Below are 107,841 nucleotides of genomic sequence, written 5' to 3'. Positions count from 1 at the left end.
GCTATTATTGTCGACTCACTTCATTTTTTCTTATTTTTAATCTACTAACGATCATTACCATGTTATTTTTTTCTAACCTTTTTTTTTTGTGATCCCACTCTTTCATTCACTTAGAAGCAATTACCTATATTTTTTTTTAAAAAAAATGAAATAATTAAAGAAAAAGACGAAGGTAAAAGAAAACATTCATATATGAACTATCAAATGATTGATAGCACATTTACATCCTAGCTAGTAAGCGGATGATAATACACCTTTATCCTAGCTATTGAGTGAAGAATGGTCATACATGCATACTTAGTTATCGAATCACATGTTATATGAGGCCTCTCATGGCTCTTGAGTTATGAATAATCCGTCCGATATGACATTTAAATGCATACATTTATTTTTATTTAACCTAAGTTATGTTTCATTATGCATAGTATACTAATATATTTTCTTTGTATATATCGATACTCCGTTGTCATAAGTGTTACATTTCGTGATGTAGGTGTAGGTAAAGCTTCAAATAGGTCCTTCCAATAAGAATTTGTCGAATTCAACCTTTGGTTTATAAGAACCATTCCTTCTGAAGCTGTTGAATTGGCAACTTAAAGTCGTAGTTACATATATGTAGTTGATGTCCAAATGGTAGGGCGGGGTCCTACCTTAGATGTACGATAAATATGAAGCCCATAAAGATTTGTAGATCCATGTTATGCGTTAATATGTTTTGATTGGAATATGTGCGATCATAACCAGTCAACGGATCAGGTCCCTTGACACAGCAAGAACAGTGCGGAAGATTAAACAATATAAAGAACACAACACAAGCAGTTTACGTGGAAACCTCCTTGCTCAAAGGAGTAAAACCACGACCTGTTGCACAGGATTTACAACCGTCTTCACTAATCTTCTCAAGCAAAAGCGAAACCCGGTTACAATCAATGTGAGAAAAAGTTATTAATCTCACGATCAAGTAATCTAGCTATTACTTGAAGAGCCTAAGCGGATACAACACCGCCTACTAAACCACCTAACTCTAGATGACTTAGAATTTGACTAAGCAACAAACCAATGTTGCCCACTAAATCAGTTAGCCTTAGCTGATTTAGAGTTTTACAAACCCAAAATAAATATCTGAATCCTTTATAGATTAGGAACAGATTTACAATGTAAGTACATAGACACAAAGCTCTAAATACAATAAAGATTCTTCTTCACTCTATCAGGTCCTTCTGTTGAGTTGAGCAATGTTCTTCCTTGAAGATGACCTTCTGTTCAAGCTTGTGAATTTTCAGAGAAAATCAAAGTTTAATTTGCCAAGTCTTAAATTTGTGTTTGTTGGAAAGAGATAATATAATTTTCCACAAATTCGTTGAAGTCATCCCATTGGCTGAAGTCCTGCTGTTGGAATAGTTGTGCACCTACCGCATCAGAGATGACAACTTTTCTGACAGCTGTCTTTTCGTCCTTTTCACGTCGCAGTCTTGCAGGTACCAGGTCCCTTGCTTGCGGGAACCAGGTCCATTGCAAACTTCTATATGAGTTCTTGAAAAGGCGTGCTGGCTGACTTCCATCTTTGGATGAATGAATATAATATGATGTTTGTCATGCTAAAAGTATCAAACATGAAGAGTTATTATCTGTTGGACAAACACCCTCCTCCATTCTAATTGGTGTAGTACACTGACGCCTTACCAACCTCTAACGTGACAGCTTTACAGCTGCAACCAATTATGTATTTGATAGAGGAAACTCTGCCTGGTACCAGGTCCCTACATTTGTAAGATACTGAAACATACAATCTTGTCCGCTCTTCTTATTGGTGTAGGATACCGCACTTTTCACCTACCACCTGACATGACAACTTTTATGACTATACCCCATTTGTATCTGGACGAGAGCACTCTGCCAGGAACCAGGTTCGCGCATTTGTGAGGATCATCAAAACACCTAAAATATAACACATGTTATGTGTTAATATGTTTTGATTGGCCTTATCAGTCTTGCTATTAGTTGATAGTCTATTTTTTTGGCCTCAGCGCCTTGTGTGTGTACATATATATGTGTTTGTTTATTGGTCTAATTTTTGTGTAGATTAATCTCTATAAAGATCTTATTGATTTATTTGTTTTTTTTAGTTAGTTGGACATATGTGTTTATAAGTCGATATTGTCGGCCCAAGAGGTTTATTGTATAATTAGAGTTGTGTTTGATTCGTTTGGTCAAGTGAGATATAGAATACCTATTGTGACTCACCAAATTAGGAGCGTGACACTGCTTTGGAAGAATATTATATTTAAGTCTCACAATAATATTTTATTCTCTAAAAAAAAGTTTTGGGCCAATTTTGACATGAACAATCTATACTTGTAATCATACTTCAATTTCTATTTTATTTATAAATAAATAAGTAAATATTTTTTTTTCAATTACAAAAAATGTTTCAAACTAAGGGGTTGTTTGGTTAAAAAGTACATAAGTTATTATGGAATAATTTATTTATTTTGTATATGAGATAACTTATTCGCCATTAAGGTATGAAGTGGTGGGATAAATAATACATATTCTAATACCTCCAAGTAAACATATGATTACATTTTATTTATAAAATTATTATACCTCATATCAAATGACTCCTAAATGACAATGACATTACGGAGTGAAACCAATTATTATTAATCCTATATGATCCTGAAAATTGCGAAAGGTCGTTTAAAAGACGTTAAGAAATAAGCATTACAAAAAGGAATAACAGAAAATCAACAGCAAAAAAAGAATAATGTCTAATTCAATAACCAAAATTTCCCTAGCGAGGAGAATTTTCACATATAACATTTTATAAATAGTTTAATTATTTTTCATAATTATAGTTTACTAAATTAAAATTTGTAACTACATAAATAGGGAAGAAAGTGACGAGCGAGATTGAGAGAGCAAGGAGAGAGGGCAAAGAGTTAAGAGAGACAAATTGTGTGTGTGTGTGAAATAATTTCATATATGTAACTTATATACATATGTATTTGTATATCTGACGAGTGAGAAATTGGAGAGGGAGGAGAGAGGTGAGCGAGAGAGACGAACTGTATATATATATATATATATTGATTATTATATTTGCATATATGCATACAATTTGAATTCGTATACAATTAAATCGAGTTAAAACATTTGTATGTGTATATCCAATCCCTCTTTTATTTTATAGTTTTTATTTGTATAAAGCGAGAGATAAAGACAAAAGAGAACTTAATAGGGAAAAATTGGATTTGTATAATTATTAGTGTATACGATGTGTATATCCTGTTTCTATCGCTTTACACAAATACAAACACAAATTATATATTTCTGTTTGTATAAAATAGGAGAGATTGACAGAAGAGAAGCGAGAGATATTGGACAGGGAGAGAAGAGAGGTGAGGGAGAAAAAGAGGAAGCGAGATCTCAGAAAGAGGCGAAAGAGAATATAATTATAATTAGAATTAAATTCTAAATTGTAATTAATGCAAACTATAACTATACTACCTAATTAACTATTCTATGTTTAATTAACAACCTAATTTTCATTTATAATAAAAAGATGTACATACTCACCAAGATAAAAATTTTGTAACCCAACAACAATAATTAAATTAAACAACAAATTTGAAAAAAGTAAGTTAAAAAAAAAAAAAAAGAAAAAAAAAAAAGAGAGGAGACCCTCCTCAACAAGTTTCATTTGATTTATCCCACAAAGGAAGCAATTTCATGATAATCCAAGATTCTTGAAAAATTGATCACAAGTAAACGCCGGCCGTCAGATTAGATGACATATGTCGCCGGCGTTGACCGACACCGGAGATTTGCATCTACGTAAAGGTCAGTTTTTTAACGCTCAATCTTCATATAATAATCATTCAGAGCACAAAATTGCTTCAATGGATCACAATCTTGGGTTCTCTCCATCGGATTCGAATCCATCTCCATTTGGTTCTTCTGCTCCTTCAAGGCTGCAAAAACCCAGATTGTGTAAAAAGAAATACACGGGTGCTCATAGAAAGGACCAAATGTTCAACCCTTTTAAAGGTGTTGGGGAAATTCAAGAAATGAACATGGGTCATGTGGAGTCGGTTCCTGGGAAATTTGGGAATGTGGGTTTTGCTTCTGGGGTTGATAGGGGTAGTGGGGATGTTGGTAATGAAGGGTTTGTTTTTGGAGCTAGTAGAAATAGTGGTGTGTTTGGAGCTAATTTGAGCAATTATCAGGGAAATATAGGGGAAGGAACACTTCCTATTGATGAAATGAGGAAACTGAATATTCAAAGTGAGAGGAAAATGAATGTGGCTGGTGGTGTAAACAATGTGGCTGCTGGTGCTGATATGGGATTTGTGTTTACGGGTGGCGATGCAAAACTTGATGAAATGGTAAGCAAGGAGGTGGAGAACAAGTTAAATATCAAAAGTGAGGGAATTGTTGACTCTTCACATAATATGGACAGTGTAAAATCCAAGTATAATGTGTTTGGCAGCTTTTCGAGTAGTGAAAATGTTAATAATAAAATTGGTGGGGGTGTAGGGGCTGAACTCTTGAATGAGATGGACAAATTGAATATCAAAGGGAGAACTGAGAATGACATGAACAACTATGCCTATAAGGAAAGAGGCTCTCTAGGTGGAAAATCGGAGACCTTGCTCCATGATAAGATGAAAAACATGCATATAAATAAGCCTATGGGTTATGTTGCTAATGAGAATGTGAAAATTGATTCAAGTTCAAGTGACCCTAGTAGAAATGCTGTTAATAAGAGTTCCATTGGAATTTCAGATTCAATTCCTTCAGGATTCTCATTTCAGGCTGGGACACAGAATAGTCACTTCACTAATCAAGTTCATCCAGGCTCTCATAGTGGTACAATTTCAACCTCCTCGTTTTCCTCCTTTAATATCCCTGGTGAATCTATGATGGGTACTTTTGAATCACCATCAACTGATAGAACTGGAAAGAAGGTTGAATTTAATTTCAGTACTAAGTCTGATGGTAAGCTAATGCAAAATCTTATACCAACTGTTAAAGGAAGCTTAAATAAGAAAGTTGAAACTAGAAGGGAAGCAACTAGAGATCCCAGATACAAGAAAAAGAAAATGAAACCTAAGCAAACACTCTCGACGCCAGTGAACTTTGCTCATGACTTTGTCCTAAGAGGAAGTTCAGAAGAGAATGCGGAACCTTCCGAACCTTACTCACCGATGGATACTTCTCCATATCGTGAAACACCAGCAGATAATACACTTTCACGAGGAACTTCTGTGGCTTCTGATGAGTCGTTCGTTCTAAATGAGAATTATGGATCTAGTGATACCCGTCCAGCAGTTTCAAATGATGGAACAGATGAAGATTTGATAGATGCAACAGTACGCATGAATCTTAATGAAAATGATGTGACATGTAGTGAGACACAAGAAGTAGAATCTAGACACTCTAGTCATCATGGTGTAGATATGGACGGTCCTTCTGAAGAGTCTATATCTACATCTGGGGCTGAGACTGAAAGCTTCAAATCTGCTACAGACCATTTAGATTATAGTACTGATTCTTTCGTAACTGCAGCAGATACTGAAGTGACTTCTAAATCAACGATTGAGAGACAAGATAGTGATGGGGGAAGTCAGTTTAATGTTGCTTCAAATTTTGAAGAGGCTTGCCAGGGTAGCTTCATATTTGCTGCATCCTCTGTTGCTCAAAATCAGGTTGCAACAGCAACACGCCAACAGAAAAAGAAAAATCGAACGAAGCTCATTATTGATTCATGTAGTTCAACTACAAAATTGTCTTACTCATCGCCTGGGCAATTTTTTCAAGTTTCTGGATCATCTCCTCTTCCATCTCCAACTCAGAGTAAGAAAGGAGATATACCTACTATGACAAGCCATAGCCAGGGCAACAATGAACAATCTAGGGTTAAGGAGGTCAACCATGAAACAGTTGCTGCAAGCATGGCAGCTCAGGAAGCTTGTGAAAAATGGCGATTAAGGTACAAGTTACTGGTTTTTTAAATCATGGAGGGTCTATCTTGATCAAAGTCGGCCTATACTGTTACTGGATTGACTCTGAATTAGTAACGTGTTGTATTTCCTTACATGCCAATTTCTTCTTCTTCTTCTTCTGTTCATATTAGGGTGTGATTGTTCAGTCACTTATTCCTTTTTTGGTGCATCTTTATCCGAAGTTCATACTTGTGATATGAATTTATATCAGGGGGAATCAAGCCTATGCAAATGGGAACTTATCTAAAGCAGAGGAATGCTACACACAAGGACTGAACTGTGTGTCCGAAAGTGACGCATCTAAGAGCAGTCTTCGGGCTTTAATGTTATGCCATAGCAACCGTGCAGCAACACGTATGTCTCTCGGAAGAATGAGAGAAGCACTAGAGGATTGTTTGAAGGCTGCTGCATTAGATCCAAACTTTTTCAGGGTCCAAGTTCGAGCCGCTAAGTAAGCTCTATGTGTCACTAATTTTACCTTCTCTTTGTCATACGTTCCTTTAGTCTCTATATTGTATAGGTCTAGCTTCCTCTTACCTTTTTGAAGATCTGGTTTGCTGACAGAAGTTTGATCACTGGCCTTTAGTATGCATAAACATGTCTGTTTGAAACAATCACAGTGCATGAAACACATACAACGTTGTCTTGAAGAGTAGCTCACCATTCTGTCATTCTTGTTGGGTAAACTTTCTATGAGATGCCCTTTTAACAAAACCCTTCCTTAATGTGATAAATTAGTTTTTTTTGATAACCGAGAAATCACAAGGGCCAGCAGCTACGCTTCAATACTTGGTGGATAATGCTGCCTTTCTACCCTTGTTCTTAAGTACCAGGCTTCTGTTTGCAGCATAGTTCGAATCTGTGACATGCACCTAACCTACACATCACGCTCTGCGCTCGTACCACTAGACCAAAGCCCTAGGGCTAATGTGATCACTAGTTATTGGTTGTTATCACTGAAGCATCAGCATTCTTGTATAACTTTGTTGAAAAGACTCATTTGAGAAACTGAACGTCAGTATACATCTTTAGGTTCTTCTGAATACCTCTGGATCTGTGTCTTCAGAAATGTTGTGCATTTATTCTACTCGATGGTACAGCTTTACTCTAGTGTTTTCTGTCTGCTGGATTCAAGGCTTACAAAAAGCTCCCAACTTTCTTGCTGAACTAAATATATAATTTGAAGCTTCTCAAGTTTTAGTTAGTCTAAGAAATTTCCACGGTTCTATTTACAGCTTTAAGTCTCACAAGCTTTCTTCAGCAGTCTTAATGCCATTTGAATGTTGTGGGAAGTTGCATTCCACCAGCATCCAGTTATAGTAGTGTTAATACATCTCATCTATAAAAATAGTAATGTTAATACAATAATATAAAAAAGTAGAAACTTTCTTTTTGTAACTGTGTTTTGTTTTGCATTTTCTTAGCTGTTACCTTGCCCTTGGGGAAGTCGAAAATGCATCAAAGTTTTTCATGACATGCTTGCAACATGGGCCAGAGGCATGTGCGGATAGAAAGATATTGGTGGAGGCCTCAGAGGGCTTGGAAAAAGCACAGGTACAATTATTAACTTCAGTAATTTGCTTTACATTCTTCTTGTCAGGACTCATCTTTTGCAGATTCTCTCCCCAGACAGATACCACCTTTACTGCTCCTTATCTAAATAGTCTTAGCATTCTCTTGCAATTATTACCTCAACATTACACATGTAATGTCATTTATGCCCCAGCTTGTTTTAAATTCACCAGTTGTTTGGTGAAAGAAAAAGAGAAGAAAAACTTGCAAATTATGGATTTTATAATATCAGGGTTTGAAAGATATCATCTGGAATTTTTAGCCGTAGAAATTTTGAGCATCTCAAGCATGTCCCGTGAACAACTTGCTTATGTAATCCCCTATAAAATGCAAGGTAATTTAGAGGCCCCAAAATTGAATAAAAGAAGAGAGAATAGGGACAAGATGAACACAAGTAGAGAGGGAAAATGCAAAATAATCTAGAGGCCCCAAAATTGAATAAAAGAAGAGAGAATAGGGACAAGATGAACAAGTAGAGAGGGTGCATTTAGGTATCTGTTGCAGTGTTGCTAGATTCACTTCTTATATATGACACTCCTGTTCGTATACCATAGCTATTATTTCGCTAAGAAAAGAAAAATAGAAATATGAGGAAATATAGGTTATTTTACTTAGTTTTTGGTCTTGCCATTCTAGTTGAAGCTTTAATTTTGATTTTCTTTTTTCAGCTTTATGAATAATAATGCTTAAGAAACTTGTGAATGCTCAACAAACAAAATGAGATTATCTTAATAAAATAAAAAGTTGAACGCTAATTGGTCTTTTCCGTTGCCCTCAGAGGGTATCAGAATGCATGAAGCAGTGTGTGGAACTATTGCAAAGACGAAAGCAAAGTGATGCAGAGTTGGCCTTGGGTGTGGTCTGTGAGGCTTTGACAATAAGCACCTATTCGGAGAAACTACTCGAATTGAAAGCAGATGCTCTTCTTATGGTTTGTGTCATTGAACTATGAGACTGTAAAATTGAATTTTGGCTGCTTAAAATTTGTTACATTGCACCATGTCTTCCTGAGATCTTTTGAATTTATTAAAATGAATTGATTTTGTTGAGTTTAATGAACAGCTGCGGAGGTACGAAGAGATGATTCAGCTATGTGAGAAGACACTTGAATTGGCCAAGTCAAATGCTCCGCCATATAATTTTGGTTACCAGTCATCAGAGTTAGATAGTGCGATCACAGAGAGAAGTGCTTCCTCTGGGCTCTGGTGTATTTCTAAAATAGTGAAGTCATACTTTTATCTCGGGAAGCTTGAAGAGGCTGATAATTTTCTGAAGAACCAAGAGAAATCGATGCGTCTGATGGAAAGGTGGCTTCTTTATCGTGGAATATATTATTATACTCCCTTTACATTAGGTATTAGCTTACAGTCATATTATTTGAATTTGCAGTAGTGAACTCGAGAATTTAGAAGCAGTTGTTCCTCTTGCTGGAACAATACGTGAGCTCTTACGCTTTAAGGTGAGTGCACCTTGTGCTTTATGATCTTTCTCCTTTTAAACAAGCACCTACCACTTGTTATATTTATCTTATTCCTAGGTTTCGCACTTGTATTTATATACACCATCATAGAAAAAAATATATACATTTATTTTTTATTAACTAAATGTTGCACCTATATTTGAACTATAGGTCATTATTTTTAATGGAACTTGCAAAATTATTTACCTGTTAATACTTTTCAAAATCTTCTGGGATGAAATCTCCAAAGTCGTACTAAATATTGTCCTTGTTATCATTCTCTTTCTTCAGCTTCTTGAAGTGTTTTTGGTTGGTCATCCTTTGGTCAATCCTGAATTTCTTTGCAAAGTTTTCGTGTTTGCTGTTATTTTTTTTCTGTTTGGAGAAAGGTGTTACTAGCTATTCTTGTGCAATATGAGATTTAAGCAGCATGGTATTTTTTTATTTTGAAGTTAAGTCCTTTAACCCAACTTGGAAAATAAATTTATTTTGCCTTGCTTTTTTTTGGTAAGCTCCTAGTACGAGAAAGCTACTGCAGTTAGTAACCATTGTACCCTTTCAGAAAAGAAGAAAAAATAGATGCAACAAAACTGTATACTGAGTAAGCCTATAATGTTATCCTCATTCTTGTCAATTCTCAAAATATGTCCCCGTTGTGATTATATGAGGTACAATTATCTGCATCATGTGTTAGTGTTTGTAGTGAAAAACAAAAACCAGAGTCTATATCTTCTTTGGATTACTTATTCCTTATGGTCTGTGCTATTATGAAATTGTAAAGTTGCTCCATTATGATTGTTATAGTGTCATTTGGGGTCCTGCAAGCAGTGATATCCTCTAGATTCAAGTAGGGTGTTATGACTAGATTTTTCTAGGTTCTACCCTAAGGAAACACAGTCATCTGAGTTTCTTCGGTCAAGTGTGATAATGTAATGTAGCACGCGGAACTAGTCAATGGCTGCAATATGTGCTATTACCTATACTGAAGTATAGCGAGGCCTCATCTTGGCATCCTACTAATTTTGTTGATTAAAGACGTACAAGTTGAGCCGACTGTGTATAGTTGCTTCAGACTCCTGTTTGCTTCCGTATAGCCTCTGACTTGTTTGTTCATCCATTAAGGTTGAATTTTTTCCTACCTTTGACTGTTCATCTTCATTGTATTTTTCTGATTCCTGGCATATCTCAGAGCAAGTAATGCAAAATTTTGTGGTGCCACACAAGGGAAAAATTAATGTTAAATAATGAGAAGAACATTTTGTTTCCGTTTCAAGGATATTTGCCATTTTCTGTGCAGGCAGCTGGAAATGCAGCATTTCAATCAGGAAAACATGCAGAAGCTGTTGAGCACTATACAGCTGCAGTATCATGTAATTTTGAGTCACGACCTTTCACAGCAATCTGTTTCTGCAATCGTGCTGCTGCATACCGAGCTATGGGTCAAATTTCAGATGCCATCGCAGATTGCAGCCTGGCAATTGCCCTTGATGGGAATTATGCGAAGGTATGGTTCTAAAACGCTCCTTTTGGTGCATCTATTGAATGCAATTTCTCTCTTGGGCATACTGCATTTTCTAGGGATATTGCCTTGAAGGGAAAACCTTTCAGTTACCCTTCTTTTGTTTCAGATAGAAACTCCTCAACTGCTCAAAAAAAAAAAGAGAAATGGTTTCCTCTTTTTCAATGGGGTCGTTCCATCAATTCGAAGTATCCTATATAGTTTCTATTTTCTAGTTGGGTCGTGACATCATTCCGACCCTACCCATATAATTTTATTTCTTGGATTGTGACCACTTTTAGCCATCAAATCTAATCCTCCGCTATATGAGCTTGTTCCGGCCAATTTTTCGGTGACTTTCTTATTTAATATCAACTCATCTATTGATTCCAAGACGATCCATATACTTTATACTAGATTTGAGCACTTTGTTGGTCGGGGGGATTTAGTAGCCTTGTATGTCGATTGTGCAAATCACTCTATGGTCTAGAACAATTTTTCTCAAGCTTGGTTTGGGAAGTTCAATGCCAACATATGCATCAAATTCAGTATTTCATGCGAAGATTAAGAACATTGAGATTGGTTGACATTATGCATCAAATAGAACATTAGCACATTGAAATTGAATGTCAATTTTGTGAAGTCGATTGATCAACTTGCAGATATCTCACCAAGCCCCTCATCGGTCCCTGTGTTAATTACATTTGAAACAAGCTAGATACATGAATTGTATGCACTAGCTTGAGGGGGAGTGTTAAAATATGAATAGGTTTATACAATCCTATTAGAATAGGAATAGGTTTGTACAATCCTATTTAGAATAGAATAGGAACAGAAATATGAATAGTAAATAGTATCCTACTTGGTAAAGGATTGTGTTGTAGTGTCTATAAATAGGGTCTCAATTAATAATGTAGACACAATAACAATTCGATAATATTCTTTTCCTATATTTCTTACACTCTCCATGACACCAAGTTTTATAGGCATCTTTGAATCTAAATGGCATAACCCAATTGAGTCCAAAAAGAGAGAACTATTCCACAAGTAATTAGCAACTGAACAGTGAGGAAGAGGCGACTAATACTTTCTAAATTGCTTGAGAACAAGTAACAGCCGTTCACAAACTGAATACTTCCTTGCTAAGGTCATCTTGAGTTAATCATGACTCATTTAGAACTGTCCAGGTGAAACAAATGATCTTTGTTGGAAGATTTGTCTTCCAGATAAGTTTCCAGGCCAAAACTCAATGATCTGATCATTGACTGTAACCTGCTTTTACATCACATAAACCTTCTCTTGAATCATCCCCAAAGTAGTCTGTCAACTGCTTCTTTTTCAGGGATGGAATTACCAAGCCTGCACAGTAAATCTTGGAGATCTGGTAATTCCCAATCATGAACAGGTTAGATGTCCAGGTTCTGCCAGTCTATTGTCAGCAATGGAGGAATAGGTTAGGATAGTCTTCCTCCAATGTAGAATTGTCAAACCATTGATCTTCCAAGAAGGATGAGCTCCATATACCAAATTTGAATCAGATTCTTTGAGAGAAACTCATCCCAAAGTTTGCTAATTTGCTTGCAGGGTCCCACCCCAATTAAAGAGCTAGGAGTTTTAGTGCACAAGTGTTTCCAATTCCTCTGGGCTATACCTCTAGAGCCATGTCATCAACATACTTTTGTTATGTTTTGCAAGATTCTTGATCCCTGGACCACCTTTAAGCTTAGTTTGAATCACTTTGGCCCATTTGGCTAAGTGGAAATCATGATTCTGACTGTTTCCCTTCCACGGAAAGGATCTTCTGATTTTATCAAGTTGGCTTAGCACCTTCCTGGGCGTTGGAAATATATACATGATGTAGGTTGGAATGTTGTCCAACATACTGGTAATCAATGCCAACCAGTCCCTATTGAAAGATAGTGCAGTTGCCAAGGAGCCAGCCTCTTTTTCGGGGTTCTCAATGGTCCCAGTCCATACGTCTGCTGACTTGAATTTAGTCTACAAATAAGTAGTAGGGGATGTGTCAATGTTACAACCCATAATACCTGGCAGTTGTTAGGTATAGTATTCCCTGGACAAGTGACATTATTTAGGATACTAATATGCAGCCTTGAGATGGCTGTGAAGATAAGCAAGGTAAGGTTGAGGTATAGCACTTGTGACCTATCTGCTTCATAAAAAAATTAATGAGACACTGAGACAGGACGCCCTAATAATCCGTAGCTGCTACAAGTCTACAACCCCTGCCAGTCTGTCACATCCTCTGTCCTTCGGGTGAACACTTTGTGGTGAGCACTGTTAAAGAATGACAAAAGTCCCATATCGGTGGTTAATGAGATGGGTGGACTCCTTATAAGGTTTGGGTAATCCTCCTCCCTTTGAGCTAACTTTTGGGCTGTGAGTTAGGTTTAAGACATAATTTAACTTGGTATCATAGCAGGACCCGTCTCACTCAATGTTGGGGCCCCCAAAATCAAAATTGTCCACGCACCAGATGTTAAGCACTGGGCGTGAGGTGGGGTGTTAAAGAATGACAAAAGTCCCACATCGGTGGTTAATGAGAAGGGTGAACTCCTTTCTAAGGTTTGGACAATCCTCCTCCCTTAAAGCTAACTTTTGGGGTGTGAGTTAGGCCTAAGACCTAATTCAATAAGCACCTTTTGTGCACTGTGTAATAGCATGCAAACCACACATGGGATGTAAACCGCACTAGGAAGCCCTACGCGACAGGCTAGACTGAGAAGACTCTTAAATATTTTTTTACAAAACCTCATCAATAAAAGTTATAAATTAATATAATGAATATATTACATTTGAAAATAATTACGAATATTAGAGACTTATTAATGGTTTGATATGATTTATAATATGATATTACAAATGTCATATAATATAAATAACATTAAAATATAGAGAGGTGAATAATAATTCTTACCTATAGAAAGGAGAGTAGTGATTCTCTAAATTTAGAGAACTACTATTCATTCTCTACTTCTACTCATAGAGAGGTGAATAATATAAACAATATTAAAATAGTCAAAAAAGTGAAATAGAGAGGATGAATAATAGTTCTCTAAATTTAGAGAATTACTATTCACCTCTCTATAAGTAGAGAATAGAGGGTTTTTTGGAGTTGCGGTTGGAGATTCTATTCTCTATTTCTCCCAAATATAGAGTATAGACAGTAAAATAGAGATGGGTTGGAGATGATCTAATAAGCTATTTATTTAAGTTAGAGAAAGTTATGTTACTTTTTGTTTCAAATTATTTGTTTGTTATTATTGCGTACTATGTGTCTTAAATTTTTACATTTGATGATTTATCAATTACAAGATCAAATTATAAATTTCATAATCGAAGGCTTTAAATATAAATTATTTGTGAAGTACTTCTCTAGGACTTGTATCAGACAATCTCTTTTCTCCCTCTGATTTCCAGTTTGTACATTACTACAAAGAATATAGCCGTAAGATGACTTAAATAGGAATTATTTCCCCATATGCTTCATGAAGTTCTTTGCTGAGTAAGTTACTGGTTAAAGGATGATAGTTTTATTGTTTCTCTCATATGAACTGGCTGGTAATCACAATAGTGCTTCATGTAGTTCGAAATATTACCCAGGAACGTTGCGTTCACACTCAATTATTAATGTGATCTAGTACATTGAATTTTTTTAGTTTGACAGCTTTTTTCTAGTTAAGAAGTGGCAATAGCAGTTTTGCGGAGTTAGTTACCTGATTTTAGGGTACAGTATATCTTCAGTTAAATGTCAACACAAATTACTGCAGGCACTCTCAAGACGAGCTTCTCTTTTTGAGATGATCAGAGATTATGGACAAGCAGCTTCAGATCTTCAGCGACTTGTATCCCTTCTGACAAGGCATATGGAAAATAAAGTCGGTGGATCTGGATCACATAACAAAGTGATTTCCGTAAATGAGATTCGACAAACACAACAAAAGCTTTCAGCCATGGAGGAAGAAGACAGAAAGGAAATCCCCTTGAATTTTTACCTCATATTGTAAGTTTCTTAATTCAGTCAAGTTATTGATTTCCAGAAATAATATACCCTCCATCTCAATTTATGTGGTAGCGTTCGACTAGGTACAAAGTTTAAAGAAAAGCACTTTTGAAACTTATGTTCCAAAGCAAACCATAGATATTTGTGCGGTTATAAATTATTCATTAAGGATAAAATGAGAAGTTTAAAGTTGGTTTTTTTCTAAATAAGGAAGTATGACAGTTTTTTTTGGGGATAGAATTAAAAGGGAAGTATGACACACTAATTGGGACAAAGGGAGTATTATTTTTGAATATTCGTTCATTGGAACATTTAGTGGACTGCTTGACAACATAATTCAGTATCAATGTTAAGTTTGTTGTTTCCTCTCTAGTCTCTACCTTCACAAGGTAGGGATAAGGTTGCATATCCACCACCCTCTTCAGATGCCACTTGTGGGATTACACTGGGTATGGCAGTATGCTGTGTTGCATATATGTAGTTGTCTGTCTTATCTTCCTATTTTTTCTACAAATTTCTTATAGTTCTCTTCCTATAATTCAATCCTTTACCAAGTAGGATGCTATGTACTATCCCTATTTTAAGTGGAATTGTATATGCTATTCTAACAGAGTGATTGTCCAGATAGGGTAACATCTACTTTGAGCAATCATCAACATGTTGTCAATCCCGTATGATTTATGACACAATCGATAAGTTGTCTGTTTGGGTCCTTCAGTAATAAAGTATGAGGCAGTGCTTGAGTTGATCATATGTATTTGCTCCATTCCATTTTATATGAAACTCATTTTTTGGTCCATTCCAAAAAGTTTAAAACACTTTTTTATTTTTGGCAACTCTTTAATTTAAACATTCCCATTTTACCTTTTATGACATGCTATGATATTAAAAAATACATGTATTAAAGGTAGTTTTGGACTTTTGGTATGTTATACAGTAAAACCTCTATAAATTAATACTCGACAAATTAGTAATCTCTCTAAAATAATATTTTTCTCCGGTCCCGACTTGGGTCAATGGAAAAAATCACCAATTTCGATAAGATAATAGGATAATATATTTTTAGAAAACTCCTATATAAATATATGGTCCCATTAATATCATAAATCAATAAAACTGTAAAATACAAATATATTAAAGACAACTTAATGAAATATGATTCTACTGTGTTCAGTTTTTTCTTAAATGTTAAATCTAGTTGAAGCTCATCCCTACCTTTTCTTATTGCATCCAAGAGCTTCGATCTTGTCTTTTTGAATTGCACCATAAAATATTGAAGAATTCTAGATGCGATAAGTGTTTCCTTACGCGTAACTAGTTCCAAAAGTATAGTATCATCTTCAATTTCATCATCAACATTGTTTTTTCCGATAGTATCCAAAATTTCTTTTGAACTTTGGACCTCTGAACATGTATCGATTTCACTTGGATAATCCAACTGATTATTGAGATTCATTTTAGGGCAACTTTCACATATAGCAAACAAAAAATTTATATTTGTATGCTATAGCAAACTTTGCATAATTACGCTCCATAGCAAATATAAAACTGTATAATTTGCTATACATATACAATTGTATAATTCGCTGGCCTAAATTGTATAATTCGCTGCAATTGTATAATTTGTTTTGCATACAGTTGAATCGAATTAAAATGTATGTATATTGCATAAATATAAGTGTATAGCAAGAAGATATATGTTTTTCTCGCTTTATACAAAAACAGAAACACAATATATACACTTCTATTGTATAAAGCTAGAGAAAATTGTACTTCACTGCAATTGTATAATTCGCAATTGTATAATTTGTTGGCCTTTTTCTCTGCAATATTTGAAGTAAAATGTTTGTAAATTGTATAATTAAGTGTATAACACGAAGATATATATTTTTGCATGTGTATATACAATTTTCTCTCGCTTTATACAAAACAGAAACAGAATTATACACTTCTGTGTATAAAGCGAGAGAGGCGAGCGAGAATGGAGAGTGGCGAGCGAGATTTTTGGTAGAGAGACGCTGGCAAATTTGAGCTAATGTTTGCTATGGAGCACAATTAAATCAAACCCTAGCTATTCCATTTAATTTAGGTTATTAGTTTGCTATTATATACAATTTTCCCTTCATTTTATTGTGTGGTAACTAAGATCATTAATCATGACCTCAAGTTCATGAATGACGTTTTCAAAAGTGGGTTTATTCAAATTCTCTGAGGTTCCATCCCCCTAACAAATTTTACAGTGTCGACAATAATTTGATATTTTCTCTTGCTGAATATTTATTGTCCAAGTTAGGACTGCAAAATTGACAACATCCAAAACATTAATCATTGCTAGATTAGTTTGTCATAGTCTTCTAATATCCTATGATAAACTTTGTTACAATAATACATCTTAAACCTCTTATTACCCCAGCATCACAATGTTGAAATTAGTAAAGATACAATGATTTTGATATAATCAAAATTAACCTTCAATAAATCTCAAACCATTCTTTAAATTAATAAATATTAATTTATCGATTAAATAATATCTCTATAAAATAATAAAATTCCATGGTCCCATCTGTATTAATTTATAACATTTTTTGATGAGGTAGATTCTTTTAGTAATATTGAAGAAAGCTCCTGTATACTAGAGGTATACCAAAAGCTGGAGAATCTACATCACTTTTGCAATATATATATATATATATATATATATTTATTTATTTATTTATTTATTTATTTAGTTAGTTAGTTAGTTAGTTAGTTGGTCTGTCAAAAGTCTTCTCTTTCTTTTTTAAACTGTGTAGGGGATATCCCTTCGTGACTAAGAACTCATAGAGGTGTATGATCATATACTATGCAACTGCTTTTCTAACAATTGATGCAACAACGACAGGGGAGTTGATCCATCTGTTGGTGCATCAGAAATTAGGAAGGCCTACAGAAAAGCTGCACTCAAGCATCACCCTGATAAGGTTCTTTGAAGTCCTTTGCTGTTTTATTACAGTACTTTATGGTATTTTATATGAACATTGTTTTGTTGATCTAGGCTGGGCAATCACTGGCTAGAAATGACAATGTGGATGATGGACTGTGGAAAGAGATAGCAGAAGAAGTTCACAAAGATGCTGACAGGCTCTTTAAAATGATAGGAGAGGCCTATGCGGTGCTTTCGGACTCTACAAAGGTATGTTTTGATTCATGGTTGTTTGCCTGAGAGTAATTTGCTGGGTATGTTGTTGATCAGAAAATGTGTGATTGCACGAGGGTGTAAAATCACCAATTTGTTTCTAGCCCTTCTTCCGGTCTTGCGTATTCGTGGATCTTCCCTCGGGTGTAAGTTGGCATGGAATAAGGGGCTTGTAGCAAGTTTATGTAAAAACCCTGCTTGATGTATTAATTTCAGAGTACAAAAATATATTTGAAGATAGATAGATATCTTTTGTATGCCTTATCCCATGTATCTGGTTTCTAGTATCCGGGAGACCACCAGTGTGGAGCCTATGGAAGTTAGATGTCCTTTTACCCTTCAATGAGTTTTTCCTTATTGCTGAAGTCCATCTTATCTGACTGTTACTTCGAGGAGCTTTTAAGGAAAAACATCTGCTGTAGGAGATCAGCGTATAACTTCCACCATATTAAACCGGCTTTACTTTTATTATAAAAACTAGGAGCAAATTTCCTTATATCATATTCTAACATCCAGGTTATGCAGTAGTCTCTCGTTTGTTGCTTCTCTAATGGTTCCAACCCACTGTCTTATAATCTTTCTACTTCACTGAAACCGAATTATTGAACTCAATATTTCCGAGTAAGAATCCAAAGTCTTAGAGTAAAATATCAAATTAGAAGTAAAGAAATGATAGGAGAACACAGATTAGGAGACTTAAAATCTGGGTTTGCAGAACTTGTTTGTTTGGCAAAGAAACAAAAATCCCCAAGAAGAGAGCCATCATTAAAGTAGGTTTTAGGGAAGAGGGGAAGATGTGATATGTACTCTAGAAACAAAAATGGAGTTCATGTCGGGTAGCATATCAGAAGTATGTGGGGAGGTGGGTGAAGTACGATTATATTCCGGTTCAGGGTAGTGTGGGAGGAATTCTAACCCTTGGGATGATGGAAAAGTAGAGAGTATGGAGGTTACAAGCGGGAGTTCATGTTAGGGGTGTGATTAAGAAACATTAGCAATGGAATGGAGTGGCGAGGGGGCAAAGGAGACCTTCTGGGCAGAGTTAGGAGATGGAATGTAGAGGTGGGACATACCTTGGGTGCTAGGAGGAATTTTAATACTATTCCCAAAGGAAGGGATTGGGTTTAGGGTGGTGGCCATGCTCATGGAGGAGTCGTTAAAGAGTTAATTGATAGCCACTTGTTTATTGATTTGACTTTGATAAGTGCTTCTTTCATTTGGTCAAGATCGGAGGACTCTTCATCTTGATCGAGACTAGACAGATTCTTGGTGTCTGTTTCTTGGGAGGAGTTTGTACCTAACGTGATCCAAGCTTCTCTTCCTCGACTACTGATGGATCATTCCCCTGTAATGTTGGATGGTAGTAGAGGAAGACATACGAGAACTCAACTCCTTTCAGATTCGAGAATATATGGTCACGTGTGGATGGCTTTGGTGATAAAGTGGTTGATTGGTGGAGTAGTTATGACGTGGAAGGAGGGCATTCTTTCAGGCTTGCAAAGAAGCTGAAATTGCTCAAAAAAGACATAGGGTGTGGAGTAAAGAGGTATCTAGGAGGGTAAAGGTGAAAATGAGGGAAATATTGAGGTGGGGGAGTTAGAAAGAAGAGAGGTAGGAAGGGAGGGAGAAGGAGAAGAAAGAAGTTTTATTAGGGGAGCTAGCTTCTTTATATTTGGCTCAAGAGACTAGTTGGAGACAAAAATCGAAGGCTTTGTGGTTGGAAGAGGGGGGATCTAGCACTATTTTTTACAGGGTAGCAATTGCAAATAAGTGGAGGAATCTGATTAGAGTCCCTGGAGGTTGAGAACATATGAGGTGGAGAAGGAAGTAGAGGGAGCAACTGCTCGGTTCTATGAATGATTTTTAAAGAGGAAGTGGAGTGGAGGCCATTTTTTTTTTGTGTGTGTGTGGGTTGTTGGATTTCAATCAGATCGGAGGGAGAAAAGTGAGTGGTTATTGAAGGCTATTGAGGAGTAAGTACGTGTAGCGGTAGAGTGTTGTGTGGGTGACCAAGCTCTCGGGTTGAATGGCTTCACTTGGACTTTCTTTCAACCCTGTTGGAGCCTGGTCAAGCATGATGTTTTGAGTACCACTGATGAGTTCTAGGAGACAGGTGAGTTTGAAGGGAGTCTAAATGCTTCATTCATTGTCATTATTCTTAAGAAGGAATGGCTATTAGCATTGAGGACATATGCCTAATAGTCTAGTGAGAAATATCTACTAGATTCTTTCTAAGGTGCTTTTCGATAGACCTAAGATTGTTCCATACGAGATTGTTTCTTCTTCATAAAATGCCTTTGTCAAAGGAAGGAAAATTCCGGATGCAGCTTTGGTGGCTAATGAAGTGGTAAATTCGAGGAAGAAACAAGGTGTAAGAGTGTCTTCTGCAAGTTAGATCTTGAGAAGGCTTATGACCATGTAATTTGTAAGCTCCTAGATTTCATTATTTTGAAGAAGGGCTTTAGGGAGAAAAGGAGGAAGTGGGTCAGTTTTTGCGTCTCTTCGGTGAGATTCGGTTTTAGTAAAAGGCGATCTGTGTGGGTTCTTTAGTGGTTCGAGGGTTTTGAGACAAGAAGATCCTTTTTCAACAATGCCTTTTATCTTGGTGATGGAAGCTTTGAGAAGAATGATGGATAAAGCAATTTTAGGCAGACATATGAATGGATTCAAGGCTGCGGTTAGTGGTGTAAGTGACATGGTGGTTCTCATCTACTTTTTGTAGATGATAATTTGGTGTTTTGTGATGTAGATGGCACCTAGTTGGACTTCCTCGGGCAAGTCTAACTTAGTTCCAAGTGGTGTTGGGGCTTAAAATTAATCTCAGAAAATGCGAGATCATACCTGTTGGCGTAATAAATAACATTCACATGCTTGCACAAGTTCTGCAATGCAGGGTAGGTCTTCTCCCTACTACCTACCTTGGATTGCCTTAAGGTGCATCGAACAAGATCTCAATGTTTGGGATCCGATTATTCGAACGGTAGAGAAAATGTTAGTAGATTGCAAAAAAAGATACTTGTCCAAAAGAGGCTAGGAAGTGCTTATTAAGAGCACTTTATCGAGTATTCCTACATGTTGCAGTCCCTGTTCAACACTCCTACAAATGTGATAGGGAAGATGGAAGGTTGCAAAGAAATTTTCATTGGGATGCGGCGGACGGGGCAAAGAAGTTTCACTTAGCTTGTTGGGAAACCATGACATCTCCTAAATAGTGGGAGGACTTGGGGTTACAGACTTGAAAGTCTTTAACCAAGCACTCTTGGGTAAATCACTGTGCAGATTTGGGATGAAGGAAGAAGCTTTATGGAGAGGGCTGATAGCGGATAGATATGGAGAGCTGGAAGGGGGATGGAGAACAAATGAGATCACGATGCCTTTCGAGTGTGATGTGTGGAGGAATATCATGAAGGGGTAAGTTGTGTGAAGGTTTGGTGCTTAAGGATGAATTCTCGGCATTGTATAGAGTCTCCTGTCAAAGAGAATTGTCTGCTCAGCAAGTTAGGCGAACTCATGGGGATGTGACCTTATGACATTTGAGGTTTAAGAGGACTTCATGAGATTGGGAGGTGACCAAGATTTAGAGATTGCTAGGTTTTACTTCAAAAGCAATACAAGCCAGTTGACAAACCCGTTGTTTTGTGTTAGGATTTGGGGAATAACTAAGTGTTCTCCGTTAAGTCATTCTATGAGAAGCTTCTGGTTAGGGAAGATGATAGTTTTCCATTTGTATTGGTCTGGATACTGAAGGTGCCATGGAAGGTGTGCTTGTTCACATGGTTGGCTACTAGAGGATTCGATTTTGACGGCGGAGAATCTTAGGAAAGTAAGGTTGTTTGCATGAGCTGGTGTTTCTTTTGTAAGTAGATGGGTGAGGACGTAAACCGAATCATTTTATATTGCAAGTTAGCTACGAGATTATAGGAGGATACCTTCAGATGGTTTGAAGTTTCTTGGGTTATACCAGGAACAGTAAGGAGCTGATGCTCTGCTGGAAGAGTGGAGCTAGGCAAAGAAAACACAAGATTTGGAATGTTACTCCTCTTGATGTGGGTCATTTGGAAGGAGCAAAATAGTAGAGTTTTTGAAGGGGCGGAGATGAGCTTTGCTCAATTGAGTAGCCTTTGATCCCTTATTTTCTTTTGTAGCACCCAGTGTTCAGGAAATTTAAGCGAGGAAGTGAAGCGATGCGAGCCTTCTACGCTTCAAAGACTAGAATGAGTATGTGAGCGCTTCATCCTTAAAGCGTGAAGCAGGGCCTTATCGCTTTTTTGCGCTTCACATTTCCCTGAACAATGGCTGAGCACCCATATAGTTCCTGTTTGTGTAGAGTGGGTGTCTTTCTGAGCGAACCATGTTTTGTAGGTTTCTCCTCTTTTTGGTATATCACTTGTATATAGCCAAGTTGGCCTTGTTACTATCAATGAAACCTTTTACTTGATCAAAAAAGTAAATAAAATCATAACAATGAACTGCCTGAGAGATTTTCTTTTCTTTTTTCAAAATGACCAGTTTGTCTTCTATAAATAACTATTCAAACATCGTTTTTTCAGAACATGTTGGGAAAGAACTTTTCCCGACTTACTGTCCAAGCACCATTGGATGTACATTATAATTCTTTTTCTTCTCTGGCCATCCCAACCCATCCTCAGTAGAGCAACCCTTGTCGGATGCACATCAGACTTAATCATGTTTAATCTTGGTTCTCAATTTATGTGGTATCCTGGATGTGCTCGGTTTTCTATCTTCTTTTCTTCTTTGATTAGATGGCCCTGATTGCTTAACATTTTCTTGTATAAATTTTCCATCTCTTGTTTGCTGAAATTTGAATCTTTACTGAGTTACTGCTTCTTTCTTGAAGCGTTCTCGTTATGACCTTGAAGAAGAGATGAGGAATAATCAAAGCAGGGGCAATGAGAGCAGCACATTTAGAACGCACACGGATTTTAACAATTATCCGTTTGAGAGAAGTGGAAGTAGAGGTCAATGGGAAGATGTTTGGAGAGCATATAAGAGTACCCAGTCCAGAGAATCAGATAGAAATAGAGCAAACTGGTAGTTTTCATGAAGTAACAATACTTGAGATTCATACAATTCGATGCACCTCGTGTTCAGCATTCTGGTTACGTGTGTGTTTGCTGTCACCTCAGTACATGGGATACATGATTTCAGAACTTAAAAAGAACAGGCATGAAATTTGTGGATGAAGTATTCAACATACTGACACCTCGGCCTTCGATATTTGGGCACTTCTTGACTAGTCATTCGAGCAGGGTGAACAAAAAAGAAATTGTTGCATAAAATTCCCAACAGCGCGTTTGGTAGCTTGAAGAGGGATTAGCATCAAGATGAACTCATGCATGCAGATATTTTAGGCAAAAAACAAGGCCAGTCTGCATGATGTATAGTTATCAAACAATACAGAAGCTGTTCATGGCTCCGGAAACCCTGCTAATTTTCGTGCTAGCAGAGTGACCAACACGACAGTTTGAGAAGGCTGCTGTGGATGACTAATTTTGCTGAGTCGTTTATCTATCATTTTCTGTGCTTGTGTAATTTCTGCATTTAAGTTTTAAGCTATATTTGTAATTTTGTTTGTGTATAGAGTGTCTGCTTGTATTTGAAACATCTTGAGAGTGAAGAGTGAGGTTTCTTTTCTTCTTAATTTTTTTTTTCTTTTCATTTTCTTGATTGTGGGTGGGGTTTTCTGTTGTAATACACCAAAGTCGATTATTTGATCTGTTGTGTGGGTTTACCAGACAATTGAAATCGATTTCATTCTTCTCTTTGCACTTGTAATGGAAAATATACTGTTAAAGTTTTCATTTTCAAGGCAAGGGTGTATATATTGCCTCCACGCTACGCCTGAAAAGGGAAAAGAAAATGAGTTTAAATTCTATGCACCGAAGATGTAAAAGATGTTCATAAAAATATTGATTGACTAGCTTGTGCCAGCAAAGGTCCAGCAACAACAGTGTAAGACTTATAATTGATGCATCCATTTTGTTGGTAGTCTAAATTCTAAACTTCTTCATGTAGACATGAGAGTGTAGCTAGTTGTTTCAGTTAGTACCAATACAGACAACGTGACATGGATCAAAGTATCCATTCATGGTTGGCAAGTGTTACATTGTGTACATCTATGGTCCCATTATATACATTAGCGTGTGTGCATACACCTCAGCCTCCCCACACCTCACTTTTGTGGAATTACGTTGGATATGTTGTTCTATTATGAGAGTTGAATCGAACATGGAACCAGCTAAAGCTTGTGAAGTCACATAGGTGGAGTTCTATTATACAGAGAGGATTGCGCACCAAATGGGATTTAAGCATCCATAAACGAGTTGAGAGACCATCTTGAGGAAGTAAATTTCTCAGAGCAATGATCCCCCAGTCCATAAGAATGGATGAGTCTCACAAGGGGAGTATATTGATAAGTCAAAAGGTGATCGAGAGGGGGACTTGAGCCTAACCTATGCATACGAACAAGTTCAAAAACAATTCGACCTAAGCAATATACAAGATGGAGATAAAACTCCTGAGAAAGAGCTCACAAATATACCAAGTATAAGACAATGTATCCAAAAGAGAAAATCAACCAGGATCAAAGATGAAGGTGTTTTACCTCACTATTATTCGAAAATTTGGACCTGTTTTTTGTTTTCATTCTTCAAAGTGGATATAATCTACATAGGCAAGTTGATAGCTGTTGTGAAGAAAGAATTGTACTTTTTAAACTCTGCAAGATTGGCCAGGAGATTGGCAGTTGAATTCCTTCTCTGAAGATTAAATTGAATCAGACCCTCTGCATTCATGGCTTGAATCTTCTTGATCTCATCTTTGAAAAGCCAGGAGGTGGATATGTTGCTGTTGATCATATGAATAGTAAGCAGATAATCAGATTTCTGAAACCGTTATCCAAGCACCATTTTATGGCTTGAATCCCTGCATAGTTGTTAGAGCATTCCCCAAGGTAAGATGTGAAAGCCATGACCATATGTCCATTGTGATCTCTCAAAATTCCTCCTGCTCCAGCACTAACCATCAATATTAAGTTTATATTTCCCGATATCAGGACATTTCCAACTCACTGGAATGATAGATAGTTGAGGCCTGATTCTTTCCACAACATGGAATATATTTGAAAAAGGAGGGGAGAAGTTTATGGTGGTAAATTGAGCTGCAAGAGTCCTCTGTATCAGCATGGTGATTTCATCAATCACTCTGTTAGTAGTCGACCTGATGCCATCATATTGATAAGAGCATCTGAATTTCCAGATTTCCCAAGAAATAAAACTAGGAAGATATTGAAGAATGATTTCACGTACTTGGTTTTGAGGCTTGATGAGCCACCATGCCATGAATTTAGCTCTAATATTTAGGGAATTTTTACGAGGAATTCCACACATCATAGAAGTATTTCCACACTCTCTTGGCCAGTTCTCCCTCATTAATAAGATGATTATTTGTTTCAATAGAACCATTGTTACAACAACATCTGGAAGGTCCGTGGATCTTAAACCTGGAGAGATTAACATCAGTGGCCAGCTTATCCTTGAGAAGTCTCGAGACATCAAATGAGATCTTAAAGGGCATCTTGTTATGCCAGATCTTGGATCTGTTCCAAATCGAGCACCGACAGTTGGTACTCACCTCTGGCAGATTTCTGGACATTATGAGATATTCAAAAGATTAGAACTTGAGGGATTAAAGGATCACACACATTGAAGAATTAGATACTAACGGACAAAAAACTGAAGTAGATACTCCACCAGGTTTTGAACCATGGCTCATTGGCCCTTGAGGATTTCTCAATTGTGGAAAAAATGGGTCAGTATTTTGGAAGCTAGAAACAAACTTATTATATGATGAATGACTATTTCAGAAAACTTACATGATTGATGGTCAAGAAAGCTTTATTTTAAAGCTCACTACTTCTGGTTGGCTGAGATATGATTGTGTGAGTTTGTTTACCAATCTTAGGTAGCAGCAGGGAAAAATATCCTTCGACACCTTGGAAGAAACTATTTGTCAATCATGTGATGTATCACCAATAATCTGCACACGAACAGGACCCATTTTGAAAACTGTGGAATCGATTGACATCTCTTACAACTATCATTCTCATTGTGACCTTTGAGATAAGCTTCAAAGCAGAATGGCAATCATCGCATATCCTGAGATTCTTAATAATATGAATTGGTGCTTGGGATGGTGTTTTCATGAGAGCATATGCGACAGCCAGCTTTTCGCTGTGGTAACTAAGATAACCCTCTTGTTGTTCTTGTTCAACATCATGCAAGACAGAATTCGTGTCTGGAACATAACCTAATGGTTTTATTTCAGCCAACAACTTTCTCACCTTCTCATGGATTTGAGCTGTCTCCGGGTGTTGTGTGTCATCAGAAACAAACATATGAGTTTCATTTCGTATTTCAGTCCAGCTCAATCCCGGTTCTTTCTTTATGTTCCTTTCTCTTAATAACTTCCGCATCTTTGCTACACCATCCCACCTTTTCACCTTGGCATGCATATTGGACAACAATATATAGGTTCCCACGTCGTTGGGGTTCAATCGTAACAAATGGTCTGCCACTTTCTGTCCTAAACCATAATTGCGGTGGACGTTACAAGCATTTAGCAAAGTACGCCAAGCAATAACATCCCATGTGATTGGTGTCGACCTCATGAACTTCTCAGCCTCATCAAGTTTACCAGCTTTGCCAAGGAGCCCTACAACACAGGTATAGTGCTCCAACCCAGGTTCAAGGCCAAAGTCCCTCATTAGATGCTGTAAGTAGTACAAACCTTCTTCTATCCTACCCAAATGCCCACAAGCCAATAAAACCCCGATAAAGGTTACATAGTTTGGTTGCTCTTTGGCAGCTAACATGTCCTGAAACATATACAATGCGTCCTCACCAAGCCCATGATGAGAGAAACCTGATATTATCAAATTCCAAGTAACAGTATCTCGACATATCATGTTTGAAAATAAGGCCCTAGCGGCTTCAATATGGCCACTCCTAACATACATATTGATTAGAGCATTCCCCACAACGACAAAAGTTCCATTTCCCGTCTTCTCAACACGTGCATGTAATGTTTTCCCACACCCAAGTGCTGATAGACCCGCACAGGAATGCAACAATACTGCAAATGTGTATTCATTTGGCACAACATCCTGAAGTTCCATTTGTAAGAATATTTTCAGGGCTTCCTCGAAGCACTCATTTTGGAAATTTGCAGCCAAGATTGTTGTCCAGGACACCACATTATGGTCAGGATAAGAATAAAAGATACATCTTGCACCTAAAATTTCACCACACTTTCCATACATGTCCATGACTGCACTGCTTAAAAACACATCAAGCTGAAGACCTGACTTCAACATTCTGCAATGAACTTGCTTACCCAATTTCAAATCCTTGAGACGAGCACAAAGACCAAATATATTCACATAGCTGATTTTGTCCCTCACCGAGCCCTCAGACAACATCCTTGAGAAGACATCCAATGCTTCATTTGTATACCCGTGATCCAAGAAGCCCTTTAGTACAACATTATCAGTAATGTTGTTTGATCCAGGAACAGACTTCAAGATTTCCAGAACCCCTTCCACATCTGAAAACATTGTATACAAGGATAGAAGAGCATTCTTCACATACTGATGAAACACTAATCCTGATTTCAATACTAATGCATGACACTGCCGCCCTTCGTGTAGCAAACCACCATTAGAACAAGAAGAAAGTACAGTAGACAAGACATACTCATTTGGAAATAAATTATCCACTGAAACCATGTCTTTCAACAATTTGGGTACTTCCCAAGTAAACCCATTGTGCAAATATCCTGTCATTAAAGTGCTCCAAGAAACTATATTTCGTTGCCGCAATCTGTTGAATATGTGCCGAGCAATAGAAAGTTGTCCACACCTTGAGTAGAGATTAATGAGACAATTATTCTGAATTACGTGGTTTTCTGAGGCATGATTAGATACAATAAGAAGCGCATGGACAACTTTTCCCAATTTGAAGTTCCCGTCATCAGCTAACTTTTTCAACAACTTTACAGCGTACTTCACAGAAAAGACACTTTGGGAGTTCAATTGGGATAGAGAAGACACATGCAGAGGAGCACAGTGGACATTGCTTGTCAAAAACATAGTCAAGTCCCAGTGTAGTTAGTTTGTAGAGTAATACAACTCCAAGCACTTGAAAGGGTATGTTGACTGGACAAAAGAAATGCCAGATCTGAAAATATAAGAACAGGCATGCTTAAAAAATGTACTGTTTAAACTTATAATACAAAGACATGTGCAAGAAAGATGTATTCAAGTTACTTTAGTGATGCATTTGAAACCAAGACTCTTCTCTTATATTATTTACATATATGTTATATGAGTTTCTTCTCCCCCCCAACCACCGGACACAGGAGACTCATAGTTTTTCATTCAACAACTACTATACCTCAATATCAGGCATGTTACGGTTAAATTAATAAATTTATGGACTATTAAAGGAAACGTTTGGTTGGCTAACTTATGGAAATTCTGGAAGAAAACTTCAGTGCACAATAAGTTACCACCAAAGTCCAATCAGGTACTCAGCATATAAACTATTGACATGTTTTAGAATTCAGACCAATGAAAAAGCGAACACAATACATTAAAGAGGCCATGACCACCAAAAAGGCTTTGAAAAAACAGAACAACTTCCCCCTGTTTGGCAGTACAGCAACGATAGAGCCAATGATGAAGTGAACACAACACAGTAATTATGCATAACCACTTAATTAAGTATTAGATTTTTTTTAAAAAAGGGAAGTGAATAAGGATTCAGTGTTTAGGAGAGTGAGAAGCATAAAGCATGCGTAGATGAGGAGCTCGACAAACTGGTGGCTGCGGAAGCTAGCAAGAGTGCATGGGAAGCAAAACTAAATATGCATATGCTTCTTTGTAATTGATTTAGTAGCTGACACATTTGCATTATAGCGTTTTGGAGGAGAAATTGTAGTTGTTACCAACAACACTAGTGTGGAAAACATTACCACAGCCATCAACCAATTTTTATTATATATATTACAAATACAAGGTAAGGAAAAGCTACTGGATTCGTTTGAACCCACAAAGATCCGCTTAGCTCCGCCCCTATCTGTCTTCACTTTTTTCTCAATTCTTCATTATACCACTTATATCCTTCATTTGGAACTCTTTCAATAGAGATTTTTTCTCTTATATTTTTTAAATTACTAGTTTCCGAAAACGTGCGTTGCACGTTTATCCTAAAATATTTCATACAATGTTTGTAGTGCAAATAATAAACTTAAACAATATATATATCAAGAATTAGCTATTATGCATGAAAAAATACTACTTTCAATCACATTTATTACCGACTCAAAGGTATATATGTACATTTCACAAATTTCTTCAATAATTCATTTCCTCGTAAATTCAAAAAATAATGAAGTTACAGCGGTTCATCAACTTATAAGACACCATTGATTCTCTTTATCTTCATTTTTATTCTCTTCATGTTCATTTTTTTCTTTCTTTAATTTTTTTGTTAGTGAGTTGGATTCACTTGTACAGAATCACATCAACTTTTTGTCTTGTAGGATATTCCATTGATTGTCATGAATGCAGTGATAAAGCTAGAAGTCTTTCTTCTTGTCCTTGTGTAAAAGATTCCTTTTTTGGATAATCCAATTAAGTGTACCGTCTCAACTTCTATAAAATAATTTTTATTTAAAAATCAAACCAAAATTTTATTAAGAACATATCAACTTACACAAAAATAATTAATTGCATATAAGGAACAATGATTTATTACCTGAAAATTGATACCACTTGAAACAGTTCAATCTGTGTTGCTTCACTTACTGCATCATCACTATGAAATATTAGCGTCATTTCTTAATTGTATCTTCATAAAAAAAAGTCAAATTTAAAAAATTTATTAGTAGTTGAAATATTCAACAATTTAGATGAGTTCAAATAAAGATAAATAAAACATTGAGCATAACAAACTCATATAAAAAAAAAATAAAGATAACATGATTACATGAGAAAGTATAATATATAATATAGGAAAATGGAGAATCTGCTAATAGAAGATAAAAACATTACAAATTAAGTAATCCAAGAAGTGCCATCAACTTCTTGAGAGTGTGGAAAGATTATGAAGGTGTGAATATTAATGATGAGATAGTGGAGGTGTGGTATTAATACACATTATGACAAAATTACACCTAAAACTGATCAGATAGAGAAATGAAAAGTTTCTCTAATACGTTTTCGTAATAACTTTATAATTAATTATTTTTACAACTATTCATTCTCCTACATTATTTTAACAATAAGTGAATCAACTTAATTAACAATTTAAGCATATTTAATATTTAATTAATTAATTATTTTATAATATTTTAATTTAGTATAAGGCTAAAATGGTAATTCAACTTTTAAGTTTTGACCTTCATGCTTATAATAATATATGATTAGTGTTTTAACCACAATGATTGATTTTAGTGCATAATTTTCATTTTGTTAGGAAATTGGATAGGATGGCATATGACCTTATTTTGTGATGTATTTATCAAATCAAACTTGACGAATACGCTATCATTAGAAAAATATTATTACTTTTTTCGTTTATTGCAAGCTTGTACGTAGTTAAAGTGAATTCAAATGTAATAATTTTACTCTTTTAGGGATAAATATGCCCTATTTGTGTTTCTATTAAATTTCATACTAGATATTGGTTATTTCCTCCATGTTTACAAATGAATGAAAACCGATGAGTATGATTATCTACATGCTCCCAAGACAAATGACAATATCTTATCTCAGAATGGTTGATATGATTTGTTGCCTTTTCTTTGTCAAATTCTTAAATTTTGAAAACATAAATTTTTAGAGATATTTACTGCAGAAATCTCAAGAAAATAATTGAGAAGAATCAAAATTATATATTTGCAATAGTCTCTTCTTAACTAAAGAATGTGTAGAATTTTAATGAATAGAACTAGATTAAAAATATTTTTCATTATATCATTTATCATATAAAAATAATATTTGAGAAAAATGTGTGCGCCTCACCATTACAACATGTATTGAAGCGACTACAATCACATATATACCAGTTTAGCACAATTAATCACAAGGTGGGTTGAGGCGACTGCGACATTTTCATTAGATGGGTTGTTACCATACTTGAGAAAATGAGGTCTCAGGTTCAAAACTTAGCGGAGACAAAAATACTAGGTGATTCTTTCCATCTATCCTAACCTTAGTGGATAGAGTTACCTGATGCAACCTGATGCAGGTGAAAGGTATTAATCTTGGGCGTCTATTGGTTGTGGTTTGATGAGTATTGTGGTAATTGTGCACTAAAATATGTGATTAGATATTGCAGGAAATTGATGCAAGAATCAAGTAAATAGGAGTTCACACAAGCAAGGGACAAAAGCTTGGAAACAGATAAGAGTACACGAAAGAGAACAATCAACAGAAATCTGGGTTGTGGCACACTGGTGGCGTGTCGCCTCAGGCCCTAAACTACTGGTGCCCCAAGCCTGGCGCACTGGTGGTGCGCCGCGCTAGACCCCAAACTATTGAAGCCCCAGGTTTGGCGCTATGGTGATGTGCCGCCCCACGAAAGCCTCAACGAAAAATTCCAATTTTAGGATTCCAAATCCAAGAAGGAAAATGGATTATTTTCCCTAACCCTATAAATAGAACATTGTGCCTCTTTTGGAGGAACCATCATACTTTTCAAGTGAAAGAGGCACGAGATAGAATTCACCCTTAGGGATCATTTCTTCTTTTTTCTTCTTTTCTTAGACATTACTTTGCATAAAAAATAATTATTTGGGGTTGCGACTATGAATGATTATTGAACATTAATTTATGGATGAAGTTGGTTATCGTATAAATTGTTCTTGTGTTCTTGAATTAGTATTTTGATGCTTGATTTTCACTAAAATAAATATGTTGTCTACTTTTGAACTCGAGAGAGGAATAGAGAGATAAAACATGAAATACTCACTTGAATTGATTTGTGTTTAGTATAGATATATACCTAAGTGTCGTGTTTGGTTACGAAACAAGAAGATAGCTTTAATGCTCACGAGTTGATTGAATCAATCTCCTCTCAACGATGTAGTAGGTGATTAGTGATCGGAAGATCATACTCATAAAATTAGCCTCGTAAATCAGTAATTTGATAACCATCTGAAATCCATGCAAGATATATGAGGCATGAATTCTTAGTTATGCTGCAACCCTGGAATTTTCCCAATTATTATGAGCATTATCTTGAAGTTGAATCATTTTTAGTTAGTATACTTCTTTCATTCTTGCATTCTTAGTATTCCAATATTAATCAAACTCTTGTGCCGAATGATAGATAGTTAATAGACAAGTCGTTTAGGTTCGATAATTCGGCCTTTTCAAAGCCACTATCTTACTTGCACGACCGTGTACACCTGCGTGTGCATTTGGAAGCAACAAGTATCACGTGAATAGTGGAGATGCGCGAAAGTTAACCCGAACACCTCTCGGTCGTTAAAAAAATAATCGTTCGGGCAATTAATCGAACATATAGAGTGCATAGTTTTTCTTTGCAAGTTTTAGCACTCAACCTCTACGAATTAGCTTCCCAAAATCTGTGAAGTAGCGGGAATTATAGTTTGCTGCTCACTTTGAAAATCACAGTACACACCCCACCATTGATCCGAACTTAAATTATCACATTCATAACTTAAAGCTCACGATGAACACCAAACAAAAAGAAGAGAAAGCGAAAAACAATCGTCACTATTTTGGGGTGTGGGAAGAAAGAGGAGATAAGAGAAGAAAAATATTTACCTGAGTGACGCTATCCAATGGAGCAGTGATGGATTGAGAGGGAGAAAGTGATGTTCCAATGTTTAAATATGACACAAAAGAGTCGAATATAATCATAAATCATGTAAAATTTAATATATGTTATAAATCAATGAGTGGATTTATAACATAAAATTGGTACATGAAGATCCTTAGTTTCATGAACCTTTTTGGATAAAAATTTATTTATTATGATAATTATGATTTTTGGAGTGATTTCAATCTATAAATAGAATTGTTTATTCACTGTTGTATGAGATACAGATGACACTTACATACACTTCAGTCGTTGTAATATGAAGATATTAAATCTCTTCAAATATAATTCATTTTTGACTATTGTTATTGAAGATTAATAATTTTTTTGTGACTTGTTATAAACCTCAATATAATGAAACAATTTCATTAATCGGTGTAATAACACATTAGCTCCTTAGGAGCTTTCAATTGAAATTGTGTACTATTACGTATTTCATAACAATGTTTGAACGGTGACATGCATTTCTTTCTAGGAGAAAATTATTATGATTTTCAGAGTCAAAATCATTATATGCAACAATTGCTTCTTGTTGTACCATAAATACACAATTAATGACATGTTTTCACGATTGCACAATAATATTCATTGTAGTTGTGACTACAATTTTTGTAGATGAGAATTATTTCTTTCTTTTGCCCTATCATTTGTTACTAATAAAATATACCACAATATTTTTACATATTAAAAATTACCCGATCAATTGTCATTTATGTCAAAATAATTTTTTAATCTCAAATCACGCATAAAGGTGAATTGTAACATTTATCTAAACATAAATAAATACGCTCTTTATTAAGTACTTTTATGGCAAATTAACATATTCATTTTCAAGAATGAATGAGCATTTACTATGCCTCATGAATCTCATTCTATTTAAGGAATAGACTGTGATCGCATATATATGCGTCATAAATTTTAGTAGAATCATATTGTCATTTTTCGATATTTATCATATTTGTATAACACATTTCAATATCACTTTGAAAGGTCAAGTTCACTATCACTTTTTATTTCTTTATTTTATTGGAAGATTTATTTCTCTATTATTCAATATTAATAGAGCGATATGATTTCGTCAAAAGTATTATTATTTTACCTTAATTATTATTTTTATATCATCATTGTGACGTATTACGACTTAAATTAATTTTTATAGGCACAATATGAGTCAATAATGTAATTAAATACCTCATCAATATAAAATTTCCTTAAGAATAAATTAGGGTCATGAAGTGGCAATATTAATAGGACAAAATGCATTTGTACCTCACCTTTTCACTTTGTTACACCACTTTAACTAATAATATATGAAACTCAACTTTGAAAAATACTTACAAAAATAAAAATTTAGTACCACAGCGTATTGTAAAATAAAAATAAAAATATGACACAAATAGTAAAAATGAAAGCAATAAAAGTAGTGAGATGAGAGAAAAATTTTCAAATTCTTCCAAATAAGTATGTTCAAATATTTCTAAGTGTATTGATCTGAATTTTCATGCCTCTATTTATCGTGTCACACATTTCAGATATTGTCATAAACATGATCGTTGATTTTGTAAAATCATTCACATCATGAAGTTCCTAGAAACACCAAAATAGAATGAGTCATAAATAAATAAATTAAACATTTTAGATTTTTTTTCACATAAATTAATGTTTGATTATTTCATTAAAGATCACCAATTGAGAAGTCAATATATCAAAGAAGAAAGATTACTATTTGAAATGTAGTAAATAAAATTAATCAAAATGAAGGACATTTGATATTTGTGATATTGCTAAATCTTTTAATTTTTGTTGGAATGTTCTTAATATTTGTAATTTCTACAAGAATTTTTCTTTTTATTATTTGAATCTTAGGGAAAATATATATTTGTTAGTTTAATGTTTATCATTCATCAACTTATTTTCTCATTCTTGTAATCGAAGCATGCAATTGTGTTTTTTCATACCTAATTTCAGGCGAAAGAGTAATAGAAAAGCGTCCTTAAATGTTTTTTTCGAGGAATATATCATTTCTCACTTAATATAAACTAGAAAATTTCAAATAATTACAAGTTCGTACCGAAACTCAAAGTAATTTCTGAAATACCCATTCTCTCATAAAAAATTACAGCTCATACCTCTATTCATTAAAGACTGATAATTTTCGCTTAATTGATACTAAATCAGTATCGTATATTGTATTTGATATCATTAAGGCGGATAATTTCCGCTTAACATACTGTATTGGTATCATTAAAGTTTATTGTTCAGAAAAGTGTATATATATATATTGTTGTAAATATTTCAGACCAAATATCCTTAACTCACTCTGCTATTGACAAACTTGACAACATCTTTACTTGTAAGTCTATTCAAATGGAATGACAAAGTATCATAAAACTTAGACAACTAACAAGCTGTAGGCATTCAAATCTTGAAGACTGCACCAATATATAGAGAAGGTGAGGGTGCATTTTGGCTCCACGCTCGACGCCTGAAAAGGAAAAAGGAAACGAGCTTAAGTTCTATGAACGAACATTGTAAAATACGTTTACACAATCAAGTCACTTGAAAGATATCTAACTAATAAATACTGAGCGGTTTATACTTAAGAGATGCAAAAGGTGCATATTATGAATCATAAAACCTAGGCACACTCACTTGATCAGTCAAATCTCTATATTGAATTTATGAATATATCCCAAAACCGAGCTCTTTTGGATTTGTTTCTACCATCCATGGAGCCCTATGAAGAAGAAAGACGTATTTAGTTGAAGTTTATAAAGTTAAGTAACATATTGGAGGAGAAAATGATAACAAATACATACTTGTTTAGTATGAAGTTTATCGTTCCCTCGGAAGCTCTTTGGAGAAGAACTTCCCTTGCTTCAACAGCAATTCCTTCGGGCTGCAAGGGAAGCCCAAAAAAATGTTTAAATAAAAAAAGGGATTCTTACATAACTGAACAGACAACAAAAAATATTTCAATGAAACTGGTTGTATGTATATGTAATGAATCGATATTCTAAGATAGTGTATAGATGATGTATAACTATGTATCACAGATGTCATATACAATGTTTATACAATATTATATATTGCAGACTGATTTTTTTCAATCCTGACCAATCCCAATCTCCTCTAAAATAGTCCCAAATTTTAGATATGATATACCCTCAATGTTTCGAGTCTTTTGATATATTATTCACTCGAAATTATTTGTGTTTACGGCAGGTCAAATTAAATTATTTCTTTAGTCAAGTGCATATTTATTTGTGTCAATTTGTAGTAATAGGTGAGAAACATAGCTGTTCGAATAGCCTTCGGCAAAGAGGAAACACAAGGAAGAAAGAAAGAAAAATTGACAAAGTTCTAAAGAAGACAACATATGCACTTCACTAGAAAGAATAAAGGCTGAATGGCCATTTATAGTAATAAAATGATAATTAGGATATTTTAGGTCAGAAATTTTGATTCAACGGACATTTTGTATCATTTTCCCCAAAAAAACGTAAGAAGAAAAGTTGTTTTTTTGGGTTAGGTGTACCACATAAGGTTGAAGGTATGTGTTATTGTCTCCTTACTTGGTTTTGGACAGAGGCAAATCAACATTTAGATTCTATGGGATCGAGATTCTAGGACACCTCAGGACCCCACTACTCGTCGTATTTGGTTTGATATTGCTACCGAACATGACTTTAAGAGTCAAGCACTTCTCTTTTAAAAAACAAATAGGGGGTAGCGGAAGGGAAATGGGGAGGAGATTACAAGACGAGGAAGGTGAAAATTTAGGTAACCAACTATTTGAGCTACTAAGATTCCCTCTCAAGCGCTAATAACTAGAATTAAAATTTAATATTTATACATATTTTGAACTCATATTTTTTGTTTTGGATACATCCGTATTCTTGAGTAATCTTCACCTCGTGACTAAGTTGCGCGGACTCTTCACTTTTAATGTCATACCCGTGTCAGATTCTCCTGAAGTACACTACTTTTGGCGAATCCGACACACACCCCTCGACATTTTTGAAGAGTCTGGACAACATAGCCTCTTGAACATATTCGAGATTAGGTTAGCCCCAAGTCCATTTTTCTCAATGTATATATTGGGTCCCCATGTTATATTGTCCACACAACCGATGACCAGTCCTGGGGCGTAAGGGATGTTATGTGTCTCACATTGTTTGAAGGTACAGGGGGTTGTCTTATTATATGGCCTAGCTTTTTAGGTTAAGTTAGGCCACATGTCATTTATCTTCATTGTGAAGTTGACAGTAATAATAATCCACAGGTATGTTGGCCGTTGGTTCGTCACTACATACCTCTTCAGGAAACCAGACACCAGGTTTTGTGCTTCCCTCAAGCATAGCAAGGACAAATGCAGCTGTTGAAATTCCCACTGATCTGAAAAACAAACAAATAGCTTACGACCTTATGTGAAGAGACTTGCATTAACTTTTTGCTTAGATTTTCCCAAGAAAGTGATAAGGGAACTAACATTCACCAAATGTGTAACTTGACAAAAAACTTAGAATCAACAAATGAAGAGAAATTAAGAGATTTTACATTGACTGGAGCTGAAAAAGTTAACCAACTTACCTAGAAAGTCTTTTATGACTAAATATGCCAATTCTGTTGTGTCCATCTGAGCATTCTAAATCTACCTGTTTCACAAAAGACAAAACAATTTTTTGAGCTCACTGTTTGCAAGTAAGATTTCAGAATGTTAGGCTTTCTCAGCGGAGATAATCTCAAATCGTATCAAATATATAGTGAAATAAACACAAGTGTACATTCTCTTATAGCCTAAGCTTTTAGATGAGGTAGTCACAAAAATCAACAAATAAAACTAAATAAATTAAAGAAAATTAGAAGATAATCTCACTCGCATCGATACTGCCTCTCCAGCTGTTCCGTCAACGGCTCGAACAACTGGATCGAATAGTTGAACCAGCTGTTGTACTTTGCTTCTATCCCTCAGAAATTCCTGCAGAAGTTTTAGTATAAGATTATGATGCCTATTGAGTGTGTGACATTCTTTTGAAAGTTGGAATGTGGGATCCTCATGATTTCAACAAACTATAGCTGATTATTGATGCATCAAGATCAAAATACAAAATGGAAATGAAAATGAATTTTCCAAGCCTATTTTGTTCTCTCACAATATCTATGCACACACTGGACAAAAGAAAACGAAAATCGTTTAAGAGCTACATAGATTTTTTGTATCCATTCTGCTCTTACAAGTTGGTATTAAGAGGACTAATTATCATGGAGACTATTTTACACTATCCGTAAGTAGACCGACTTTATTTGGATTTGGGACCAGATATAGTTTGTTGAAGTGACATAGGTGAAGTATTATTATGAATATTTTTAAAAATATACAAAGAGGATTCCACACCATATGGGATTTAAGCATCTAAGTATCAAGTTGAGAAACCAACTTGAGGAAGTAAATTTCTCATAGCAATCATTCCCCAGTTCCAGAAGAATGGATCTGTTCCAAACCGAGCACTAACGGTTGGTACACCAAGGACCTCATGCACACTTTTCACCTCTGGAAGATTTCTGAAAATTATGAGATTTTCAAAAGATTAGAACTCAAGGGATGAAAGGATCACACATATTATAAAGGAAAATAGGGCTCAAGGCTAGATCCTTCAAAACAAATTTACAGTTCCAAGTACTCACAGGAGGTAAACATCCTTCTTGCCGATCCCCATTCCAAAGTCAATACTAAGCATCCCACTATAAGGAGTCAATTTAATTTTCTCTCCTGGTACATAGTTTCAATTCAGTAATGAGATCACAATAAGAGGGTCAGGATGGGTGAAAATCCAGTCCAGCTAAAAGCTGACCTTTATTATATGCAATTACATCCTCTCCAAGAAGCAAAAAACTAGTAGCTAAAATAGTAGGTCCAGCACCACCAGTGCCAGCAGTATAGTAGTAGAATCTGAAATAAATATCTAAACATGTTAGAATTGTAAAAGATATATCAGGAAAAAGACGATAAGGAAAATGTATTGACATTACTATTTTTATGTGTTCGGTAGGAAGGAAAATGTTTTTTTCTGGAAAATAAGTGGCTTCTTACTAGTTTCATGTGATCGGTACATAAACAAAAAATATTATCCTAAAAGCATTTGTATATAATCTTAGACATATACTACAGAAGGTGGGGTTGGGACGTGGTGGGAATGGGGACTAAAGGGCTGGATGAAGATGAAGCGAGTTGGAGGGTGGGGAGAACATAATCAATGTGGAATGCCATTGTGGAACTTATTTTCTTACTACCATTAGGCAAGTCATTTTCTTCATTTTTAATGAACTTGTTTTCCAAAAATTTTGAGCAACAGTAAAATTGGAGTACCGAACACTCTCTACAATGCAAAGCAAAGTCCAGGCTACATGATCATCTTTCAAGACAATAGGTGACTTTGCTTCAACCATAGGTATCAGGAACAAAAAGATTGAGTATTTTCGTAGCACTTAAACTATTAGAACTTCACGCGATTAAGTGTATCAAATTTAGTCTCCTTATATGATCTTACGTAATCCTCACCACTTGAGCTAGCATATAAGGTTGATTTAGATCTAATATCCATTTTCTTAATAGTTCGATTACCCTAGAAGGGAAAACTCAGCACATGAAGAAGTGTTCCAGTAATGAATGATCTCCTGACAAACTCTTACAGAGAGCGTGTCATCTAAAGTAACTCTTTATAGAAAAAAGGTCTTTTAGTTATATAAACTGACATTATAAACAAATTTTATTACTATACGTGCAAATTGATCAGTTACAGGAGCATATTAGTTTATTTTCAGGTTACCATGAAAGGGCTTGATATTGAGAATTACTTTTTGTAGGCAACTTAACCTAATAGTGTTAAAGTTCTTAACACAGTCAATGCACAAAACATAAACTCTTGAAAGAATTATTAAGGTAGTCTTTTTGAATGATTTAATGTTCATTCAAATATCTGACCAAACCCTGACAATGTCGCAAAATGAATTAACAAGGCCACAAACAAAGAAGGAAACTGTCACCTAAGCCTCTCTAGTTCACCCTCGCTTTCAAGTTTTGCAGTGCGAACAAGCTCTGCTGCCATCACTGTCATATTAGTAGAAAAACAATGTTTGAGTTCACTTGATAGAGTAGTAAAATTTACAATCTTAACGAAGGGGTGTAAATGCAATGCAGCAATCAATTGAAGCTACAATAGTGTCAGTTATTCAAATGAAAGCAATCAGGTAGAGTATCTGATTAATTAATAAACAAAATAATGACCATGAGATAGAAGTATTTCTTGCTCAAGTCAATGCTAATTAAGGAATAGACTATATGATAAATCTTCTTGTTTCGCAACTCCAAGAGGAAATTACCTCCTCTACGGCTGCAATGGATCTAACAGAGCCAAAACCCAAGGCTGTTGGCTCGACTCGATTCTGGTTACCAAGTATAAGAACTCAAGCTCGAGCTATTCAAACTCTAATTTTATGCTTGATCCTAGACCTCGAGTCACAACAACTCAAATGATTGAACGTTGCTCAAACATAAGAAAATTTTAAAATTCCACATATGTATCATTTCATGTTCTTAATCACATCGAAAAATCACCGAGTAGTCCACACAATTTAGATGTGTATACATCATAAAATCACTGAGTAGTCCACGCAATCTAGATATGTGTATACATCAGAACATATGCATCTAAAATAAAGCCAGGTTGTGGAGCTTTGAAGCCGACCAACTTCTTCATATTCTAGCTTAAAAGTTATTCGAACCACTTCTAGATATTTGAACTCCATTTGAGAGATCAATATCATTTGGGTTCAAATCCAATTTAATCGACTTTACACTAAAACTATATGAAGAAGCTACCATTTTTTCTACTTATAAATAGTAAAGTAGATAAAAAAGAAACAAAATCTAGCTCTTTAGATAAGAATAACTAAAGCTAGAATTTCTTCAACGAAAAAGTGAGTTAAAACCTTTGAGTGTCACCCACGCTCTAATTACAGTATACGTAACAGTAAAGCTTTGATGAAAAATATCAAAGATGAAAAAAGGCAGAACTTAAGCAGAAATTTCCTTTGTTAAATGAACAAATAATTATAACATAAGTATTATAGTACCGTTGCTCACTCCTGGGTAGATTCCAGCAGTAGTTATGGCAGGAATATTGGCTTCCAGTGCCATATTCATATAGGACTTTGCTCGTGTTGCATAGCTTGTGTCATCACAAATATCAAGATAGGCTGTCTGTTGGATGATAGACTTAAACGTTTCAATGAGAGAAAAGAGTTTCTTATTTCTGTAGTCATTCTTTTAAGAAAGTTAAACTTGGAAGTTATGCTGGCTGATTACCTTTCTCTCACCTTGGTCCCAATGGCAGCTTCTAGTACTTTACAGTTTTCTGACTGTTGGAATGGCCCAGCAGCATGAACCACAATGTCCGCATCTGCAAAATTGTTAGAGACAGTTGAATAAATATAGCTGGACTATTAGCAGAAGTGTAATGTCTGTACATCTAGATTCTAGTATGACTGAAGTTTCTTTTTTTAATAAATTATTAGATTCCCAGCATTTCAGCCAATTTTTGGACTATGAAGACATAATGTAATATTTCGTAAGTAGGAAGAGAAGTGGCATGCATCATAAACAATAACATGCAAAAAAACAATAGAAACACTTGTGCGTGAGAATGTCCTGTCCTACCTTCTCAAAGTATGAAAAACAGCTATAGTCATAATGGTGAAAATATTAACCGCATAACAGACAAAAGAAAAATGACTATAGTTTTGTTTTATTGTTCACTTGTCTTTGTGTAGCTTTTTATTTTCCCTCGGTTAAAGGGAGTTGGTGAGAATCAGATCTAGGTAAAGCAATAGCGAATTAGCGACGGATGTTACTGTTAGGCTGCAATTTCGCTTTATTATGTTAACAGCGTGAAAAGGAAATGATAAAACTTTTTTTTTAGCCCAGTGTCAATTATGCAACGCATTAACTGCTTTCCATGTCTATGCTGATCAGCCGGGAAGCTGTAGTATATCAACTTGTCTTAATTTACTAACAAGTATCCAAAAGTAAGTGCAGTACTCATGTATAACAATCATATTTTCTAACATGTTCATCACACAGGAAATTTGGCTTCCTACTAAAACAATACAGTAACTGCATTTATGCTAGTTTAACTTTTAAAAGAGTACAAAGTGAAATTATGCCACTTTGTCTAGAGTCGTACAGCAGAGAGTCCTTAATTAATAGTCCAAATAAACAGTTTAATGCAAAGGATATCAGTTTTACTGATTCCTGCTAAGTGGCAGCAGGAATAGGATTAAGTGCAGAGAGAAAGGATCAATGACTAAAATATAGTTTATTCCAATTTGGGAAAACTGATATAAAAAATAACACATATTTTACAGGATTATGTTGGTAATTGATAATTCATACTCATCAATACTATAACTTGAAATAAACAGCTGCATTTGATAAATTGCTTCGCAAGTTCAAAGTATGAAAAAAGGAAGGATCTGGTAGACCTGTCAAATTGGCTTCTAATGCTTCTCTGTCGTCTATATTTACTTCAGCGAATTCAGCATTCTTTCCTAGTTTTGACACCATGGCAGCCCCTTTCTCCCTGTAATAGATAATATGATACACAATAGTTTTTCTTTATTCAAGAAGTCCAAAGTTACACAATAAATTTAGAACGAAATGTCAAAAACCTAGAAAGTCATATAGAAAATGAGATGAACCAAGAGATCTATTTAACTGTGAGTTCGAATGAAACACAGACAAAATTGGCTAATATGCCTTGGGTGAGAAAGTTCTTGACTTTAGTGGGAACGTCATAGCACTCGAGACAATCAAATAATTATTCTACAACTTATCTCTCAATGGATTAATTAATTGTTTGGATGTGGCCATGTTCTAAGTTGCTTGGACTCTCCAAAAATGTTGCCGCACTAGTGTGGAATCCTTCAAAAATACACTATTTTTGGAGGATCCGACGCGAGATTAACCTTTGATAGTCCTTCAAAGATTCCCCACAGTTTTACATGGTAAGAAAAGGAACTTCTGAAATTGATTAACAGTCTAACATCAAATTTCTTTAACATAATGAACCCTTCTGGCTTTGAGCCTTTGCAGTGGTTGGTCAAGAAAGCTTCAATAATCTAGTTAAAAACTATTTTGACATCCTTTTTACTTGCTCCTCTTCTCCATTTGCATTACTTTCATTATTATTTATCTTTTGTTGGAAGTGTTTATCTAACTTCATGACAACAAAACAACAACAACAAGATACCCAGTAATATCCCACAAGTGAGGTACGGGGTGGGTAGAGTGTATGCAGACCTTACCACTACCCCGTGGAGGTAGAGAGGCTGTTTCCGAAAGACCCTCGGCTCAAGTGCAACAAATCCAAGTAAAAGACATGACAACAAGCATCAATATCAGATAATAGTCAGCAAGGATAAGAAGACAACGAACATCAAATCCGTCATCATATTTTAATGAGGTCTGCTAACTTTATAAGAATGGCTATATTATGTATGGAGTTCAACTCATGCTTTTTAGAAGTTGTGGAAGAGAAACTTATGTTAGTCTGGGTTAATTAAAACTAGACACTTTTAGATGTTGAAACTAAGCAATTTTAAGTTTTATCATGCTTGTCTCTACCAAGTAGCCAACTCTTTACAAATAAATAATTCTGGTGTTAACAAGCAGTCTGTGAAACTCAACCAATTGATAACATATCTTCTTTTAATAAGCTTTCATTTCACATCTTTCATATTTTCAAATGCCAAAATATGAAAATCTAGCTTGTGAACAAAAACTCATTTTCAGCTGATTTACGCTCATTAGGTGAAAAAGGCCCTTATATCCTTGTGTCATATTACACGTTTCACCTACCACTTGGACGTCATTATTAATCTTTAGTACTCAAAATTTTCATTATAACAATATCCAATTTGCTAATAAACATGTATCTGTTTCAAAAGATATCTTACACTCCCAACATTTTCTATTGAAAATGACCAATAAGAACAACATACCAACAACATATCCAGTGTAGTCCCACACAAAGTGGAGTCTGAAAAGGGTAGAGTGGTGGAAAAAGGTTTTAACTATATTCGAACCCCACAGACAGTGGAGTCTGAGAAGGGTAGAGTGGTGGAAAAAGGTTTTAACTATATTCGAACCCCACAGACAGTGGAGTCTGAGAAGGGTAGAGTCGTGAAAAAAGGCTTTAGCTATATTCGAACCCTGGTATTAGGGATGGTTCCTCTAGCTTGTACCAAGCTCACAAGGCACTCATATGCTTTTTTGGGTGCACCGTTAGTCGTATAATAGTTTCTGAAGATAGATATTAATATATGTACATGATCTTTTTTGAAGTTAACGGGTGCACGTGAACCCCATTTACAAGTATGGGCCCTCCTTTGACGCAAACCTTACCTCTACCTCAGTGGGCAAGGTAGAGACACTATTTCCAATAGACCCTCCGCTCAAGGCAAAAACAGTTTAGAAAAGAGTCGTAAAACTACAACGAGACAACAGATAGTAACCAAAAACACTACATAGTAGCAAACCAGCACTAAAACAAAATAATACTACAATCAAACTACACGAAAATGACAAAACAGAAATTACCCAAAATTGCAGGACATAAAAAGATGAAAAACTCTTATCTTCATCCAAATTTGAGAGAGAACAAACAAAATCCCAATAATGAAATTCTGAGTTACCCAAAAACTGAACAAGGGTTTATTACCTATTTCGACCAGCAATAACAATGTTAAGGTCAGGACAAAGCTTAGAAAGAGCAATAGCAGTAGAACCACCAACTCTTCCAGTTCCACCAAGTATTACTGCTTTTGAGTTTCTCACTTTCTCTGCTACCTCTACTCTCTTTTCATTCTCTTTTGCTAAATTAGCAGCTCTTACAAATACCCTTTTCTTGATTCCTGTAGTCCAGGAGTACATGCCCAGACTAGCCATCTTTTCAAAATTTCTCTACTCTTTTTTCCCCTTTTTGTCTTCAGTTTAACAGTTTATCATCTTCTTGATTACAAATGTGTGGGGAAACAACTGCCAGAAATGCAATACTCCCCCAACAAAAAGACAAATATGTGCCTTTGAACTATGGTAAATGATAGTAAATGCTTCGTGTCATACTTTTGACATATTCATATTTCTTTCGTTAAAAAATTAGAGCATATACTCTAATGAAAGATTAAATAGGAAGAGATGACACAATTTTATCCGTCGATTTAATATTTAATAAAAATATTAATTGATAGATAAAATTATGATATGTGTATCTCTGTTAGTATAAATGATACATATGATCTACTTTTTGAACGACAGGGGCACCAAATGTTCTAAAAGTATGATGGAGGGTATTTGCATACAATTTATAATAGTTTAGGGATATTTGTCCTTTTTATTGTCTTAAAAATACTCATCTACTTAACTATGCAATTTGACATCGCAAGTGGTATCAAACTCTAGTAACAGCATGCGATTTTTAATAAAAAGTTGAGAAGAGTGTGAAAATATTTCTAAACTTGACAAGAATTTAGGGTGTATTTCACTCATATTATAAGATCGGAGGTGTATTTAAGTTTACTTAGTCAATAATTCATGGTTGAGAAACTAATAATTTGTACAGAGTTTAAGAGTGTTTTGTTGAAGAAGAAGGAAGTTGACGATTGAAACATGTCAAAGGAACATGTCCAACGCAGCAAACTGACGTGTCTGCAACAAGTAGGTAGTCTAATCCTAGTGCGATCTAATTCTACATCAGTGCTGTAAACGCATCCGTCAGCTTCGTTGGACTCGTTCCTTCGACATGTTGCAATCCTCAAGTTCCTTCTTCATTAACATTTGTGCAGACACATCAGTCAGTTGTGTTGGACATGTTCCTTTGACATATTCCAATCGTCAACTTCCTTCTTCTTCAACATTTTTCAATATAAAAAAGAAAGAGGAATTATTAATTGCACACAATATTATTACTCCCTGTATTTCAATTTATGTGACTCACTTTCTTTCTAATCAATTCAACAAAAATAATATTTTTTTTATTTCACAAATAGTTAATGACATTATGAACATTTCACTCATATTGAGTTCCTTTTATTTGACAAAAAAAAAACTATAGAAATATATTCATTTAAAGATAACTGGTTTAAATACTCATGGTTGCAGTTAGATAATAAATGTAATCACAAATACTGAATATTGATAATTTCAAAATTTAACTTATTATAAGATAATATTATAAAGTTTATATATTAAAATGTTAACATTTAACACCTTGATATGCTATAATAGAATCTTTATGTATAAGCTTAGTTGATTGTCTAAATTTGACAATACTAATTTTTTAGCATGATTTAATTAATAAATTTTTTAAAATTCATACAAAATCATAAATATTCTCACCTTATCAATATTATCATCTTGTTAAAATGATAAAGATGTAAGAAAATCTAATTGTTAGATCAAAATAAACTGTAACAAAGAAAAGTCCTATGGTATTTGTAAAACTAAGATAAAAATAAATATTCATTTAATATGAGGTATAAGGTATAATAATTTCAAGATAAAATGTAAAATTATTTTATCTCATGTTTAGTTAAAAATATCAGGTAGTCATTCGATTAGCCATCCCACCATTTTTTATATAGTGATGGGAAAAGTTGAAATCTATACAATTTGAATTCAAATTAAAAAGTTTAAATGTAAAATTAAAATAATTGTTTAAACTTAATTATTCACTAAAATCTCACTTGAAACAATTAAGAAGAAAGCAATTCAATGCAAAAATGATTAAAGAAGTTCATTACAGAATAATAGTACTCATTTAGGTATAAAGTAAAAAATAATCACTACTAAAAGTTTTTTTATAAACCAATCGCTTCTTATCACTACGAAGGGTAATTAAATATATGTATACTTTAGAAAATTAATTATCTTATCAACGTGTATAGAATTAACTAACAAACAACTTTAAAAAAATTACACAAATTGGCAAACTATAATACATATTTCTAGCATGCATGGAATATTTGTGTAATACACTACCAATAATACTCGTATAGATTATCAAAAAATGAAAAATAAATTATAGGAAAACATCACATTATATATCAAACTATTACCAACTTAAAAATATTAAGAAGTATATGAATTTTATCATATTACGAAGAGAAAATTGTATATAATAGCAAATTAATAACTTAAAATAAATGGAGTAGCTAAGATTTGATTTAATTGTGATCCATAGCAAACATTTGCAAAAAATTGTCAGGTGCCTCTCTCTCAAATATCTCGCTCGCCACTCTCTTTCAATCTCTCGCTCGCTTCCTCACTTTTTATACATATACAAGTGTATAAAAATTGTTTCTAATTGTATAAAACAGAGAAAATTGTATAAATACATATATTTTTGTTCCCCTCTTTCCCCTCTTCTAGATCTCGCTCGCCACTCTCCCGAATCTCGCTCGCCACCCTCGCCTTTCTCACTTGTACAAGCAGAAGCGAAATGTATAAATTGTGTTCCTGTTTGTATAAAGCGTGAGAAAATTATATATACACATGCAAGTACATATATTTTCGTCCTATACACTTATAATTATACAATAAAAATACTCCCCTGCCCAGTTTCTTTTGCCTTTCTCTCTTCCTCGTTTTATACAATTTTCAAATTGTATCTAATTTCCCTCTTTTTCGTTTTATACAATTCGATTCAATTGTATATTCCTTGTCAAGTCTCTTTTGTCTTTCTCTCTTTCTCATTTTGTATATAATCGTTCTATACACTTATAATAATACAATTCGTTTTATACACTTCGTTTTTATACAGTTCTCTGCCCAAGTGTCTTTCTCTTTCTTGTTTTTATACACTTCGTTTTATACAATTTGCTTCAACTGTATATATATAGCGAATTATACAATTTCTATGTTTGTTATGGAGCGCAATTATGCAAACTTTGCAATAGCATACAAATATAATTTTTTTATTTGTTATACGTGTAAGTTGCCCTAATATGAAATACATCATATGAATGAAATAGAATAAAACTTTTGGTGGATAAATCTTTTTAGTATTAACCATTTCCTAATAGTATCAACAGCATCAACAAATCAAATAACATTATTATCCGATAAATGATACACTTTAAATATGTATAAATATTACTTTTTTAAAACAGCTGAAAAATAAAAATAAAGATTCAAATCTTGTAAATCTATACACCAATCATCGTGCAAAAAATGAAAAGCAAACTTAAAAATTCACATACAAAGGAGATGGAGAAAAATTAAATCATTAAAAGAATTTATGTATGGATAGAAATTGAAAAAGAATAATATATCTTGTACTTGTTAAAATAATTGTTCCCTAACTATTTGGCTTTCTCTATATACTATGGTTAGATTAGATTTTGAATATTATTATCCTTATCCAAATATTTTTGAAAAATTAAATATTAAAATAGAAAAGTGGAGGGAATAGGACAGTTAAAATATTCTTCATTATTATATTTTTGTTGTATTTTTACAAAAATAAATATATTAAATTTGTTACATTTTAATCTTTTGAAATTTGATATCTGAGACTTAAAATATTCGAGTATAATAGAAAAAAATGCAGTTGAAGTAAAATATATTTTCTCGAAACTCTTCTAAATAATTTATTACAAATTAAAGATAATAATACTTTCTTGAAAATAATGCCTTAAAACTAAATATACTTCCTCATTTTATAATCTTACATACCTTAAACGCTCTTTATATCTTAAAGATGAACGATCGAGAAATCTTTTCTTGAGATTCTTGAAATAGTTTTTTGAAAATCCTATGATCAAGGTTAAAATTTCTATTAACGATTCATGAATATAAGAAGGAATTTAAATTGGAAAGATTGAAATCTTGTAGAAGGACTTACCCTGAAGAATAATCTTGAAAGATATTTGAAGGAACATTGCTTGAAGAAGAATCTTAAAAAATAATCGAAAGAGCCTTGTTTAGAAGTTTTATGTCTTGATTTTTCTTTAGAGTTTCGCCTTAGGATTTGAGAGAGGAGAAGGAGGAGTTAAAAGATGGAAATATCATTCTTTTTTTAGGACTATGTAGAAGTTGAGAAAACCGTTTTAAGATTTTCCTACTTGTATAAGGACAAGAAAATATATATATATATATATATATATATATATTGTTATGCGGAATTCGAGATAATACAAGAAAATATAAATGCGAAAAACAAGATAACAGATTTACGTGGTTCATCAATAAATTGGATACGTCCACGGGAAGAGGGGGAGCAGTTTTATTATGGAGAGGCAAGAACAGAATACAGAATATGGTTTGCCATAGCGTCTATATATAGTGCTAAGCTACGCCTTAAGAGGCTTGAGCCCAAAATACAGAATTGACAGATAATTAAGGGCCCAATACAACAACATTGTATACCGTCGGGCCGGGGGCGACTCCGTCCCCCCAGACCCCCAGGCCAGGGGGCGCGTCGCCCCCCTGGACACCCCGACTCGCTGACCGGGCAACGAGACCCCCGTTCTTTCTGTTGTAACGGGTTCGATTCAAGGCATTCAACATATATATATATATATATGTATGTATATATATATATATATATAAAATTTCCATGTCAGTCAAAACGGAATTGCACCGTGTCTTTTAGTAAAATGATCATAACTTTTGTTGGAATATGTGCGTCCACTACCAATCAACGGATCAGGTCCCTTGACACAGTAAAACCAGTGCAGAAGATTAAACAATATGAAGAACACAACACAAACAGTTTACGTGGAAACCTCCTTGCTCAAGGGAGTAAAACCACGACCTGTCACACAAGATTTTCAACTGTTTTCATTAATCTTCACAAGCAAAAGTGAAACCCGATTACAACAACGTGAGAAAAAGCTATTAATCTCACAACCAAACAATAATTCTACTACTTGAAGAGCCTAAGCAGATTTTACTCTGCCCACTAAGTTATCACCATTATACAAATTAGGATTCAACTAAGCAACGCACAGGTTACTCACTAAATCACCACGGTCCGGATGACCTTGGATATTTTTTACTAAGCAACACACAAGGTTGCCCACTAAATTAGGTTGACTCAATTAACTTAGACTTTTCAACAAACCAAAGAATCTGAATCCTTTATAGATTAGGAACAAATTTACAATGTAGGCATGAAAGAAATAATCCTAAGACAACTAAGTAGCTTGCAGCTCTATCATGTCGCTGTTGCTCTTAGGATGATCCTTTTTGAAGATGACCTTTGCTTTTTGAACTTTTGGATTTTTAAAATCCAAAACTTTTGTTTGCCAAAGCTTGTGTTTGTGTTGTTGGAGAAGAGACTATATTCAAATGGACACAAACCCTTGGGACGAGGCTATTGACTGGGAGTCTTCTGTCATAAAAAGTTGTGCACCAACCCCTCAGACTTGACAGTTGTCTTTTCGTCCTTTTCACGTCGCAGTCTTGCGGGGACCAGGTCCCTTGGAAACTTCTGTGAGTTCTTGAAAAGGTCAACCTCTTCCATTCTAATTGGTTCAGTACGCTGGCGCCTCACCTGCCACTGACAGGACAACTTTACAGTTGTACACCATTTTGTATCATATGGAGAGAACTCAGCTTGGGACCAGGTCCCTGCATTTGTGAGATACTGAAACATACAATCCCGTCCGCTCTTTTTATTGGTGTAGGACACTGAACTTTTCACCTACCACCTAACATGACAACTTTTACAGTTGTACCCCATTTGTATCTGATGAGAGAACTCTGCCAGGGACCAGGTCCCTGCATTTGTGAGGATCATCAAAACACCTAGAATAGAACATTTCCCCCCCTTTTTTGATGATAGCACACAAATATACCTTACACTAAATTTATCATTCATCTCATTGTCAGCAGTTCCAATAACAAGGATTTGGTTCTTTGTTAGATCGATAAGTTTGTTAAATCATCAAAACTTCATATCAAGTTTGAGCTATCATCTTAACTCAGCTTCCAACTAACGTTTTCCCCCTTTTTGATGATAACATACTTATTCACCAGTTCCCTCTATCAAAAAGAATTCTTAGGGTAACTGGAGTTTCATCATCTCGAAGTTTGTCAACTCATCAAAATATCAACATAGCATTTTCCTCCTTTTTGATGATGACTTACTTATTCATCAGTTCCCCCTATAAAAAATTATTCTTGGGTAACTGGAGTTTAATCATCCCTGAAGTTTGTCAAATTATCAACACATCAATATATCATCTTTCCCCTTTTTGATGATGACAAACATCTTTTTCTCCCTATCAACAGGACCAAGTCCTCGTCAGTAGCAAGCAACAAACATTTATTCCCATATCAGTATGACCTATCGCTTCAAGTAGATACCATTGATTCCTCCTGTCGATTTGACCATGTCTTCTTCAAGCAGTTATAACACTATTGATCTCATACCTTACCTTAACAACTTTTCCTCTTTTGACATCATAAAAAAGGGTTAAGCAGTAAACTTGGGCAACACTGAGCATGAGTAAAAAGGCATAAAGTAATGAGACAAGTCAGTTAAAATAAGACATTTAGCATCCATAAACAAAAGATCAGTCATCAAAGCATTGCAAGTATGGTTACAAATGAAAACCAGAAAAATGCCCAAAGAGAGAAATGAGGACTGACATAGAGAGGTAGGAAGAGAAGGGATGATTTAGAGGCAAGGGATTGAAAGAATAGAATTAGTAGAGCAAATCCCCTTGCATGACATTTTCAGAATCTTCTCTTAACGTTCAACATGTTGTGCAGCCCAACTTGTATGTTGAACCTTCAGGGCCAACTTTTTAAAAAATTTTTTTGTGTTTTGGAACCTGGTCCCTCTGATAGTGTTATTTCAGAAGCTGGACTTTTAGACAACTCATTTCAATATTCCAGTTAACACGAGCAACTGTCATAGCTTCCAGCAACTGCATGATTTTCTCATAATAGAAGGATTTGTAACACAAACAACTTAAGGCCTCCGAGATGCATAAAACAACAATTGAGGAACCAAAAAGATTTTTTTTACAATCAGACACCTTCCTATACAGAATACTTTGAGTTCTCAGAGTATCAACTTCTCTCTTTTCAGACATCATCTTTTCCACTTCTTCATATTTCATGGGTACCTGGTCCCTCTTCACACTTAAAACATCTTTATAAGAGAAATCTCCAGTAAGAGCAAAGAGTTTAACAACTTCAAGTGTGTTTTGAGAGAGGAAAAAAGATAATTTAAAAATAAACTCTGATATTTGAAGGTAAATTGATTTTTCTGGGAAAATAGAAAGAAATATGAAATATAAAGAAAGAGAGAGGAAGTATACCTATAAAAGGTATGAAACTGAACTTGATAAAACAAACATAACTGAAAATCAAGGATACCTACTTCCTTTTCATAATCATGAAAGAGTTGATTGCTTTAGGCAGGATCCATTCAAGAATGTTTCAGCATTCCCAACATCAGATTGATTATCTCAGTCAGGTCTTTTTAACAGCTTCAAGATATTGCTTGATCCACAAGAGTTAAACCCATCAAGATGCACTTGCTAAATTCTCTGCCTCAATTGATGAAAGAGCAACTGATATTGCATTTTAATTCCCCATGAGTAAAAGATCAGCCCGCAACATAATCCACTCTTGACGTACTCTTTCCATCAGCTTGATACCCAGCACAATCATCATCACCATGTGCTTCAAATAAAAAAGTCTCAGGTGGACAGAATAGGACCAGGTCCCCTGTCTTCTTAAAATATCTTCAGATTCTACGAGCAATCTTAAAGTGATTTCTTTGTACATGAGTCTTTGAAACCGGTTCATCAGCATCCATATTGAAGTTAGTGCCTACGATAGTATGAATAGTCTAGGCACCCATAACATGAAACACTTTTAGCAGTTTCTTTGAACTAGTACCAGGTCCCTTTCTTTGTTCATACATCAATTGCCCTGATCATGCTGTGCTCTTTTCTTCCCTTCAGCTAAGTCACTATGAGTACACACTAATCCTAGCTTAAGACCTGAGTGAAGATGTCAGACACTCGATCTTCCACTTTGCAAAACATCATGATGACATTGCCCCTCTATAACATTGTCTTGATTTCAAGTATGTTAAGTCATTTGAGCAACTCACAAATGTATTTTTATTGACAACCAAAGGTATCTTTTGAGGTTTGCTTGATCTACAACTCCAAAAAGAGATTTAATTCTTCCATTATGCATAAACTCTTCACACAAAACCTCAAAGATTGACTCAAAAATGACATCATCAATATGTACCTGAATAATCAGCAATTCCTTTCATAGTGAATTCAAAGAGAGGGTTTTGTGACAATTTTACCTCTCTTGAAGCCATTATTGAGGAGCAACTTAGACAACCCGATCAGCTTGTTTGGGAACTGACTGTCATAGTTTGCTTCTTTCAAACTGATCTTGATCATTTTCTTCATTCTCAGCTTCAAAATTCACATTATCAGTTTGAACTGCATTATCTCTGTTCAACACTTTCTAGAGGACCGGGTCCCTCATTAGTTTATCATATGCATCAGCTTCCATGAGATTGCTGGATTCATGAAGAGAATGTTCTTCAACAAGTTCACTATTTAAACTATCTCTCTGATTCCGAAGCAGCTCTTCTATCTCAGAAACATCTGTCTTTGCAACTTCTAAACTCTTCTAGACTGATAAATAAATACATAACCATTTTTAGTATATACCTGATAAGCCTTGCTGGAGGAAGAGTGTACCACAACTATTCTTTCATCAATATTGAGATCAAACTTCTCAATATCATCATTTGGGTCACAGAACATGTAGTATTTAACACTTTTGTTGAAAGTTCTTTGGAAGACTAAGTGCCTGCTTATTCTACCTGAAGGATGGTCTGATCTGCTTCTCTTTAACACCAACAGCACAAACTTTGTCATCTGAAAATTTCATTTTGTGCAGACTAGGTACCAGGTCCATTGACACAAGTTTTTTTTGTAGACAAACGTTCACCAGAGCATGTCTGTCTTTTCATACCTCAGCAGCACCAAGGCAAGTGAGAGTGTCACAATGAATAGTAATCAGATCAATAATGCACATGTTCTTGCATCTCTTTTCTATCAAGATCATCTGAGAGAGCAAAATTGTGACAACCCATTTATAACAACTTCACTTTATTTTTATTCATCACACATCTATGAAATATTTGAAAGATTATACTTTAACCATTGACATAGTACAAAACTTCAATAGTGTATTCCATAAATTTTCAAACCATGTCTTCAAAAAAGAACATACCTTTTCTTGCCATCATCAAATGAGACACCTCAACTTTGAAGTGCCTTGAGAGAGAGGAAGTACAGTGCTTTGAGCATCCACCATTCATGAATCGACACTGGTTGTTTTCACTTCCTCTCACAAGAGTGTCATATCACGTGTTAGCCTTGGGAACCCACTTCAGTTGAAGTTCCTAGTAAGCGGATAAAGGAGTGATAAGAGAACTCTTTGTCTAGTGAGGCAGATTGATATTTTTCAACTTAGGAACAGAAGCAAGACCAGGTCCTTTCTTATGTTGATTCTTTTGTTGAACAGCAGGACTAGGTCCCTTCTTCTGCAAGTTCTTCTATTGGCCATACACAGGACCATGTCCCTTCTTCAGTCTATTCCGTGGTTTGGAATAGTTTGATGAACTTTCTCCACAATCTTTAAATGCAAGACCGACTCTTTTGTAGCCCTGATCTCCTTTTATGTTGTTTCCTTGCCCACTAAATTAGTTTGACTCAACTAACTTAGACTTTTCAACAAACCAAAGAATCTGAATCCTTTATAGATTAGGAACAGATTTACAATGTAAGCATGGAAGAAATAATCCTAAAACAACTAAGTAGCTTGCAGCTCTATCATGTCCCTATTGCTCTTAGGATGATCCTTTTTGAAGATGACCTTTGCCTTTTGAACTTTTGGATTTTTGAAATCCAAAACTTTTGTTTGCCAAAACTTGTGTTGTGTTGTTGGATAAGAGACTATGTTCAAATGGACACAAACTCTTGGGACAAGGCTATCGGCTGAGAGCCTGCTGTCATAAAAAGTTGTGCACCCACCCCTCAGACTTGACCATTTTTTGATAGTTGTCTTTTCGTCCTTTTCACGTCGCAGTCTTGCGGGGAACAGGTCCCTTGCTTGCGGGGATAGGTCCCTTGGAAACTTCTATGAGTTCTTGAAAAGGACAACCTCTTCCATTCTGATTGGTTCAGTACGCTGGCGCCTCACCTACCACTGACAAGACAGCTTTACAGTTGTATACCTTTTTGTATCAGATGGAGAGAACTGTGCCTAGGTTGGTCCCTGCATTTGTGGGATACTGAAACATACAATCTCGTCCGCTCTTTTTATTGGTGTAGGACACTGCACTCTTCACCTACCACCTCACATGACATCTTTTACGACTGTACCCCATTTGTATCTGATTAGAGAACCCTGTTAGGTACCAGGTCCCTGCATTTGTGAGGATCATCAAAACACCTAGAATAGAACAACTCTCTACTCCAAACTCAGAATGATGAAAACTTGGTGGAGGTTGATAGAAGATTCATAGACTTTTAATTTGATAGGTTATGGGTCACCTAACTCTTAATATTCTATTAGATATGATCATTTGAAGTTGATCCAAGTAATATCTTATATGGAAACTCGATCAATAAGGAAACGTTCAACTCAACTTTGTGCTAGAGGATTCTTATATGCCTTATTCTATCTCCAAATATTTTCCAACACTAAAGAATTGAATTTAGAACCTATGCACAATTAAGAATCATTTAGTACAAACCCTTACACTTATGAATAATAGTTCGAGTTTGAGCTTAGAGTCTTTTCGGGTGTTAGAAAAAAGTTCTAACTATGAGGTGTTGATTTTAGGTGTATTTATGCAATTAAACATCATATTTACCCATATTTTTAGATTAATTTTTAGTATAACCTTGTGAATAATTTTGTATTTATTGGTGATATGTTGTTACGAGATAGACCCCATGTTAATGCATAGAGTAATTGGAATTAGAATTTCAACCCTATTATTATATGTATGTCTATTGATGATGTTTTAAAGTGGAACAAAATTTAGAATGAATATTAGGATTTGAATTATAGAATGAAATTTATTATTCTCAGTTTCTAGGGTTTAATTTATAGTCTTAGAATGATTATTGTGGAACAAACAAGATTCACTTGCAAGTGCTGCTTTAATCAAACATTTCTCTTATTTCTTTTATATTCATTTATTTCTAGTAGTTTAATTTATTATAATTAGTGTTATACACTAGTTATGAGTAGCTAAATTAATAACTAGGGTTAGGGGTGATGATCCCCCAATCCTCTATATACGATGACATATCTACTCTAATAATATATTATGTTGCTATGTTATCATCTTTTTAATTTATTTTTTACTAATGTGTCAAAAAAGGGTACGAAACCTCTCCATATGATAATTTTCGTTTGAATTTAAATAGATAGAAGTATGTTTACTACTTATATAGAATTAAATCAAAGTGTAATCCTAGTGATCTTGGGCCTGATGAGTTAATTTGGCTTGTTATACTTTGAGGTCGTTCATACCTTTATCAGTCATATATAAATAGTATCATGTTTACTTTCGACTCTATTACATATTAATTATGTATAACTAAGGATAATTTAAACCTTAGCGAAAGAGAAAATTTGAACTTTTTTCCCTAATTAAGAAGACAAATGGAATCCACTAGAGTTTTATTAGTCAAGTCAAATACAAAACATTGTGCTAAAATATGAAGTATAACCATATGAATAATCAAAAAATATAAAAGATATATATGACTCGTAACTTGTCGTCAATTTAACAGAGGGATAATGAAGTAGTTGGTGCTACGTGCACATAAGAAAATAGTACCACTTAATTGTCAATTGATTCTCCTAAGAAAGAACTCTATATATAATATTTTTAAAATTTAAATTGCATATCTCACTTTTTTTTTTGGCTTTTATATCTACAATTACTTATTTGTATTAAAAAGTATTATTTAGATTTATTACCTTTTTCGGTCAAATTTTGTAATCCACTGAATATTTTATCGTTTGTAGTTAGTTTCCTATATAGATTAGGTTCACATTAAGACAGTTCACATTGTGGTAATTATTTATAGACCTCTTCTTTAAGTTCTAATTTGTTACTTCCATCACAAAAATAAAATAAAATCATGGAGTTCAAATCAAAAAAATATCAATGTCGCGAGCAAAGGCAAAGCACAAGAACAACTCAACAATGTAAGATTTTTTTTTCTTTAATTCAAAGATCAAAATTTCTTGTGTTATATAATTCAAAAATGACTCGAGAGAAAATTCAATTGAATTTCTTTATTGAAATTTATGAACTCCTGTTCTATTATATACATTAAATAAATGTTATGAACCATGAAAGTTTTTAATCAGAAAAAATCACTTAATCAAAAAAAGTTCTTTCAATTCGCATCACAAACTTTATAACATAACTAATTTGATTGATATATCTTAGGGGTTTGGAGGCCAGTAATAATTCCTTCTTGGGAGAAGGAATTTTGCTTAAAGAATAGTTCATTTGAATCATGGGAAGATTTCTTGCGTTACAAGGAAAATACTCGTTTCTATTATGAAATACTAAATTGGGATGATTCAGCTAGTGCAAAAGCATTTTATGATGCTAAAAATAAATTTTATGTTGATTTTCGTAATTTGCGTTTTGACAATTTGGAGCTGCCAAATCTTGATCTACACATCGATGAAATTGATTGGCATTCGAAAATTGATTCAAATTTACTTGAAGAGCTTGAATTCGCGTAACAGATGAAAAAGAAAGGAACAAATTTGGTTCAAGTCAGGACACTAATTGAGGAAATCGCTCCTTCTGGTTGGGATGTTGATGTTGATGTTTATAAAAATGGTTTAACTGGTCTCATTGTTGGTGATCATAGCGATTCTGGAGAAGGTGTTAAAGTTTCACCCCCGTGACAGACAGAGACGGAGCTTAGTAGAGTTTATGAGGCTAGATGAATTCAGTAACTTTTTATAAATTCATATTAGGAAATTAAATAAATAAATAATTAAATATATATATATATATATATATATATTGATTTAATGATAAGGAAGAGGTCGTAGAAATGACTTTGAGCACTAGCATTGTCGGTTCGTTAGAATGTAATTTCTAGTTTTATTTAAACGTGAATTGTGAAATGATCAAGTTTATGTTCTTTTTTATTTCTACTTTATGCAAATATGATTATTATTTTTTTAAATTATATTAACAAGTAACATGATTTAATTTTATATAAATTATAGTAACATAGATCTAGTTCAAAAGTATGCTATTTTTTCTCTTAAAATCGCATAGGTCTCAATCTAATCCATCTCAACATTGTATTTTACTTTTTCTTATTTTATCAGCAAATGTCAAACCTTGGAATGATTTTAATTATTTCTTTTTTATACAAAGAAGTAAAATGAATCATACTAACAAAAGTTGTTTCACATGAAGTATGGAATCAATTTGGTGGTGATGCTTCTTTTTCTGTGTTCCATATTCATTTGTTTAATAATATAGAGAAGGGGGTGATTTACATAACATAAAAATCCGATGTTAATTGTTGCGTCATACTTTTTTTCTTGAATCTAAAATTAACAGGGATGACATGTTTATTATTAATGTAAATGGTACAGAGTTACATTTTGACTTAAAAGAGTTGATCGTTGCAATCGGTCTAAAATCTGAACCAATTTCTGATTTTGTTTTTTATCCATCTATTCCAAATAGATTAATTGCAGAAAACTTCTGAGACTTTGACAAAGTCCCCTAGTCAAATTTTTACCACAAGTTTAAATTGGAAAACTTTTGAAAAGAAGATGACCGTTTATAATCAGTTCATGTAATTCATACACATTTAATATATCATTCACTGTATACAAACTATTCCAATTAAACAAACACAATATAATTTCAATACAAAATTAATACAAAAACATATATTCTAATTTCAATAGAAACTAAAATATTATTTTTTTTTAAAAAGGACTTTCATAAACAATGGATACACGTTTCATACACTAATAATACAAACTTCAGACTTCAAATACGCTATATGTAACAAAACTATTTCATTCAAAAAAAATTATACAAACTGTTTTCAGATAATATAGTTATCAAAAATTGAACACTGTTCCACTTGTAAAAAACATTTAATTAAAATCAACATTTCATAATTAAAAGAAACAAATCATAATTAAAAATCAATCTGATGAATTCCACTTTTCACCATGTTTAATTAATATTGACATAATGTTCTCCATCAGGTCAAATCAAATTGTTTCAAACGCCAAAATTTATAAGGTTACTAAAAAAAACGAATTGAAATATGCAGATATGAAAATAATCGTGAAATTTTGGGGAAAATGACTTCTAAGTTGATGTCAATCTGAAAATTATCGTGAAAATTTGAAAAAAAAAAAGATGAACTTATAACGATGATGCAAATAGATTTCAAAATGCCAATCTGAAAATAATCCACAAATCTAAAAATAATCGTTAAAATCTGGTAGAGTTTTTTAAGGAATTAAATCAAAAAAAATATCATTTAAACTAACTAAAGATATTTAAGGCAGTGATGTTAATCTGAAAATTTTTTATATCCTTAAAAACGTGTTGATTTAATATTAATTTTTAATTAAAATCCCTTAAAACGAGCTAGTATACAGTTTCAAAACGTGCTAACTACATTTAATGTAATTAATTAAGTATCTCATTTTCCATTATTAGTTTGTATATTAATTATCCATTGTTAGTTTATCCCTTTTTTTAATTAATTGTTTATAACAACTCTTTTTAATAAACTATAATTAACATTATATTTATTAACAAAATGTTATAGATTAAAATATTAAATGTTATAAATTAAAATTCCTATATACCTAATTTACACAGAATTCAGTTAAGAACACAAAAAGGCATCAAAATTATGAGATGCACAATTACAATGCATTCTATTCTATATGATGTATTAATTAATTCAAAGAGACTCAATTTATTATGAAATACTTTATATGTTTAATTTGTAGTTAATATGGAAGGAACAATTTATTTTATAACGATTCAGTATTTAATATTTAATTAATTACATAAATTATAATATTTTAATTTAATGTAGAGATAAAATAATAATTTACAATTTATTATGTTAATAATCAAAATACATTAAATTCCAAAAAAGAGTGTGTACCAAAACTATCAACTTCACTCTCAGTGTACCTTTAATGTCATATAAGCTTCTTGTGGGTGGTTTTCAACTTTTTGAGTGATAATTTATTCAAAGAATGAAAAGTTTGAATCAACATTCCGCGAATAAAATTCAAAGTACTTAGTTATTGTTACCATTGGGTTGTTCAAATTGTCCTCCTTTTAAGTGAAAATTTAAAATACTTACTCGAAAATCAGATTCATAAAATTGTTTATCATAATACATTACATCAAAATATGCTTATTTGCGTGTCATTGTGATAAATCACTTGTTTGCATGTTTTCAATATGCTAATGAACAAGGATAATGTTGATTAATCATCAAAATATAATGGTTCAAACAATGATTGTACGTCGTAATTAAATGGGTCTTTTCAAACAAAATTTTAATAAGAGGTATTAAATACATATAAATACATTAAAAATAATAATCTAGAGTTGTATTTTTTATTTTTGCATATATTTTTTTAACATAGTGTTCTTAGCAGACATCAAAACATTTAGTTAACCCACGTAGTAATATAAAATTAATGATTTATTCTATTTAATTAATAGATGTTAGTCATGTCTTTGCAACATATTACCTCGGATATTATCGTATAATGTTTATTTATTAGTATGAAAATTTGAGTTATTTTGTTCAAAGTTTTAAAATAGTTTTGGTAAAAGTTAATAGTTTTCTTTCTTTTTCCAATATAAATTTTGAACTTTTCTTTTAGAATTTTCAATATTGTATTAAGTGAAAATAAAATCATCAAAAAAATTTAGCGAATGCTTTACCTTTGCTTTACTTTTGTAATGATTGGGTAGGTTAATTTTAGAAATTTTCGTAAAAACTATCATTTTACCCCTCTCAATTTTGATCCCAAGTCAATTTTAAATGAGTTTGAAAATTAATTTTGATTTTTGAGTTAAAAGTGTAAATTATGGGAAATTTGAAAGGCTTAAGTTGTTAGAAAGTGATTTTCGATATCTTATAGAGTTTTGAGGGTCGAAATGGTATTTCATCTATTTCATCAGCTCCAGAAGGTGAGATTTGGTCTAGGATTGTTGTATGTTTCAGATTTAGAGTCTTTTTTGAGAATTTGAGGTTCTTCATTGGAAATTTGAGGTTTTAGCATTTAGGTTGACTTTGGTCAATATTCAGAATTTCAATGTTCGGATCAAAATTCTGAGAGTTCCATCATATTTTAGGGGGATGATTTAGGCCTTGGTGAGGTCTTGGTTGCATTTTTAGAAATTCTTAGCTTGATTTGACCTTTTTAGACATTGTGTTCCACTATTATGACTTACAAGGGACTTGGGTCAAGGAGACCTCAGATTCATGTTCCAATGGTTTCATTGTGTCCAGAACGTCGAGCATAGACAATTTTCATATATGATTTATATTGTACGGGGTATCAAACAAAATCAGAGGGTCCATTCGATAATTTGAAAGTTGGCTGATATTTTCTCGTGTTTGTGTGCTTCGCTTTAGCGAGCATCGCTTGAGTGAAGTCATCATCGCATTCACGAGAGGTCTATTCACGAAAACAAAGAATGAAGTATATCCAATGGTGACTTTTAAGACATTAGAGACCTTTTTGCCCTGTCATTTCGGGATATACCCAACTTCTTCCCCATCTTGAGTATTGGGAAATCCTTGTGGAGGTGAGTTTTAAGAGATTTTTCATGGAGAATCAATTGGGTAAGTCTTTGTAACCCTTAAATTTCAATTTTCTTTGATTATTTTAACATCAAAATTTGAAATTTTTATTGACAAATAACAGGATTTTTTAGGATTTGAGTTCTAAAGTAAAATGATGATTGTAAACTAATTTTAATTCATTTTTTGAAATGGTTTTCACCATTGTGTTCCTAATTTCTTGTGTAACATTTTCAAGAAAGGGTTTTCGAATTCAAACCTCATATTTTAATTTCAATTTTTAAATTGATTTGACCCATTTTCAAAGTAAATAATTTGGGTGTTGTTATTTTCGAAATTTTATTGTGATTAGTTGATTGAATTAGATTATGTGGTTTTAGATATTATTCTAAAAGAGAAGGCTCAAGTCTTGAATTGACTTTTGATTAAACAAACGTCAAATGATCTCAAATTTTATATTATTACTATATATAAGTACCGTAATGATGAAATTGTTGACCAACGGAAAGCATGGGATCAAAAAAGGCAAAATTTACGAAATTTCTTTTCTAAGAAAGATATCATAGTGATTGATGGATCTTTCAATCCGGCGAAATGGAATTGGCGTGTACCAATTTGGGTTATATTAAAAAGCTTACGACAACTGAACAAACTTGGTTGATAAATATAGTTTATGCGTTGCTAATGTAGCGGCTTGTCGAGCATTTGACAAACTCACACCATCCATTTCAAATAGGATTTGTCCGCTGGACACACGAGCACGACAAATAAAGCACTGAATTGGCAAACTATTTTAGAATAGAAATGCCGAAAACGAAGAAGGTCAACTTGCTCTTGAACAGAGTTGATCTGCTGATAAGAAAATGAAGTTAGATTTGGCCAAGAGTAACCTTGAAAAACATCTGCTTTACGAAGAAAGATAGAGATAAACAACTTCGATCGGATGCGGATATCAAATCCCGCCGGTGAGATGTCCAGCGAAATCCTGGGCCATGACGAATGGCCAACCACCTTTTACGTTAGAAGAGCAAAAGGCCCAGGACATAGCAGGATAAATCAATGTAAATTAGTTTGATTAATATTCATTTGTTGTGATCATTTACACAATTAGCTAATGTATTATAATTAGTTGCTACTTCTAATTTTAGAAGTTCCACTAAATATGTATTGTATGTAGTTCTTCAGATCTATTGGATAATCAATGTCCTTAATGCAAGTCCATAGTAAGATAAATTATTTATATCATATTCTTTAAAATTTCAAAAAAAAAATTGAATCGTGCTGATATGAGATACTTTATGCGTACTTGCAAAAGAATTAGCTTGCACAAAGTCAGAGTCATATCCAAAGGGGTAATGTAGCGTCAACAAATTTGAGACATTGTATTAAAATTTAATGAATAGTTGAATTCAAGTATTTTAATTTAAACTTTGATATCTTAAAATATTTTTTAATAAATAAATTTTATGTGAAAATATTGAATTGGCCTATCCAAAAAAATAATAGACTCGATTGACAAAATTTAAAGTTATGCATTATAATTTGAATTATGACATCTTAATTCTTAGATATTCATTATCTTTTATTATATATACATTCTTCTTTAGAAATAAAACGAAATCACTTTTATTGTTTAAATTCATGTGATAGTGTTGAATTACTCAAGAAATAATTAAAGATACTTTCAGCCTGTGGTAGTATTAAAATGTCGTGACATTTTTAAAACTATAGAAGCACATTCATTACTAGAAAAACAAAAAAATTACAGAGAATTATTTATATATATGAAACAAAAAGCAAAAAGAAAAAAAAAAGATCTTTTTCATAAATGACAATAGTTATTATGAGGTATAATAGAAAGAAAAAATTGTGTTTTCTTAATTTGTCAAAAATGATAAGTAAAAGGAGAAATTAAATTAGAAAATATTTGATAAGTAAATAGAGATCGAAAGTATTAAACATTAATTAATAAGGATAATGTAATAAAAAGACATGTCAATTGTTGTTTTCTTAATGGATATGTCTAGTAGGGATGGGCATAAACACCGGAAAATTGAAATATCGAACCGAATCGAATTTTTTCACTATTTTGATTTTTGGTTTACTTTTTTGTATTTTTCGATATTTTGATTCGATTTTCAATACATATTATTTTGATTTTTGAATTTCGGTTTAAACCAAAATATTATATTATAATTTATATTATATTTATATTATATTAATTAACAATTATTACTGTTATATAATCTTTTAAAAAAAGAAAAAAGAATCTGAAAAGTGATTTTTTTTAACTTTTGTCTTTTATACTTAATAGAAAAGTAGAAAGTATTCCTCTTGCTCAATTCATCTTCCTCTTCCTTTCAAGTCGTTCATTATTCATCCTTCCTAGCAGGCAGCCGCAGCAGCACAGCAAGCGAGTTTAGAATCAGACCGGCATCTAGCCACTAAGTAGGCCCATTAAAAAATGAAATAGAAAATCGAATCGAATTAATAAAAACCAAATTAAATTAATAAAAATTGAATATTTCGGTTTAATATTCGGTACCATTTTACAAGAATCAAAAATCAAAAAAAAATTGGAAAAGAAAATCAAAATCGAATCGAAATACCGAATGCACATACCTAATGTCTAGTCCAAGTGTGATAAGTAAGAGTGGACGGAAGGAGTACATATTAATACAAAAAATTATAGACAAACATTTATTTCTCTCGAAAATTTAAACTGTGTCACGTAAATTAAATTGATACATGAGAGGTATATAAACCGTTAGAGTAGACCTTTTCTTAAAAAAACAACGTAATGACTAACTCTCTATACATTAAGGAGCAGTGTTAATAAAGAGAATGTGTAGATTTTCAACCACCACTCTCTATTAACTTCTCAAGCGTAGTGTTTTAGATTGCAACTCAGCAATGTAATGAGACTAATTTTAGTACCTCAACTAAACAATTCACTCAAAAATGTTCTTATTACTCTCTAAGAAATTAAACTCGTTTCTTATTGCAAATTTTATCCGTCCAATTACTCTATTGAGTCCAGAAATTATTACAACTCAAAAATAACCATATCGCAATCAACTACGATCTCATTATTGAATTGAAACTGTTACAACTCGGTATTTACTCTCATTATAAGAACTACTTTTGACGTAATAACTTGAGTTGCAATCTTCGATCTTCGCCTTCTTATGCTTAAATTTTTGCAACTTTAAATAAATAACTGTGTGAAGCGAATGTCATTCAAATAAAGTGAAACTTTCACATGATAAATACGGACATAAAAATACATTTATTAGGAAGTACTACCTTTCGTTTCCTATTGTTTGATCTCGATATGAAAAAATAATAATGTTTCATTTTATTTGTTCAATTTAAAAATAAAGAGAAAACAAACATTTACCTAAGCTTCTTCATTATTAGTACAAATTATGAGAAAACAAAGGACAATAGATATTACAATTTACAACACACATACCAATATGGTTCAACTAAATGTTAGATTTTCTTTTAATAAAAAAATGTACTTCACTTGTTCATTATCTTGTACTTAGAATTTTCTTTTTGAAAATTTTCGCACTTTGTTAAAATATAATATTATATTATCTCTTTAAACAAGAATTGTGAAATTGTTAAGTTTGCAATATTTTATCTTACTTTTTTCTATTTTTTGCAAATACTATCTCTCTTTTTTCAAATTATATTATCAAGTACCATAATTTAACTTGCTATAAAAAAAAATTTTGTTACAAATTATTTTCTATGAGTTAGTACAATGAATCATACTAACAAAATTATTTCACTTAATTACAAACGTTTATAAGTTTTATATGCCCCTATCAATAAAAAAAAAAGGAAATGTTTTGAGTAATTTGTTTCTTTAGATTGATGATACCTCAAATAACATTAGGAATTTACTCTAATTATATCCAGATATTGATTAGATGTCATATCGTATATCCCTAAAATGGTAAATTAAAGAAAATATAGTTCATGTCATTTTAAAATTAGATATTTATTAAATTCTTACCCACAATTCAATTAAATTAATAATAATTTCAGTCTCAAACCAAAAAACATTAATAATATACTCAAAACAATCGACATTTTAGTTGTACTTCTTTTTCCAATCTTTTTCTTCACATTATATACTTAAGTTTCATATTTTAATTCTTGTAATTTTATATCAACAAAATTAACGAGACTATCGAAATAAAATATATGAAGCACGAACATATCAATTAATATCATAAAGTAGAACAAAAAGACAAATGGTCAACTTCTAGTTAGAGAATCCCTTTACTTTATAAGCTTTATGGAAAAAAGCTTGCATGGCCAAAATGACTTCTTTTTTCCATTAACGTTCAATTGGTTCAACCTAATAAATAATTTTTTTCAAAAGCAAACATTTTTTTTCGATTCAAATCGTAAGTGAGTATAAAAGATCATCGAACAAATGAAAGCATAAAATAATACACAAATGGAAAAGAAATAGTTGTTGTGTTTTAAGACATAAAAACAAATGAATAAATAATTAAATGAGAGCATTTCAAAAGATCATGTATTTACATACACAAAATAAAGAAATGGGGCAAAGACTTGAAATCAATAATACCATTAATTTTCTTCAACTTGCAATGAGCCAATATCATTTCTAAGACAGCAATGGGGATATCCTAGACTACATAATATATCATATTTTGACATATATGACACATATACACAACCTCCCTTTTACATTTTTGATGGATTGAGATATTTTTCTACAATTTACAAAGCTGTGTATAGATATATATATGTATATATATATATATATATATATTAGTATTTGCTTCTATTCACTGCAGCTGTACTGTATCCGCCGCCTCAGGGAGTGAATTTGCAGCAGCAACAAGAGCTGCTCCAGTGCCTGATCCATCTTCCATGACCCTAAGAATGACATATGGGGAAACTTCTTCCCCTAAAATTTCCGCCATCGCTTCATTCAGGTATTCTCTGAATGTGGTGTAACTTGTGTATAAACCACCCTCGATAGCCACAACTGTTCTTCTCAACCGACTTGGCCTATTACTCCTGAATTTTCCACTAGCTATGCCCCCACTCCCATCTCGACCAATCTTCTTCAAGATTCCTACGATACCAGCAGCTGCTAGTCTAGCAGCCCTTCGAGTAATGACATCACATACCTTCACAACAAGCTTCCGGACTTTCACTGGCACATCGGGTAACTGAAAGTCGAGGGCCCAAGAATCAGACAGTAAGAAAGTAAGCAACACGCCAAGTAGTATTGAACAAGTGGACAAATATCATATGCCACAATCATTTTAAGTGTACGATAGGAAGATTAAAAGGGTATACCTCTAGAACTTCTTCTAGGATTTTGGCTACTTCACTCAAGTCAGGTGAATCATCCTCATGCATAGCAGCCATCAAAGGTGTTCTGTCATTATTTTCAGTTAAACTAATAAGTACTAAATTGCAGACATCACATAGAAATATTCATAGAAAAAGAGAGAAGAAAACATGTTGCACCTCAAGACGAAAGGAACTGCTAATTTTGAAGATGAAGGTCCGAAATCATCTGATTGCTTAGACATTCTAAGGAGCACTCTCCTGACAATGTCTCCCAAATACATTCCTGATATCATTTTCTCAAAGCCCTGCAGCACAATCCTCAAATATGATGCTTGAAGTGTGTCAAGTCATATAAAATACACCGGGGTTTGCAAGAAATAAAGACTTTACCTGATCATTTGGGTTAGGGCTGGCAACATCCAAGTCGATATCATATGAGGTTCTTGGTAAATGAGATGACCAAAAGTTTCCCCATTCCATATTGACTACCTAATATACAGAAAGTAGGAAAACATGCAAGCAAACTTTTATAAAAAGAACTAAGCCTAAAAAAATTTGAACATATGCAAGTAAATATTACCATGCTTCCAGATGTAGTTAGAAGACCTTGACACTTAATAATTGCATCTGCCCGCTCCAAATAGCATGCATTAGTGCCAGTCCCAATTATAACCGCAGCAACTGTGTCTTCATCATTATAATGTCCAAGAGCTAGAGTTCCCACAGTGTCATTTATCTGGGGCATAATGCAACAACAATAAGCTTTAATACCCATTGCACAAGAGCTAAAACTAATCAAGTCTCGATTAAAATTTGAAGGAAAACACTACGTAAGACGAAGGAGAAAATATTAACCACAGTAATTCTCCAACTTATTCACAAGGGAAGACATTCATAAACTAATGATTTCCTGGACTGAACATTCAAAGAAGGCAAGATACTCGATAGTAGAAAAAAATTAATTTCTATATATGCCCATTTTCTTTGTTTTAATGATCTACAGAGATCAAAAAGTAAGTGTTAGGACGTCTATTTTACAGCTTCACTGACATAAGCTCTACAAATAACTGTCCTATTATGTGGAGAAAATATATAGCTTAAAAGTTTAACATCTCATATCATACAGCTCTGAGTAACACCTAAAAGTAAAAACAAAGGGGCCTTCTACCATATAACATGAGCCTAGTGGAAGATAGCAAGAATCCAAAAGTAAGTCTCACAGACATGAGCAAGGATATATGTCTAAGCAAGAAACTGGAAGAGGGAATTGCTCACCAGTGCTGCAACCCGCACATCTAGACCTTTCCTGGAGAGTGCTAGTTGCAGACATTCAGAAACGTCTCTCCCAATCTACAAATAAAGTAACATGAGAACAGAAAAAAAGTTATACTGTAAATTGACAATCCAAAAATATATATGTAAATTGAAAATTCCGTAGCAATGACCATAAAAACAAGGGCATGCATATGAGGTTCATAGATCTTTACCACATATTCACGTCACTGATAACTATTTCTCACTTGTAATATAAAGGAAATACTGAGACGACTCGAAAGAAGAAGACAGCTTTTTCAAGCTGTTAGCTTTGCATGGTCGTACAGTACAGTTCAAGTAACACAAGCAGTACTAAATTTCCTACCGACATGCATGCACTGAAAGGAAAGAGTCACACCCCACAAGACCGATAATTACGACTTAATTCATATAAGGTAAGTCATAGGCATTTACAAACTTTGAACTATATAGAATATAAGAGCAAAGACTCTCGTTAACTAACCGTATCTTCAATCGCAAAGCCTTTTGTCCATTTCATCAAAATGCCAGATGAGACGGAAGATTGCTTCACAGGAAATGAAAATGTGAAACCAAGTCCTCTCCTCCTAGGTGAAGTCTGTTCTAAGTCATTACCCTCCTTTTCAATGAAGTCCTTTAGCGATGAAGCAATGAAATCAAAGAGATCCTACACATAATAAAAAAGGGTAACGAATGTTGATCTCTATCAAATCAAATAAAAAAGTTGTTGTTTGCAGGAAGATAATAAAATAATTAGAAGCACAAACTCAGCTACCTCACTTGTGCTTGTCATTAGGTGCTGCGGAATGGGTTGCCGTTCAATATCTTGTCCAAGAATAGCAGACCTCTGATCTCCTAAGTGGACTCTCAAAACTCTAAAGTTTGTACCACCAAGGTCCAGAGCATAATATGTTCCCTCCTCCCTCCTAAAATCATAAGCCCAAAATTAGTTATCAAATAACAAAAATATGATCATTAGAGATAACTAAGTAGCCAGCATTAAAACTGCAACACAGAGCGAGGAATTCCCCTGTGTTTCACCAACTCAAGAGACATTCAACCAGAAAAGCCTCATTCTATTTATGTGCATTTGATCTTGAAGAAAATCCATTATAAAGTTTCTCTTTTTAGGACAAGATAAGTAAATCTTTCTCTAGTACTGCATTATCAACTTTTAAAAGTACATCTCCTTACACCAAAGGAAATAAAATAAGAACAATATTATGTCCAAAGAAACCGGAAGATGATCCGGTAAGAATCCAATGCCTGATGTTCATATTAAGAGCCAACACATGCATGAAATAACCAAATGAGTGTACATGCAGTCAAAGCAACAAGATAAGAAGAAAAAAAAACAAGCAAGAGACACGTGTTAAGATCGAATTAGTCACTGTGACACTCAACGCTGTTATGTATTTGACTATTATGATTAATCAAAAAGAAGAGTCTGATCTAATACTACCTTTCATCTAATCAAAAATTCTTTGAACAAAAATCTAAAGAATAAGTCATGAAATCCCATTAGAGAGAGAGTAAAAAACATCCTCTAGTGACCCAAATTCTATCCATGATCAAACTAGTTGAACAAAGTAAGAGCACATTGCATTGTTCCTCGTACTTTACGACCCTAAACGCATATACATCCAAAAAAAAAAGTCAAACACAAACACCCCTAATCATCCATAAAGACAAAAGATCTACTACCATATAACACAAAAGCACAACCTTTCACACAAACCCTCCCTCCTTTCAAGGAAAAAAACTTGTAACCCCCCACTCCCACCCCCTCCCCCGGAAAAAAAAACGACCAATGCTTTGCTTACATTACCCCTAGCAATACACAACGAGCAAACGAATCAGCAAAAGAAAACAAAACAATCATAAAGAGAAAAAAGGAACATGGTATTATATATTCATCTAATAACAAGTGAAATAAGCATCCATATATGTACCTACATAAACATTCACATAAATTTTCAAAAAACGTAGCAGATAAGCAATCAAGCACAAATCAAATGAGGCAAGAGAAAAATAAAAACATAACAAGGAACTAAAAGTTGCTAGTATTAGTAAATAACTTTAATGCAAGAGTGTGATTGCATACATACCCATTTGGGAGTTTATCCACATATGTAAGCAACATCTTAAGTTTACTCCCTCCTTCAGAAGCAAGTCCAGCATGCATTTCAACAGCCATAGCATCAACTACTTGCTTTAATCTAAAAACAGTAGTATCACATGACTCCTCCAGTTCTTCCAAAACTTTCACCATTTTCAACCATTTACTCCTCTTGTTTACCCTCTTACCCACCATAGCTGCTGCTACAATACACGCCGCCATAGCACAACCCACCGCTAACCCAACTCCTAACCTCCCCATACGACACCGTTCCCTTCCTCTCCTTTTCTTCTTTCTCCCGTTTCGAGAATGAATCAGTCAAACCATTTTCCTTAAAAACGACACCGTCTTTTAAACAAAACCCCGTTTTAAAACTCCCTCCTTTTAATAAACCTTCACTAAAACAACGTCGTTTAATGTTCCCTGAGATATTAAACGTCGCCGTTTCCTTTTCCCGATAAGCTCACTGTTCTAAAAAAGAAAAGAAAAACTAAAAACACGGCGTACTTTCCGGTAATCAATCACCGTGAATGATGCCGCAGTAAATTAGTTGAAACTTAAACTAGAAATGGAACTGAAACTTACTTCCTTCTCCTCCGGCGTCGCTCCACTGCCGCCGGTCAGAGTATGACAACGTCAGTCTATTGAAATATCGAAGTTTGATGAAAATGAAATTGTAAGAGAGATTGTTTCCCCGGTGAGAGACTTATCACCGGCGACGTCGACGGATATTTACTCCGGCGACGACCGGTAATATTTTAGAGAGAGAAAGGGCGGTGGTGTTTGTACTGAGAGAGTGTGTTATTTGTGAAAGCGAAGGTCTGATATTTATAGTAGAAATGAAAAAGACTATTTTGACCTTGACGTATTTATTTCTTTTGATCATTTTTGAAAAATGGGAAAAAACATTTAACAGATTTTGGAATTTTGTGAGAAAATAGGACATTAAATTGATGAATATTTACGGTAATTGCCATTTAAGTTTGATAGTTTTTAATACTATAATTAATTGCGATTAACCTTAATATACAAAGTAATTTTGGTTCATTATTAAAATTTGACTAGTTTGATAGAGACTCTTGTTATTTTCTTTTCACTTAAATAGTGGACTACTATTTTAACTTGTTTGATTTAGACTTTAATATAATTAAATTTAAACTTGTGAAATAATTTATAGTTTGATTACATTTATGTTTTGGATTTTATAAAAGTAATTACTTTATACTACTTTTTTTTTAATTTTAAAGTTGTCTTTTTATATATGTTGTATAGAGTTTTAATTTTTTTAAAAAATATAATTTTGGGGAATTTACTTTTATTTTTAATAGTAGACAAGGAAGTGATTAGGAATTAGGAGTTTTCATATGTTTGATTTGAATATATAATAATGGAAATTTGATTGAAATGATCTAAAGTCATTATAAAGGATTAGAAATGTAAAAATTATTTTTTTTGTATTAATATATAAATAAAGATGATTTTTCGTATTATGTGTTCTTGAAAAATTATAACTTAATGTATTTAATTATTATTTAATTTTTTTTAAAAAAAAATATTTTTTAACTTGCATTATGTCACTTATACATCACTTATTTGAGATAATTTAGTTTGCATTAAATACATGTACATTTATAGTTCTGGTTTATTAATACGTGGAATAAGTCTTTGATTAGTTTTTTTCATTTAAACCTTATTTGACTATTTTATTTATGATTTTGTATTCATTTAAGTGTAAATAAAAATGATTTTTTTAATGGACTAATTAAACTTTAAAAGATACTGATATATTTAAGTATGATTTACGTATGACATTACGTCACTTATTTTAAATATGTGTTGAATTTGATAAGCACATATACGTTTATAATTTTATTTTATTAATATATGAAATTAGTCTTTGATTATTTTTCTCATTTAAATCTTACTTGGCCATTTTACTTTAGATTTTTATTCATTTATTTAAGTGTAAAATAGTTTATTTTGTAATAAAATTAATGGAATTCATTAAAAGAAATTATTACATGATATATTTAATCACAATTTACGCATAGCATTACATTATGTCATAATTTACGTATAGCATTACGTAAATTATATGAATTTAAGAAACCATATACATTTATAATCCTATTCCATTAATATGTGAAATAATTCTTTTGATAAATTTTCTCAATCAATTCTTATTTTGACCATTGTTCTTTAGATTTTTATTAATTTGAGAGTAAATGACTTTTTCATAATAAATTAATGAAATTCATTTTAAAAATTGGTACTTAATATATATTTTACGCATAGTATTTCATCACCTACTTAAAATATTTATGAAACACATATACATTTATAATTCTATGTTATTATTAATGTATATGAAGTAATAGGTCATGATTACTTTTTCTCATTTAAACCTTATTTGACCATTTTAATATTTTTATTCATTTAATTAATTAATACATACCTCATTATAATGAGTGTATTCCCTTCTAGGTGATCTAGCAAATCCAAATAAATAAGGTAGACCAAAATTAAAATAATTCAAATCAACATAAATGCATCGGCTAATAATTCCAAAATTTATGAAAAAGATTTTTATAATTTATGATCTTTTATTTTTGAGTAGGTTGCATTTATAGCAAAAAAAAAAGTTCAATAATTAATAAATAAAAGGGTATTTTAGTAATTTTACTTGAGATACCCTTCTAACCCCACAAGTTTTTATGTAGAGAACCAACAAAGTGAGATTCCACTTTGATGAAATTCATATTAAATATTTTAAAAAGAGGGACTAAAGTGTCATTTTTAAAAATATTTTGGACAAAATGGTCATTTTAAAGGGTTATAGGGGGTGGGGGAGAGGAGGGGGGTAGGTAGAGAAGACAGCAAATTCCAGAAGAAAATTTAAAAAAATAAAAAATAAAAAAAATAGAAAAAAAGAGAAATAATTATTATGTGGAAAAACGGCGACGTTGGAAGGTGCGGTTACGCTGCGGACCGTACCATAATGACAGCTGTGTATCGTTAATTCCAGCTAAGCATTAAAAAGGTTTTAACATTTTAAATATATTTTTCTTCGGTTTATTTTATTTTTACTTTATCGTATTTAGATTTGACATACTCGTTAAAATAAAATAAAAAAATAATATGACTATTTTATTGCGTTGTTTTATATTAATTATTTCTTGATATTACAAAAACAATAACAACAATAATAATAGACTCAGAGATATTTTACTAGCTATTTGAGTATAAAGTATTCGCAGATCTTATCATTATCTAATTGAGATAGAAAGACTATTTTTGAAATTTATGTGTAGTATTAGGACTATGTTTAGTGTATTACAACGATAATAATAAAATATACAGTGAAACTCCACTATATAGGATATGAAAATAATAAAGTGTTAAACAAATTTTACTATTACCTTATGAAGGTAGAAAAGTTATTTTCGAAATTGATAGATCTTAAAAATAATTTTTAAAAATAAGTAATTAATGATAAGTGTAAAATATGAACGAAAAACACAGCTCTCTAACCATTCTTTCTTATATATGAAAAGTAATAAGAATTTTTTTTTAAAAAAAAAATCGTTTTCTCGGAATACAATAGTAGATTAGTAAAAGTGAATAGATGAGTATAAGCATCTCAATTTATACGATTCACTTTTATTTTTAATATATTTTTTAAAATGACATGTTTATATATTTACAAATAAGTTAATTTCAAAATATTTATTTTATTTTTAATGAAATGATTTATAATCATGTAATAACTTATTTTCAACTATAAATTTTTATCGAGTAAAACTGTATCATATAAATTAAGGTCGAGGATAAAAAAGTTATTACATTTTTGTTAGTAGACAGTACAAAAGACAATAGAATGCAACCCCATAGCTGTACTATTTTCTCTCTTTCTTATGTCTTCCACACTCTCCTCCACCATATACATGAACCACCAAACAAAATTCCAAGAAAAGGAAATGAACAAACATGTGTAATTTATAATTTAAAAAAAATTAAAAATGGTAAAATCTAAGCATTTGGTTAATATGTAAAAACATGAAATTAATTATTTTTTATTGTACTTTTTTGGTAATGTATACATGATTGTAATTTGAGGGATGACTTTTGGATAATGTATTATCTAGTTTACTATTGAAATTGATAAATATTATATCAAAATTATGATGATTTTTATAGTTTTAAAATTCATGAATATAAATCATATTATTATATTAAGAAAAGGTAAAATGTGTTTCCAAAAATTATGGGAAAATACATATTGAAACTACAATCTATCTTTTATTCAAATCTAATTTCCAAAAATATTTGAAAATTCATAATCAAAGACTTATTTTTTTTTTCCAATCAACCTTTTATTATGATTATATATATATAATTTTCATTTTGCTCAAAGATTGAGTAAGAAGTTGGAGTTTGGAGTCTAAAGGGTACAAAATATTAACAAAAGTTTCAAAATGGTATATAAAAATTTATATTAATCAAAACGGTTAAATCGCTGCACCAACAGCGACTTACCCCACCGAAAAAAGCAAAATCGCTGCCTCTGCAGTGATTTTGTAAAATCTGATTTTTTTTTTTTAAAAAAAATGAAATCGCTGCCTAAGCAGCGATTTATAGAGGAATTTTTTTTTATTACAAAATCGCTGCCTAGGCAACGATTTAAAAAAAATTAAAAATAAGGAAATCGCTACCCCAGCAGCGATTTCAAAAAAAAATAAGGAAATCGCTGCCCCAACAGCGATTTATTTATTTTTAAATTTTTTTTTTGAAATCGCTGCTGGGGCAGCGATATTCTAATTTTTTTTTAAAAAAAAAATCAGATTTTGCAAAATCGCTACATCTGCAGCGATTTTGCTTTTTCCGGTGGGGTAAGTCGTTGTTGGTGCAGCGATTTTACTGTTTTGGTTGATATAAAATTTTATATACCGTTTTGGAATTTTTGTTAATATTTTATACCCTTTAGGTTCCGAACTCTAAGAAGTTGTATTCTCTCTTTCCAAGCATGTATTTGTAAACATCAATATATTTTTTATCTTTACGATTCTTAATTTATGCGACAATATTTGATTCAATGAAATTTTAGAAGATTTATTTTTCAAAACGTGTAGTCTAATATCAATTTTTTTTAAAAAAAAATATGTGGATATAAATCAATTTGATATTGAATTCTTGAAGATTATTTATCTTTCTATGAGAAATATATTTGTATGTACGATTTTAATTTTTGGAGGGTGGGGGTGAACATGATAGGCAATTGGATATAATTGAGCTGTTTTAATCATTTTAGGTAGGTGTAATCTTTTTGATTAAAAATTATTGGTACTCGAAATCTCAATGATAAAATATACTTTATATAGATAAAAATAAATTATTGAAAGTCTATTAATTTTGAGGAGCAAATTAGTTATATTTTCTTCAATTGAGGAGAAAACTTGAGTTATATTTCACTATCAATAATGATATTTTCGAAATCAGATTCAAATAATTAGCAAATTTGTTATATTTCCCATACTTACATTATTTGTTAGTTTTATTGTTCAAAAAAATTCTATAAATGTTATAACTACTCTTAGAAATAATAGGCATCTTGTAAGCATTATTCATAACTAAGCTTTAATCTAGTTAATTTAAAAGCTTATTTGGATGAGTTGATCTGTTTTAAGCAGTGAAATTAAGTTTATAAATAAGCAGTTACATATTTGAATAAAAATATTAAAATTGGTAATAAATAATTGGGTAAAAAGAAGTGTTGATAAGCTAATTGTTATTTTATATCAAGTTATGTGACACTTTTCGTTTTTCGAGAGTTAAATAATTTAAGTTTGATCGGGAATCTGTGCATGGAGTCTTCAAAATTTTTGCAATGAAATTATATATTTTTAAACTACGTAAAAAGTATTATAACTTTATCAGTCATGATAATTGATATAATTTCAAATGTTTAAAAGATCTATGAAAAATTACGATGAAAAAAATATACTTATTTAAATCGAAATTCATATAATATCACATAAAATAAAATAGAAAAAGTATCTAAAATAACTAAAATACATTTTGAAACTATAAATTTAATCAGTACCCTTTAAAAGAAAAATGAGAAACAACTTACATAGAAGGAAATGAAGCTAGAGGTTTGATGTCGAAAATAATTTTGAGAAATAAAAAATATTACGAAAAAATTCGTAAAAGTTTTGATTTTTGATCAAATTAAAAATGTCTATAAGTTAAAATAAACTGATTTTAAAAATTTATCAAATATGTAAATAAGTAAAAAGGTATATATGAGCAAATTTTGCTTATAAGCTATAACAAAAATCCTCTATACTTATCATATTTTATTTTGAAATTCAATAATGTGATAAGTACTTAGACAGTAATAAACATGTGATATAACACTAGTATATTCAATCAACAATATTAAAGCTGAGCACCTCTTTTAATATTATTCTCTTAAACAATTTAAAATAATCTTACCAAAAAGTAAATCCATCTTTTTTTTTAAAAATAAAATAAAATTACAATTAATCCATTTATAGGCATGGCGAATAACATACATTACCAAAAAGTATACATAAGATATCCTCACAACAATACTAACTAAATTAGTAATTTATATAATTTTTTGAAAATGATTAACGTTGTTTTATCTCCCTAGATCAACAAAGAAAGAAATTATGTCTGATAAAGTCTCCAAATATCTTATATTGATTTCTGACTTCTGCGGAAATGTCTAAATTATATTATATTTTTTATGATTCAACATTAAAAACGAGAAAGTAAAACAAAAAGACTTATTTCATTCAATCATGAATTATGTTCATAAACAAGAGTGAATCTAGCGAATTATTTTTATAAATATTTTCATAGTTACTCGTTTTAATTATCGAATGTAGTTTCACAAACATTATTACACAACTCAACTAATAAAAGATTATTGTTCGAGTAAGAGAATAGTTTTAAATATTTAGACACCATATGCCCACTAAAAGTTCATTTTAAAAAGTATTACATTCTATACCTATTTTAAATACCCAACATGTATGTATGTCATATTCACATGGTATATACTACAATATGATTCAATTATTCTTAAATGTGAATCATATACCCTTTGTATACTTGACAATATATAAATTTTGTTGTAGATACCACATGTGGGTAAATATTTCATACCATTTATGTTAAAACAAATAAATAAAAGATAATAGGAGAAAGTGACACCTATATATATAAAATAAAATAAATATATATATTTAAACATTAATTAGATTTGGAACAACTACACGACAAAAGTACCTAAGAGAGCTTAGTCATACTTTAAATTATTTAGTTAAAAATTAAGGCATAATACAAAAGGTTATAGTAAAATCTCCAATAATGAAATAGTAGAAGACTAGTATAGTATATGTTTTATTAGAGAATAAAATATTGTGGTGAAGGCCAAAGATAGAACTTGAATATAATTTTAATTAATTAATATAACGTTAGGTAAAGTTAAACCTAATAATTTACTAAGTTTGTTTGATTTTTTTAGTTATTAACAAAATGTTATTATTGAAAACATACACTATAACTTAATAAAAAAATTGATTAAATATCATTTTTTATTTTGAAAATAAAAATTACTTTTTCAAATTTTCACAATTTTGAATATTATTTTTATGTGTCAAAAATTTCTAATTAAGAGAAACAAAAGCAAGGGGAGAAAAGTAGAAGAAGAGACAATAATTAATCCACTTTGTTTTATATGTTGAAATTTGTGTATTAATTAATTTCTTGGCCCTCAATATATAGTTTGGCAATTCGAATATTCGTGTCCTCATTCATTTTTTTATATTTTTTTTTTTATTATATAGTATTTATTCATTAAATATAATAAGGGGCACAATTGTGTGTGGGCCATGAGGTGGTCCCTTTCATCTTCAAATATTTTAGTTATTTATATATATACACTTTTTGAGTTTTGACTTTATTTTGACCAATGAAAACTTCTTATCTTAATGTTCTTATTAATCATTTGTGTTTTGATAAGTACAACATTAAGTTAAATAAAAATATCTTTACATCTCCAAAATCTTTAGATTATGGACAAAGAAAATTCATTATCTTCATGAAAATTTTTAACGATGAATAAAATAATTTTAACTTTTGGATATACTAAATCTTTAAATTTTGAAAAATCTATATGATAAAAGAAAAATAATAAAAGAATTAACTTTCAATATTAACATTTTAATTTATGACTTATCAATAAAAATAAAAGCATCTAGCAATGAAGTGAAGATAAATATCAAAATGAGAGTTAAAGCATAGTAATGCAATTGTTTAGCACTTAATTTGAGATTTCGAGTTTGAGTCACGAAGATAAAAAAAATTGTACTGAAAGCATCACTCGAAAACAGACCCTTGCTGATTCGAAATTAATCGATATTCAACTACGAAAAATTCAATGATTAAAAAAAAGTTGTAATATAATATTAGAAAATTTTGGCTTGTTATTGTAGTTAGTTAAATAGTGGGAAATAAAGAAAAAAAAAACATGTCATACATCACAATCATAATCAAACATGTCAAGGTTTAGCATGCTAAAGTATAGTGGTGGGCTTGACCTTACCAATTAGGTATTACTATTTCTACAAAGTCTATTGGAAATATATTACTTAATTAATAGATTAATAATTATAATAATAATTATTATTATTTTATTCAGTTGTCATAATCAAAACAAGTCATTATCGTAGGATTCTAAGAATAGATTTTGAATTTTTTTTTGAAAGCTTTTCCAAAAGTTTATGATAGGGATATTAGTAGGGCGGTTAATGTCATGTCCCACTTCCCCTCCAAAATATTCTACATCATTTTTTAAGAATTAATTTCAAATTCACCTTATTTCCCAAGCTACCAACTCTAGGTGTAATACATAAATTAATTACGAAAGAAATGCATATATTTAGTTTACATAGAAATTAGTTATACAGAATTTAGTTATACATTGTCTATCTTATATGTTGCATAAATTATACATAAAATTTCTCGTAATTTATACATGTATTAGTTATACATGTTTTAAAATTACAAATAAGTTATTATATGGATTTTATACATAATTCTAACCAACTAGCAAACGTGATATTATTTATGCAATATTTAATACCATATGTGGTATTGCTCTATTATATATGTCCTTTGTGGCCCTAATATAAACCATCGGGGACACCTTTAGCCTCCAGACACCTCTAAAGGACATTCCATGGTACTTTGTTATGTGCCTTTTTGTCATGACCCAAATCGGGCCGCGACTGGCACCCACACTTACCCTCTTATGTGAGCGAACCAACCAATCTAACCCCAATAATTTAACATAATAACAGAAAATAATGCGGAAGACTTAAAACTCATTAACGAAATCAATTAACAACTTCTAAAATTTATCAATTAATATCCCCAAAATCTGGAAGTCATCATCACAAGATCATCTATCTCAAATTACTAACCTACGAGTATCTAAGAAGCTAGAATAAGTAAAAAGCTAGTCCATGCCGGAAGTTCAAGGCATCAAGACATGAAGAGGAAGATCCAGTCCAAGCTAGAAGCATTAGCTCACCCTAAAATCCTGTGTAATGAAGACTGGCTAGAGTTGCGGTTGAGTTGAAGACGACGGCACGTTTGCTGCACTCCACAAATAATCAAAAAGAAAACATACAAGTAGGGGTCAGTACAAAACACAGGTACTGAGTAGATATCATCGGCCAACTCAAAATAGAAAACAGTATATATCAGATAATATCATAAAATCAACTACAATACTCAACATGCGGCATTTACAATTACCATAACCCTTGGTCACAACACCAAGCTCATCAATGAGGGCTCACGCCTCCCCATCATACTCATTTGGGAATTAGGTTCATTAAATTGAGTATATTAACATATTTCAAGATTCATTCTCTTTGCTAATCTTGGTGCCGGAACGTGGCACTCCGATCCTCATACACTATCCTGGTACTGGAACGTGGCACCCGATCCATATACTATCCTGGTGTCGGAACGTGACACTCCGATCCTCATATACTATCCTGGTACCAGAACGTGGCACCCGATCCATATACTATCCTGGTGTCGGAACGTGACACTCCGATCCTCATATACTATCCTGGTACCAGAACGTGGCACCCGATCCATATACTATCCTGGTGTCGGAACGTGACACTCCGATCCTCATATACTATCCTGGTACCGGAACGTGGCACCCGATCCCCTAATCTCACTACTTTCGTTCATCAAGCCTTCTTTTATACCAAGGCATCATCATTAACAAAGTAGATTAGGGTTTCTTTTTCAAGATTTAGGATTCAATAGCTTCATCATGCTTATTTTATCACAATTATATAATCACAACATGCAAACACATAATTAAGCATATAGAAGGGTTTACAACACTACCCAATACATATCATTCGCTATTAAGAGTTTACTACGAATAGTATAAAAACCATAACCTACCTCCATCGAAGATTCGTGATCAAGCAAGCAATTTCCCCAAAGCTTTGTTATCCTCTTCGTTCCTCTCTCTCTTGATCGATTCTCCCTCTCTTTCTGTTCTTTTCTTTTTCTTATTCAAACCCTCTTTCTTTTACCCTAATTAGCATATAATTAAGTATGAAAGATGATGAATTTAACCCATTAATTAATTCAAGGTTATCTCCTTTAACCCTCAAGAAATTGAATTATTAATATTCACCCACTAAATTTATAATTATAGCAGGAATAGTCCAAAACGCCCCCTTAAAACATTTAAAGAAATCCGACTCAGCCTGGGATTACGCAGTCTGTGACGGGCCGTCGTGCCTGCGACGGTCCGTCCTGCTGGGTCGTCACAGAGTTTAGAGACTAAATTTCTGTGGAAGATGTGTGACGGTCCGTCGTGCCCATGACGGTCCGTCCTGCCATTCCGTTACGAAGTTTAGAGAGTCGATTTCAGTATCCAAATTTCAGAATTCTAAGTGTTTTGGAACGAGACCCCCTCGACGGTCCATCGTGCCCATGACGGTCCGTCGTGGGATCCGTCGTCTCAGCCAATTTTTCCAGAAATAAAATCTGCTGCTCAATACGACTAAACAGGTCGTTACACTTTTCAATCAAGATCAATAAACACCATATGTAAGTTGTTCTTCCTCTTCCTCATTCTATACCTCTCCACTAGTCTTCGCACGAGGTGGATGATATCAGTAGTCGATCGCTCCGACATGATTCATAGAAATGAAATGAACACATTACTTTGCATTCCACCACCTAGATACAACACGATGTTCACATCTCCGCTATTACACCGTACTAATCAATTTCTCCCCTATCGTCTTTCTTCTGTCCCTCTTAATCTTCAACTCTATCACCAAAAATTTATTAAGATTTTTACTCACAATAAGACACAATTAACACATTTTCATACCATCCTTTGTAATAGAGAAACTTTCTCTCATTTTTTTAAATCGAATTCTTTTCTTTTTTTGCATACATTTTTATCAATAAAATTGATCGATCGTGTATGTTGCTATCTTTTTGATTTTTTTGACATTAACGAAGTTTTTGAGGTACCACTACTTTTTAATGGTTTAACTCGTTTTATATTTGGAAAATTAATCTACAACCTCGGAGTACTTGAGAGGCACAAGGGGTTAGGTGGACTCAGATAATTTTTTGATTAAAAAAATTGATGATGTGACCGAATTATAATTGCACACGTGTTAAAAATAGTTTTGCAAAATTATTTTAAAAAAATAATGACATGAATGGAACTTTTCTTTAACAATAATAGCATACATGAGCCAAACTTTTAAGTGATGTCATAGATGGACATTTTCTAAAAGTTTAATGGTATATTTGTTTTTTGATATCATTTGGTCTCAAAGAGTTTGATGCCAATAAAAAATTGAATTCCACTTTCCTAATTCATAAGCTTATGTATTTTTACTATTTTAAATGTCGTAAATAACACTATAGCTAATATTTATAGGATTTTGTATTCCTATTTTCTTTGATTTTATTTTTTCATAATGCATCTAGCTTCATTTAGGGTCTTTAGGTAACACTATAAATCTAAATTATTTCGTAATGTTTTAATATTTTGAAGAGATGTATTGTTGACTTCAACCATATTTATACTGTTTTTAAACTTTTCATAATTCTGATAATTTCATATATATAATTATACATTATATATTGATGTAATTATATTAGAAGCGTCATTCTCAAGTAAGCCATAGCTAGGGGTGTGCATCGATCGGTTTGGTTCGATTTTACATATAATCGCTTCGGTTTATCGGTTTTCGATTTTAAAATATGCTAACCCAAAAACAAACCAATAAGAAACTTTTTATTGGTTTATCGGTTTATTGATTTTTTGATATTATCGGTTCGGTTTCGGTTAACCCAATAAAAAAATGTCGATCAAATAATATATAATAGTACGTATGTTATAATTACATGTTACCAACTTACCGCCAAAACATAATTGAAAACTTTGAATGCTGATCAAATTACTAATATTCACAAACTTGCAAAAGCTATCGCCTACAATTACGAACTAGAATTAAAACTAAAATAAAATATTTCAATGAGACAATCTTGAACAGTTGTTTGATCCACCAGATAATCAACAAAGTTCTCACCAATTTCCTAACCAAAAAATCACATAGCCTGAAAAGCTAATATTGAATCTGTTTATGTATTAAATTATGCATATTTAATATTGAGGAAGGGTAAGTAGTAAATAAATATCGTCTTATTGGGTTATCGGTTTACCCAATAACCCAATAGGATAAACCGAAACCGACCCAATAACCCAAAAAATATTTTTTCTAAACCCATCAATAACCCAATAACCCAATAATAAAAACCCAATAATATTTTATCGGTTCGGTTTTTGCACACCCCTAGTCATAGCATGCGCGATTTAAATTGGACAACTTTCACATATAACAAATAAAAAATTTATATTTGTATGCTATAACAAAGTTTGCATAATTGCGCTTCATAGCAAACATAGAAACTGTATAATTCGCTATACATATACAGTTGAAGCAAAATGTATAAAAGAAGTGTATAAAACAAGAAAGAGAAAGACATTAGGGTAGAGAATTGTATAAAAATGAAGTGATTAAAACGAATTGTATTATTATAAGTGCATCCAACGATTATATACAATTTGAATTTGTATAAAATGAGAAAGAGAGAAAGACAAAAGAGACTTGACAAAGAACATACAATTGAATCGAATTGTATAAAACGAGAAAGAGAGAAATTAGATACAATTTGAAAATTGTATAAACGAGAAAGAGAGAAAGGCAAAAGAAGCTGGGCAAGGGAGTATTTTTATTGTATAATTATAAGTGTACAGGACAAAAATATATGTACTTGCATGTGTATATACAATTTTCTCACGCTTTAGACAAACAAAAACGCACTTTATACATTTCGCTTCTGTTTGTATAAGTGAGAAATGCGAGGGTGACAAGTGAGATTTGGGAGAGTGGCGAGCGAGATCTGGAAGAGGGGAGAGAGAGAAACAAAAATATATGTATTGATACAATTTTCTCTGCTTTATACAATTAGAAACAATTTTTATACATTTGTGTTTGTATAAAAAGTGAGGAAGCGAGCGAAAGATTGGAGGAGAGTGGCGCGCGAGATATTTGGGAAAGAGGCGTCTGACAATTTTTTGCAAACGTTTGCTATAGAGCACAATTAAATCAAACCGTAGCTACTCCATTTATTTTAGGTTATTAATTTACTATTATATACAATTTTCCCATTTAAATTTAGTCGCTCCAAGTTCTAATACAAGCTTTGAACATCGAACGTAAAACAAACAAAAAGAACTAAAATAAGTAAAATAAAAATTATGCTTATAATCAAATTTTAATTGTTCATCTTAATATTTATAAACAACATTGTTTATAAATAGTATTTGGTGAAATATGTTGCATTAAAGAGTAACTAAATGAGATACACCATTACATATTTATACCAAATAAAATTATAGAAAGAAGTCAAATATATCAAATTAACTTTTAATTACTCATCCACGTAGTTATAAATGTTATTCGATAAAAATAATAGTAGTCGATAATTCACATACATATATATATCAACAAATAAACAACACATGGTCCAAAATTATTTTTAAAAAATATTCTAAAACTATGGATGTGACATTAAATCATAGAATCTGTTTGGCTGCTAATCTTCCTTAGTGTCGGCACATTGATGAAAATAATTTAAAAAGTATAAAATAATATATATGAGTCAACTTATTTGATAACTTACAATAATATCATATATATATTTTTTCTATTTTAATTTATTTCATCTATTTAATGTGATATAAAATTTTAAAAAGTGAATTACTATAGTAATAATTTAAGTATAAAAAATATTTTTTTTACTTTTGTATTGATATTTTGTGTCATACTTTACTTAGACCAAAGAAAATATAATTAGAGTAAAAGATTAATGTATTGTCTTATTTTTTTAATTTATATAATGTATTGTCTTATTAATTATTGTTACTATTTTTTTTCTTTCTTATTTACTCTTCGACTTTTTTATCACTATATTTTTTCGTTATATTATTTTTAATATATTTTATTTGATTCGAGAATTCATAAAAATAATCTTTTTATTTTCAACAGATAAAAATAATATTATGTACACATCATTTTCTTCAGATTCCACTTTCATTCTCTTTTACGAATACACAAGCGCAACAATTCCTATAAGCAAAGTACATTGAAGATCATAATAACTCATTTAGTTGAGAATAAGTTATTCTACGATTAATTATTTCAATTTCATCTTCTGTGTAAATAAAAATAACACTATAGTTTTAAGGTAAATTATTTCATGATTTTATTTTACTGCTACCTACGATTTTCCATCTGTTTTAGGTCCTTCGTTACTCAAACTCATAACCTTTGAACTTAAAGTAAATGATGTTTACTATCCGAGGAAGCGGACATTTCTCCAAACTTATGTACACCATACGACTGACACGTGTCGTGTTTCCTGCAATGACAGCTCATAGCCAATTCACTTTTTTATTATTTTCCTATTTTACCCCTCCACAAGCTGGGGCCCACAGCAGCATTTGTTTCACGTGGCAGAATTATCATCAACTTGCATCTGAATGGTCACGTGATGTTCCACGTCATCATTGCGTCAACGGTAAGTGGGACCCACGGGATCACTTTGCCGAAAGCGTTACATAATTTTATTATTTTTTTAAAGAAAAAAAAATATTTTTATTTTTATTTTTTTGGCTTTTTTTGGACCAATAAGAGAAAAGCATAAAGGTTTGGGTTTTTTTTTATTTTAACATGTCATCTTTGCTTATGATATATAGAATCTTAATAGGTCACTATAAAAAAGTTATATTCCCCCTACAATAATAATGTTATGGAAAATGAGCTAAATTAGGATGGGTAGAAATGGAATATACTTATTTATTTGAAATAACATAGTACAAAAATTAATAATGTAATAAGGTGCGAGAGGCTGGTTATAAAGGGTTTGACGAGAAATATATGAGATTAATTCAGCTTATCAACGGTATGATTCATGATACGATTATGTGGAGGTCGAAGATTAAAAATACAATCCTTCTGTCCTTAATTACTTGTCCATTTTTCCTTTTTAGTTGTCTCTAATTACTTATCTATTTTGACAAATCAAGAAAGTACAAAATATTATAGCCTCAATCAGCTACATCAAAAAAGGTAAAACTTTTTGAAAAAATTAAATTTTGAAACCATTTACTTCATAAATAATAAGGATAAAATAGTAAAATTACTATGTTTATTATTACTTTCTTGATATGTCTGTCAATTAAAAATGGACAAATAATTAAAAAGAGAGTAACCATAGTAGATAGTCATAATTAATTTTGTATTTTTGTACTCTCAAATTCCTATTTCTATTTTTATTTATTGCTTCTTTAGCCTTTAGTTATTATACATTGTTATTACTATTCCCTTCTCCTTTACTTCTAGCAAGATTGTTATACTTTCATATCTTCTTCTCATACTTGTTTTGATATATTTCATCTGAGCCGAGGGTATATCAAAAATATTTTTTCTACTTTCAAAAGATAGAGCAGAGTTGTGTACACGCCACCCGCTCCAAATTCCACTTATGTGATTATATTTAATACTATGTTGTTATTGTTGTTGTTGTGGGGATAGTTCAGACTGTTTAAAAAGATATGTGCGAATGCATATAGTTAGGCAAATATATTGAATACACACAAATACACTATATTTTTACTATTATTATATGTGTGCATACAATATATTCCGCTACAGATATTATATATAAATATAATATATTTCACTATTATTATGTTTGCGGATAATATGCTCGATAGATGTTAGAAACCAAAATGTTGCTATATTTCATAATAAAGAAAAATCTCGCTACTTTTGGTGAATTTGGGCACAAATAGATAATCTTCCCCAAATGTTATTTAGACTCACACACACACATATATATATATATCAAAGAAAAGTCCAAATTGTTACAAAACCTACAAAATTGTTACAAAACCTACAAAATGATTTTATTTAGACTCATATATATATATATATATATAGACTATTCCTAAATGTTGTCTTTTGAAAAAGACTATTCACAATCACTTTCATTGTTAAAACCTTATTTGTGAAATGTGGTCCTATATTGTAGTATTTGTCAAATGATTAAACATGACTCTTTACATTACAAGTTGAATAAGAAACATAGCTTACAACAATTTTTTCATTGTTTTGTTTTCATATCTCTAAAACGTTTAAAAATAAAGATCTCTCGAAAAACTGTGTAGATTGAGAAAACTAGCCTTTCTATTATCAAGCGAACCTGAGCAATTTGCACTCGGAGCTTACCATGATCCGTTGTCAAGTATTAGAGTCGATATACAGAAATATATCATGCATTTATTGGTTTGATGTAAACATCGTGCATAGATAAGTGTTTTCTCAAGAAATTTACTCCCACTGTACACTACAAATTAGCATAATTAATATGACATCAACTAACACAAGCCAATCTTCTTTACTTTTCAATCTCATTGTTTCCAATGACTAAAATAAAATCAATAAATTTTTCGGGGTTTTTCCAGCTTAATTCACCTCAAGAACATAGAATACAATCCGTAAAATCTGGGTGAAAAAAAATGGGGTGCTCGGGGGAGGGGGGAATCTCGAACTCTACTACCTCTACCTCTTTTCGAACATCTACTGGGAACACAAAATTACTCTTCTGAGTTGTGAGTGATTTAACAAGGTTCTCCTCTTACCTCTACATCTTTTGCTCCTATATTTGCATCTTTTATCTATCAACTTTCTTATACATGTACAAGAACATATTCCCTAATCTCTTTTTCGTTGTTGTCCAATCACTGCAACTTGAAATTACCATTACAAGTTACAACTGTTTGTAGAAGAGAACGTAAGCTTGATCATGCAGCACCTTGCTTGTGGGGATGGCTGTGACAGACACATCATCGTAACGCAGCCACTTGCCACTTGGATGGCGGGCATCAGCAGTATAATGACCCTTTGAAGGGTCCCTCCCATGATGAGTGATCGTTGCAACTAGTTCATACTTCCTACCCTGTAGCAAGTAAATGGAAGTATATGCATTAATATCATCTTCAGGGAAAAGGTTTAGATTGATACATCTCCGATACTAATATACAACAACAATGCCTTAATCCCAAGGAAGTTGGGGTCAGCTGATCATATCGCTCCATTTTATGCTAATCTCAGACAAAAAATCCCAAGGAAGTTGGGGTCAGCTGATCATATCGCTCCATTTTATGCTAATCTCAGACAAATATTATTAAGTTATCTACAGAACCAGATTTTCAATTGCAGGTAAATATACATGGTAAGGCTTATACAACCCTAAAACATGTTTGGACACTAAAGGTGTTCATAGAAGACTAAAGAGGAGGAGCCTCATCAATAGGCCATAGTAGCTGAATGCTTAACTTTCAACCTCATTGGGCCTCGTGACATTTCACCATACAGAATGTTCCAAGCTGACACAGATTCCAACACAAAGAAAGAACAAGCCCAAACTACTATTAGTGAAGGTGAACTTACTAGTGAATAAAACCAAGTAATTTACCAAAATCAATTTAACTGAAATGTAGCTAAATCAAAGCCAATGTGGTCAGAATGTAATATTAACGTAACAATCGCAGTGCATTACCGGATTTTCAGGACAGCATGCAACCATGGGAATTAACAACATTTGAGAAGAGAGAGATAAATCTTACCTCAGTAGGAGAGTCAAGCAATTCACGACCAAACACAAGCTCCAAAGGAAAGTGCACGGGTTTGTGCAACTTGGTACTCCCTTCACTTCCATAGCTAAAGCGCATCAAATGCAACACCATTATATCAGAAAGCTCCAGAATCTTAACAGACTTGCTGGCACTGACTATCTCAGCCTGAGATATGATTAATTGAGAGAATCGTGAGACATGCTCTAAAATATTCACAAGATTTCCCATCTAAAAACATAATTATTTTTTATCAGCTATGTTGCTCGGACTCCCCAAAAGTGTTGTTGTACCAGTGTCAGATCCTCCAAAAATGCACTATTTTGGAGGATCCGACATGTACCTCTCGACAATTTTGTAAAGTCCGAGTAGTGTAGCTTGTCAATAATGTGAAATTGGCCGAGAAGTCTCATAAGCATAATTATTTTCTAGTTGACTTCTTCCAGAGTACGCACTACTGCAATATTGTGTTTTCTTAGTTGAAAGAGAACATTAATTTTCTCCTTAATTACTCTTTTTGGGTGAAAAAAAGTAAAAAAAAAAAGAAAATCCCAGACCCAAAGTATGATAATCTTGTGTACAAAAACAGTTGTATCCCACAGAATGACTACATACTAGTATACTTAATGATCTACCGGTCCAAAAGTTCACATAACATAATAGAGTACCTTTCCAGCTGCAGACGTTCGATATCCTTCAAGCGCCTCTGGTGCAGAAAACATCCGAAGTGCATCTTCTATGGAGCAAATAGGCTCTGGATAAATGTTAAGGTGGAGCAGAAGAAATGGTTGTACTGTTGCTGAGGCTTTGTTGCCTAGTTAAACAAATGAATAAAAGCTATTAGACAAATGTATAAGAGAGTCTTAAAAGGAAACAACCTATACGAACAAAAGAGAATAAGGAACAGAAGCTCTCCACAACAGCCATTTCATTCCGACCAACTGATGAAGGCTAAGCCCTTTGCAAATTCAAAATCTTAGCAGGTTCAAGTTTTGCCTAGTCCTTTTAAGTTATCTATTAGCTAGCTTAGTGAGAAAAGAGAAATATAAGCCAAATAAGATCTCAGCTTCAGCTGACACAACTCTTCCAATTTATGTCAGATAGTCTCGGTGTAGTCTTCATAACACCTAAGTTAGTATAGATTTGGAAAGATAAAAATAAATTCTCTAACTAACACAGGCAAAAAATGCCCTCCTTTAGGCATGGAGTAATATAATAGGAGAAAATAAGAAGTCGAAATTCTACAAATCCGAAAGTACAGGTGAATCAATGTTATCTGGATTAACAGAATACCAAATTTACTTCAGTGGTTAAAGACGAAAATACATTTGAATAACCTACCAACTGCTACAGAATTACATTGGGTCCTTTTCCAACACTCACCTTTGATCAATCATCCTAAACAATTGGGCTGCCTTTTTATACTACTAAAATCTTTTATGCATAAACATACAGCAATATGGATCTAGTAAAGCACACATAAATGATTCTTTTATGTTCTCGTACATTCTTGAAAAGTAGCCAGCTAGGACCTAGTTAGTATAGGCATACAAGGTAGTGACAGATCAAGATAGATCCAACAAATATCCTTATATAACTAAGCAAATATAAATAGATTCAAACAATATCCTGATATAACTATGCAAATATAAAGGCATTCAGTTTACCTTTAGCCTTCACTACACTCTTCAATTGACCTCCAAAAATTTTACTTAAACTTGATGGAACAAAGCTCTGTGTTCTAGTAACTGCAGTCCTATTCCTTGGGCCAACAGTCTCCCAATCATCATCCTCTTCCTCATCATCTGTTGATGAAACCAGAGAGGAGTTTCTCCCAATACCATCTGGTACTTGACCCTCTAATTTTAGCAATTCATCATGCATCTGATGCATCAGAAAACTGAGGAACTCCTGAACATCTTCCTGCCTGTAAGTAGCAAATCCACCATAACACTAACAAAAATGAAAAAAAAGATCTACACACAAATAAAACCAAGATACTAGTGGAAAATATAATGCATATTGCTATTGCAAGAAAAGACTGTGAAAAATGAGAGGAAGTAAAAAGAAAGTAAAGCCAGCATGAAACAAGATTATAATAGATGCAGTAAATTTTGGATTCTCACATAGCTTAGTGTTGACGGCATGTATAGCTACAAAAGTTGGTGATTGACAATGACGGAAATCTATCAAATGATGCCTTCCAAAAATAATTGACTGTGACACCTAAGAACCTATGATACTAGTGCATTGCAAAATATATTGCATATTGCTATTGCAAGAGACAAGATCCAGTTGACAAAGAAGGGAAAGTCTTTGGCATTGCTCAGAGCACCAAGGAATAGTCAAGTGATAAACAAGATATAGCCTATATACTTTCAGTAACATACCTAGGTCTGCCTGTCAAGCTATTGGCGACATCCGGAGTAAAGTTCTTTAGGACAGATTCAAACATTAGAGGTCGAAATGGCAGCCCAATTTCTGAAACAATTGTTTCCTTTTTCTTCATGCTTGAATCAATGTATATGCCGAAGTCAGAGATGAACTGAACAAAGGCATGCAAAGTTGGATACCCAGCCTGTAATAAGCAAAATCAAAACTCGAAATTTAAGTTTGTTATAGGTAGGGAAAAAAAGTTTAATAAGTAGGTTATCACCATACCTCTGTTATATCACGTGTTTTTAGTTCTTGCAGGAGATGAACAAAAGGAGAGCAAGAGAGAAGAGCCTGAAGAGTCGCATTAAGAAAGCATAAGTTCCCCAAGTTGACCAACCCTCGAGGTAACAAACTCCTGAAAACCACAGCACACCCATTTGATGATGCATTTAAAGATGTGTGTCTACCATTCACCAAGTTATAGTTTTTAAGTTGATTAGTTAAATGAACATCTTGCACACTGCTAGACAATTCAGAAACATTATCAGCTGGACACTGCAACAAGCTCGACTTTTCGGATGAATCATAAGCACTTCCGGCATTCACTGTTGGATGTAACACACTCCTATTGTAAGCAGGATTTGTAAAACTAGAACTACCATGTTCTTTTACAGTATTGCCAACCGACTTTATGGTTTTTCTTGTATTGCTATGACCCTCAGTGACATTCTCTCTATGAGCAAGCTCTGATGGCTGAAGTTTCTTAGAATGATCAAACTCTGTCAATTTTGTGTCAAAAATGCCCACAGATTTTAAAGTTGCAGAATCCAAAGAACCAAATGTGATCCCTACATCAGTTGTTGGTTGACTTTGCAAAGTTCTAATCTCATCTTCTGTAAATGACCCAAAGATCAACACCTGATGACAAAAGGAGTAGAAAAAAAATTAGGTAAACCATATACGCAGAACAGATGCAAGAAGCAATGTAACCAGAACACAAATTCTGCTAGTTTACAGGAGATGTACTAATAGCATCTGAGAAATTCATATCAAGTCAGTATCTAATAAACAAACTAGTGGATCCCACAAAAAAAAGAAAAAAAGGCAGAAGCCAGTAAACTGCTAACACAATCTACTCACACAAGTATGGTTTCAAAAAATTTAAGTTGGAAATATTGTCGAAATTGGGAAGTTGCTGTTTCAAGAGAGATGATGCATTGGTAGTTGAGGAATTTTCAGAATAGAAACTAACTTTTACCTAATCTACGAACAAATCTGAAGAGATGAAAGGGGAAAGGAGAATAGAGGGATATAGAATGGACAAAACAATTTTGTAATCCAGGCTTAATAGAACATAAAAAACGAGAAATGCCTTTCTACCCTGTTCACATCCTAATTCCTCCAGAAAGCACAAAAACTAAATATCAATAAAAACATATGTTCATATCTAGAATGAAGATTGCCCTGCTACCCAATTCTAAACGTTTTTAAACAAGCCTAGTTGTCCAAATATATAATGAACTAATGAAGTATTCAGCAAATTGTAGAAGATTTTCTTAGAGTTATTTATCCAAAACAATAATAGCTTGTCACCTAAAATAATCATAAACCTAATTAACAATAAAAAAGAAAATCTCCATCTTACAGAAAAAGAGAACAACCATTAAGTTAATCTAATTTATAATACAATTGGTTGGTTATGTCCATAGTGTATATGCCAGCAGCAAACCAGCTCATTATCACCTATCTTACCAATGCAAGAGCCTGCGTTCATTTTGCATTGAGAACTTTGCTCTTTAATGGCACATTAGCTAATGAGTAATGAGTTCTTGCAATGTAATTTCACCAGAAGACATACACACATGTTCTCCTCTCCTCTAATTAACAGAAGCCTTGTTCTTTGATATTACACAGCTCTGGGCGGTTTTCTTTGTCCCAGCTTGGCTAATCATATTCCTGCATAGACTTCTTTATCTCTTTACCCTTACTGTTCTCAAGGATTTGATTGAATTGTCTGCCCACCACCAACAGCGCTTATGTCATGGGGAACTGATGGCCTTTTCTTTAATAAGGTAAAGTTAATTGATAAGGTACCAAGACAGTACAAAATGGTACAGAACTTATACAGAGACCAAAAAAGTAGTCTACTACACTTCACTTCCTAATGCATCCAAAAAATCCACGTACAGATTCAATTAGGAACTCACGACTAGAAAAATGGCCTTTTGGGGCTATTCTGAAGTACCAGTGCAAAGAAGCTAAGTTGGTTGGTGAGCCTAGTGACAAGATACAAAAACCAGGGACCATGAATAAAGAGAGAAAAGAAGCTTTCCAATGAGCTTATGTCATAGAGGAACTCAAGACCTTTTTCTTAAATAAAGTAAAAGTTAATTGATAAGGTACCAAGACAGTACAAAATGGTAAAAGCTCATACAGAGACTAAACAAGCAGCCTACTAAACTTCCCTTCCTACCGAATCCAACAGCTCCATCTACTGATTCCCTAGGGAACTCATGACTAGGAAAATGGCCTTTCTTGGGCTATTCGGAAGGGATAACAAAACGAAGCCCAAGTAGGTTGGTGAGCCTAGTGATAGAGATTAGAGACAGCAACTGAGGAGAACCATGAATAAAGGGAGAAAAGAAGCTTTCCAATGAACTTACGTCTTTTGCTTTCCTTTTCCCTTTTCCCTTTTCACTTTTGAATGGAGGTTGGCATCATTTCCTTGCCAGAATGTAGCACATATTAACACATCTCTGTGTCCCTGGTCCAAGTTGAATCTTTTTTTTCTCTTTTTGCTTTTATTTTTTGTTTTCCCCCTTCTTCTTCTTTTTTTATGACAGTGGTGTCCAAACCAACTTGGTGCACATTTAACTAATCCACTGGGCAGCCTGCTATAGCACACAAACAGATGAGTAGTCTAAACAAGTTCACCCTAGATTTTTAAAATTACCACCATTTCTCTATCACCATGAAGCTATCATAAAGGAACCCAGGTCACACAAACAAGTCTTCTCCATTAAATCCTCCCACCTCATTTTTGTGTTTAATTTTTTCTAAATTTTGAAGAGGGTTGTCCTAATCAGATTGCACATCCCTAATCAATCCATTCGACAGCCTGCTACAGCGGGAATTCAAAAAAGGGATAACCATCTCTTTTCTTTTCTTTCCTTTTAAGTGATGTGTTAACATCATTTTCTAGCTATTCAAGATCTCCTACTCAATAACACCAAGTACAACCCTATCAAACCCAAAAGAAAATCAGGAAAAAAATATCTTTTTCCATCTTTCTTCTATGAGTTAACATCATTCTCCTAGCTACTCAAACAACACCAAACTACAGCGCAGAACTCATCCAACAGAAGTTAAGGTTTATAATCATTGTACTAAAAAAAGCATAAATTTCCCAATTCCAGATAAAACCCTGCAAAAGGGTTGGAAAATCACACAGCAAAAATGTAGGGTTTTGAGTACCTTTTGATCATTCATCTTGGAAGATTGACAACTCCTTCAAAGTAAACCCATAGTTGATGCAATCAGAGACGCAAGTAATCCGTATTGAGGACTGAATCTGGTGAAGCAGAGACATGCAAAAATGAGTAGAACTGAGCAAAACAACAATTTCAGACATGAAAATACAGAGAAAACAGTAATGAAGCTCACACAGAGAGAGGGGATTTGGGGTTTAATGGGGTTGGCGAGAGCTTTTAGGGTTTGGCCCTCCCAGGAAGACAGTGGAGGGGGTAGAGTGAGGGGTGGGGGTGGGGGGTGAGGGGTTGTAAGAGATGCAAATTTTTTTGAGCAAAAAGGGGAAAATGACAGAAGGGAGAGAGGCATATAAAAAATGATTGGGGTTAAAGGAATGTAGTTTTGGTAAGTTGGTATAAGAATAAACTTTAGGTGAAAAAAATAGGGATAATGCACAAGTACCCCTCAATCTATGCCCGAAATCTCAGAGACACACTTATACTATACTAAGGTCCTATTATCCCTGAACTTATTTTATAAGTAATTTTCTACCCCTTTTTAGCTTACGTGGCACTGGTTTGGGAAAAAAAGTCAACCATCATTGGGCCCACAAGATAGTGCCACGTAGGCCGAAAAGGGGTAAAAAATTATTAATAAAATAAGTTTAGGGGTAATAGGACTTTAGTATAGTATAAGTGTGTCTCTGAGATTTCGGGCATAGGTTGAGGGGTACTTGGGCATTATCCCAAAAAAATAATTACCTTTTGTATTGGTAAGTTGAAATAAGAACATGTTATAAATAAAAAAATAAAAAATAATAATTATACCTATACCGATGTGTGTTTATTAGTGTAACTACTTGAAATAGGTCTTGATTCTACTTCAGCACGAGAAATGCACGAAAGTACAAAAAAATACAAAAGTTTGAAAGGTACTTGTGTCTTAAATTGATAACATTGATAGATAAAGAAAGTTGATTGTTAAAGTATTACAAGAGGAATGAAAGTTTAATGCAGTAGTTTCAAACAATCAAGATCTTGAATAAATAGAGTTGCGCAACAATAATGATTTGACATTGCATAACTGTCAGCATGTACAAAAAATGTGACTGTCACTGTAACATTCTGAAAATTCTATAACGTAGACAAGAGCCTCACCTATTAAATAATATCTAAAATGATGTTTCCAGACCTAGACTAAATTAATAAACTTAATATAGAAGTATTAGAGCCTAAATGTAAAAGGACGACCATGACTTCCGGAACTAGTGAAATTGAACTAGTAAATGTCCTTAGGTCTTGTGAAGGTTTGGGAGTGTCGTATGAAGTCTAAAACTTGTAAAAATACTTTAAATAGGTAAAATAATGTATATAGGGTCAAAACGTCCAGGTCCGACCCTCTCCCCCCCCCCCTCCCCTCCAAGGACCACCCTAGGGGTCCTTGAGGAGGACCCAAAGATTGGCCAACAAGTTGCCTAAGGCATCAGGCTGTTTCACTTACTAAACAGTCAAGTTTGAGGGGTCTTTTGGATATTTTAGGGGAGGGTTATATATTGATTTTAAATAAGTTTGACTCCACAATTTTCCACTCAAAATCAAATTCCCAAATCAAAATCCTAAAGTTCCTCCTTCTCTCTACATTCTCTCCTTACTCAACCTCCATTGAAGAAGCTTTGAAGCTTGAAGAAGAAGACCAAATTCCCAAGTTTTCTACTCAAATTGGTGGCTAAAGTCTTGGTTAAGGTATGTTTTCTTTCACTCTTGGGATTCCTTTCCCCAAGAGGTCCTTTCAAAGAGTTTTTCAAACTTCCCAAAACTAGCGGTTTTCTCTACACATTGTGTCTTCTTTGAAAAACGAAATTAAGAATCAATTGTGGTGAATTGTGGTCAATTAATGTTGTTTAAGTATATATTGATGGTTAATCTTGTTATTCACTCAAGATTTCCATGGACCCATGTTCTTTCCCAATTTCATGAAAACCTTGAATTAATATGGTGAATTGTGAAGGTGAATGAATATGTTGTTTGACTACATTGATGTTAATTATGTAATTGCTTCTCGAATTACCTTGTTTTGTGTATTGATTATGCATTCTTGGGTGATTAAAGTATGAAGTCCCATGAAGAGCAAGAAGGTATGAATGTTGGTTCTTTCTTGAACTTAATTATGTTAGATGAATTACTTGGTTAGTAATAATGTTGTAGTTAATGTGTTGTTTGATGACAAGGTTACCTCATCCTTAACCCTATAATCTTGAATTAGCTATGAAGTATGAATGTATGTTATGTTAGGTTTATTATATGATTGAACGGTAATTCTTATGATTATAATGAATTGTTAAAGTGAAAGGTTTACTCACTTGCTAGTGTTTCTAAAGTGAATGGATTGGTTTCACTTATGATCACCTATAAGCTATTATGATGAGATGGTTACATAAGGGTCTAGTAGAGGCTAATGTGAACCTAATTGATGACTAAAGATGATTACTAAATAGAGTAGATGCTTAGCACCGAAAGGGCATGTAAATGAGATGGGGGTCTCACGTTTAGTCAGTCCGACTTCCCACATGTGTTTTCCCACGTTTAGCAAGTCCGGATTCCCAGTGTATGTTGTCTCATAGATGGAAACCCCCATGTTTAGTAAGTAAGGGTTTCTAGTAACAATCTTATTGACCCTTAACTATGTACTCACATAGGACTCTAGCTTAGTGGACCCAACTAGATAGCTATATACGAAAGGTTACACCTTAGGCAAGTGTTAACCCTCTCTTTTCAGTGTGGGAGTAGAACACCAAATTCCATGTAGCTCACATGGTCTAATGTCAGTTATTGTAACTTCTTTCACTAATGTAAAAGTAAAGGAATAAAGGAAGTGTGTTAACTCTTACTAAAGCTATCTACATAGTGTGAGGGAGGGTATGAGACTTTTCTTACACATTGCACTTGTGGGATCCTAAGGAATGGTTCTAGTAGTGTTATTTTATGATTAAGTTGATTATGTGTTATGTGTGTCAAGTTATATATGATCTTTACGAGTATGACAAGTTGTGATGGAGTAGGAGATTATAAATGCATGTAAGAAATAGGTTGCTTAATGTGATACCTAGCTTAGACTAGGATTATTGGGTTCTATTCTTGGCATTGCACAAATATTTCTTGGGTTGTCAACATGTTGGGTTGATACCATGTTGGGTTGGCTTATAATACTTACTTTTTGTGTATATTACATTTACTTGGTAAAACACATATTTTGACTAAAATGTCATTTTATGCATGTATTGATGAACTTTATGCATAGGAGCCATACTTAGTACATGTGATTTGTACTAACCGATACTCTCTTTACTTTTCCTATAGGTTCGGGCCATTGAAGAGCATTCAAGGCCATTTGCGAGGAAGACTTGGATCTTTTCCCAAGTTGTTGGTGAGCCCTCAAGTCTAAGGATGATTCCACTTTTCTAACTTTCTTTGTATTGACTATGTCTAAGATAATTGTTCTTTCGTTATCTTTGAGACTTTGTTGCAAGCCTATATGAGGCATATCTTAATAGTGTAAGGGCTATTGCCCAAATCTTATACTTCTATTATAGATGGTTTATGTATGAGACAATATTAGACTACTTTAGTTAATTGATTATATTATTGAATGAGAAGTCTATGTATACTTCATTGTAACACTTCAAAAATTCAAGATGTGTTCTAGAGCCTAACATAAGTGTCCTAAGGTTTATACACTATTTTAGGGTCTGTTTTAATGAATATAAGTCATTTAGAAAGTCTAGAAACCAAAACGTCCAAGAACATCCATAACGTATGGAAACTAGTTCAATGAGGTGCTAGCGTACCTTAACCTATTTGACTAGCGTTTAAAGTCGAAAAATGATGAAAATTGGTGGAAGGGTGTCTAACATGTGTTTAAGTTGATTTATAGTCGAAACATCCGGGTACGACTCCCCAAGGACCAACCAAAGGCCCATGAGGAGGACCCTTGCATTTTGGGGTCAAAGACTGCCTGGTAGTGTGCACCCACGAAGGGAAACGACGGAGCGTGTGTGGATCAACGGGACGTCGATGCCATCCGTACACCAATACTTAGCCAAATCCTTGAAGGGACTCTTTGAACAGATGTGCATCATGAAGGGGGTAGGAGTCATCGACTCACAGACGGACCGTTGGTAGAGGTCTCGTCTGTGAGGGCCTCACTATTTTGCACATTTTTAATTAGTTAAAATTAATTAGTTAGAGGGTTAGTTAATTAGTTGGGGGATTGGGGAGGTCTAAGTAACACCCTATATAAAGTCCTAACCTAATTAAGACTAATTTAAACTCTCATGACTCACAAAAACCAAATTTTATTCCTTCTCTCTTCTTTCTCTCTCTAGTGAAGAACTCCATTAAAGACCAAGATAGGGGAGGGTTTAAGGGGCTGCAAAGAGTCAAGTTTCACCATCAATTAGTAAGGTATGTGATCTCTTTCACCTTTGAGACTTCTTTCCTCAAAGGGTTCCATCAAATTGATTTCAAAAGTTGAGTTTTCAAGTGGGTTTCATCCAATCTCAAATTGATGTTATGAATTGATTGGTTTATAATTTCTTTTGGATATTATGAATAGATAACGTGTATTCTAACTTAATTATGATATATCTTGATGGTTTAGTCTAGTTTGTAGAAGATGACCTTTACCCTTTAACCCTAGGTAATGATCTTGATATGAATTATGTTATATTGGTTCAATTGACTTGGTTATTGGTTCTATTACTACTAGATGATGTTGTTATACTAATTATGAATGAATTAGGGTTAGTCCTTTCATGCTAGTTCTTGAGAAGTGATCTAGGTTGTGAAGTATATTGTGAGTTTGACCTAAGTATCTTGTCTTAAGCTATATATGAACTAGTATTGAATTGTGATGTAGTGATTCTTTTAGCCGTGTTATCATGTTGATAATTGAATTATGATGATGTTATACCTTAATTGGGTTGAAGTAAGGGTTGATGGTAAGAGCTTGATGATGAATTATGAAGGAGACTTGGTAAGTTTTGACTATGATTTGTGAGGTGTTGGCTTAAGATGTAAATGTTATAAGGATGGTGAATGATTTACCAATGTGCCTTATCATGATGTGAAAATGTTAATGTGTTAACCTCACCTATATGAATTGTAATGAAAGGACAATACTCGTGCAATTATTATTGAGCTATGATGATGTTTATACAAGGGTTAGACCCTAGACCTACAATAAGCTATAATGATTAATAAAGACATTTCAAAAGGGACTCTAGCTTAGCACCGAGTGAACTAGAGTGAGGAGTGTCATTTCCCACATAGGGAAGGTAGGATCACTAATGTACTCTTGAGATTGGACACTACAATGCATGTAGTATAAAAAGGGTCCCAACTATATCTCCTAGTTTTTGAACTATGTTGACCCCATATGAATACTAGCTAGTGGATCCACGTAGTTGCTATGTTCATGATTTGTACTACCTTGGAAAGTAGTCCGCCTTCTTTCAGTGTAGGGTTCCATGACACCGGATTCCATATTAGCTCATGTGGTCTATGTCAGTTAGGGCAAGATGTTCCCAAAAGGTAAAATGAATTAAAGGAATGAACTTTAATTAAGATAACCTAAGGGGTTTAGCTTAGTCTAGGTAAGAGTATGAGACTCTACCTAAACATTGCATTAGTTAGCCTTGAGGGAAGTCTTAGGAGAATATTCTTATGTATGAATATACTTATGATGGTATATGATATGTGTATGAAGAACTTGCACATCGTTGATACTATATGTTGATTAGTTTCACTTATGAATATGTATTGGTCTACATTGTTAAAGTAAGACGACATGTACTCTTAAATGCTACTCTATGTGAAGCAGGATGCTAGTCAAGATTCTTGTTGGTTTACTTGATTGAGTAAGGTTATGGGGCTTTGCTTGGTCATTGCACTTGTTGACTTGATAGGTTCATGGACTTGTCTTGCTTTGGGTGTTGAAATGTACTCTTATTCATGATTATTGCTATTATGACTTGATGATAGAGTGACTTGACTATATATTCAATTATATGATATGCATGTTGACTTGACTAGACTTGACGTCGTTGTTCTTGTGATGTACATGCCTATGACTTAATGAACATGGTCTATTGGTTGGTATGGTCATGTTGAATGTGCATAAATGTTTTTAATGAAAAGTGCATACTTATTGAAATGTCTCTTTTCTTAGCATGATTTCAAAGTATGTGTGCATATGGTCTCATATTAGTACAAGTGATGTACTAACCCCATTTCTTCCTTTTCCCTAATATTTTAGGTTTGGGTGGTTGAAGGGCTTTTGGAGACGACTTTGAGAAAGACTTGGAATTCTTGATCATCCAAGTTGGGTAGGTCCTCACTTTCCGAGAACAATGCCAATATCAAGGTATGAAGTTGTTTTAGTATTATGACTCTTATGTTTCTTTCCTTTCATTTGAGTACTAAACATTGTTGAACTATATGTGGTCTTATTTTATTGATGTATGGGCTAGACCCAATTTAATATATTCTTGTTATATGGTCATGAGATGAGACGACTATATTGAGATTATGTTATATTTTATATATCTATATGCGATAAAAGTAGAAAACTAAGTAATCTTTCTATATGAGGGTCTATGTATACTCGATATATATATACACACTACACTTGCTTAAAATACCTAATAATAAATCCAAATTTTGTATTTTTCATCCACAAAATTCCCAAATACCAAAATTTTTGATCTCTCATTCTCCAATTCACAATTCTCATCTGAAGCGACAGCTTCGAGATTTACAAAATTGATCTGAAATCTTCTTAGTTATCGACTTTGTAATCTCCATCTCTGATTCCTTCGTCCTCCGTGGATTGCTAACCCTTTGTCACCACCTCAAGGTACATCGATGTGTTCTGATTCTTTTGTCTTGAATGTGATTGGATGATAATGATTGTTTTTCGTATGAGTAATGAAATTGTGATACATGAGGAATGTAGTGTGTTGTAGTTTGCTGAGCGAGTTGTATTCTGTGCATTGTGTGTTGTTCTAAGCCCTAATTGCATTAGATTATCAGCATATAGATGGTGGTCCTTTCTCCTATGTAGTCTCATATGGTTAGGGTACTGAAAAAAGTTCCCATCATTTTGCATTTTGAGGCAGAAAATCCCGAATAAATTATATGCTTCCGAGGCACTCAGGAACAACTCTTTTTCAGCTGATATATGCTGACCATGTAAAAGTGTGTTTGTTGGATGGTCAAAACTTCGCTAAATGAAATGACATTGCAATCTAAATCATAGAGCACAAAATTTTTCATGTCCATCATGGAAGCTGAAGCAATGGCTCGAGATCGATTTAATACATAGATTTTCTGGCCTCCTACTAGCATAATGAGCCTTCCATCACTAGTTAAGAGCAAGACAACGTTGCTCGGGACAACAAGACTTTTCTTGTTTGCAGTCCACACTGCTGTCTCTTAGGCATTACCTGAAGGAAGTTTGTTACTTTACTCATAAAAGTAGACATAAAATACACATTCAACAAATTTTCTCTATGAACTACTAAGCCCCATACAGATTACATGATCTTTGAAAACATTAGCTTGTTAACCTTTAGTCATAGGATCAGCTATCATCATAGTGTACTACTGATATGTTCAAAAACTCACATCTTTCTTCTTAACATAGTCTCTAACCATCAAATAGTATTTTATGTTAATGTGCTTCGTTAGGCCTCATAGCATGCTATAAATTAAACTTTCATTCTGAATGTTGTAACAATGATTTTCTTAACACTTCTCCATAACACAACACCTCTACAAGAAGAAAATTTACCACATCCTTGTATACACCCATTGTCATTTCCTCCACTTATAGCTAGTTTTTCAATCTATTAATGATTAGTTTGCTTTAGTAATTTTATTCAATAGCGTCGTGATTTGTCAACAAATTCGCACATCTAAGAAAAATGAGACAATGTTGAAATCAAAATTGTTGCGCTGGGTCTTGGCCTCTGCATCTCTAGTGCTAGTAGTATGTGGCTAGTAATTAATTATGACTAGTGTTATGTCATCCCTTTTCTCTCTATATATATGTAAAGAGATACCCTATAGCTAAATATATGTAATTAATTCAGGCTACTTTACTCTGAAACCTGCATGTTGTTTGTTCCTTAAGGTGAATCCCGTGTAGCTAAGCACTACTTCTCTTAATGCTCTCTTTTGTGAAAATTCAAGTTAAGTGTCAGTAAGGTCTACATTCATGTAGGTTAATTGTTAAATACCATATAACTTACTTTTTTTTATTTAGATTTTTCCAGCTCATATTGTTCATGTTGTTTGTTAGAATTCAACTTTTGGTTACTGTATTTTTAGTTCCGTTTCCTGCATTCTGTTTTGCTCAAGTTTAATTTCCTTTTCTTTTTTGTCTAAATCACATGTTTAAGCTTGTTCATATGTTTAGTTGTATAGATTAAAATATTGATATCATGGAATGAACTAGCTTAATTTGAAGTTGGCTTTATTTTCCACAGAATCGAGAGAATTTAAACGTTTGTTATCATTAGTTGCTTCTCATTTCAACTCGAATATGTTTGAAAAAGGTAAATCAGGCACTGTTCAGAGACTGTTTTCCTGTCCAAACAATAAGCATCTCTTTGTTTTCTAATGGGCCACTTTGATTTTAATTTTAAGAAGTAAAACTAGTAGGAGTCTTTAGACTTTTGCTTAAAATTTCTTCTCCTACTGTAATGGATTATCTTCTGTTTATATCTCCAAATCTGTTGATTTTGATAGTGAATTTCAAGTAATTTCCAGTAGTTTTCTTCCAGGATCTTATTCTATCTTGGTCTATATTTAGCCTATTCCTATAACATTTTTCCTAGAGATTCTCACTACTTTGCTTCACAATAAATAAACTGATGAAATCTCACTCCCTCTTTCTGACCACTATGAGTTAGTTCACCTATAGGTTAGAAGAAACTATATAAGCAGTTAGTTTTGAAGAACAAAAAATGCGAAATACGGTTCGTAGTCGATTAGTTACTGAACAATGTCATGATGAAGAAGTACGACCCTACATTCAACAATTAATGAAAACTCAGAGTTGCTCCCAAGTCCAAACATCTGAGGATACCAATTCTATTGACGTTGCTGAGCTGAATAATGAGCCATGTTATTTTTTTAAACTTGAATTTATAGATTATCTTCATAATAAGATCTAGATACATGAGAATGTATCTATTACTATTTTGCATTTTGCACTATTAACTTGATTGTTGCATTGTACTTATTCTTTCCCTAAAAACTGTCACAAGTGAGTTTTGAATTTATTTCAGGTCCTTCAAAGACAAGTAAAGTTCGTTGACCTACTTTATTAAAAGATGTATGGAATCTACCACCTAAAAAAGTTGTTGTGTCATTTAATAGTCGTAATCAGTCAATCGGAAAAGAGGGACGAAAACTGGTTAGCTTTCTAGGGATAGTTGCTAGAACTCCAGATTTGACACCGTCAAATACAAATGATTGGAGAGTGTTCATGACGAAGAAAAGACAATATTGGTGAAATTTGTGAAGGTATAAAATTATTGTTCTTAACAAGTATCATTGTTTTTTTATACATGATATTATCTTGTTAACTTTTGTCTATCTTTTCAGAAAAAGTTCTCTATTCCAATATGTGGAGAAGAGTTCGTGAAAAAGTCAATAGGGAAAAAATGGAGGGACTATAAATGTGACTTGAAGGCGATGTATGTGACCAAATATAAGACCAAAGATGCCTTGATGAAAAATAGACCAGCTCACATACCAAGGGATCAATGGAATAGTCTCGTTTCGTATTGGCTTTCTGAAAAAGCACATGTTAGCGCTTCTTATATCTGGTTTGTTTTATTATTTGGATGTTATTATCTATATTTTGGTGAACATTACTTTTCTCCTTTTGATTATGTATGATGAATGAAACAGGTTAAAAATAAAGAAGATCTCAATTCTTTTTCCCGAACTTCTTAGATGAATCTTTTATCGCTTAGTGAAAAAGTTAAATTATGCACTTATCATCATCAGGGATGAAATCTTTATTTGTTATGCAGATTCTTCATAGTTCTTTTACTTGTTCTTTCAAAGAACTTAAGTGTTGTTATACTAGCAGGAACTGATGTTTTATTTCTCATCCTAGAAGCGTAGTCAAACAAAAGAATCAGTAGAGCTAACCAAAAAATGGCTCACACGGGTGGATCCAAAATCATAGCAACCTTGATGAATGAACAGGTATAAATGCATACATTACTTACTGTAAGATATTACAATTCGTTTGGGTCATGCCCAATTTATTTGCATCAATTTAACTTTATAGGCTATAGATGGAATAGAGCCCACATGTGCAAAAATCTAAATATTAATTAATACAAAGCTTAGAGATGTAGACCATTGGATGAGGAATCTTCAAATGTTGTTGTAAGATTTGTTATACATTTTTACCTTTCAATTGCGAAAATATCAACTTGGAAATTGATTGGGAAAAAATGCTTCCAAAGTTAAAATATGAGGAATTGGTGAATTGTCACTAACCTGTTGAAGCTTTTAAGTTTCATTATACTGATTTTTTACTTTTTCACATGATTAAAAATCATAAACTTATTTATTATCAGGACTTGATGAAAGAGAAGTTGAGTAATGATGAGATACTTGAGGAACAATCTCATGACAGTGTTGCCTGGGAAGGAGATGTATATTCTCAAGTGTTGGGAAAAGAAAAAAGTGGTTTTTCAATAGCTGATGCTAGTGAACACAACGATTCCTTCCAAAAAATTGTAGGCCATATATCAGGGAATGAAATATATGTCATAGCTTGTGTGATTTTTTCAGTAATCTTGAATTTTTTTATCATAGATTAGAGGTGTCATAGGATAGGCAAAACCTTCCCTATCAGGGATGTAGTTCAAGGGTCTATTTACAAATATATTTCCTTGATATACTAAATTTTGAGGCTATTGCCTTTGATATGTCACATTGTAGTCCTTCTAGGTAACACTAGGCCTGTGGTTTTCTCTGCAAAATCATGTCTGTAAGTGTTCAAGATGCTATGTCCTGTGGGTTTCGTTTGATTTTCTAAGTTCTATTTATTGTATGTTGGAAGTTTGGATTTTGATAGTCATGTGTCTGTTGGAGGAGGAGGGGATGGCTCGTTCAAGTTGTTGTATGGATTGTTTTTCTCTGCATATCATGCTTAATATAATCTTGATGCTATGGCTTGTGGAAAACATAACAGTAAACACCTAGCTATGGTTGTCCAGAAGATTACACTAAATTGAGACTTTACTGATGGAACTCGTTATGCTTTATTATTCATTTTATTGGGATCACACAACTCAAACTTTGTACTTGTCATTCAGATTTGCGATATGAAAGAGATTACTTACGAAAGTGATTATTCTGAATAACACTTTAGATTAGTTTCTTGTCGTAGGGCAATCTCTTTTACCATACAAGAGCGCATATCAACTATTTTATCTTTTGGTAAGTCCTCCTTCATTGTTCTTTCTTTGATTGTATTTTTTATCCAGACTCTTTGTTGGCTGGAAATATAGATGAACAATTACTTTAAAATCTGAGGAAGAATTCAACTTCTTCATAGACTTCTCTCATTGCTCTTTAGAACTTCACCATTCATGCTCTCTGTGTTTTATTCATACTGTTTATTTTAGTAGATTTCTAATTTGATTGACTTATTTTTCTCCTTTGTTTCTGGAAGCACAACAACCTTCTCCTCAGATATCAATATGAGTTGGTTCTACTAAAGATCATCTGGATATTACATATGATCGTGACTCAATTTTCTTGTTTTTTCATTGCTAAACACATTTTTTAAATGTGTTTTGGCAACTTGACCACAATCTTATAGATGATTCATATTTGTTTTTACCACGAGAAGACAAGAAAGTGGATGAATTAAGTTTTGTTTAAATGAATTGACGTGGTTTGAATTTGGTAATTGTTCTATTACTATATCGGTATTGATTTCTCTGGTTATACATATGAATTAAGGTTAATCAATGGTCAATTATAATTCCCACTAAAATAGGTCTCGTTTATCGACAATTATAATTTATAAATATGAAATCTTTATTGGCAATAGTTATTGCTGCTAAATAAATGCCGCTAAAACCTTTAGCGACACTAGATGCAATGAGATTATATTAAATACCGCTAAAGGTTTTTGTGGCAATAAAAATTGCAGCTAAAAAGAAAATTAAATGCCACTAAAAGTCTCTTTTGTTGTAGTGATACTATGTGTATGTAGAGGTCTATGTAAACCTCCAAGTAGAAGTAATGAAAACATTTAAATTTTCTGCTAAATTTGACCTATGAATGTAATAATGTAAGCTAAGATGCTAGTCTTAGTCCTCAAAGAGGACTTGCCGGTTACGTCTAGCGGGTTTTCCCGAATGTGACATTCATAGGTAAAGTTTTAAATTTTCCGCATTTTTCTCTACTTATGATATGCAATAATGTATGCTAAGGGCTAGTCTAAAGCCTCACCAAGGACAAAGACTCCGGTTACGTATAGGGGATGCTCCCCGATCGTGGCAGTCACCATTTACAAAATTTGTGACCATCAACCAAGAAATGTGACTGTCAGCACTTACGAGGAGCGTGACTATGAGCGACTTATCAAGAACGTGACAGTTAACAACTTGTCGCTTCATTAGACCACTTTCATGTTAAAATAAAAAAAAGAATTATTTATATCTACGGCAATGTGTGTGTATCACCGCAATTACTTGAAATAGGTCTTGATTTTACTTCAGCACAAAAAATGCATAGAAGTACTAAAAAAATGAGCTCGAAAGGGTACTGGTGTCTTAAATAAATAAAATTGATAGATGGAAAAAGTTGATTGTTGAAGTATTGAAAGAGGAATGAAAATTAAATGGAGTAATTTAAAACAATCAAGATTTTGAATAAATAGAGTTGTGTGCATCGGTAATAACTTGGTCCTGCGTAACTCTCAGGATTTACTAAATTCGTGACTCTCAACAAATTATAAGGAATGTGTATGTGAGCGACTTAACCAGAATGTGACTCTGAGCAACTTGCCAAGAATGTGACTCTGAGCAATTTACCAAGAACGTGACTTTGGGCAACTTACCAAGAACGTGACTATCAACAACTTCTCTTTTTAGTAGGCCATTTTCACGTGAATTCAAA

General features: G+C 33.1%; 5 protein-coding genes and 2 long non-coding RNA genes across 15 annotated transcripts; 3 read left to right on the top strand and 4 right to left on the bottom strand.

Annotated features, from left to right (window-relative positions):
* Positions 1–3,586: 3,586 nt before the first annotated feature.
* LOC101267085 (uncharacterized) lies at positions 3,587–23,562 on the top strand. The gene is made up of 11 exons (XM_004250866.5): positions 3,587–5,995; positions 6,220–6,459; positions 7,433–7,562; positions 8,359–8,511; positions 8,643–8,887; positions 8,970–9,039; positions 10,337–10,543; positions 14,326–14,558; positions 17,440–17,518; positions 17,593–17,730; positions 22,592–23,562. Exons 1-11 carry the CDS (start codon positions 3,798–3,800, stop codon positions 22,787–22,789), a joined length of 3,891 nt encoding a protein of 1,296 aa, XP_004250914.2. The 5' UTR covers positions 3,587–3,797; the 3' UTR covers positions 22,790–23,562.
* LOC101256942 (pentatricopeptide repeat-containing protein At5g39680) lies at positions 23,375–32,949 on the bottom strand. 4 transcript variants are annotated; one of them, XM_069291420.1, is made up of 6 exons: positions 32,609–32,949; positions 29,571–29,663; positions 25,628–27,989; positions 25,062–25,399; positions 24,359–24,972; positions 23,375–23,595 (listed from the first exon to the last, which is right to left on the bottom strand). In XM_069291420.1, exon 3 carries the CDS (start codon positions 27,899–27,901, stop codon positions 25,781–25,783), a length of 2,121 nt encoding a protein of 706 aa, XP_069147521.1. In that variant the 5' UTR covers positions 27,902–27,989; positions 29,571–29,663; positions 32,609–32,949; the 3' UTR covers positions 23,375–23,595; positions 24,359–24,972; positions 25,062–25,399; positions 25,628–25,780. The 4 variants fall into 4 exon arrangements, with proteins under 4 accessions (XP_069147521.1, XP_019066577.2, XP_019066576.2 ...); XM_019211032.3 differs by having other exon boundaries at positions 29,571–29,619; positions 32,609–32,734; XM_019211031.3 differs by having other exon boundaries at positions 24,359–25,399.
* Positions 32,950–34,913: 1,964 nt separating this feature from the next.
* Positions 34,914–45,738, bottom strand: LOC101266790 (uncharacterized). Its single transcript, XM_004250865.5, has 14 exons — positions 44,444–45,738; positions 42,207–42,304; positions 41,043–41,125; positions 40,800–40,926; positions 39,711–39,774; positions 38,519–38,616; positions 38,352–38,436; positions 38,105–38,228; positions 37,543–37,644; positions 37,257–37,321; positions 36,980–37,061; positions 35,483–35,562; positions 35,316–35,400; positions 34,914–35,148 (listed from the first exon to the last, which is right to left on the bottom strand). Exons 1-13 carry the CDS (start codon positions 44,668–44,670, stop codon positions 35,343–35,345), a joined length of 1,293 nt encoding a protein of 430 aa, XP_004250913.1. The 5' UTR covers positions 44,671–45,738; the 3' UTR covers positions 34,914–35,148; positions 35,316–35,342.
* A 20,406-nt stretch (positions 45,739–66,144) lies between these two features.
* LOC101256649 (hexokinase-3-like) lies at positions 66,145–71,219 on the bottom strand. 2 transcript variants are annotated; one of them, XM_010314953.4, is made up of 10 exons: positions 71,002–71,219; positions 70,406–70,887; positions 69,073–69,223; positions 68,782–68,964; positions 68,280–68,354; positions 67,585–67,740; positions 67,395–67,493; positions 67,182–67,309; positions 67,008–67,089; positions 66,145–66,877 (listed from the first exon to the last, which is right to left on the bottom strand). In XM_010314953.4, exons 2-10 carry the CDS (start codon positions 70,675–70,677, stop codon positions 66,488–66,490), a joined length of 1,536 nt encoding a protein of 511 aa, XP_010313255.1. In that variant the 5' UTR covers positions 70,678–70,887; positions 71,002–71,219; the 3' UTR covers positions 66,145–66,487. The 2 variants fall into 2 exon arrangements, with proteins under 2 accessions (XP_010313255.1, XP_004251354.1); XM_004251306.5 differs by having other exon boundaries at positions 70,406–71,219.
* A 16,302-nt stretch (positions 71,220–87,521) lies between these two features.
* LOC101266480 (ubiquitin carboxyl-terminal hydrolase 24-like) lies at positions 87,522–95,009 on the bottom strand. 2 transcript variants are annotated; one of them, XM_010314952.4, is made up of 8 exons: positions 94,817–95,009; positions 94,628–94,724; positions 91,439–92,071; positions 91,168–91,355; positions 90,445–90,704; positions 89,446–89,591; positions 88,772–88,945; positions 87,522–88,101 (listed from the first exon to the last, which is right to left on the bottom strand). In XM_010314952.4, the coding sequence occupies exons 2-8, from the start codon at positions 94,640–94,642 to the stop codon at positions 87,913–87,915; spliced, it is 1,605 nt and encodes a 534-aa protein (XP_010313254.1). In that variant the 5' UTR covers positions 94,643–94,724; positions 94,817–95,009; the 3' UTR covers positions 87,522–87,912. The 2 variants fall into 2 exon arrangements, with proteins under 2 accessions (XP_010313254.1, XP_025883944.1); XM_026028159.2 differs by having other exon boundaries at positions 94,628–95,009.
* Positions 95,010–101,320: 6,311 nt separating this feature from the next.
* On the top strand, positions 101,321–105,940 carry LOC104644751 (uncharacterized). 4 transcript variants are annotated; one of them, XR_738607.4, is made up of 5 exons: positions 101,321–101,533; positions 103,971–104,208; positions 104,290–104,493; positions 104,810–104,901; positions 105,282–105,940. It is a non-coding gene; the product is annotated as an uncharacterized lncRNA (long non-coding RNA). The 4 variants fall into 4 exon arrangements; XR_738605.4 differs by having other exon boundaries at positions 104,783–104,901; XR_011212297.1 differs by having other exon boundaries at positions 104,290–104,513.
* Positions 105,941–106,011: 71 nt separating this feature from the next.
* Positions 106,012–106,618, top strand: LOC138339512 (uncharacterized). Its single transcript, XR_011212298.1, has 2 exons — positions 106,012–106,149; positions 106,385–106,618. It is a non-coding gene; the product is annotated as an uncharacterized lncRNA (long non-coding RNA).
* Positions 106,619–107,841: the final 1,223 nt, after the last annotated feature.

This window comes from Solanum lycopersicum, chromosome 11 (assembly GCF_036512215.1).
Source record: "Solanum lycopersicum chromosome 11, SLM_r2.1".
Taxonomy (NCBI): Eukaryota; Viridiplantae; Streptophyta; class Magnoliopsida; order Solanales; family Solanaceae; genus Solanum; species Solanum lycopersicum.
Note: the sequence above shows the minus strand (reverse complement) of the source record. Positions and strands in the feature narration are given on the sequence as shown.

What these genes read in the sequence shown, in the direction of transcription:
- LOC101256942 (XM_019211031.3), bottom strand. Translation starts at nt 27,901, where the DNA reads ATGTTTTTGACAAGCAATGTCCACTGTGCTCCTCTGCATGTGTCTTCT.
- LOC101256649 (XM_004251306.5), bottom strand. Translation starts at nt 70,677, where the DNA reads ATGGGGAGGTTAGGAGTTGGGTTAGCGGTGGGTTGTGCTATGGCGGCG. An exon ending in GCAGTTCCTTTCGTCTTGAG is followed by an intron (nt 67,090 to 67,181) that starts GTGCAACATGTT and finishes AAATAATGACAG; the next exon opens with AACACCTTTGATGGCTGCTA. An exon ending in TCCTAGAAGAAGTTCTAGAG is followed by an intron (nt 66,878 to 67,007) that starts GTATACCCTTTT and finishes CTCGACTTTCAG; the next exon opens with TTACCCGATGTGCCAGTGAA.
- LOC101267085 (XM_004250866.5), top strand. Translation starts at nt 3,798, where the DNA reads ATGTCGCCGGCGTTGACCGACACCGGAGATTTGCATCTACGTAAAGGT. An exon ending in AGGGCTTGGAAAAAGCACAG is followed by an intron (nt 7,563 to 8,358) that starts GTACAATTATTA and finishes CGTTGCCCTCAG; the next exon opens with AGGGTATCAGAATGCATGAA. An exon ending in AAGCAGATGCTCTTCTTATG is followed by an intron (nt 8,512 to 8,642) that starts GTTTGTGTCATT and finishes TTTAATGAACAG; the next exon opens with CTGCGGAGGTACGAAGAGAT.
- LOC101266480 (XM_026028159.2), bottom strand. An exon ending in AAACACGTGATATAACAGAG is followed by an intron (nt 91,356 to 91,438) that starts GTATGGTGATAA and finishes TGCTTATTACAG; the next exon opens with GCTGGGTATCCAACTTTGCA. An exon ending in GAACGTCTGCAGCTGGAAAG is followed by an intron (nt 88,946 to 89,445) that starts GTACTCTATTAT and finishes ATCATATCTCAG; the next exon opens with GCTGAGATAGTCAGTGCCAG.
- LOC101266790 (XM_004250865.5), bottom strand. Translation starts at nt 44,670, where the DNA reads ATGGCTAGTCTGGGCATGTACTCCTGGACTACAGGAATCAAGAAAAGG. An exon ending in TGTAATTGCATATAATAAAG is followed by an intron (nt 38,437 to 38,518) that starts GTCAGCTTTTAG and finishes ACTATGTACCAG; the next exon opens with GAGAGAAAATTAAATTGACT. An exon ending in ATAAACTTCATACTAAACAA is followed by an intron (nt 35,401 to 35,482) that starts GTATGTATTTGT and finishes TCTTCTTCATAG; the next exon opens with GGCTCCATGGATGGTAGAAA.